The sequence below is a fragment of the Pipistrellus kuhlii genome, unplaced genomic scaffold, assembly GCF_014108245.1.
Source record: "Pipistrellus kuhlii isolate mPipKuh1 unplaced genomic scaffold, mPipKuh1.p scaffold_m20_p_5, whole genome shotgun sequence".
Lineage (NCBI taxonomy): Eukaryota > Metazoa > Chordata > Mammalia > Chiroptera > Vespertilionidae > Pipistrellus > Pipistrellus kuhlii.
In genome coordinates, this window is record NW_023425551.1 from 9,355,789 (window position 1) to 9,499,967 (window position 144,179).

General features: G+C 36.5%; 1 protein-coding gene across 3 annotated transcripts; it reads right to left on the reverse strand.

Annotated features, from left to right (window-relative positions):
• Positions 1 to 17,746: 17,746 nt before the first annotated feature.
• TBC1D32 (TBC1 domain family member 32) lies at positions 17,747 to 112,132 on the reverse strand. Of its 3 annotated transcripts, XM_036414930.2 has the most exons (33): positions 111,912 to 112,131; positions 107,361 to 107,522; positions 105,358 to 105,535; positions 104,648 to 104,716; positions 102,005 to 102,130; positions 98,787 to 98,865; positions 98,539 to 98,642; positions 98,383 to 98,444; positions 97,318 to 97,462; positions 95,696 to 95,755; positions 89,284 to 89,374; positions 85,195 to 85,335; positions 83,753 to 83,845; positions 81,266 to 81,408; positions 78,189 to 78,316; positions 77,430 to 77,631; positions 76,645 to 76,727; positions 73,527 to 73,665; positions 70,406 to 70,493; positions 69,231 to 69,349; positions 66,278 to 66,394; positions 61,005 to 61,093; positions 53,595 to 53,717; positions 50,634 to 50,742; positions 49,488 to 49,581; positions 46,474 to 46,599; positions 45,462 to 45,545; positions 38,188 to 38,257; positions 35,876 to 35,991; positions 34,958 to 35,112; positions 31,891 to 32,031; positions 26,636 to 26,824; positions 17,747 to 19,597 (listed from the first exon to the last, which is right to left on the reverse strand). In XM_036414930.2, the coding sequence occupies exons 1-33, from the start codon at positions 112,067 to 112,069 to the stop codon at positions 19,478 to 19,480; spliced, it is 3,903 nt and encodes a 1,300-aa protein (XP_036270823.1). In that variant the 5' UTR covers positions 112,070 to 112,131; the 3' UTR covers positions 17,747 to 19,477. The 3 variants fall into 3 exon arrangements, with proteins under 3 accessions (XP_036270823.1, XP_036270824.1, XP_036270825.1); XM_036414931.2 differs by lacking the exon at positions 85,195 to 85,335 and having other exon boundaries at positions 111,912 to 112,132; XM_036414932.2 differs by lacking the exons at positions 17,747 to 19,597; positions 26,636 to 26,824 and having other exon boundaries at positions 31,901 to 32,031; positions 35,079 to 35,112; positions 111,912 to 112,132.
• Between the last annotated feature and the right edge of the window lie 32,047 nt (positions 112,133 to 144,179).

Below are 144,179 nucleotides of genomic sequence, written 5' to 3' on the forward strand. Positions count from 1 at the left end.
AAAATAGAGGCACTATCCTTTAGGTATGTGACAAGATGGAAAGGTGAAACTCTTGTGCCACACCCCGATCAACAAGCAGAGAGGCCACTCCAAAGAGAATGTGGAGGTGTCCAGTTGGGGTTCCTGTTTTGCTACTAGTGCCAGGTTCGTTTTTCACTACTGTGTTTCAGCTCTACTCGCTGATTGACTGAAACCACGTACAATCACTGTTACAGATTGAATGGTGTGCCCCAAAGTCAGATGTTGAAGCCCTAATCTCCATGGTGATTATATTTGGAGACCAGTCCTTTAAGAAAGTAATTCGGGTTAAGTGAGTTCATAATGTGGGGTCCTAGTCCAATAGACAACAGCGATCACTCTCTCTTCACAGGCACCCAGAGGAAAGGCCAGGCGAGGACTCTGTGAGAAGTCAGCTCTCTGCAAGCCAGGAAGAGGGGCATCACAGCAAGCAAGCCTGCTGGCCCCGTGATCTTGGACTTCCTGCTATGGCGTACTCATACAGAGACTTTCAGCCAAAACCACACAGCCAAGCCTCCCCCAGATTCTTGATCCGCAGGGATTGTGACCCTGTTTGAAGTAAATAACTTTGGTGTGATTAGTTCTACAACAATAGATTATTAGGAACTGGCCTTGAGGCATTGTAGCTGGGTATATGCATGACCAATTATAAAACAAAGTGCTATATTGGTTATGTATCAAAATTTATGAGCTAGAAAGTAAGCAAAAGGAGGGCTGAAGGTTTTTGAACTGGAAATTTTAAAATATTAAGGAGCCCTCGCTGATTTGGCTCATGGATAGAGTGTTGGCCCACAGACTGAAGGGTCCTGGGTTCAATTCTGAGCAAGGACACATACCTTGTTTGCAGGTTCAATCACCAGCCTTGGTCAGAGCCCTTCCAGGAGGCAACCAATTAATGTGTCTCTCTCACATTGATATTTCTCTTTCTCTCTCTCTGTCTCTCCCCCCTCCCTTCTTCTCTCTCTAAAAATCAATGAAAAAAGTATCCTCAGTGATCACTAACCACTCACACACAAAAAAAAAATCAATAATTGACAAATGGAGACATATGCTGACAAAAGCTTTGATGGGTTCAAACTAGGAGAAATTTGTCCTCCAAATTTCACAGGTGGAAGCCCTGATCTCCCATGTGACTCTCTCAGCAATAGAGCCATTAAAAATGTGAGTAAGGTTAAATGAGGTCATAAAGGTGGAGCCCTGATCCGTTAGAATTGATGCCGTTATAAGAAGTACAATAGAAGAGAAGCCAGAGCACTGTCTCTGCCGAGGGAGGAGATGCTGAGAAGGCAGTGGTCTGCAGGCCAGGAAGAGGACCCTCAATAGCATCTGCCCAAGCTGGAACCCCAATCCCAGACTTACAGCTTCCGGAACTGTGAGAAGATACATTTCTCTCCTTGAAACCACCCATTCTATGGCACTTTATTATGGCAAACTGGGCTTACTAATACAGGTGACGTCTCACTTTTCCAGGACTTAATTAGAATGCTAGTTGTGTACAAAAATACAAATATGGGCTTTTGTCTGAGCCACACATTGGTGTATGAGCAATCTCGAGGCAGGAGTTCTGTTCACTGCAGATCCCCAGCACACGGACCATGGCCTTTTTCTAAGCCATACTAACTACTACAGGAAGAGTGAAAGGAAGGCAAGAGGGGTTAAAAAAAACTGAACATTTTCAATGATATGAAAACTCATGCCCTCTAGTAGGATCTCTAAGAGAGCCTAAAGATAGGAACCTTCCAGAGAGAAAAGGTAGGAAAATGAGATTAAGTAATAAAATTCTGCCAGAATGGAGAAAGCCTCTGTGGATTATGGAGTTAACCAAGTGTCAGCAGTACGCAAAAGGCCGGTTTGATTTTTTGCACGTGCTTTCGACCACTCATTCCCAAGCCTTCGTTCCTACTCAGTCTTCCTTCCTAATTATTCAGTGCTCGTATTGCTTCCCAGTCTCCAACAGCTCTTTCTCTGCTGACTTCAGAGTTACCTGTGGGCTTCCCTGCAGTCACTGTTCAATTCCTAAATGTTAATCCACATCTCGTCTTGGGCACTTTGAATGCAAAGAGTGCAAATGAATGCACCTCACGCAAGTCATTTTAAGAGTTTAAAACTTTTTAAAGGCCAACCACATCCAAAATAACCATTAATAAGAATAAAAAAAGCCATTAATTGTGCATCAAAGAATTCAAAAGGCAATGCAAAGCAGGACGTGAAAGATAAGCAGAAAAAGTTTGAATCTACCCAACATCTTCAGAACATTTTCCTTTGTCTTTGCAATGGTAAGCATTCATCTGTAATAAATGGATTCTTTGGTGAACTTACTATACATCCAGTTTACACCTGGCCTTTTTACTTTGACCAAATACCAAGGTGGGGAGGTAGGTCAGCCCATCTCTGATGCCCATTGCTCTGCTCCTCTAGTTCTATAATTCTAGGACAGATTTGGACTTGCTAGGTTGAGTCTATAGGGTTTTATCAGGGGGGAAATTGAACTGAAACTTCAATTTCCTTACAACTGAATATTATTCTGTAGGGGTTTCCTATTTTAATCTTATGCATAACTTGAGCAGTCATATTCCACAGTTTCCCCCAATGGGAATTCCTTTTTTATTGAGATGGGACTATATTTCCAAACTTACTTTTTATAAATTTCCTACTGGATCTGTTATTAGATCTCTGCAGCAGTGGAACTTCTTGGAATGTGGATTATGTGTGAGGGACACATACTTACTTGCAACTATGACCCAATTTTAAATGTAAAGTAAGAATTGAGTTGAGCCAGGACCAGTTTGGCTCAGTGGATAGAGCATCAGCCTGCGGACTGAAAGGTCCCGGGTTCAATTCCGGTCAAGGGCATGTACCGTGGTTGCGGGCACATCCCCAGTAGGGGGTGTGTGTGCAAGAGGCAGCTGATTGATGATTCTCTCTCATTGATGTTTGTAACTCTCTATCCCTCTCTCTTCCTCTCTGTGAAAAATCAATAAAAAATATATATTAAAAAAAAAAAAAATATTACCTACAAAAAAAAAAAAAAAAAAAGAATTGAGTTGAGCTCTGCTTGCAAAATAAACTGGCATATTGCAATGTCTTAACCAGAAGCCACATGATGCTGTGGTAGAGACAAACCCTAAGAGAAACTAGGATTGAATCATGGGTAATGAGAGGTGAAGACATTATTTTCTAGCGAGACAGTAAAATGGTTGTGTTAAAAGAGGTGACATCTATCTTATTGCCCTCCTTGACTATTTGTAGAGATAGGAGGACAGACCATTTGACAACTCATGCTCAAAGCCAACGTCAAATACCACTGAACAGCCCAGGCTATAAATATTGGCTATTGGAATGAATGAAAGAGGTGTGTAATCGGATCAAGCGAAAAGATTTTTTTCTTGCACAATTGGACTAGATGTAACTATCAAATAATTTTCCACAAATCACCCACCGAGATCAATACATTGCTTAGCAAGGTTCATACTGTATCAACTGATTCAGATGTAGCATTTAGGGTTTTCTAATACAGAGTATGAAATAAAATATCCCTGATGGACGGAATGATGATCAATTCAATATTTAGTCTCTGGAAAATATTTAACATGGAATCTACTCATGCTCTTGGGGATTTTGAAAATAGAGTTGTCTTGAACTTTTGTTTCCATCCCTAATGCAGCTATATTTTTGTCTCTGGAAGGAAATAGTTTCTAATGACTCCACGTTGATTTAGTTTCTCTCTACAGTACTGACACGCTAATTTGACAGTGCGTGATTCCTTTGAGAGTTAATGGCCTCAGATTTTGGTTAGCCTGGCTTCTACTGGACTTCTTACATTGCATTCAGTGTGTAGGTATTCCCGTATTTCTCTGCACCTGACAGGGCAATGCTGCTCACTCACACTACATCTTCACTCCTCATCCCCTATTCTCTGACAACCTGTGAATAATGAGTGAGTCTTCACTGGGTGATTGCTTTGTTAAGAGAAATGAATAATTTATCTGATAATCATGCTCATCTATCAGACTACGCATTTTTCCCTAATAAGTGATTTTGCTATGTTTGCTTAAACCTTATGCTGAATTTTTCATGAGTTGGATGAGTGCTTTCCAGCATCTGTTTATAAAGTCAACTAACTTTTTTTTTTTCCTTATGAAATGAAATCTTGGGAGGTAAGTGCTGGATAACTGGGTTTTTAGAAAGATACGTTACCTTTCCAAATGAGGACTCTGCCTGAGTGATTTCACTGTTTTCAAATGTTTTGTGTAAATGATCACATGCTGTTCAACATATTGTGCATCATTTGCACACTTCCTTGAAAAACCAATTTGTATTTAGTGCTTTGAAAGATGGGAATGTTGGGAGCTGAGTACTTATAGTCAAGAGGGTACTCATTTTAAAAATCAAGTATTTTCAATGAGAAACATCTGAAGGTCTGAACACTAAAATCCCCTACTTTAAAGTCAAGCTTCAAACCTTAAGAAACAAGCTAATATGTCTGAGAATACTAAAGGCATAAAAGCACATTTTATTCTCTGAGTAATTACTACTGAGGACATGGAAGATTAAATAAGAGAAAATACAGGAGAGAGACAGAAATTTTATTTTATTTTTTTTAATTTATTTATTTATTTATTTATTTATTTTATTATTTTTTTAATATATTTTATTGATTTTTTTTGCCCCCCTCCCTCCCTCCCATACATACCCTCCCTCCCCAGAGTTTTATGTCCATTGGTTGTACTTATATGCATGTACACAAGTCCTTCGGTTGATCTATTATCTCCCCCAGATCTTCCTCCCCTCCCCACTGTAATTTGACAGTCTGCCTGTTGCTTTACTGGAGAGACAGAAATTTTAAATAATTATTTATAAAATAAGACACAACTAATACATTTCTAAGGAAGTGTTAATATTGTAAAAAAAAAATCATCTGCATAGTAATTTGCAGTGTCAAAAGTACCTTTTAATGATTATAATGTTTAATGTATTTTTAAATCATTGGAAGTTTATAATTTTAACCTATTTAAAAAGCATATTCAACCTAAAGTACGTTTAACTTTTAGAAACTTAGTAGAAACAAAAAAAGATAAATACATTTAGTTCTTCAGTTCATATGTAAATGAGAATTATATTTGGTAAATGTGTTTTGTTTTTTATTTATAATAATCATTTTGACTTCCTTCATTTAAAAAAAATAGGCTCCTTGGTACTCAAGTAATTGTATTACAACTGAGTTTTAAACTAAAATGTGAAGATGTAAAGAGAAAAGATAATATCTTAGTTATGTCACCAGTGCGCAGCAAAGTGTTTGACACATTTTAGGCATGTAACTAACTGCTGTATGCATGTTTGACAATGGAAAATACATAGATATCTATTTTTCCACTTCCAAGAAAATAGTAAAAATACTCAAGAACTAGGTTGTGGCAAGACTTAGTACAAAATGGATTGGATTTATGAAAAATGTGGGTCAAATTTAATGCAAATATTAATGGACAGAACTTAAAATTAGACCCTTGCTCTTAGTAAAAACATTAGAGTTTAGCTTAGGAAATGATAACATATGAAATTTGTATAGTGTTGTATAATTTAGTAAACAAGTTTGTAGTATCTTATTTGCTCCTCCTTCCCAGGATTTAGATATTAATATTTAATTTTATTTACTCTATTTAATTGAAGGATAGCAGAGATATAGGAAAGTACATAAAGAACTTCTGTCTTAAGTGTACATTGATTTTTTACAGAGAGGAAAGAAGAGGGATAGAGAGTTAGAAACATTGATGAGAAAGAAACATTGATCAGCTGCCTCCTTCACACCACCAACTGGGGATGTGCCTGCAACCAAGGTACATGCCCTTGATTGGAATCGAACCTGGGACCCTTCAGTCTGCAGGTTGATGCTCTATGAACTGAGCCAAACGGGCCAGGGCTATTCTCATTTTTAAAATGAGAAAACTAAATTTAGAGCGATTACATGGCTTTCTCATAATTTAATATATAGTAGACGTTATGAGCCCTATTTTGGTTTCATGGGTCTATAATTATTTCTTTACATTTTCTATTATGCAATGCTGTTTTTCCTTTTTTCTCCCCTTTCCTTTTGTCTTTTATTGTCTTTGTAATTTTGATTACGAACATGCAGAAAAGTAGAGAGGCATATAAGAAATATCTGTAACACTTTGCCATATTTATGTTGATTTTGCTAAAAATTTTAAAATATATTTTTACTTACTATGAGATTTCACCCTTAACTATTTCATTATGCACTTCTAAAATTGGTCCAATTATATGCCATTATTAAACAAAAGAACCAGGAATACTTGTGTGTGTTTTTTATCTAAATATTATAAAATATGACATAGCTAAACATTTTCTTATGTATGTATTTAACATTTATTAAAACTCTGCAATGTGTTTAGACATTGGGTACAGTGCAAGATAGTAGATATATATGAAAATATATATGAATATATATATATATGAATATATATCACTTGCATTTTCATACTTATATGAAAATGCAAGTGATATTGAGGGGGGGAAAGTTAATTAAAGAGCGTGTCTTGTCTTCGGATTACTATTAACAATACAGTCTTGTTCTCAGATATAATTTTCATTCTCAGTAGAAATTGATTAACCTTTTATTTCTACTGTAATTACTAATGGGTGGAACACCAGATGAAAGGAGTCTGCATTCATTCTGAATATAAAATCAAATGAAGAACACGCACTGTTCTCAGTGCAAACCTGCATGAGATTGTTCTTGTTGTCCCAATAATATTTGAGTTTGTTTAAACATTCATGGCATGAGTAGAGCAAATATGTGCAATAAATGTTTCTTGTTGTTGTTGTTTTTTTGTATTAATTTACCATAAAAGTTTGGGCCACTAAGTGTGAGGGCCCAATACTACCAATAGTAGCACCGAGCTGACAGCTGGTTTGAATTGCTGCCATTTGTAAACCCCCATGAGTCTTGAAACTATTGACTACCACTTATTACTGCTCAGTGACTTTTGGGTTATTTCGAGTTACCTAGCCATTACCTTAAAAAGGGAAATAAAATAAAAAATTCCTACCTGCTGGAAAGGCTTCTTCCGAGTAGAAGAGGAGAATGAAAAGGATTTCTTCTTAAGAAGGAATTGCTCATGGCCATTTGGACTTTCTCTTGATTACACATCTGCCAGCCAGCTCTGTAAATATCGCCATCTCAGTTCCCTCAACATTTGCTCTAGAGCAGGGGATCTCAACTGGTGGGTGGTGAGCCCTTTGTGGGTCAAACAACCCTTTCATAGGGGTGCATGGCAGATATTTACATTATGATTCATTACTGTAGCAAAATTAGTTATGAAGTAGTAATGAAAATAATTTAATGCTTGGGGATCACCGAAACATGAGGAACTGTATGTATTAAAGGGTCGAGGCATTAGGAAGATTGAGAACCACTGCTCTAGCAACTGTACCAGGAGCTGAACAAGGTCCAGCTTGTCAACCAGAGGAAGTGAGCGCTCAGCGGAAGGCCATGAAGAGAGTGGGCCCTTATATGAGTTCACGTGATGCCAGTCAGATCCATGTTGGAGATTATTTCCAGAGCTGGAGACAAGTCCGGAAAGCAATCGTTTTGCTTTGAGAGTCACTGATTGTCTTTGATGTTGTTCAGTATGCTGGTGAAAATTATGGCTCTTTTGTTGGATCGGTTGTGGGGAGAAGGGGAGAGAGGACAGGGTGTCAGATTATGTTCTTCAGTGGAAATAAAAACAAACAATAGTTTAGAAGTACAACTTCTACATCATAACTAAAATCCAAACAGTTAAAACACACTACTTTAGTCCAGCTGATGTGGCTCAGTGGTAGTAGAACAGATGGTTTAAATCAACTTCCTCAAAAGCAGAACCGGAGATGAGGAATCCCATGCAAATGATTCCTAGAAGCTGGTAAAAAAAAAAAAAAAGCTAGCAGGAGAAGTGTCAAGAATGTGATATCAGACAAAGTGTAGATTATAGAAAGCTTCAGTCTGATCACTTAAAAGTTAAAAGTTACCACACCGTCCAGCCAGCATGGCCCAGGAGGTCAGAGGTCATAGTTCAATTCCTGGTCAGGGCACTTGCCCACGTTGTGGGCTCCATCCCCAGTAGGGGTTCTGCAGGAGGCAGCCAATCAACAATTCTCTCTCATTATTGATGTTTCTATCTCTCCCTCCCTCTTCTTTCCTCTCTGAAACCAATAAAAATATATTTAAAAAACAAAATAAAAAAATAAAAGTTACCACACCTCACAAAATAGGACTAGAGGCATGGATATAAGGAACAGAATGGCAGATCTCAGTGTGCAGGCTGATGGGGGGGTGGGGGGGGGAGGGAGACAGAAGAGATTAGCCAAAGAACATATATGTATATATGCATGACCCGTGGACACAGACAACAATCTGGTGAAGGCAGGGAAAGGGAGGGGGTACAACTATAATAGTGTCAACACTGGGGGGAGGGGAGAGAAAGAGAAAAAGTTACCACCGCTCCGAGTTCTCCTGACTTGAAAAAAGGTAGCAGAAGCTTAATAATCACAACATTTATGGGGAAGAGAGAGGAAAGGCACAATTTGTAGCCCTCTGGCCCTCCACAGCCACTGGCCTCCAGCATCTTCCAGTAGTCCTCTGAAAAAGAGCTGTGGGCACTTGATGTTGGAAAAGAAAACCCACCAAATATGAGGGACGCTGAGTGGAACACTGACATTATTCACTTAAATCCACCTCTTATACCATTCAGATTCACTTGGCGTCTCACATTAAATTTATTTCATCATGTTATGGATTGAATTATTTAAGATCAACCACTTAGTAATTTGGATAGAGTAAGATAAAGAATTGTTATTATAATAGGGGATTAGGGTAGCAAAGGAGTAGCTAGTAGAAAGCAAATAAAATTCTAAGTAATATAAGAATGAAAAATCATTAAAATCAAAAAGAAAGAAAAATCATTACCCTCAAGACTGAGAGAGAGCCCCAAGGAGAAAATCCTACTTAATATAAATCTATGAGTATTTGGGAAAAGATAAGGGAGAATTAGACACATTTATAAAATGTTAAAGTTATTGTTTTGTTAAATGAAATATAAATATTAATTTTTAAATAGGTGAGAAAGTAGAAAACAAATAGGAAGACAAATTAAAATATGAGATTTAAAGATTGCAAGCATAATAATTATAAATTTACATTGATTTAAAGTTGAAAAGCTCTGTTGTCAAATTGTATTTAAAAAATCTGGCTACATGCTCATCACAAAAAAATACATTTAAAGTATAAAATATGCAAAGCTTGAAAGTTAAGGAGTGGAAAAGTGTATATCAAACCCAATGATGTTGCTCTGCTGACATCAGATAAAACACTTTAAGTCTAAAAGCTTCATTAGAGTTTCTAAATAACAATAAAATATTTAATTCATCAAGAAGAGATGAAACTATTCTAGACATACAAGCATAAAATAAAATAAAATGCTACCAAGATATGCAAAGCAAAGCCCAGCCAGTGTGGCTCAGTGGTTGAGTGTCAGCCTATGAACCAGGAGGTCAAGGTTGGATTCCCCGTCAGGGAACATGCCCGGGATTTGGGCTTCATCCCCAGTGTGGAGCATGCAGGATGTGGCCAATTAGTGGTTTCTCTCATCATTGATGTTTCTCTCTCTCCCTTCATCTCTGAAATCAATAAAAATATATTTTAAAAATATATATACAAAGCAAAATTAAATTATAGAAAGAAACTAACAAATCTAGGTGATTTCAATATAGGTCTAAATCACTGCTATGTCATCGAAGCAAGTAAAAACACATTTATAAACTACTAACAAGCATAATTTTAGATGTATCGGATAATAATGCGGATTTTATAATCAAAGAAAACATGATAATTTCAAGAGAAACATCAAAAGTGGTTTATTCAAAGTAATGTCCATCACTAGCTACACATTTCCCCCATCTTTCAGGTAATTTGTGGATACTGTCCCAATAGAATTTTTCTTGTTTTGAGACAAACCATTCAGAGACCAAATTTTCTACTTCTTTGTACACTTTGAAGTGCTGCTCAGAAAGTGCGTGTACCATCGATTGGAACAAGTGGTAATCTGAAGGAGCAAGGTCTGGTGAATACAGCGGGTGGGTTAATACTTCCCAGGCAAGATCTTTTAACGTGTCTTTAACTGTTTTGAAGTGTGTGGTGGTGTGTCATCATGAAGCAAAGTTACTTTCCCGTGTCTTCTGGACCATTCTGGTCATTTTATGATCAAAGCGTGGTTCAAATTGACCTGGATGTTCTTTGTCTTTCACATCAAAATCATCACTTTTGAAGAATTTAAACCAGTATTCACAAGTATCTTGAGATGGAGCATGTTCACCATAAGCTTCCCGAAGTATACGATAACTTTCAGCAGCACTTTTCTTCAAAATAAAGTCATGAATTAAGACTTCTCGCAAATTCTCTTTTACGAGCACAAAATTTGACATTTTTAAGCATACAAATATCTATGATGTTAACACCTTCAGAAAATTTTACATATGAAATTTGAAGTTTATTGTCAATACAACAAAATAGCGTACATATAACATATGTGTAATTCCATCTATTGAAAAAAATTTTGCATTAGTAACTGGTACACCTAGTATACACAAACACTGGTGCAGATCATATTCCTTAATGACAATTGAAATAAAGTTAATAACCAAAAATATATTTTTTTAAAATCTTCATATACTTTAAAGATTATAAACACTTCTAAAGTACTAAGTAATCAAACTATCATAAATGTGAACTTTAAAATCCATAAAAGTAGCCTAACTGGTTTGGTTCAATGGACAGAACATCAGCCTGTGGACTGAAGTGTAGCAGTTCAGTCCCATCAAAGGCATTCACCATGGTTGCAGGCTCGATCCCCAGCCCCAGTCGGGCACTTACGAGAGGCAACCAATTGATGTATCTCTCTCACATAGATGTTTCTTTGTCACTGTCTCTCCTCAGGTGAGTATTACAAAAACAAACAAACAAAAACATTTAAAAATAAACAAATACAAATCCATAGAGGTAAATGATAGTGAAATACTAACATACCAAATATTTAAAGATGCAATGACAGCAGACCTGCAAGGAAAATTTTAGCCATTTCATTTTAAATAAGATAATCTTAAAATTAATCAAGTAAGTTCTTCACTTAGAACTTAATAAATAAAAATAGAATAAATTTAAATAAAAAGGGAAGAAATAATACAGTTAAAAGCAATTTTTAAAAAAATTAAAAATAAAGACACAATGGGGATAATTAACAAAATCAAAATTCAGTTCTTTGGAAAGAGTAAAATACTAGACAACTTCTGGTAAAATCTCATAAAAAAGAGGAAAGAAGGCACAGACAAAGGGTATTTGAATGCAAAAGAAGACATAACTATGGAAACAAGAAAAAAAACTAACTTCATGCCAATATAATTAAATACTTAATAAAATTGATATTTTTTTTCTTTTTTTAACATTTTTTCATTGATTTTAAAGAGGAAGAGAGAGATAGAAACATCAATGATGAGAGGGAATCATTGCTTGCCTGCCTCCTACACGGTGGATCATGCTTGTAGCCCAGGCATTTGCTCTTGACCGGAACCGAACCTGGGACCCTTTAATCCTCAGGCCAATGCTATATCCACTGAGCCAGGGCAAAATATATTTCTTAAAAATGTAACTTACCAACTTAGAAAAGAAATAATAGCCTAAGAAATTCCATAAATGCTTTTAAATTAAAAGTGTAGCTACATGGGGCTGACCAGTGGATAAACTCCCACCCCTACCTCCCAAAAAATTTAAAGTAAAATAGCAAAGAAAAAAAAAATCCAAACAAAGCTACAACTAAATGGCATGTTAATACCACAAACTCAAAGATAAAACAAGACATGTGGTATCAGTGTGCCCATCAAGAAGCAAAGGTAAAGCAAAAGAACTTTGAGAAGTCCAGAAATTGAATTGTCACCAGGCATTCACCCCTAAAACAGAGTCCTTACTCCGCAGGCTGATCTGAGATATCTGTGAAAGAGCTCATGGGTAAGAGGGAGGGGAACACAACAGTCAGGTATTGCTGGGGCAATATGAGCCTTAGGAACTTTTGAAACTAGCCAACCAAAGCTCTCTTTCGGGAGGAAAACCCTACCAAAGAGGAGATTTTACACTGAATCTAAATCAAGGATAAAGTGGCTAAGAAAAGAGATGGTACAGATAAAAATCAGAAGGAAACACATCGCAGAAAGGTCACATTTTTGACACTTTCGAACATGCACAGAAGAGGGAGCCCTAGAGCCATGAAGCTAGAAGTTTCTCCAGCCCACACTTTGCTACTGAGCTCAAGAAAATCAATTGTACTTCCACTTGAGAAACAGAAAAGGCAGTCCAATTCTGAACAAGGTTATCTAACAAAGCTAGGTAAAATTCTCCCTTTGAAGACTAGGAAAATATTTATTGAACCAGGTGTTTATTAAGTACTAACAGTTTATTGTAGTATAAGGTCAAATGGCACATGACAAACTGAAATGACATGGTGTGTGGAGCTTATGAGTATCCACTGTTCTCAAGTCTTGGCAAAAATAAGCACACATAGCTGAGACTGGTTTGGCACAGTGGATGGAACGTTGGCCTGTGGACTAAAGGTCCCAGGTTTGATTCCGGTCAAGGGCATGTACCTTGGTTGCGGGCATGTCCCCAGTAGGGGGTTGTGCAGGAGGCAGCTGATCGATATTTCTAACTCTCTATCCCTCTCTGTAAAAGTCAATAAAATATATTAAAAAATAAAAATAAACACACAAATATATATAGATATGTACATATATATATATAAAATCTATAATACATATAATAGATGATATACATATAGATTATATATATGTATATATGCTACCATAATGTACATAAAACTCAGAGATGTGGAATTTTTGCTTCGTGTTGTCTTATAGTTAAAATAAATTGCTGGGTTATTAAAATATCTTGAACCATTTAGGGACATTTTTAGTAACAGAAGAGAAGATTGAAGATGCACAGTGATGAATGACAACATAAACCCAGCTCTATTAAATTCAGGAGTTTGCTTCATTAATGTCAGTAATTATTTCAAGCACTGACTTCCCAGAGGAAAAGTGGTCTGTTCCACTAGACTCTTGTGTGGGTCAAGAACCAGCAGGACCAAAGTTTGTAAACATTTTTTCAACCAGAGAAACATGAAGAGTATGAGCAAGCTCTTTCTGAGTGCAGGTATAAGCTCAAACATAAAATAATGGGGACAAGGGAAAGGGGCTTTTTTTTCTAATCTTACATCACACAGTGAATCTGCAGATTCACTGGCAGATCAGCTTCCCTAATTGCTGACTGAGGGGCCTGAGAACCTGCATTAAATAAACTGCACCTAATCCTGTTCAAAATGGCCTCCTCGCTCCTGATAACTTTCTACATCCACGGCTAAACAGATCAGGAACTTAATCTAACCTTATCTTATCTGCATGCTTATTTTGGTCTTCCTGCTAATCCTGAGCCCAACTGAAAAGCCCTTCTATTTGCACACTCCAGTGCCTTTTCTGATCCCTGTGACAATTTCCCATTGCGCAGTGGTTTTACATTCATTGAAGAAAATCAAACTTGGCAATATTTTTTCAATGTACAAATGATTCTAAGTATAAAAATGAAGAAAGTAGAATTAGGTTACATTTGCTAAAAATTATCATATAGGATAGTGTTTAAAATACGTAACTGTGATCAAATTTAAGTTCACTAATGAGATTGCTACCCTAATGGCTCTCTGTAGATGTCCTAGCCTCCATCTACAGAACCAAGACTTCCTCGATAGTATACACATCTGCTAGTTAATTGATATTGTTGTAAACAGCAGGTTTATTATTAATTATCAGGGAAAGAGCAAAGGGAAAGCAAATATTATAGGCAAGTCTGGGTGACACAGGGAAGGTGTTTTCCTGTCAGTTACACCCTGGGAACAGGACATTTCAAAGAGGAGGCATGACGGAGGCAAACCAGGAAGATTTGAGATACATGAGGGCCTAAACAAAGGAGTTCTCCTCTTGGTTCTCGCTCCAGGCTGCAGAACGCTTGCACTCCTGCATTCATTCCCCCACACGGCCCACAGCCATGTGGACGCCACTCAATGGACTGATGGACTGGAACTAGCCTGATGCTGTGCTGGACCCAAGTCCGCCATGGAACGGAAACTCTGGACACTGGCTTTGCTTCTAGCTCTACTGAGCCCCTGGTTGTGCCACTTCCAGGACTGGTTTAAGGAAATAGAACTTCAGAAATGCAGGGATGTAATTCCATGCAAATAAAGATCACTCATCCTCCCATAGGAATCTCAGAAAATTCTCCCAACCCCTCAATACTCAGCGGGAAAAGGGATCCCCCACTCCCACCAGGGGGTACCCCACTTCCACCAATAGCAAAATGCTATCTATTATTTCCACAGAACTATTTGCAGGTTGGCAAACGTATCAATGAAGGATACAAAAAAACTTTCTTAATTGTCATTACTTGACAATATGCTTAGATTCTCAATATTAAATCTAATAAAACACTATGAAATTAAGAACATGCCCATCTGCACACTTCAAAAAATATTTAAAAAGGGGGACAGGAATGGGGAAACTCAAAGCAGCAAACAGGATATTCCATACTACCCATACTAATAAAGAGCTAACATGCTAATAGTAGATATGCCCTAACGGGTAATGGCCAAGTCATTAGCATATTAGCTGGGGACAGGGCAGAAGCAGGGAGGTGCCCAGAGGAGGCGGGACCATCCTGTGCCAGGAGGGCAGGGATGAGAGCCATAGCGTCCCCTTCACCAGTCCTTCGCCACCCACCGCTGGCATTCTGAGGGCCCCGCAGCCCACCTGCCAGGGGAAGGAGCTCAGTGCAGCAGGCTGGAGGCTTCCATGCTCTCTTCCTGTGACAGAGCAGAGCCACCATGTGCTCTGGAGGGGGGGGGGGGAAGGTAAGGGGGACAGGGGAGCGGGGAGGCGCCCAGGGAAGGCGGGACCAGCCCAAGGTGACTTGAGAGACTGAGGGCGGGGCTTGAAGTGGCCAGAGAAGGCCAGAGGGTTTGGGGGCTGGGCCAGGCACACTGGAGCTCTGAGTGGACAGGTTCGGGTGTCAAGGCAGGGGGGCCGGTGGGTGGGCGGCACTGCATAACTTCATGCACTGGGCTCCTAGTATACAATAATAAACAACCATGTTATTTCAATCACTTAATGCAAGATTGATTTCTTCCTCAGTTCACGGTCCAAGGTGGGTTGGCAGGAGATTTTGCTCTTCATGAATTCAAGCATCCAGGCTCCTGGGGCACCAAGAGAAAAAAAACTCGTAGAGAAAGCACACCTGCTATTTATGCTTCGGTTCGTTCATTAACCTGGTTAAGCTGATCAAATACCCTGCATTATACTTAGCCCAGAAGAGGAAACTGACTGGCGAGTATCACCAATCTCTGCCATACCCATCATCCATTCCAATGAATACATTTTTCAAGTCAAAATAATTTCGTGACAGTAAACAAAATATTAATTTGAAAACTTTGCTTTGAGGGCAACTAAAAGAAAAAAGTAGACAGTTATGGAACACAATATGAAGCATTTTGTTTTCCATTTTCTGGTGATTTCCAATAAAACTGTAGTTAATTATATTTGATGTAAAAGAAAAGATTATATTTTAAAGGTGCTCTATAAGAAATGAATTTCAGCATTTTTATAAATAAAGGTTAAATAAAAATGTGCTATTCAATAAAAAATAGTAGATATATATCCTGATAACAGCAGTTCAACATTTAAATCCTGGATTAGATGATCAAACTTGAACAGCCAACATTTTAATAACTGTCTCCCCCAATGTATCTCAAATGCACTCTATTAGCAAACACGACAGTTCAATTATTTCCATGGTGCTTAGCATTTCATGATGGCCTATTGCCAATAGAAGATTATGGGATGGGAAACATGCCAAAGAAGTTAAATGACTTTAAAGGCTAAAATATTGCTAGTGCTGAAAATTTAGGTTTATATGAAGCTAACGACCTTGACCCTGTTTAAACTCATCAGATAAGTAAATATATTGGCACCGACTTAAGTAATAACTCTCTTACTAGCCTTCTAAAGAAAAACAGATGTTAATTTTGCTACAAAGAACATTAGTGAAATTCAATGTCACATAAAAGGAAATATTAATTTATCACTTGAAAATAGAAAACAATTTAAAAATGCACTGAAAGCCCATAATACATCAATCTGGTCTACATCACTAAATCTAGAATATGAAAAATTAATCTATTAAAACAGAAAGAAAAATTGGAAAAACTACAAAAATGTGTCTAACATTGGATTGTTCAGGACTTTTATTTCTTTTCTGTCATATTTAACTAGTAAGGAAAACATGAGAAAAATATAATTTGCTACTCCCACAAAAATCTGAATGAGGGAATAGAACCATAGGTAACCAAGTGCCTTATCCACAGTAGGAATTTAATTAAGGCATATTGAGTGACTAAACGAATAAACAAATAATATAGTTGAAAGAGGATTGAGTTTAAAGATTCCAGACCATGCTAACACCAACTAGCCACACAATGGCAAATATTATAGGTATAATTAATTGAACGCTTAGAAGAGAAACATTAGAGCATCCCGTAATTTAATAATCTAAATTAAGTAGAATTCTGTTGGGAAGTTAACATGAATTTGTAAGACTTACTCTACCTTCCCATATTCTTTAGCATGAGAAGGCATAACTATAAAGATTAAATTTTGAAAACAGATATTCAAAGTTTTATATATGTGCACTTAAATTTTCATAAATTTATATACATTGTTTTATAAAAATAGTTTATTACAATTCTGTACAATGTATGAGGTCTCTTCACAAATTAAAAATAAATTTGTCCTACAGACTTACCCTATATATAATAGGTAATATGCAAATTAAGCATCACACCATCACAAAGATGGCTGCGCTCACAGCAGAGGCAGGGATCCCTTAATATAAGGTGGCTGCACCCACAGCAGAGCTGGGGTCCCCGTAACACAAGATGGCTGTGCCTAAAGCAGAGGCCGGGTTCCGTAAGGAGCCTTAATGAGCAATCACCAGAGACCTGAGGCTGCATGATGCTGGACCTCAGGCCATTACTCCCCCACCCAGCAGGGCTTGACAGAGGACCTCAAGGTGCACTCCCCACCCTGATGCTGGGCCTGGGGACTTCAGGCCACACACCCCTCCCCGGTGCTGGGACAAGGGACCTCAGGCTGCACATCCTCCCATCCCCGCCCAGTGCAGCTTGATGGGAGACCTAAGGCTGTACCCCCACACCTGGCTGAGCTTGACATGGGCCCTGAGGTTGTATCCCTGCACCTGGAAAAGCTTGACAGGAGACCTGAGGCTGTGCCCTCTGCCCACTGGGGCTTGATGGGTCTGGATCTTGCCCAATGGGGTTTGGGCCAGCTGGGTCTGGGTCTTGCACAATTTCGACGCATGCGAAGTTGGGCAGGGACTTGACTCTGGGTCTCACAGTGCGCCTCAGACTCTGACACGAGGAAGATTTTCATATACATTTTACTAATTTTCTTACATCTCTGACACTTCTATTATAAAGGGCAAATAGCGATGGTAAAATATTTCCTCTAATTCCCTTTTAAATGTGCACGAATTTCGTGCACCGGGACACTAGTACTTTAAATAATTGAAAACTGAGAGGCAAGAGAGGAATGTATTTATTTCTATTCTAAAGAGTAAAGAGTATTCTTAAAATAAAAATAGGTGCAAAAATAATTCACAGTGTTAGCAATACAATAGCTAAAATGTTAATAGCATAGCTATTCATTGGAATTTATTCACCAAATTGTTCATCGTTTTTGTCACTGTTCATAAGATACTTATCAAATGAAAATCAAAGCTTTCTGGCTCCAGCTGAAGTCACTTTTCCAAAATGTAATTGTTATTATCTACATCTTACTTCAGTTTCCAGTCAAAATCACCAATGGATATTACAAAATTAAGGTATAGTTTCTTCTGCACTCGCATTTCTAATTACCATGTAATAAATTTTAAAAAGAAATAAAGCTGTAGATTTCTTAGCACCAATAACAATACTCGGGAACAGAATGGAAGGGAATTGACCCATAAACATGTATTACAGGTTCTGTGGAACAGCTTTTCAAAATGAAGTTTGAAGTACACTACTAGTAAACTTGGTGTTTTGGGTCACCTAGGACTCCCTTACTTGTATCAGCCAGAGATAAAGTGAGCAATATGTCAAATTAACTTGCTCAATTTTCTTTTCTCTACCTTTTCAATGCCCTTTAGGAACACCATTACTGAGAAGCTACTGTTGGCATTTACAGAAGAAAACCTGGTTTTGGAAGGTTGGTATTGCAATAGCTTAAATACCACAAAATTGAAAACTGCACAGTACCAGATGTTTCAACATCCTAAAAGGAAATTGAGATTGTGGGTGAGCCATTTTGGGTTGAAAAGGTGAGGGGGAGCTTCAGAATGATTTTAATGGTTGACTTAAAAACTTGTTGCAATTGCTGACTGAAAAATTAACAATTTAATATTTTTATGTATTATCTTTCATGTATTAAATGTGACAGTTATAAGAAAATAGACCTTAACATGTTATATTAATCTCATTGAAACAGAGACTTCTATTTAAATAAGACATATTGTTGATAATTTAAAATAATTTAGAATCCATTCTTCTTAATGTTTTCAATTCAGCACAAATCAAATCTATCACCAAGGAAAATGCATAACTAATGAGAGTGAAATGCTTATCAGTATGAAATAACTAATCTATCTTTTAAATGAACCATGTAGAAACTCCATTTCATATAGAAAATTACAAATTGATATAGGTATCAAAAACAATTCCTAGAAAAACAATTATGTCTGGGGATGACATTTTTCCTACAACTTGCCATGGTAAATATCATTTGTTCCTCCACATGTCAAATAAGCAGTTGTGGTTTTGTCTATTTTCCTTAAATATGCAGACAAAAAAATAATAATAAAGAAAACAATTGTCTTTTCCTTGACTCTCTAGACTCTTTCTGGCTAGGAAAGCAATCATTTACAATATTGCTGTTTCTTTCCAAACTCGTTAAGAAAATATTTTAAACATCTGGTGAAACAGGATATGTAGGCAGGAAATATCTATGAAACATGAAGGGCCATAGGTTAGCTAGATCTGATTCTATAACATACAAAAAAAGCAATCTTATAAAAATGAATTCATTTCATATAAAAAATTAAGCAAACACCTACTGGAATACATTATTATATTAATAAACTCTCAGTATTGATTTATAATATGTATATTCACAAAGCATATGTTATGAATACAGATAGGAAACAATAGTGTCGCTTCATTTCCTTTTAAAATAAATAAAACATAAATTAAACTGTGTGTTTCATGATCTATGTGCTCTGCACTCTAATGTTCCGCATGTCTCTCAGCAGCACTGGTCGGTAGTTTTGTTCCAAAATTTCCATGTATTCAAAGTAATCACTCACTCGAAACCCATGCAGTGCTTCTTCCTGTCAAAAAATGTAAAGGGAACAGTTCATTAGTTCAGATAAAGAGACACAATTCTAAATTTATAAACTTTAAATAGTTGATGTATCCCTTTTTTCAAACAAGGAATTTCATGTTGTTGGTAAATGTGTACTGTTTTTTTATTTAGTAGGCAGTGTATTGTATATGATAGCAAGAAATCAAGTACCTATAAAATAAGGTTGTCTGTTTTCAAACCAAAAAAAATGCTATACAGCTAACAAAAAATAAAACAGACTCTTAGATAATGAAATCTTCCTAAGAGATAATGAAATCTTCCTAAGAAGACATACAAATGGCCAACAGATGTATGGAAAGAAGCTTGCTTCACTATTAGGAAAATGCAAATCAAAACTACAATGAGATAACACCTCTGAACTGTTAATATGGCTATTATCAACCAGTCAAGTAATAGCCATTCAAGTGGTTGTGGGGAAAAGAATCTGCATTCACTGCTGATGGGAATGTAAGCTGGTATAGCCACCCTGGAAAACAGTAAGGAGCCTCCTCAAAAAACTAATAGAGCTACCATACAGCCAGCCATCCCTCTTCCGGGTATCCGTCAGAAAAACTTGAAAACATTTATGCACAAAGATACATGCTCCCCTATGTTTACTGCAGCACTATTCAAAGTGGCCAAGAATGGAATTTGCTCTACACTGAGATCACTTAGCCAACGTGTCCTTCGATGGATGAATGGATAAAGACAATGTGGTGCATACATGCCATGGAACACTATTCAGCCGTAAAAAAAAAAAAAAAAAGATGAAATACTGCCATTTGTGATGGACCTTTAGAATTTTATTCTGAGCCAAGTCAGTCAGTCAGAAAAAAGCTAAGAACCATAAATCACTGATAAGTGGAATATAAAACTGAAACTCCAGGATACAGTATGGAGGTTACCAAAGGGATGGGGGGGGGGGGGGGATAAAAAGTAAAGGGAGCCAAATACATGGTGATGAAAGATAATCTGACTTTGAGTGGTAGGCATACAATGCAATATACTGATCATGTATAATAGAAATATATACTTGAAACCTATATAATCTTATTAACCAATGTCACCCAATAAAAAGGGAAAAAGTAAGGTAAGTCACTTTGAGTGGTTAAATAGGAATAAAGAGTTGATTTTTAATCACCAGGAAGTGATATAAAAGTTTACCACAAAAGGTATAGAACTGACTCTACATTGAGATCACTTAAAGAGTTTATAATTATGTCAAATTTCACATAAGAAGCAACAAATGATATAACAGTCACATAAGAGAAGGGGTTTTGTGAACACAGCTCTGCTTTTACCCTTGGTAGACACAACCCTTTGTATGCTGTGTATGACCTACAGTATGAAAAATAACCTTACCAGATCAAAGGGGTCGAAACACGACCAATCTACAAGTTGTTTCTTCTGGTGGGTCCCTCCTGAGATACTCGGTAAAATTAAAAATGCCTGAATATCGCCCTAGCTGGTTTGGCTCGGTGGATAGAGCATTGGCCTAAGGACTGAAGGGTCCTGGTTTGATTCCAGCTAAGACCACGTGCCAGAGTTTTGGGCTTGATCTCCAGTGGGAGGCATGCAGGAGATAGCCAATCAATGATTCTTTCTCATCTTTGATGTTTCTATATCTCTCTCCTTCTCCCACTCCATTCCTCTCTGAAATCAATAAAAACGTATTTCAAAAACAATGCCTGGATATCATATTTCAAAAAGTTTTAAATCTTGATTTTGGCATTCTGGATTCAAGCTCCAAAGTTGACATTTTTCATAGTCTGAAAGTTTCAAGCTACTTGAGAATTTGTACTGAAATCTGACAACTGAGGCCTCTGTCATGAGAATTCTGTTTTAAAACGTCTGGGAGTGTCTAGGTATCTGAGCTTTGATAAGCCCCCTAGTGATTCTTAGCATCAGGGAAGTTAAAATACTGTGGTTTTGGATAGAATATGAGGTTCTTAAACATTTAGAATAGAGTATGTGGCTCTTAAAGATTTTTAATTCAGCCGAAACCAGTTTGGCTCAGTGGTAGAGCGTTGGTCTGCGGACTAAAAGGTCCCAGATTCGATTCCGGTCAGGGGCATGTACGTTGGTTGCGGGCACATCCCCGGTAGGGGGTGTGCAAGAGGCAGCTGGTCGATGTTTCTCTCTCATCGACGTTTCTAGCTCTCTATCTCTCTCCCTTCCTCTCTGTAAAAAATCAATAAAATATATTTTTTTAAAGATTTTTAATTCAGCTGAAAGGCATATGTAATGACTAGAGAGATGATTCCCTTTTGGCTGGGTACATGAAGAAACAGACATTGATCAGATGCAATGTGCATGAATGTTCCTGAGGTAGAACTGAAGTTTATGTCAGTGCCAGGTATCACTATGATATGTCATACTAAGACCTCTTGGGGCTAGAGGGGAGAAATGGGTACAAAAGTATATAGTCTGGCTTTTAACTCAGTAGAAAACCGTTTCTTTTGTTGTATTCTCTACACATCTCTTTCTTAAACGAGAACAAGAGAGGGATGGGAGAGGAATGAACAGGGATGTAGAAACTCAAATAAGTTATTTTTAAGCACCTGTAATGTGCCAGATAATGTGTAAAAGTACTTTTATACAGATATCATCTCATTTCATTCCTCAAAAAACGTTATGTAATAGGAATTATTCCACATTCAATTATACAGATGAAGAAACAGAAGCATAGAAAAGTAAAGCAACATGCCCCAGGTCACACAGTTAGCAACGGAGCCAGAATTTTAATCCAGGTGACCTTAAGTGATATAAGGATGGTGCAGAAACCATCTGTAAACCACAGTTTACAAGATAATGAACACATTGCATCTATCCCCCCAGACAGTGAGTTATTTGTAATATGTATACTTTTGTCTCTGAAAGCTTAGCCCTCCATTGGTTTTTCTGTCTGATCTCCATATCTGAGCCTGCCAATGTGTCCTGGAGCTACAGCTGCAATAGCAACACACAAAGAAAATCCTGCTTGATGACTGACTGATTGGGATGAAATTAATCTGATTTTTTCATAATTTTAATTTGATTTTGCCATAATATGCAAGATTTACTTGAAGCATTTTAATTAAGAATTTTGAGCTTTCCCAGTCTAATATTCACTGGGAGGCAATCTTTTCTTGGCCTGGCATTTCAGTGACATTTGTCCCCAGGTGGAATTCACAAACTAAAACCAAGATCCCTGCCAGCCTATTGGCATGCTGAGAGGAATGCAATAAGGCCAGTCTGTATGTGTGTCTTCTGTACGTTAGATATCCAAGCTGGCTGACATATTTGAGAATACTTGTTTTTTTGGATGGTATTTTTGTCTGGATTCCAGAATTTCTAAAGCACCATCTGTCACAGATAAAAATGTCCAGGACCCCAGGCTCTAAGGACTACGTTCTGCTTCTTCTTCTTTTTTTTTTTTTTTAATATATCATCTATTAACTTCAGAGACGGAGAGGGAGAGAGAGAAATATCAATGATGAGAGAGAATCACTATTTGGCAGCCTCCTGCATGCCCCACACTGGGGATCAAGCCTGCAACCTGGGCATGTGCCCTGACCGGGAACTGAACCGTGACCTCCTGGTTCAAAAGTCGATGCATCAACTGCTGAGCCACACCAGCCAGGCAGGACTATGTTCTTCAGCATGCTTTCGGAAGCTGTCATCTAGCTCAGCATTGACCTATTAATCACCATAGTGTGGGAATAATGCACTTAGCTGATGTATTATCCAACCCACATTTTTGTTGTCGGCAATGATACTGTGAGAAGACAATTTTTTGCTGATATCAATTTATATTCCTGTTATTTATATAATCTAATATTTAGTGGTTTAATCAAAGGAGAAAAAATAAGGTTTTGTTATGTTTTTGCTGTTGTTTCATTTTTTGGTAAACTTGCACTGCCTATGAGTGTTCAGCAGCTTTTGGTATAAGAAATTCCAAGTAGTATTTGACTGATCATGAAGAACTATTCAGTAGGCTAGTTCATATGCAGGCATTGCATCTAGACTCTCCATTACCTGATATAAAATCTTGAACTGAAACCCAAATAAATTCAAATACAATAGGTTGATGTTTTCTTTATGCTTCTAACATGTCACTTTCTGTCTATAGATAAAACTTAAACCAGGAAAAGAAACTGCATCATTTCAATCTTCTGGAATCATTTCATTATCTGAAAACTAGAGGCCAAGCACGCTTGAAATCGTGTGCAAGTAGCTCGCTTCTGCTTGCCTCAGCTGGCTGCCCCGCCTTCTGTCATTCATAGCTCTCCATCACTAGTAACTCAGTCCCATGCCGCCCCACCAGCTGTGAGAGCCGCTGCCCAATGGGTCATTCCACGTTATGGTGTCACAGCCACACGCCTTTTATTAGTATAGATTATCAGGATAACTGATAATAGTGAAAAACATTTGTGTTTGTCAATATTTTGGAAATTAATTCAATTGGGCCTGCTTGTTTGAACTGACTTACAACAATCAGATATTTGTTTTATCTATTGTACTTCTATATAATGACTAGAGGCCCAATGCACAAAATAAATGCAAGGGGCTCAGCCCTCACAGCCCCAGCTGGCCCTCGCAGCCCTGGCTTCATCTGGAAGGTCCTCCAGAAGGTTGATTGGCTGTTCAGTCTAATTAGCATAACAGCTCTTTGTTATATAGGATTCCATTTCCTTTTGAAAATTAGTTTATTATAAAAGTATTGGGAGGACAGGTGAGGGGTGAAGGAGGTCAATGGGGGGAAAAGAGGGAGACATCTGTAATACTTTCAACAATAAAGATTAATATAAAAATTTTACAAAGAAAGTATGAGCTCATTCTTTAAAAATAAAAAGCCCACATAAATATACAGAAGTATATATATAACAAGTAAAAGTCTCATATTATATTGTACTTCAGCTTCTTTCTTCTCAGAAGCAATTATTACTAAATATGTAGAATCAGAAAATAACATGTAATTTAAAAGAATATTAGCATGGCTATGACAAGTACTAGTGGAGAACTGTTACTTTTTTTGTTTTTTCTCCCTTAGTACTAGGCTGAGATTTTAGATCAGAAAGTATAAAGCATAATCTCCAAGGTTTAATCCTTATGACTATAGTTAAAGGAGGAATTTTTGAATGATATAGCTATTCCTGACTTACGGGATCTCCCAAGGAATATATAAAAAACCATTTCATTAATCAAATTTTCATTATTGGTTAATACGTCAGTAAGTGAAAAATGGTGTACATAAGTTTATGTACTTTGCAAACAAAAAGACAGGGCTTAATAGAGTAGTTAAAAGGGTAGTGAATGCATATTTAAATAAACTACACTGAAATTTATCTCACAAGAAAAACAACTGCCCACCAAAGAGATCAGTGAAGTTGAGACCTACCTGCTGGGGGGGGAGGAGGGGGAGGGGAAAGTAAAGTCAATATCCGACAGGCATTTTTTTCTAATCCCTTAGATGGCTGCAAACAACAGGAGTAAGAAATGAGGTTTGTTCCAGGACAAGTACTAACGATTAATTCTTTGCCAGTGTGTCCTTAATTTGGATTTAAACCAATTCAATTAAAATTTTAGTAATTTAAATATGACTTAGTTAGTAAAGATAATTTTCTCCTCTCATTTAAAAATTCTTTCATTTTAAATTGATAGCACTATTCGTAGAGAACAACAGAGTTTTGGGACACATTTAATGAGGTCACCGTTTGCAAACTCTATTACAATTTTCCCGGCAGTAGTCAAGAAAGAGATAAAACTGCAATAATCACCATTAGTCAGATTTAGAGATGATAAAATATAAAGACACAATTGTGCCAGGAAGGAAGATACATGACAACACTTTGAAGAATTCAGTAATGTTTCTTATTCAATGTGACTAAAACTAAGTTCATTCATCTTTCCCTTTATATTTATTTATATTTTTGTTTATTCTATCAACAAGTATTTATTGAGCACCCACTATGTATTAGGTACTGTTCCAGACATTGAAAATACATTATAAACAATATAGACAAAAATCAAAATTCTTGGGGAGCTTACTCATTTCACTGGGGAAGACTGACAAAAATATATATATAATAATTTCAGCTAGTTATAAACAATGAAAGCAAAATTAAAATAGGATAAGAGGTTAGAAAATTAGGGAATATACAAATATGAGTTCGGGACATTTTCATACTCTCAAGCCCCTCTGACTGACTATGTAGCTGATGAAAACACTCCTTACTGAAAAGAAATTCATATTTGACCCTCATCATAATTCCCTTTTGTTTAACCACCCCTGTACTCCAATTACCTCTTGCAGGTCCTTTTTTTCATTTTCTATCTTAGTTTTTCTTCCTATATGTAAAAGCATTGTCTTGGTATACTTTTTCATTAAGAATGTTTCTAAGATCATAATTCTAGTGATATATGATAATTTGAGACCTTTTTAATTTAGTACTTATGAAATAATCATACTTAAAAGTTTGGCAATCAAATTATCAATGACATTTATTTACAGAAAATCATCATTTAATGGAAAAGAGCTCAGACAAATATGTAATGGTAAAGAATAAAAATAAAATTAATTTACATAGACATTAGTCACTGACCTAGAGAAAAACTAGCAAATGATAAATATTGGTTTTGGAGTATGTATGTCAATGTGTGTCTGTGGGATGATAAAGGTAATAGATGGAGGAAAACATTTTAAATTCAAGGAAAGATTTTAACTTAAAACAAATAGAGTTGGACCCACCATAAAAAACTGCACACAGAAAATACATGATATTTCCATATGTGTTTCCTAGAGCCCAGAACTTCAAAAGTCAAAATATTGTAAATGAGAAAGTAAGCAACTATGTTTGGGGCAATTTACTTAATTCGGTTCCTCAGTTTCCTCATCTCTAAAATGAGGATGATAAGAGTTCCTACCTCAAAAGGTTGTCTGTAGGATTATACGGGAGTCTAGAAGAGTATCTGACATTGAGCACCCCATAAAGATTAGCTATTTACTCTTAATTACTTTCCCTTCAGATAGAAAGACACTTACTTTTAGGAAGACCTGAAGATCTTGAGTCTGGGTGTGCTGTAGAATGTCTTGTTGTAGATGTTTGAAGATCGCTATACAGATATACACTTGATAATCGGGACCAAGGAAAATACAAGTAGCAATATAATGGCAGATTTCTATCCAATCTAAATAATTCCAAAAACACTGAGTTATCCACTGCAGACAAATCTGGAAAAAAGAGAAAGCAGTTCTTTAGAAAGTTTATATGGCCATATTTGACTTTCAAAAAGCAATAACCAATAACACACATAAAAACCAATGAAGAGCTTAACATTTAATAAAAATAGAAAGACATTCTGCACATAAGCCTAAAGTATGTTTCACCTATTCGCTTAGTGCATGAGAAAACTCCCATGGCCTTGGGTCATGGGACCTGGGGGCAACTGATGGTGTTCACACTGTACAAATGCCTATTGCTAAATGCCCTCTTTACTCATCTTGTCTCTTCTTCTTCATAACACCAGTCTGCTCTCTACAGATAACAAATGCTGAGAGACTGTATTAATTTAGAGGTGGAATTTTTTTCTACCCTACCTATAATCACAGATGTATAATTATGCAGATAACAGATTGCTAAATGTTACATTAATGCAAATGGACTCTTGCTGAATCAGAAAACAATTTAAACCAAACAGGATTATATAACATAAAAACTGAAAGCTAAGGAAGAGAATAATTAAAAAATGAGTCTTTCTAAAACAGTAATTTCTCTTACTTTCTGAATAATATTTGTTCTGATTATAAAAGAGATACATGCTGTTGTAGACAAACAGAAACGTTTAAGAAAAAATAATCACACAGAGATCAATATTGCTAACATTTTGGTACATGAATGTTATAGATGGAATTGTGTATTCCCTTAAAAAGTATATCAAAGTCCTAATCCCACTACCTATAAATGTGACATTATTTTGAATCAAGGTCTTAAAGAAGTAATCAAGATAAAATGAGGTCATAGGGTAAACCCTATTCCAATATGACTGGCAATCATATAAAAAAATGAAAATTTGGACACACACAGAAGGAAGATTCTGGAAATCCACACACAGAAAATGTCAGACTAGAAGACAAATGATTGATGTATGTGGAAACCAAGAAACATCTAAGGCCACGAGGAGCTAGGAAGTTCTTCCTAACAGTTCTTCCCCTATGAGGGAACATAGCCTTGCCAACACTTTGATTTTGATTTCCAGTCTCCACATCTCTGGGACAGTACCTCTCTGTTGTTCTCTGTTGTTCTCTGTTGTTCTAACAGCCCAGTTTATAATACTTTGATACTGCAGTCTTGAGAAATTAAGACAATTATTTTCCAATATTTTAGTTTTCATAATGATCAACAAATTACCACTAAGGAAAGATTTCCTTTATTTGAACCTATCTTCTTCTAAAGTTTTATGTCTTAAAGAGAAGGGAGGGAAAAATGGGAACAGATAGGGTGGCTTATTTCAATTTATCGTAGATACAAAAGATACAGAGACACAAATTTTCTTTTATTCTATCACTTCGTCCCTTTAAAAATAGTTTCTAAAATTTGTTTTATACCTCTGATTCAAATGTTTGGTACAATGATTCTGTTTTTAACTGCCCTTACATGTTATAACAGTTTTCTAGGGCTGCCGTAAAAAAGTACCGGAGACTGGGTGAGTTACACAACAGAAAACTATTTTCTTACAATTCTGGAGAAGTCCACAATCAAGGTGCTGGCAGGGTTGGTTTCTTGAGGCCAATCTCTTTGCTTTATAGATGGTAGCTTTCTTTCATACTCATATGGTCTTCCCTGTGTGCATGTCTGCATCCAAATCTGCTATTCCTTTAAGGACACCACTCATACTGGGTAAGAATGTACCCTAATGACCTCATTATAGTGTAATTACCACTTTTAAAGACCTTATCTCAAAATAGTCACATGCTAAGGTACTGGGTGTTAAAAGTTCAACATATGAATTTGGGGGGATACAATTCAGCCCATACCAAATGGTATCAATGAATTTTTGTTTTCCATATATTATTACTCATGTCAGCCATTAAACTTCAAATTTCAGCCATTATGGGCATATCTTTTCATCTCACCTTCTGGTCATATTTTCTATTTTGTTATTGATAATTTCAACTATATATGATCAAATATTTCCTTCTGTTTTTTATTATAATTCTGTTCTCAGGTATAAAATTTTCCTTTATAAATATTAAGTTCCCTTCTACTATGCTCCAAAATCTTTTCATTGAGCTTACGAGTTAACTCAATATTGAATTAGAATATGTCTATAAATGTCTAATACTTGTCAATAGGCAGAATATAGTTAATTTTCTTTGGTCCCAACTTCACTGTCCACTTGACATTGAAAGGATTCTTCTCCCAGACCTCGGCCAGGAGGGTAAGTTGGCATGCAGAGCTCATTACCAACTTTCACTGCCCAGCAAATACCCACATAATGTGGCTCTACTGGACTGGGAAGAAAAATACCTCCTGCTCCTACCTGACTACATAGGTTAAAGCAGTCAATGATTCTTTGACTAGAAGAGATACTTTCAACTCATTTAAAGCACTGTTGCCAGGGTTCTCTCTGTGTTCTTTGCTACAGTTACTAATGCTAATCAACTTATGACTACGCTTTGTAAATAAAAATGAGAATCTCTGGATAAAGGAAGGAGAAACAGCTGAATAGTGGAAATTAATACAATAGTCCCTGTAGCCAGAGAAAGAAGGTCTCATTCAGTTGTAAGTTTCAGAGATAACTTAGCAAGGAGACAAAGAAGAAAAAGGTCACAGGTTTTGTCCATCTTTCTAGTTGGCCTTTCTCTACCACTGGCAGAATGGTGTGAAACTGCTGATCACTAACCCTGTCTAACCTTTAAACCTACCAACTTTATATGTTCCAACAATAGACCCGAAGTTAAAATGTATGTAAGGAGATATTTATCCATCTTCCTTTATCCAAATTGGTTAAAATAAAGTCACCCTAGAATCTGCAATTAGTTCTTTATGATATAGTTTCTAATACCATTGCAATTTTCTGGCATTTACATACATTCAAGCATTGTTTTATAGTAAACCAATGTTCTTTACACCTAATTAGACTTAAAACACTTAAATAGCTTTTTGGGTTCATAAGGAAGAAAAATCACTTGCAAAATATCTGGGAAAAAATGCACCATATTTGGACAGACATTCAAGGATAAGAATCTGACAAGTAAAGATGGGACACAGGGAGCAAGACAGTTTAATTTCAAGTAGCAGCATTAGCACATGTTTCATGGTGGTGGTGGTGGTGGCAGAGATCCAGCAAAAGAGAAAAACCAAGAGGTTTTTCTAGAGTATATCCTGAGGATTATCCAGGTTAGCCCACTTGCTGACACAGCACAGTGCAATAATGAGTGATATGCCAAATGATGTTCCAAAGGAATTACAAGAGATAAATCATTAAATATATGTTCTACTTAAGCCAGGAAAGTTAAAAAAAATTCAATGAGGACAGTTTTTAACAAAAGTAAAACTGGTCAAAAGGTTAATTAGAACATGTAATTTTCTGTTCATTTAAAAGGAAAGAATATATATTTTAATTTTTATTTCCTTTCCAATCTCACTTTTAAAAGAAACTCTTCAATAAATATATAATTCTAACTATATTTTTTATTCTAGTTGAGATTATTTTTACTCTACAGAACTGTTATTTTATTTAGCAACCTACCTACAAATCTTTCATTAATCAAGTATTCCCAACCCATTAGTTGTCTATAAATTAACAACTTGAAAAAGCACTGCTTTCAGTTAGATCAAAATGAATAAGCTTTTAAATACAAAATTAATACCCAAATAATTACTTAACCACGTACAAAAGTAGTTTTCATGTTCTATAATAGCAATAAAATGGCAAATACTTCAATAAAACAATGGCATATACTTTAAATTTATTAAAGTGGCTCACAAAGAGAACCATTAAAAAGGCATTTTTAAATTAGATAACTTAAGAAACATAATACTACTGATGAGAAACAATGCTGTGGTTTGTATTAGATAAATCTGTTTGTTACATGCAAGCAGTTTCAAATTAATAAAAATATGTCAAATTGATAAGCAGAATCCAAAGTGATAGATACCAAATTGATACAGTGAGGCCTAAGGCATTGCAAGTTTTTCTCACAGTCTTTGGTAGTCTATTTTTAAATTATAGGATATATGTTAGGGAATGATTGGAGGTATTAGACAATGCATTGTATTAATCCACATAATCATGGCAAAAATAAATTCTCCAGAACCTGTTGCTCTCTGACTTGGATTTTTAGAAGAACTGAAAGAATGGATTATTGAGCTTATAGTAAATATTTAAGTAACTACTTTCAACCAGAGTTAAACATTTTGTGATTCAAAATTCTCAGAAGTGTGTTGGGTACAGACACAGTAAGAGCAAGAATTGGCAGAGGAAGCGGGTCGCTTTCCAATATATGCATTCCTTGCTATATTTAGACTTCTCATTAATTTCAGGAAATTGAAAACTCAGCAGTTCTAATAACCGGATAAAAGTAAATGTAAAAAAAATGCCACAAGGGCTCTTCAAAATAAGTATAAAAGCACATGTCATTTTAAGAAAAATACCATCTAACTAAGAGGAAAGTGTTTTTAGTAGGACAAATACAAGAGAATGGAGTACAGTTTACTGTTAAGAAATCTATACAATATGTCACATAAACAGGTTCAATAAGCTCCGAGGTCAAGATATTCTTAACCATAAACATCTGCAACTACTGGCATGTGACCACATATACAATTCCAGGCCCTAGAAAAGTAATTAAAACCTTTCTGATCCTAACAGCAGACACAGATCTAGGCTTTCTTGTTAGATAAGACACAATATCTCACATAACAGATACTCAGTGCTAATACCAATTATTGCCCTTAGTTACTTAATCCATAAATTAGCCTTCTGAAAAAGATATTGTTTCCATTATCTGTAAAAAGCCTACATGTCATAGACTTTCAGAATGTCTATACCTTTGAATAGCTGAACTTGAACTTGAATTCTGTGAATGGCTGGTACCTCCTATAAAGTAAACCTATCTGTTACAATAGGTCCAAGGAAAAGAAGCCAGTTTGGGTATTTAAACACAAAGGCATAAATACTTACAAAAATATTTTTATTAATTTAAATGTATTTCCTATACCTGATGAGAATGTAATTTTCTTTAACAACAATGAAATCTGGGAATTGAAGAAATGCTACTCCCTTATGGATTACCTGTGATGGTGCAAAACCAGACATGTGAAAAGCTGAAAACACAAGTGGCACCTCTGTCTTCAGCAGCATTTCAATATAGTGAGTGCTGCAGAAATAGATGGGATGGATGCCAGATTCTATAGTGTCAACAGGTAGGTACCTCTGCATAAAAAAAAGAAATTGAGAGTGAATGAGTATGCAGCTAATTTAAAATAATCAAACACCTAAATCTTTGCCTCTGAATTGCTGCTTCAAAATTAATGCGGTGGGATCACAAATAATGGAAATATTATAGTTACATAAATTTAAAAGTCAGAATGTTAAACTCTGTAGAAAGCATAAATCTCTATAAAGGCAATATGATATACTTTCTGAGACACAGAAATGAAGTTGACACTTCGTAATTTTGGCAACTTCAATCCTTTGTGGAATGATGAAGGCAAGTGTTGTATTAAAGACTAAATGAGTGAGTTCAGGAGTAATAAATGCTTTATTTTTTTAATACCTAGGATGTTTCAATATACTTACTCTCCTTGGCTTTGGCCAATGATTCCATAATGCTAAAAGATTTTTGTTTGTCAGCTCTTAGGGGTATTTGCCAAATCCTCTTTTTCTAAATTAATGTTAATCCAAATACAAACTTGTGTTACTAATAACTGAAATTGGGAACTCTATAAGAAATTTGCTCCCCCCCCCCAAATAAAAGGGGGGTAAACATTGAAATACATAATGCATTCACATCGAAGTTCTCAGAGCACATATTTTATAAATGTTTTATACATATATGTATATTTATATGTCCATATACTATATATGTGTAGATATATAAACACAAATATTTACAAACTTGTATTTTTCAGCAATATCTACATAAAGCTGGTTATTTTTAAATTTAGCTGTTAGATACAATTTATTATCATGAATGTTCATGTTTTAATGAGTTAGTATAAATACATCATTTAACCACAACAGCTTCTTTTAAAAACAAAGAATAAACCTGAAGAAAAATTCTTAGACCCACAATTATATCTTATAGACTTATAATAAAAACTGATACTCAAATTAGATCTGAAGAATACATAATTAAGAAAGTTTCAGAAAGACATTTTATGTTCTTGCCTTTACTGTGCAACTCTTATTTTTAAACCTTTTTAATGAAAGAATGTTAATAACTTTTAAATTAAAACAAATAAAAATAACATAAAACAATTACAAAAGAAGTCAAATAATTAATGGTTTTCCAGTTTTATCATTCATCAGCATAAATGATGATTTACCACTTCACATGCAGAAATATATATTTGTAGGAAAACATATTTTATGATAGGCTCTCAGGAAGATACTTCACAGTACACACACACACACATACACACACAAAACATTAACTCTCCATACTGATGACAAGACATTACATAGCATATTAAATGGACTTCTTGTAATTAACGTCTAAAACCAAGAACTAACCTTTCTACTGAGTAAATAAAAATAATATTATGAACTGCACAATGTGTTTCATTAATGAGTACTTAAAGAGTTAAGATTAATGAATATAATAAACATATATAAAAGCAAAAGTCAACTTATACATACATAACATGTTAATTTTCAATACAAACTTGGATAATACTTTTCTGAATATATGGATAATGAATTCGTGCCTGGGTGGAGTCCCTCTGGGTGGCCTGCAGGGATAGGGCTGAAACCTGCAGTCCAATGCCACCTGCAGCTCCTACCTGCCGCGCCCACTCCTTCCAGCCCCACTGCGCCTGCCTCAGGCTTGCACCCAATTGGTCCCGACCTTGAGGGCTCACAATGCCTCAGCAGCACCCACAAGCCATGAGCCCTGCCTCTGGCACCCTCCCAAGGGGAGTGGCCTGTGCGACTGGGCTGGCACCGGCTCGCTACCATCGCCCAAGGAGTCCCAGATTGCAAGAGGGCTCAGGCCAGGCTGAGGGGCCCCACCTGTGCACGATCAGGTAAAAGATGGACTGTGAGAGGGCTCCAGGGCGTGTCTGGCCCATCTGGGTCAGTCCTGATCTGCAGGACCCCAGCAGCAAGCTAACTTACGGGTTGGAGCATCTGCCCCCTGGTGGTCAGTGCACATCAAAGCGAGCAATTGAGCAACCTTAGCATATCATTAACATACTACACTTTGATTGGTTATTTGGTTGTTCTGCTGTTCGGTCTATGTTAGGGGTGTCGAACTCAATCAGAGAAGGGGCCAAAATCTAAAATCCAGCCTAAATCGCGGGCCGAATGGTTTACTGAACAGTCATAAACTGTCATTGTGATGGAAACGCAGCGGAGTGCAGTGAAGACAGCGCGGTGCGGGCCACATTGCAAGGCCTGGCGGGACAGATTTGGCCCGCGGGCCTTGTGTTTGACACATGTGGTCTATGTGCATATTATCCTTTTATTATATAGGATTGGAAAAAATTATGCCACACTTTTGGGTAACCAAAAAAGCTCCTAGCACCAACCCTGCATAGAATAGCTTTGCAACAAATTATTGCCTAAATGACACGAAAATATTCTAATAATTGAACACAATCACAATAACTTAACTATACTAATTTTATTAATTGCTCTATTAATTTCCATTTCATAACTCTAATTTATAGTAAATGATGTTCATAAACCCAGATCAATGACCGCTCTGAGTCACACGGATACAACAAAGAGTATTCTGAATCATCAAATTATAAATTATGTTTGTTATACATTTATAGTGTTTTTGATGTATTTTGCTTAGTCACAATGCTCTAGAGCAGTGGTTCTCAACCTTTCTAATGCCGTGGCCCTTTAATCTAGTTGTGGTGACCCCCAACTATAAAATTATTTTTGTTGCTATTTCATAACTGTAATTTTGTTACTGTTATGAATCGTAATGTAAATATAATATCTGTGTTTTCCGATGGTCTTAGGTAACCCTGTTAGCGGTTCTCAACCTGTGGGTGAGCTGGTATTAGTACCATATGTATAAATTAATACAGAGTTCTCTACAAAGAAAATAAGATCCCAGTTAATTTAAACAGGATTTGCCGTAAGATTTAAAATGCTTCTTTAAAAACAGGCTAAAAAGACTTACAGAAACTTGCAGTCTTGGCACCCAAAGGAAAGCAGAGGTCAGAAGCCTGGAGAACTGCTGAAGAAACTGGAATGTTTTCTCTTTGTCCCCCAACATTATCATGAACAAAGACGATACAAACCAGTCATGGCCAGCATAACTCCCCTGCAGGCAGACTAAAAAGCACAGTTAAGGAACTGTTGTAATAGTTTATGTCACAAAATGAAATATAACTCCATAAATACTCACTTCCAGGATCTCTATAAGGAAAGATATATTAATGATACTTAATCCTCATTTTGTCTTTCATCAATTTATAAGATACTGATGTAAAATTAAATTTTATTAATAAAATGACACATTAACTATTATAATGTACTATTTTCTATAATGTCCTGTGGAGGCCAATGGCACTAGCAACTGGAAGAAAAACCTTCTGCTTTGTAGAATACTCTTTGTGAAGTGATGGACACAAAAGTATACCATCTTTCTCTAGTGCAGGTTGTCTGCTAAATTACTAGCACAACCAAGTATTTTTAAAATCACACATTTTTAGATTGAGGAATGCAAATAGTTTGCATATTTTTTTTTTTCTTCAAGTCAAATCCTGTTTCTGCAATAAAAGCGATGCAAATAGAATATTATTTTTCTAGATTGCAATCTAATTTTAAATCTTTCTTATGTAGGTATGTCTGAAAACATATTCCTTTAACTTCAATTATTCAGTTGCAGAGTCAATGACTAAGAATGAACTTAATCACTATTCAATTTAATAAAATGCACATCTAAAATACAGAATAAAATGCTATGAAGATATATCAGAACAAATAAATCACTAACATAGGTTTAAGTAATAATTTCTATAAAAGATATCCCATCAAGAACTTAAGAAAAGTGTATGAATGAAGTTGAACTGTGAATCCACTTAAAAAAGGATATGAAGAGAAGATTTCACGTGAGCTTGCTGCTGTGTCAGGAATCTCTCACAGTGCTTTAACACCCACGTCAGATCACTTTCCGCGCTCTCTTTTAACAGGTTGAGGAACTTGCCATACCTACATTAAAAATCCACAAAACATACAAAACGATAAAGTTTAGGCCCTGTATGGTAAATTCGTTTATAGAAATCTCTCTAAGTGGAGTCCTCTTAAAATTTCAAGATTTTAAGTTTTCAAATTTCTACTTCTGACATAGCTACTTAAGGAAAAAATGACAATATACTAGTATGGTACCAATAATTATGATATATTTGAATTAGCAGTATTCATCAGGTGAATACTGGTAACCTTAAAGGAAAATAAAACAATAATGAGAGAAAACATACATACCGTATTTTTCGGACCATAAGACGCACTTTTTTTCCCCCAGAAGTGGGGGGAAAAAGTCCCTGCGTCTTATGGTCCAAATATAGCCTACACATATACTTTAAAAAAAGTTTTTTACTTGCCCGGCTCTGTGTGGTCTCTGTGTGCTTGCCCGGCTCTAAAATGGTTCTAAATGCTGCTGTTTACTTTACAGAGTTGATTACATGTGTTTATGACTGTGATGTTGGGTTTTAATGCACATAAAATATTTTAGGACACTATTTTTTTCAGAATCTTTTTTTCTTCATTTCCCTTCTCTAAAAACTGGTGCGTCTTATGGTCCGGAGCGTCTTATGGTCCGAAAAATACGGTACAATAGATTGACAAATAGAATATAAGTATCTTTTTTACTAGAACTTAATCTAAAACACAGAAAATTGACAAAGTCAAATGTTAAATCTAAGAAGCAATTTTTGAGTTCATCTGTTCCAATGACTTTAAATAGGAGTGGTACTTCCCAGGGGGCCACTTTGGAAATCTATGGGGGCATTTTTTATTGTCATAGTGACTGGGGCACCAGTGGTAGTCTGTGAGTGAGGGCCAGGTGGTTAGACATGGGACAACATGATAACAACGTGCAAATGCCCCGCCTGTTATTTTGCACGGATTGGACCTGAAAACAATTGTTTTATATAAAATGTTTTCCTACATTTTTTACATATTCTGAATGCAACTGGGTGCAAAACAGGGAAAGCTAGTACTTTATCTGAAGCCTTTCTAAGCACTGTTCACCAATTTGGAAAGTCATTTTGCCAGTGGCAACTCCCTTGCAGGATTTGAAGCCCCAAAATAAAGCCTCTGTTTGTAGCTGCCAGTCATGAAGAGGAGTGCCAGCTATGTCTTATGCTGTAGTTTTATACAAACATTTCATTATAAACCATTTTCCATTTATTTCTTACCAATAAGATATTATAATAGTTTTTTAAAACATGTGACTTATATTATCTATGGATTCCATTTCATAACAGAAATAGGGTATTTAAAATAAAAACAAGGTTTCAAAACTTAATCCCTGTGTTATATGCCTTATGTAATAAAGGTGGGTGAGCTATTTGAGTACCATAGTTTTCATTCCAAGGCTATGAAGTTACAAAAACACCCAGTCTTTTTAACATCTTTCACATGTATATTCCTAAAACTTGATTGTGATTCTTTTCCTTCTGAATGAGACTATCAAGATGCCCATTTAAAAGCAAGAATAAGTGTGGAGGTGGTAGAGGACTTAGCCCTTAACTCCCAGACTGCTGTTTAGCTTGTCCATCTCCGGTGAAAATTACAATTTGAGTACAAAAACCTCAAACTACTCTGATTGGTTTATTCATTTTAACTTCTGCATCTATCCTTAAGATACTTTTGTAATCATCACCATAGCTTGATAAGCTAATCATATTTCAGAAATGGCATCATTGTGCTGCCAGTGTTCTGATTTTTATGATGTTATTTCCGGGGGGAAATCAGATAGTCATAGAGGCTTAAATACACTGAAATTAAATTCTGAAATAATAATATATCATAACTGGTTTACCTATAGAAGTAATTTCCAATATCCTAAAAATAAAATTATCTTCTGAATGATAAATTCTGCATTTAAAATATACCAAAATAAAATATACTAAATAGTTGGTTGTTAAATTAAATACTATTAAACACATATCAGGTAGATTAAAAAAAAAATTCTAGATATACACAAGGGAGGTATATTTCCCTGACAGTCACTTTATAAAAAAAATCTTTATTGTTGAAAGTATGATAGATGTCCCCTTTTTCCTCACCCTGACCTTCACAGCCCGCCCTTGCCCTCCTCCCCTGCCTTCACCTCCCTAGTGTCTGTGTCCATGGGTTACACAGATAAGCATACAAGTTCTTTGCTGATCTCTAACCACCCACCTGACAGTCATTTCAACGCCAAGCTGCTGCACCAATGAAAGACTTTCATTCTTCACATCTGCATCAGTAGCTAAAAACAATAGGAAACTGGATTATAAAAATGTATAAAAGTCTGCGTAATAATCACATTTTAATTGAAAATTGATGAAAGCAATATTTTTTACATATTTTACTGTGAATTTTGAAAACACTGATGAATTTGTCCTTTTAAGAACTGTTAATTATGTTTTCAAAGGAATTAACAGGAAAATTTTTACAAATAACTTTTCTCCTATAAAAGCATTTTTAAAAGCATATTAAATACAAAACAATCATAGTTTTGAATCAATCTATTTTCACTCGGTTCTCAGAACACAAAAGCTATTAACCCCAAAACAGTCTAGAGTATTTCACTTTCATTAAGCAAACTATATATAACATTCTGAATTACAAATATATATACACGTATGTGTATATATGTATACATGTATGTATGTATATGAGTGTGAGTATATGTATATACATATGCATGTATATATATATATCCATTTACTTCTTAAAGATTTAGGCTTGAGGGTCAGGAAGGAATAATCAGTATTCTACTTATCATGTACAACAATGTATGAGGGTGGAGTGAACAAGTTTCTTCCTGCAGGCCAGTTCTCTGTGAAGTAGGAAGTGTGACCTTCTACCAAACCTGAAAAAGGGATTCTCTTTTCTCCACATTCTCACCAACACTTCTTGTTTGTTGATTTAAGATGATAGTTAGATGAAATAATCCAGTCAGACAAGACAAATACCATATGATTTTACTTATATGTGGAATATAATTAACAAAATAAACTAACAAACAAAATAGAAACAGAGTTATACAGAGATAGACTGTCAGAGGGGAAGGGGGAGAGGAGCTGGGCGAAAATGGTAAAGGGATTAAAAAAACACCATAAAACAAAAAACCTTATAGATAACGGTATGTGATTATCAGAGGAAGAAGGGAGTGGGGATAAAAGAGGGTAAAATCAGGATAAATGGTGATGAAAGGAGACTTGTCTTGGAGTGGTGAACCTATAATACAATATACAGATGTTGTATTATGAAACTGTATCCCTGAAACCTAAAATTTTATTAATGTCACCCCAATAAATTCAATTTTAAAAAAGCACCTGGATTTACCTATTAATAAAAATACAAAGACATTTTTAAAAAGGAGGGGTTGTTCAGATGGAGAACCATAAGAGAGGTTGAAAGTTTAGATTAGTCCTCGAGAACATTGGATGGCCAAGCTAACAATGAACACTAAAAGCATCACTAGATAGCACTGAAGGTCCAGTTGAAACTTTCAGTTTTGGGCTGAAGAAATGGTAGTGTGCATATACACAAATATACAAGATTAAGGAAATTGTCCAAAATCACGTATTATCTAGTGGTAGAGCGGACCAAAGGCTACGTTTTCCGAATCTCATATCACAAATTTCCTTTTCCTCCCATTACATATTGATGCATCGCATACTATCAATATAATCTGCTTAACCCAGGGACTCATTCATTCCTTGTAATAGACCTTTCTGATAAAGTAGGTGTAGCACACCAGGCTAGAAGCTATGTAAGGATAAAAGATAAATAATACATCATGTTCTAAAGGAACTTTCCATGTAGTTTCAGAGATAAAATTTGTATATAGATAGCTCTAATTTTTTAAAGTGCTCAGAAGAGTAAGAGTGGTACAGATAAAATGTTATGTGAATTCAGAAAAGGGAGAGATTAGGAAGGCAAGGCATTTAAATTGAACCTTAAAATATAGGTAGTCTTGAGGTCTATAGAGATAGGGAAGAACAAATCAAGCATTGCTGTTATCAAACATCTACTCTTTGTACCAGCAATACTTCATCTGTTAGCTCTTAGAGTTAAGGTAACCTACTTCTCCTAGATTACCTAGGACTTTCATGGCTTTAACACTGAAAGTCTCATGCCCAGGGATTCCTCACAGGACCAAACTAAACTAGTTGGCCATCTATCTACCTAGAGTGGTTTTTTCTTATTTTTTTTTAATTTCTTCTTTTATATTAATTTGTCTTCTCCCCCCACCCTCCCTGATTGACACCTGCCCCCTGCACCACTCACGTCCCCCCAAGACAAACTCCCACTGCCTCAGTGTCGGTGGCCATTAGTTATGCTAATATGTATGCATCCAAGTCCTTTGGTTGATCTCTTACTGCCCCCCTGCCCCCCTCTATCCCCACCCCTCCACCTTCTCGCTGAGGATGGATGGTCTGATCAGTGTTTCTTAGTCTCTGGATCTATTTTTGTTCATCAGTTTATGTTGTTCATTATATCCCACATATGAGTGAGATCATGTGATATTTATCTTTCTCTGACTGACTTATTTCACTTAGCCTAATGCTCTCTAGGTTCATCCATGCTGTTGCAAATGGTAAAAGTTCCTTCTTTTTTATAGCAGTGTAGTATTCCATTGTATAGATGTACCATAGTTTTTTAATCCACGCATCTGCTTATGGGCACTTAGGCTGTTTACAAATCTTAACTATTATAAATTGTGCTGCTATGAACATAGGGATGCATTTGTTCTTTGATTGGTGTTTTTGGTTTCTTGGGAAATATTCCCAGAAGTGGGATTACTGGGTTGAATGGGAGTTCCATTTTTAATTTTCTGTAGAATCTCCATACTGTTTTCCATAGCAACTGCACCAGTCTGCATTCCTATAGAACAGTGGCTTGGCTCAGTGGATAGAGCACCAGCCTGCAGACTGAAAGGTCCCAGGTTCAATTCTGGTCAAAGGCATGTACCTTGGTTGCGGGCAAATTATCATATAATAATAAAAACTGTTTGTTCTTTCCTCCCCAGTAGAAGATGTGCAGGAGGCAGCTGATCGATGTTTCTCTCTTATCGATGTTTCTAACTCTCTATCCCTCTACCTTCTTCTCTGTAAAAAAATAATTAAAATATATTTAAATACACACACACACACACACACACATACACATATGTGTGTATGTGTGTGTGTGTGTATTCTGTATAGTGAAATAAATTAGCAAGTGGATAATCTGCCTCACTTATCCCTGGAATCTATAAAAAGCTTAATGAAATAAGTTGTTGAAAAAATTCAACCAAACAATGACACCTTTAGTACCCTACTTACCCTAGTTACTTAGCAATGTGTAATTCAATCTCAGCATTAATATTCAAGCAACTATTTGAAATAACCAGTCATTTTAATTATAATATCATAGTCTCAGAACAAAATGAGTTGAAAAGTTTTATTTAATATTCACTGATAGCGTTCACTCTGGCCATGCATTCTGTTCTATTTTTTGGTTTGCAGAGCCAGAACAAAGAATAGTGGTAGAAGAAGTCTGCCTGGCACTTGGCTAATGGCATGGAAAAAATAAATTTTCAGAAGAGCAAAGACTTTCTCGAAGATGAATTCATGGCTGAAGAAGCAGTGACCACTTGCCTGTTTACTGACTCTCCTGAAGAACTGCTGTATCGGTTATCAAGTGAGAAACTCTCAATCACTCAAAGATATTGACCGGTCAGTATACTTCCTCCTAGATCCTTCCTTCCCCAAAGCAAGGCTGAAGATTCTGTTGCTTCTTTTTCTACATGTGGTTGCATCTATCTATTTTATTCAATTCGTAATGACTTAAAACCTAATTCCTGGTGACAAAGCTACTACTAGTATAAGAGTCTGTCTCCTAACTGGCACTTCTCTTTCCATGTCTTTAATTATGCAATTATGCTGGCTCCATAAGTCTTCTCCTCTCCTATCTCTTTCATCTGTAATAGCAGTGCTAGTGCCATCAGTCCTGCTCTATTATCACATCCTCCTCTTATCTTCCAGTATAGTCAACAATAATCATCCTTTCCATTTAACACTATGGCACTCACAGCAAAACCCTTAATTTGAAACAAAGTAGCCAGCTAAAAATGATCAGTTTTCCCTCATTTCTTCATTTTCTATCTTTCCCTATGATGGCATTTACTTAATTCATCATTTTAGATGCATGCTCTATCTTCCTTCCTTCAGGAGAGGGATATTTATATTTGCAATATTAGAACATACAAACATGCTCCATAAATGTAATAGAAAAGAGCATATCTGTTGAATGCCCAAAGAAAGTATAAAGATCTTTAACTGTATAAATTAAGTTTAAAAATATTTTAGTAGTCAAAAGACAGAACTGCAACTTTTTAAATACCTTTTCAGCCTTTTGATTAACAACATAAAGACAAACACAGTTAACATTAAAATATTTACTACCTTAAAAGGACTACTTAATTTATCATCTCAAAGACGCAATTATAGTAGAAGAAAATCCCCAACTTGTTTCAGGGAATTGAGCCAGCAAAATGTTAATGTCTGTTAAGATTTGGAAAGATACCTGTATCAATTTTAACCTACAAATGTGCAGAACTTTCTCTGTTTGTTCTTTCCTCTTTGTTCAAGGGGATAAACAGCCAAACTAATTTGATTTTTTTCAGATTTTCAAATTTTATTATAGATTGAAATCCCGAGGGAGCTAACAGATGGATAACTGTGTTATTCTAATTTAAGCTACCTTAGGGTTTAGCAACCTGTCATTTTTAAAAAGACAATCAATTTCTCATTTCCAGAAACATGAAAAAGCATTGAATAAATCTATCCAGCATTTGCTTTGAAATATCCTTATATCAAAACGGGTGGGTTTTTTTAATAATTTAAAGTAAATAAAGTGAAATTTCATAATAGCAAGCCATTGTTCCACCAGCCAAAAAACAAATGATAAAGGATGAGGATAGCTAAGGCCATGGAAAAAAAATAATACTACCATCAAAATTATCATATTATAATAAAAACTCAACAGTTAACCAATAGGAAGCCACTTTACTTTTGGCTGTACTCTAAAATTCCAATGGATAGTTGTTCAAATGGAGCCTTTAAAGAAATTTAAATTCACATTCAGGGTTTATCTGCCTAGATACTTCATTAAAAAAAGACTACCCGTGAGATCTCCCTCAGCATAATTAAGTCCAACAGAGGGCAGTAAATACTGAGCAATCAGGTTGAATATTTGAATAGCACATACAACATAATGTTAATTTTAGATAATACAGAAAACATAATCTGAGAGAACAATGTGCCAAGGAAAGCTGTAGAAATTGGAGATTATTATGCTGCAGACTGGAGATCCCCACTCTTGACCATGCAAATCTCCATGATCACTACTGCTTAAAAATTTCCTCTCTTACTCATTGACTTGGTCATTATTCCCTGTGTTCTTGTCATGTACATTATTAGGTTCATTTAAAAAGTTATAATTCTTTTCATAAATGCTTTTGTTCACAATTGTCTTCACAATTTCTGCTTTCTTTCCTAGTTACCTCAATTTTCTGTTTTTAAATGGAATCATTATGCTGACTTCATTCTTTTCTCAGTATAGCAACCACAGTGATCCTTTAACAATGTAAATCAGAGCATGTCAATCCTATGTTTAAGACCCTGCAGTAACTTCCAAAATATATCCTCTATGACTTCCACACAAACAATTCTTCCCTCTTATTTCCTTTTAGCCATACTAGTCCTCTGGTGTCATTTGTTGAAATTCTCTTTCCCTGAAAATAGCCATATGTCTTGTATCCATTTTGCTGGTCTGAACATTATTTAATATTGTAATCCTCAACCTCAACTAGCAGGCCCCAGCTCCCTGTCCTGCTGAAAAATTCTCATCTACAACTATACTATCTGGTATACTGAATCTTTTACTTGTTCATCATCTGTATTCCTATCAGAAGGTGAATTCTATTAGGGCATGATTTTGTTTCTCTCTTTTGCTCAATGCTGTGTCTGAATGCTTAGAGAAGTTCTATCACATAGTAAAGGATAATATCTATTTGTTGAATAAATGAATGTGTGTGTGGTGAGGGAGAGAAGAGGAAGTTGGCAGTTTAGTGTTCCTAAAAAATAATTGTGAGGCATGGAGAGAAAGAGATGATACTAGAGAGGAACAAAGGGCAAGCCTAATTTGAGGCCTCGGGTACCATGGTAAGAGTCTTATACTTTATGCAGAGGTCAATGGTGAGCTTCTATGGGGGGAGAGAATGAGTGGATCAGATCTGGGCTTCAAATTTCACTCTGAAAGCAGCATAAAGAATACCTTTGAAAGAAAATCAGACTCCAATTAGAGACCCAAAGTGAAGAGACTGTTATAATACCCTAAACAGAAGTAATAGTAGCATAAACTAACATAAAAAATAAGAGTAGAAATCAATATAAGTAGGTGGGGTAGTGAGGGCCTGGGATAGGTTGGGGGAGGACAAGAGCAGGCTGGAAGAGGTTAATGGGGAGAAAAGGAGGACCTCATATAATAATTTCAACAACAACTATTTAAATGTGTGTGTGTGTGTGTGTGTGTGTGTGTGTGTGTGTGTGTAGATAATATTGGGATAGATTAAGAACACAGAATTAAAATGGTTTGGTAACTGGGAGGAAAATATGGGTGTAAGAGAGTTCATCCTTCCTTGGTTTCTGGTTTAGATAGCCAGTAGATGACTATAATACCAACCAAAATAGACAAGGTAAGAAGAGGATGTATATCAAAAGGTACAATGAGGCAAAGTCCCTATTGGACATTTAGAATTTGAGGGTTTCTATAGCACATCCAGGTGATGTTTACCTATTAAGCAGTTGGAAATATGAAAATAAAGCTTGCAGGTCTTTGAGTGGGAGATGTACATTTAGAAATCATCAATATGTGAGGTTTGTAAAACAGTATGAGCAGATGAGATCACGGGGAAGTGGGGATGAGTAGATTAAATGACGTCTTCACCTTAAGGAAGACAACATCTTAAGAAAAACAATTTTTAAGAGGTAGACAGAGTAAAAGGGCCCAGAAAGGAGTTAAAAGCCCAGCCGATGTGGCTCAGAGGTTGAGTGTCTACCTATGAATGAGGAGGTCACAGTTAGATTTCTGGACAGTTGATTCCATGCCCGGGTTTTGGATTTGGTCCCCATGGAGGGCATGCAGGAGGCAGCCAATCGATGATTCTCTCTCATCATTGATGTTTCTATGTCTCCTTCCCTCTCCCTTCCTCACTGAAATCACACTTTTTTTAAAGTTAGAAAGTTATAAGGAAACTCAGACATTTACACAGAAGAGATTGAAAGATATATGGAATGTATATGAGAGATTTTTAGGATGAGAAACCTTATGCATATCTGTAATCTAATTACACATCTCTATGAAATATCTATTTGCACACTAAGTACTTTTCAAAATTCAAAATGTTTAATTTGTACCTGTATATACTACGGAAGGGAAATAGCATTCCGATGGGCTTTCAGAGAGATGAAGCACAAATTTTTCAAGTAATTCTACTAAAGCTGTAATAAACAAGAGAATAATTAGAATACTAAAGAACACCAATAATATATGATAATGCATCTTTAAATAACAGACTGGTACATAAAAGTCATCTGAACATCTTTAGTTACGCCCTTAAGGGGGTCCAATTCAAAACACATAGCATTTTAATATTCTTAACAATGTGTCTGATATAAATTAAATTTTAATAGCTTCTCTGAGAACCTATGGATGTAAAACTGGAAAAGAATCATCTGTTATCTTTAGATCCTCTAAGGATTACTTCAGAATGCTAAGTGATTTCAATACAGAAAGAAAATTATCACTAATTAGACTGCAATATCTTATTGTAATTATTCACGCACACAGAAAAAAATTATGTGAACTCTACGTCCAAGATCAATGAATAGCTCACGTCCTTTTCAAAACCCGTGCATATTATTTGTTTTATATACTTTGCAACAGATGGTATATGTTCAAGGCGACTGAACCGAAAGTAAGCTGGCCAGGGCAGGCAGCACACAGGATCTGCAGGGCAGTGCAGCTCTTCAGTTCCCTGAAATTCCAGTATCCATAACTCAAGAAAATTAATGTATGTCATGAAACCCTTCTTAACTTTAAAAACAAACTAACTCTAGGATATTACTATCCAAAGCAGTATGCTATGTGCTGATGAAAGTGAATAAAACCAGGCAAAACCTGGGCAAAGGTAAAACAGTGTTTAAGTTGCTTACCGAGACCTCTTAGACAGTTTTTTTAAAAAAGCTTAGTAATCTCAATTTTTAATTTTAGTTCTCCAGGGTCACACGTTTTTAGAAATCAATGACTTCTGGAATTTAGTATTATGTATTCTAGACATGCTGGCACTAATCTTCAGGAAACACTGCTTCTGTTAATATAATTTTTATATATAAAAAAAAAAAAACACACAAAAATTAGTGCACTTACCACCTCCACTGATTATATCAGGTTTGGCCTTCATCGTTTTGCAAAATTGTCTTCGGCAGTTTTCTATCCACTCAGTTTGCTTATCAGACATCTTGAAGTGTAATAAAATTTTGCCAAGATCATTGTCTAATAAGAAAGATAACATGTACTGGTATTATTATTATAAGACATGCTAGATACATTGAAAAATAAGTATTAATGTTAAGCATATAAAAATACAAATTCTATTTTTAAAACACAGAAAATATATGGCTTTCAAAGGAAAACATTTTTATGTAATCACATCTTATACTATCAATTACTATTTACATTTATTTAAAAACTCATAAAAATGGATTGTAGATATATTTAAAGCTTATAAAATTGATTGACTTAAACCATAATTCCTGAGTATTCTTGTTTTTATACAACATGACACATTACTGAGTATTTGATTTAGTAAATAGTGTGGACCTTAAGATTTCACTGAACTGACATGGACATTATACTCTAACTATTAAATATAGAATTACCAAATAATTCATTTATTCCACTTCTAGGTATATAACATACTCTAGATCAATGAAAACATGCAGAAACTTGTAAGGACTGTCTATAGCAGCACTCTTTATAATAGCTAAAAGGTGGAGACAGCCCAATTGTCCATTAGCAGACCAATGTGTAAACAAATTATATGATAGCTGTACAACAGAATATTATTTGACCAAAAAAGGCAAGTACTTATGCTTGTTACAACATGGATGAACCTTGAAAACATTATGCCAAGGAAAATAAGCCAGTCACAAAGTATCACCTATTATATCATTCCATTCCTACAAAAGTCCAGACTAAAAAAATCTCTCGAGACAGAATATAGATTAATGGTTGCTCAGGACTGGGTAAGGAAAGGAGGGAAAAGAGAGCACTGGGTTTCTTTTTGAGGGGATAAAATGTTTTAACATTGTCTGTGGCGACAGCTGCACCTAACTGTGGATATACTAAAAACCATAAAACTACACACTTTAAATTAGTGATGTGTATAGTATGTTAACTGTGTGTCAATAAAGCTGTTTTTGAAAAGTACAAATTAAGACCCACTTGATTGATACAGAATATGTAGGATAAACTACTTCAGAAACAGAAAAAAACAAGACATGAAGTAAATGGCAAGGGAAATGAAATAATGGGGAAGTCATACATTAGTTTATACACGTGGATCACATCAGCTGTCACTCTGTTTACTTCTTAGAAATCCCTAAGGAGGTAAACTATTCTAGGTAAGTGTCCATTTACTCTTGCTTTTTTATTTCTGTCTGGCTTGTTCAATTTAAAATAAGTCAATTATTTTTTTACCAAACTGTTTTGGGGGAAAAATTATCAAATGTGGTAGTCACTCAATAAAACTAATCATGAATTTATTGTTAAAACAAAACTGATAAGTAACTATTTGGTCCCAAGAGAAACTTAGCAGAGATCACCATGTTGTATCATAATAAGGAAAAGAGATCAGGAGGCATTGAGAATGGACCAAGTCCCACACATCATTTTATCTTCAATGTCTAGGGAAGCACCTGATAATCAACGCTCCTAAAACATGTCAAACAAAGGAGTGAGTGGAAGAATGACTGATGAAACCTAAAACAAGATGACAAAATATAAGGACTTATTAAAAAGACTAAAAGCTAGACTGGAAAATTAAGAGTAACAGTGAGAACAGTTTGGGTTCATGGAAAGATATGAGCCAAGTAGGAAAGAGTCCAAATGATACTCTCTCAAGAGTCTCTTCTGGAAAGCTACTTAATATAACTCCCACACCTCTGAAAGCAATAGATTAGGTCACACAAGAGGAAAACACAAGGACAAAATTTGTAAAGTGAGCCATAAAGACAAATATTAAAAACTTTAAAAGCTCCCTCATGTTCTTTCCTTAACCACTAAGTAAACAGAAAAATAAATAGAATTTTTGTTTCTATGCAGTTGTGAAATATATAATGTATATCTCAAACACTGGATAGAAATAAAAATAATGTATATTAATTTATGGCTTCTATTGATTCTCTTAAAGCAAATAAATGTAGGGAAAGGTAAATGGCATATAAAGTCTCACAAAGAAGAAAAAAATCCTTATTTTTCAACAATCATGTCATAGAATCTAACCTATGTGAAATCAATCTTATATTATTTCTTTCCAATGTACGTTTGATGGCATTATAAAGGAATTCCTGTTGATTTAAGATTAAACTTCTCAAATTAATGAACAGTTTGTTTGTATATGTTTATATTTCATCTTATAATTCTCTATTCTAAAAACTGTCTGGATTTTCATTGCTCTTATGAAAAAGTCTAAGCACCTAAACTTGAGCTACAACTGGCCTTATGTCTGAGCTTAGCTTACCTGTCTCGTCTTATCTCTGGTGACTCTTATCCTCACATTACAAATCTCAGTCATTCTTGACCTACCCCTAGTTCTTTGAATTTGCTCCTTCAAACCTCTCTGTCATTTTTTCTGTCAAAAATTATCTTCTATAAACCAGAAAACACATATTTATACTTTATTCCTTGCTTTAAACATAGTTTTCTTATTGTCTATTTTACTTCCATCGCACTTTATTACCATCCAATTACCTGATTATTTGAATATAGTCTCTAAAAATTCATAAAATACTCTAAAGTGGTTATCTGAGTTTTTATTTTATTACATTTATACAATTTATATACTTATATTTCAAGTTTTGATCACACAGACACTAAAAAATATTACTCTGCTGAATAAAGTTCCATATGAATAGAATGAATTAATAAAAATCATTAGTTACTTTTTTAAACCAAAAAAAATGTTCTGATAAAAATTATTTGTTATCATACAAATGTTAATTTCATAACAAACTTGAAAAATGAAAATGTACAAAGAAATAGGTATCTATATCCACAATTACAAACAGAAGGAAAATAGTTTTAATCTCCCTTCTCAATATTTTTCTTTTTTGAAATTATAACAAAAGCACTAAAATAATATTTGATAGCAAATATTTTACCTTGTTTTTGATCAGTATTTCTTGTACCTTCTGACAGATAGCAGTTTGGTAAAGGATATGATGAAAACATTGGCCAAGGATATGGATCATCACCCTAAAAATGAAGCAAGACCACTCACTTTTAAAAACAATTTAAGATAGCATTGAATTTTAAGGTTTTCTGAAATATTATTCATAGAAACTGGCTTTGTTTCATAAAAATTTTAGAGTTGTAGTCCAACTAATCAAAAGCTATTTGACATTATAATTCAATACCCTAATGAATAATGACTAAAATGAAATACAATAGAAACAACATTAAATAAGCAAAAGACAAATATATGATAACTTGTTCTAGCAAGCAGGACGGAGAATGATGGCTTTAGTATTTCTCTCATGAAAGGGAAATTATGGTCTTTAAAAGAATCCTGCATTTTCTATGTCACTCACAAAACTGTTTCTTTTTTACTGTCAATCATTTCCACCTCAGGTGTCCCCAGAGTGACAGCCAAAGTAAAATGTACTTAATAACAATAAAAAATCCAGCCCTTGCCTTAGCCAGGTAGCTCAGATGGTCAGAGTGCCATCCCAATCTGCCAAAGTTATAAATTTAATTTCTGTTCAGGGCACATATAATAATCAACCAATGATTATTGCATAGATAAGTGGAACAACAAAAACTGATCCCTCCCTTCCTTCTTCCCTCTCTTCTTCTTTCCCTTCCACTCTTCCCCTCCCTCTCTCAAATAAGTAAATAAAAAATTTTTTAAAACTTCAAGAGAAAAACCAAACTATTAATATTGATAGAAAGAGAGGTACACAATACTGCCAATTAAATACAAAAGAATATAGACATCTAACAAAAATTAAGTGTCATGAAAGGGAAAGAAATTAAAACTAACAAATTCAAAGACACAAAAGGAAGATGACAACTTTTTAATAACGTAGTACCCTACTCTGCAACACAAACTAGTACTCGTGACTCTTTGCCATGAAAATCAGTACTTTTGTCTTAAAGTATTTGCTTTCATCCTAAAGTTTTTCTAGTAGTAAAAGTTCACCTCTGTGATGTAGACATTTGATAGCTGCTGTTTAGTGTCATCTTAGTTGTCACTGTTGCTTCAAAATATGCCAGGAAACCATTTCCCCTTCCTCCGACCCACTCACCTTCTGTAGTATCCTCGGAGGCAAAATTCGTTCCATCGGCCCACCAATAAGGTTTATTCTAACAAGAACATGATTTCTCTCTACTGATAAGCCATCAATTATAAAATCTCTGAAAAAGAAACACAGCAATTTTGTTATCTAATGGGATATAATTTTAGTTTTAAAATCAAGTCACTAGAATGTAAAGAAAAAAGGCAGATAAAATTCTATAGAAAAGTCTGGAAAATAGATTATTTTTACCTAGAAATAAAGATGGGCAAACGTGGATTATACTTGTGAATACACAAAACATAGCTTATATCTGTATTATTATTTATTTATTATTATATTATTTTCCATTTGAAATGAAAAACTACTTTTGACCCACCCTGTATATTCATTTTCTTTTTTCTTTTTCCTTTTTTTTCTGAGAATCGTAGTTTGCTGTTTTTCACACTGATGGCAGCCATGCTATCCTTTCTCAAGTTCTTCAGCTGCCTTAGTAGTATTTGCCCTATTTTGACTGCCCTTGGCTGACCTTTAAAACACATTTGTGGCTACAAATTTTGATGTTATGCTATCCCTCCACTCCCACTCAATCCTTGAGGTTACTTCCAGGATGAGAAAGGGGAAATATTAACTTACACTATCATATTTAAACTAGAAATATTGCTTTGTTTTGGTTCCATTTCACTGTATCTAGCAAAATAAACTAAGTACAGAACATATCTCCAAATTAATGACAGTAGATTTAATTTTATATGCATTTGGCTATTTTTGTCAGGTTCTGGGGAATGATATTGAATTGGTATTTTTGACTCTTAAAGGAATCCACCAAAAAATTTTTATTTAAAAAGCTATTAAGTAGCTAAAACATGCAACTGCACAAAAATTCAAACACCATAAAAAATAAACAGTGAGAAGTATGTTCTCTTCTAGTCTCTCAGATTCTCCTCCAACCCCTAGAGAGCTAACAATTCTTACAGTTTCTTTTTTTGTCCTTGGAGAGTCTGTATAAAGACAAATATGTGTTCATGTATATATCCAAACGTTTCTTTATATTTACTCAAATTATACCACTGTATGCAATGTCCATGCCTCTCCTTTTTTCACTTAACTTTATCTTGGAGATAATTCTTTATCAAAACATATCTTTATAAAAAAGTTTCACAGACAACAAAAATTAAGTTTTTTTTTAATTAAGTTTTTTTTAAATTAAGTTTTTTTTTAAACTAAGGAGTTCATCACCACCAAGCCAGTATTACATGAAATGTTGAAGGGTCTTCTTAGAATAATAAGAAGAATAAGGATAAGAAGAAAAAGATCAAAATGTGAAAATAAAATGGCAATAAATACATATCTTTTAAAAATCAAAAAAAAAAAACAACAAAAAAAACATATCTTTATAAGTATCTTTAGATGTAGGCCATTGTGCTTGTTTAAATATATCTCTAAGATTATCTATGTATACCTTAAAAAAAAAAAGCTAAACTCAGTCTTTATCTTCTAGCTTTCTCTGCTAGAAAGCAAAGAATTGAGGGAAATATAATTGATATCAGAAAATAGATTAATAAAAGAATATTTCCTTGACAAATATCACTGCGTTTAAAGAAATGGGAATAAAATATGTTATTTTCACAGTGATTTTATTACATTTTTAGTCAAGGTTTCCTTAAGCTCTAGACCAGGGCCTTAAATTCAAAATCTGAATGTTGCTTTTAAGCAGCCTCCACACTTCCTGCAGCTGGCAATTCTATCCTTCTGTATCAAATCTAGAGTACCCAGGTATGTGCCTGGTCTTCTATAATTTTCTAAGACCTAGGTAGGGGGAGGCAAACTTTTTTGAAAATTACAGACCCAAAAATAACACCAACTATTGAATGTGCATTCAATAAAGGTCAGCCAAATTGAGGTATACGGCATGTATAATATAGCATTAATAGGAAAATATACAATGTTGCTTTCTAGCTGGTTTGGCTCAGTGGACAGAGCATCGATTCCAGTAAAGGCCACGTACCTTGGTTACAGGCTCAATCCCTGGCTCTGATAAAGGTGTGTACAGGAGGCAACCAATAAATGTGCCTCTCTCACAACAATGTTTCTCTCCCCCAGTGGACAGAGCATCGATTCCAGTAAAGGCCACGTACCTTGGTTACAGGCTCAATCCCTGGCTCTGATAAAGGTGTGTACAGGAGGCAACCAATAAATGTGCCTCTCTCACAACAATGTTTCTCTCCCCCTCCCTTCCACACTCTCTAAAAACCAATGGGAAAACATACTTGAGTGACGATTAACAACAACAAAATCAAGATATTTCATAACCTCATTTTGTAATAATCAGTATTTATAGACTATGAACTAACATAACTAAGAGAATGGAGAAAAGAGTTCCTCTACAAGGGGCACAAAATAAAATGTGTTTAATGGGTCATCTTCCACATGCAAACTGAATTTAAAAGTGATACAACTTCATGGAACCATTAAAAAAGTTAGCAGTCCTGGGGGGATTAGAGAGCAACCAAAGGACTTGTATGCATGCATATTAGCATAACCAATGGACACAGACACTGGAGCAGTAGGGGCTTGCCCGGGGTGGAAATGGCTGGTGTGGAAAGGGGAGGTCATGAATCAGGGAAAAAGGAGACATATGTAAAACTTTAGACAATAAAAATAATAAAGTAAAATATTTGCAACAATAACAAAAAGTTAACCCTTAACTAATTTACAAACAAGAAACTAAGTTAAATAAAAACTCAGAAAGTAGTACTCTGCAAACCACCTCCAGGAATATCTATCCCAATCTTTCTAACTGTGACATTTATGCTTTAATTGCTTTACTACTGTTTATTTAAATCTGTTGAATTCAGGTAGCCCAGAAACATTAAACAAACTATACAGAAAATTACTCTCATCACAGAGCATCTGTAAAGAAAACGATTGTTATCATCACGTCATAACTGACTTTATTTCCTTTCATTTTACCTGTGGCTCTCAGAGGTCTCTGAGATATTTTCTTCTTGAGCATTTAGTAAGATTTCAGACACGTGATACTGAGCCTCTAATAGAAGAAGGGTGTCTAGATTACAGCATACCACACTTAACAACCTACGTAGAGAGAAAAATAAAACGTAGATTTTATAAAATATATCCTAAATATTTAGACTTTCTTAGTGTCTTAAATATCTACTTATAAAATTACAAATTTTAAGAAGGATCAAATAGTTATGTCATATTTTAGTTAGTTTGAATAGTGAATGACTTCAAAAGTTTTTCTTATGAAAATATTATTTAAAAACCATGGGTAACTTCTACTCAAGTTTTCTTTTTTTTTAATTAAATCTAGAAATAGTAAGTTTTGAGGTTTTTTTCTCAATTGCTAGTTAATTTAAAAGTTAATTAGCGAACATCAGCAAATTGATAAAAACAGCATATTGCTACTACTTCTTTCCCCACAATTAGTTATAAAAGAAATAACAAAAATCATTTTGCTACCAGTCCCAGAACTTTTTATTAGGTGAAATGTCAATGGATAACTTTATAATTGTCAGGTCAATCTGAGAACACCTAAATACACTGCTCTACCTTAACATTACATAAAAGAGAGGTAAACAGAAATCATGTGGCTCCTATTGCCTTACAAGAAGATGTGCCTGCACCATCCATGAAATACTCTTGCCAAGAAAACTGAACCTGAAAATAATCAACCCCAGGAGGATGCTCAGACAGAAAACCTACCCCATATATATTATATATTATATATTATATATTATATGTTATATGTTATATGTTATATGTTATATGTTATACGTTATATATATATATATATATATAAAATTGATTTTCCACAAAGAGGAAGGAAGAGGGATAGAGAGCTAGAAACGTTGATGAGAGAGAAACATCGACCAGCTGCCTCCTGTACACCCCCTACTGGGGATGTGCCCGCAACCAATGTACATGCCCTTGACCGGAATCGAACCTGGGATCTTTCAGTCCGCAGACAGACGTTCTATCCACTGAGCCAACCCAGTTTCGGCAAACTTACCCCTCCTTTGCACCAGTGGAAATACAGCATCAGGCGCATCCCCAGTTCTATCATAGTTCTTAGTAATAGACGGAACAAGGCAGAACTAGTAGTTACAGACAAACCAATTATTAATTACTGGTTATTGGCTGAAGAGACAATTATTACTAAATAAAATTGACTTCCTCCATGATAAGGTCAGCAGGGACAAACCTACACAAATAAACTTGGGGTATACTGAAAAACGCCAGCTATCCGGTAATACCCTAACTTCTCTTTAACACGAAGATTTAGGGAGAACCTAGTAGCCTTTCTGTTTTCCTTTTTTTAAAATGTTTTTCTTTATTTCAGAGAGAGGAAGGGAGAGGGAAAAGGGATAGAAACATTAGTGATGAAAGAGAAAATCATTGGTTGGCTGCCTCCTGCATGCCTCCTACTGGGGATCAAGCCCACAATCTAGGAATGTGCCCTGAGACTAGGAATTCAACCATGACCTCCTGGCTCAACCACTGAGCCATGCCAGCCAGGCCCTTTCTCTTTTCTTTAGGCTACTACTTTAGTAAGCATGTAATGAAAACGAACCTCAATGTTCTCCAGCTTATGATTTGAAAGAAGGCTTCTATGGCTAGAACAAGCATGTCAAACTCAAAGGCTAACATGGGCCAAATCAATGAGGCATGCAGCCGATGGGCCATCAGTTTGACATGTTTGATCTAGAAAGACAATGAGATAATCCAAGATGAACTGGGAGAAATTCAAAAGGCAAAAAAAAAAAAATATCTGAGCTGAATTTTCCTCATTACAGAAGGAGTAAATCAAAACTTCAACAAATGATGTTAAGACTTTTAAGATCTCACAAGTACTGGGAATAATGTAAATCTTAGCAAATTTGATCCAGCAGTAAATTAAAAGAATAGCATATTGCAACCAAGTACAGTTCATTCCAGGAAGAAGAGAATAGTTTAATATGAAAACATTTCCTAATGTAATTCATGGCATCAATATGTAATAGAAAAGAACCACATAGTCATCTGACCACAGTTGCTTAAAAGCCACTTGATTTAAGATCCAACATCCACTCTCTAGTCTCTGTCCTCCAAAAATTTCTAAGTAAATTAAAGAAAGGTGACTTCTTTGATTTACAAAACAAATCTATCTCAAGGCAAGAGCTAAAAGCATAAACAGGAAAAGCATTCCCACTAAGGTCATGAAGAAGGCAAAATCATCCATTATTATTTAAAAGTGTGCTCTAAAAGTTTAAGCCAATGCAAAGGACATGTGAAAGAAAAAAATAGAAAGGCAGTTTAGAAAAAAATAGAAAACCAGTTTAGAACGAACAAACAAAAAAGTGATAGCAATAATTTAGATGACATAATGGTTTAACACCAGGTATTGTCAGTAGACGATCTGTTAATTAAAAGAATGGCTCTGTGATGGAACCTAAAATTTATGTGGAAGAAAAGGACTAAAAGTAGCCAAGATATTTTTGAAAACAAAGTGAAATAGAATTTCTCCCTCAATTATTATAAATTATTACAGAGCTGTAGTAATTAAAATAATGTGATATTTATACAAGGATATATAGAAAACAGAATATTCAGATTTTTGTAACACACTAAAGAATCATATATGTATGTATTGCAAAGAGATATATAGCTTAGCTAATATTCTATGTGTAGCAGAATAGTTTATAATAGCCAAAACTGGAAAACCGGACATAACTCAAATGGCCATTAGTAGCATAATACATAAACAAAACACAGTATATTTATACCATGAAATATTATACAGCAACAAAAATAAATTCATTGAAATGTATGCAACATTAATCTTAGAAAACATAAGACTAGAGAGAAAAGGTCAAACATGACAGGATATATAGTCAATTGTACCAATAATATAAAGTTAAAAAAATTAAAATATATTTTTCAGGAATACATAGCTATGTAATAAAAATATAAAATAAATAAAATATATAATGTAAATACCACAAAAGTCAAAATTGTGGTTATTACTGGGGACAAGGGCGGGAGTCATGATCAAACAAATGCCTGGTGCTAGTCTGAAGAGGGCTCCCTGGGAAGGCACATGGGCATTTCTTTAATTATTGTCCCTGAACTCAGGGCAATAGGCAGAGCCACACCCTGGAAACATGCTTCCCCAAAAAGGCTGGACATGTTATCAGCTTGGCCTTCATTTCAGCCCAGGTGTCAGGGTAGATTGTGATTTTTTTTTTTTTATAAATATATTTTATTGACTTTTTACAGAGAGGAAGGGAGAGAGATAGAGAGTTAGAAACATCGATGAGAGAGAATGATTGATCAGCTGCCTCTTGCACACCCCCTACTGGGAAAGTGCCCGCAACCAACCAAGGTACATGCCCTTGACTGGAATAGAACCTGGGACCTTTCAGTCTGCAGGCTGACAGCTCTATCCACTGAGCCAAACTGGTCTAGGCTAGATTGTGATTTTGATATGTAAATCCAGGAATGCTCCGGCCTACTCAAGAATGCAAATAAGCTCCTTTGATCCTAAGTTTTGGTGATGCTTCCCGGTATTTGAGGGTATAAAATAAATGCGCCTGTCCCTCTATCAGAGTGGCAGCAACCCACCAGGCTCCCAGCTTCTATTTCTGCATCTTTCTTTCTTTCTTTTTTATTTCTTAATCCCCAGCTCCTCTATTCTGGAACCGGACCCATTCCTTTTCTGTTCTGAATGATGAAAAGTGAGAACACCCCCACACTAGTCCTCTTTATTTACTTGGTTGGGATTAAGTGGACATTTATTTTACAACAAATTGTTAAGCTGTATGTTTATATTTTATGCAAGATTTACGTTTTTAATATTTCATTTAAAAAATTAAATGTTATACTAGGGTAGGTAATGGGGGAAGATATATCACCATAAGAAATATACATGTGTATTAAACCAATGAACAAATTCAGAATACTAATAAAACAATGCATACTTGAATATTACTGCATAAAGATTACTGTAAGACCTGATAACAACTAATGCCATTTAACATTAAATTATGCAACTGTATAATAAACAGATCTTAATGACTCATTAATTATACCAGCATATTTGTATAAGCTAGAAGCTAGTGTAAACATGAAAAGTAACTTTAAGATAATTTTACTTCTTTAGCCTAACCATAATATTAAGGCTGGGTTTACAAAGTGAACAGATTATTTTACATATACTAATCTAGAAAAAAATTATGTCTTGAAATGTACATATTACTGAGGCTTATAAGCAATAAATTGTAAAGTTCAATTTTTTTTAGTTCCAAACCCAATTCTCCCAAGTTATGAAAAAAGATTCTGCTCCTTACTTCTCACATAATGCAAGCTGTTTATATCAAGAAGTATTCCAAAGAAAGCAAACAATTATCTAAGGTGAATCCAAATTAATGGATAAACTAGATAAAAATTTAATGGTACATTTTTGTTCTTTTATGAACAGAGGTAAAGTATTAAAAGTAACTCAAACTATATTAATGTATCAACAATTACACAGGCAAATTTCAGAAGTAAGAAGTATTTATGTGTATGTGTGTGTCTTTCCCAGGATATAGTTAAAAATAGATTAACTTTGTCCTGGGTGGCATTACTCAGTGCTTAGAGCATTGGCTCAAGAACTGAAGGGTCTCAAATCAATTCTGGTCAAAGCCATGTACACAGGCTGCAGGTTCCCCACACCAGTTGGGGTGTATGCAGGAGGCAACAGATTAATGTGGCTCTCTCACATCGATGTTTCTCTCTCTCATCTCTCCTCTTGCCCTCTCTCTATTTCCTCTCTAAAATCAATAGAAGAAATAACCCCCAGTGAGGATTAATAAAAAATAAATAGATTAACTTTATCCCTTGCTGGATAGCTCAATTCTTTAGAGCATCTTCCAGATGTGCCAAGATTGCAGGATTTTCTGCTAAACATTAAGACTCAAATTGCTCACTGCTCTTAAAAGATAATATGTACACATTAAGAATATAACATTAATATTAACTTAAACTGACCCTAAAATTTTTATGATACAGTTATGTTTTATAAATATCATATATATATATATATATATATATATATATATATATATATATATATTAATTAAGAGCTTCTTATGCACTGCAAAAATGCTCCTAAGATGTTTCATTGTATGACCCCAAATAATTTACAAGCATCCAATTTATCACTGTAGCACCACAGACAGCTGCATAAATTGTTGATGCTTTCTAGCAGACATCAATGTATCTTTGAATATGCACCAACAAGCATAGCTAGCATAATCTAGAACAGACCTGGGCTAGATTGTTCTATTATCAACTGGTCAGGATGTGAGGGGCACCAGCTCACACCAACCATGCTGTGAGCCCTCTGTAGATTCCCTGTCACTGCTGACTGGAGGAGAGGCCACAGTACCCTAAGAGAGCCATGATGACAAGAGGTCTGTAGCTGAGCCTGAGACTCTGCTATTAACAGGAAGATACAGACATTGTTCTGCCTCAGATGCAAAGGGCGCCTCCCAATCTAGTCTGGAAATGGGCATTTTAATATCACTGCAAAGCTAGATTTTGAAATACAACACATTGTATAATTTATTTCCTCTCTCCCCCTCTTTCCAACTCCTTACCCATAAGTGATTTAAAAATTGCAAAGTCATGATGTAAAGGTCGATAATTCCTTATCTTTAAACCTTAGGACAAAGAATTTAGAATTTTTCAGCAACAAAATATAGTACATGTGGACTCTGGATCAATACCTCATAATCAAGCATATTAATATTTCTTTGGGAAAAGATGTTTATATTCAAATCTATCAGGTTAAATAGAAATTATAAAGTTTTACATCATTTCAGGTAAGATTAGGTACAGATAGAAAAATACATTATTAAAAAATTTTAGTTTTTTAAAACTTTTTCTTAACTTCAGAATTTCAAATCAGAGATTGTGGCACTTGAACCAGACAATGCCAGCAGGCAGTCTGACTCCACCGTCCTCATTACTACTATAATGCATGACTCAACTACTGTATCAACAATGGAATGGCAAACTTCTAGAGTGGGACAGCTTGACTCCATTTGGATATTATTATGAGAAAGTGCCCACTATGAAAATTAATGTATTTTATTCCCAGGAGCATTTCACTTCTTGGATTGCTTAGTACATGATTTAAAATCCTATTGTTAGAATTTTTGCCAGAAGAATAATAAAAACACTAGTCTATCCACAAAAAAAAAATGCAGAAAAGGGAAGAAATTCATTCAATATATCAATAGCAAGAGGCCAAAATCTATGTTCTATCATTATAAAACTCAGACACATACTTGTTATGCAAAAGGAGGTTCTACTGAAATAATTTTTACTAATATTCCTCATCACAGGTTGCTATATGATGTATCTGATGTCCTACACAGAAAGTTAAAATTTAATGTAAAATTCATTTAAAGATAAAGTGCACATGATCCAATGAATTATAACAGTTGTAGCTTTTTTCCTATCTTCTTTGAAGTATTAATGAATGATTAAATGAAGTGCCGGTATTAATGAAAAGTTCCAGCACAAGATCTATAATATATATATGTTTCAGTATAAGATCTATACTATATACTACTATCAGAGAATTTTCATTTTAGAAAAGTAATTGCTTTATTTCTTAGATAGAGCATTCTCCCTGACTCACTCCCTCATGCCCAAAAACATTATTTTGCTAGTAGAAAGAAGAAAAAAATCACAAACCTAGGAAAATTTCTTTAATTCAGCTGCTTTTCAAGGTAGTAATTAGTAGATAAAGAAGCAAGTTATATGTCTAAATGTGACCAAAAGATTAAGAATTTAATGCGTCTCTATAATCCAAACAAACACTTCTACTACCGCCCCCCTTCACCCCAGCCATTTGAACAAGCTAAATTACATCTTAAGAAACATACACTCAACCAGAAAGATTTAAAACTTGGGAAACTGAAATAACTAGTAAATAATATGATTAACATAAAAGAGCAGAATGTGGACCTCAAGATAAATCAGGTTTTTCTGAGCCTCTTTCAAGACTACATTACTGCAGGAGTCCAATCCAATACCAAGCCAGGAAGCCCCAATTGACTCCTAAGTAAACTGAATAGTCTGCAAAATGTCTCTAGTAAATCTAGAAGTAGAAGACACTGTAATAATATAGAACCTAAAAGTGGACAATGGCCTTAATATAAAAACCTAATGGCTATAATTTACTTCATGTGTAATATTACAGGAAGATAAACTACCTTTAGATATGCTTTAAAGTAGTTTATTTTAAATATTTTTGGAAGTATATAGAACATATTTTTTGCATGCTTTTGCAACACTGAACTATTTCTCAAGTAAAACTTAGCACCTTACCTTAGGCCAAAGATGTGTGATTGTTCATAGTTGAATAAAGAACGAATCTTAGCTTCAGAATTCAAAATTATAAGTCTATCAATAATATCCTGAAAAAGAAAGCCTTTGAGTGAGACTGTGCTTGACTGAAAACATTTAAAGAAAATCAAATCAACAAATATTATTTAGATTTGTGGTTCTCAAATTTGGCTTTACATTTTAATCACCTAGGGAGTTGTTAAAAAAAAAAATCCCAAGTCTCATTCCTAAAGATTATGAATTAACTAGTCTGATTATGATCTGGACATTAAGATTTATGAAAGTTCCTGAAATAAATTATCTAACGTTTAACCAAAGTAAAGAAATACTAATTTATATTTCACTAGAGGTCCGATGCACAAAATTTGTGCAAGAGTGGGCCTTCCTTCCCCCAGCTGCCGGCACCGGCCTCCCTCTGGCACCCAGGACCCGGGCTTCCCTCACAGCCCCAGCTTGGTCTGGAAGGTCATCTGGAAGGATGTCCAGTCAAATTAGCATATTATAATTTTATTACTATAAAAGCTTATAAAATCAGTTAAATACTGATTTAACTGCTTCAAATGTAAATTCCTTTGAAAAACAAATATGAAATCTTCAAATGCGAAGCATGAACAGATTTGAACAGTTTTCTCTACTAATTATTTGAGGTTTTGTTATTATAATATATAATCTCTATGTATGTATATCAGTGGTTTCCAACACTGTTTAAATGTTGGAATCACCTAAGGAATCAGATGATAGATAGATAGATAGATAGATAGATAGATAGATAGATAGATAGATAGATAGAGATAATAGATAGATAGATAGATAGATAGATAGGGTATGATTTTGGCATTAAAAATTCTTTTAAAAGCTCTCCAAGTTGTTGTAATGGGTTGACAGGCATTCACTGATGCACATGTAGGGAAAGCCTGATGACCTACGTGCCACCAGTTGTCCCAAACATTGACAATTTCAGCCTCCCACCCAATTTTGAGCACTCTATAAAAGCCTTTCTTCCTATAATGCCCTTTTTTTGTATATATCTTTGGGTTCAGGCCTAAGAAATTTACTCATAAACAAACACTTGTTTCTCAAATTGCTCATTTTCCTAACCAAGAAACTTGCTTCCCTCCAGTGTGTTTAAAATCAAGATAATTGTGTGACCAATAGGGCAAAGAAGGAAGGCTTTGCTATGGAGTAAAGTCATATAATATATACTGATGTCTATGTGGGTGAGAGAACAAATGTTATCAAATAAACATTAGACCAGGGAATGAGTTTGTTAAGAGGATGTAATAGATAGTTCAAAATCACATTTAAAAAATACTGATCAAAACATAGTAAAAACCAGATTGTATGTAAACTTATCTAATAAAAGTTGACACCTAACACTTAGGAATGCATTTACCATTCTACAGATAGCTTATAAAAAAAAATGTGTAAGTAATTGCCGAAACTGGTTTGGCTTAGTGGATAGAGCATCAGCCTGCGGACTGAAGGGTCCCAGGTTCGATTCCAGTCAAGGGAATGTATATTGGTTGTGGGCACATCCCAGGTAGGGGGTGTGCAGGAGGCAGCTGGTGGATGTTTCTCTCCCATAGATGTTTCTAACTATTCCTCTCTGTAAAAAATCAATGAAATATATTTTTTTAAATGTGTAAGTAATATTAGCACAAGAACCTACAATCATCAAATATTAAATAAACTGCCTCAATAATCAAGAATAAAAAGACTGAGATCTTAAAATAATGTGTCATTACTGTCTGCTGCTGTAGCTTGGACATTTCTTGTTTCAAACATTGTGAAAGAATACAATTCATTCATATCCCCAGCTTCATATTTATAGTCTCATTACTTGCCCCACTACTTTCTCCCTCTCTTTGCTAACTTCCCACTCTGACAGCCCTGATTTAGCTCTGGAGACAGAGCCACAGAGCTCTCCTTGACTTTGCCCGGGCATCGGATACTATCAAGTAAGTAATCGCTGCAGTAGTCACATGGAGAAACTTGTATGCTATGTGGTTCTTCAAACAGTATTTGTTCAAATAGGTACAGACTTTTAGTGCTTGAAATAAAATTTAAGAAACAATCTACTGCCACTTTTTTCCATAGTACATCTTCACAGAGTGATCTGGAATTGATCATGCATCACTAGCTTTCTTTTGTCTGAGAGGAGGGAGACTGCCAATGAGTTCCGTGCATGGCAGTTTCTGAAAGGATTATTATAGATGTCTCTTCATTCACAGGATACTGGTACAAGTGACTGAAACTGGAATAGTCATCTGATTACTAAATTCAGACTATTTGATAGCTAATGATACCTAGTGACTCCAAAGTTCTAGCTATGGATCTAAGTAAGAATAAAGAAATATAGAATGTGTTACCAACAAGCTAAGGGAAGAACAGATTACAGCCATCTATCAGTGACAATGCATTTTCAGAAAACAAATGCTACAGTAAATAATGTCTTCTTCAAAGGGGATTGCATTGATGGATCACCACTTAGGGAACAGAACGCAGCCCCGGGAAGCCTGCCTTATGGGGAACTCCAGTTCCTAAGCACTGCAGCGTGTGTCAGGGAGGCAGTCACCTCAATCAGCAGCTTCCCAGCAACAAGCTAGTGCAAGAAAGGCTTGGAATTCACAAAAACAGTCTGCAACTCTGTCTTTTTTAAAGGATATTATCCAGCTTGAAGATATATTCAACAAGCCTTAGGCTGAAATGAGACCAAGACTAGAAAAACCAAGAGGAATATCTCTTCTATATAAATAATACATTTGAGTGTCTACTCTCTGTACACTTGTCTCAATGACCATGTGTGTACTATCTGTCCCCTTTTACTTAAGAAAGGACCAACTGAAGGGTAAGAGTGGTCAATCATAATGCCAGTATCCCTGCAGCTGCTCTATTAGGAGTGGCTTGTGACTGGTTAGTCCCTGAACATCCATCAACAAACTTGGTCTGTTAACGAAGATGCTTCCTTGGAATTATTCAAAGCAAAGAGTTTTGTCCACTCTGGCTGCTCTAACAGAATCCCACAGACAGGGTACATTATAAACAACAGAAATCTTATTTCTGGAGGCAGGGAAGTCAAAGATCAAGGTGGCAGAAGATTCTGTGTCTTGTGAGGGCCTACTTTCTGGTTCATAGACAGTTATGTTTCCACATGGCAGGAGGAGCAAGGGACCTACTGCAGAAGTGAACATGACTGTGGATAAAGAAACCTCAGTTTTAGCAAATAAAACTGTAAATAATTATGGAAAGAAAAAAAAAGAAGGGGCAAGGGATTCCTCTGTGGTCTCTTTTTATAAAGCACTAATCACCTTCTAAAGGCCCCCCCTCCAAATAGCATCACATGAGGAATTAGATTTCGACGCAAGAATTGAATATTCAGTCTACAGCAGAGCGTGGAGAAAAAGGCCCCTCTTCTGTTTGGAGGGATAGTGAGTTCAATCCTGACTTTGTTCTGACCCCCAAAAAAGATGTCTATGTCCTAATTCCCAGAGCCTATAATTATTACCCTATTTGGGAAAAGGGTCTTCGCCGGGGTAAGTAAATTAAATTAAGACCATCCTGGGTTAGACCAGAAAAACAAAGAGAGATATAAGGCAGAAGAGGAGAAGATCTTGAGAAAGTAGAGTGATGCAGCAACAAGCCACAAAATGCTCCAACACCCAGAAGCTGGAAGAGGCAGGAGGGCGTCTCCCCTGGAGCCTCTGGAGGGAATGTGGCCCTGCTGACCTCTTGCTTTCGGACTGCTGGCATCCAGAGCTGTGAGAGAATACATTTCTGTTGTTCTAAGCCACCTGGTGCGTGGTGATTTGTTACGAAATCTCTAGGAAATGAATACCAGGGGAGACAGTGAAGATGTCAGTATGGAGTAACAGGTAGTCCCATGTCCTCTCCCACTGAGAATGCCATCTGGAGAAGAAGAGCTTACTAATGATAATTACAGCAAAAAATTAGATAGCAGTTATCTACCAGACAGTGACATTTTATGTTTCACTTAATTCATTTAATTGTCACAACAACCCTCAAATAGGAATGATATTGCTCACTTTTAACTGGGGAAAAAACTAAGGTCTAACTTGTCCAAAGTCACACAGCTTTTAAGAGGGCAGAGCCAGAAATCTAATCCAAGCAATCTGGCTTCAGAAAACAAATTTGTAACAACTACACTGTGCAATGCCTTCCAATAAAGCCACATTGAGAACACAAGACAGAGGGGAAGAGAAGTCCACGAAAGGAGAGCACGCAGGAGAGACCAGGGAAGCCTGAAGGAACCAGCAGCAGAACCAGTCACAGAGGAGAGGACAGTAAGGACTGGATCCACTGAGCCAAATGCCACAAGGTGGCAAAATGAATTCAAGGAAAGACGGGCACAGAAATGGCTAATTATAAAACTACTTCAGAAACACAATGATCCAAATAAGCACAAGTCCAAATTGACACACTTCAAGGAACAGAGAATATAAAATAAAAGTTGAATGAAAGAGTACCTATTTTTATATTTTATTCCTATAAATTATCAAAAGTTTCGCAAAGTAGAGAAAGTTTAAAAAAATTAAAATGTTTAGAGTTAACAAGAATTAAAAGTATTTAAAAGAACAAAACTGTGAAAAGATACCACCACACAGGACAAGTGACCAGAAAAATAAAAAGTAAAGATTAATAATGGAATTTCAGTATTAACCAAATAATTCTTTACTAATACATATATACATTTATGTGTGTTAATCCAAAAACTTACCCTAAGATAATGAGCTAAATATCTCTGGATGTTTAAAACAAGCCCATCTGGGAGCAAGATTATGAAATAAATCTCACATTAAATAAATATGTATATACTGCCCTCATGGGGCAGTTAATATATAGTTCATTACAATATAAGGAGAAAACATATTGCACTCCTCAAATACAGCTTATTCCTAATTATCCTAGCCAATAAGAGAGCAGCATTGGTGTGACTAATAACATCATAAGTCACCAAAAAATCATTCATACACATATGTTATTTGTGCCAAATCTCTTTCCTTGGGGAGTGCTAATATTGTATTCACTCCCATGGGTGTTGCAACTGTTAGGTGGCCTGGATCAAAGATTCCATTGGCAGATAATTCAGAAACTGATATTCCATGAGTAAGTAAATCAGTCTTTAAATGTGTTTCTTTTTTTCTGTATCATTTTTTTTTTCTGTCAAATTGCTTTTTCACTATCAATCTCCATAAGTATGACCTATAACAGGGAAAAGTTAAAAGAAGATTACTTACAATAATACATATGGGAACTTCACGAAGAGAATATTCTGCTTTATTAGGAAGATCCTGATTGCCGACCAGCTCATAAATAGCAGGATAAGATAACAAAGTCACCAACCCTAGAAAAGACTGGGGGGCGGGGGGGGGGGGGGGGGGGGGGCGGGGGGGGGGGGAGAGAGAAGGAAAAGCCATTTAAATGGCTCATTTTCTTCAACCACATATACAGAAGAATTATTAAAGTTTTATAGCGGTATGAATGCAAGAATTTTTAAAATAAGCCAAATTAACACATAAGTGTGAAAGACACACATATATAATAAGAACAAAATAGTTAACATTAACCATAATCTGTGTTGACAATGCATAAGAACAACTGTAATAGAACAACCTTGAGAGTTGGGAAATACTTTAAAATATCATGTATCTCTTGAAAAGTGTGGTTCTGAGAAAAAATATTAAGTGATCCATATTTCTCATTCTTTGCATTTGTTATATCTGATGTGTAAGAAAATACCAGAGAATAATACTTAGGATCTCTGGAGCAAGAAAATAAATTCTATATATTCTTCACATAGGTCACAAAGCCATCTTTATCCTTTAACTTCATCCACTGGAAATCCAATTACCCTAATTGTTATTAATTTTTTTTAAAGCCATGGCTTTTCCTATCAAAATCAGCCCATTTTCTGGTGCAATCTTCCCACGTTAATCTCTCCATGACGTTTTTAAGCTCCCAATCTCATTCTGCCTCATTCAGGACAACCTGAATACTTTTTCTCAGGCACATTGCATTCTTTGGATCCTCTGTGCAAAAGCATGCAGTAGTTGCCCGTCACTAAACATCAAATCTAAACTCCTTTCCATGATTTCAAGGCACTTTACTAATTGACCTTCTCTTCTCTCAGTCTCAAAAGCCCATAATTCCTCAGCATGAAGTCACCACTTTAGTCAATCAAATCTGCCTGTGGTCTTTTTCTTTTTTAACATATTTTTACTGATTTTAGAGAGGAACAAAGAGGGAGAGAGAGATAGAAACATTAATGATGAGAGAAAATCATTGCGTGGCTGCCTCCTGAACATCCCCCACTAGGGACAGAGTCTGCAATTGGAATCAAACCCAGGACCCTTCAGTCTGTAGGCAGACGCTCTTTCCACTGAGCCAAACCAGCTAGGGCCCTGTGGTCTTTTTCCTTTTTTTTTCTTCTTTTTTTTTTCTTTTTTTTTAAATATATTTTATTGATTTTTTTACAGAGAAAAAGAGAGAGGGATAAAGAGTTAGAAACACCGATGAGAGAGAATCATTGATCAGCTGCCTCTTGCATACACCCTACTGGGGATGTGCCCGGAACCAAGGTACATAGTACCCCCTTGAACGGAATCGAACCCGGGACCCTTCAGTCCACAGGCCGACGCTCTATCCACTGAGCCAAACCAGTTTCGGCCCCTGTGGTCTTTTTCAAGTGACTGCCACATAAACAAACTTTTCTCACCCAGGAACATGCCCCTCCCGCCCTCCCACATACTCATTATCACACTTCATGAGCTGTCACATCCTTTTTTTCTAGAAGGCTTTCCAATGAACTCTGTCCACCTCTAGAAGCCCTATATTTGCCAATACTTCCATATTAATTTGTATTGTATTGATTATACTAATTTGTAACTATTAAATTTCCTGCTTGTCATTTTTAAAAATTTTTTACTAAACTCAGAAAATTTAAGAATCAAACAAATTGAATAAACAAATTTTAGGTATGATATTTTACCATGAAAAGCTAAAGATTCATGTTTTTCAAAGATAGCATTATCAGACTGAGGATTGAATCTGATGAGTTTTATAAATGGGTATTAAATTTTCTCAAATGCTGTTTCCACTTCTATTGAAATCATTGGATGAGAGTTCTCTTTATTCTGTTAATATGGTGAACTAGATTTTCATTTTAGAATGCTAACCGGTCTTTGAATGGCTGGGCTAAACACCACTTGATCATAATGAATGATCACTTTACATATTGCTATATACAACTTGATAATATTTTGTTAAGTATTTTTAAGTCTATATTCATCAGAAATATTAGTCTATAATTTTCTTTTTTGGTAACATTTGTCTCATTTCCATGTCGAGGTTATGCTGGCCTCATAACACAAGTTAGAAACTGACTTCTCTATCTCTGTTTTCTGAAAGAATGTGTATGTGTCATTGATACTCTTTCTCCTATACAGTTTCACAGAATTCACTGGTGAAACTATCTGGTTTTCTTAGCTGGAGGTTTTTGATAACAAATCCAATTTCTTTAATAAATAGCAATTTAGATTTTCTGTTTTAGATTTGGTCCATTTTGGTAAGCATATTTTTAAGAAACCTGCCATTTTTATCTTAGTTGAATTCATAACATAAAGCTGATCATACTTATTGCATTATTGTTAATATCTGTCCAATCTTCAGTGGATCACAAACTGATTCTTAGGCAAATATATCTGTTAAATGTAGAATCTCAGGCAGATTCTCTTCATCTGTACTGACTCCCCTCCATTTCTTCTCTGTTTATTGCCATTAAAAAAAAAAAAAAAAAAAAAAAAAAAAGCCGAAACTGGTTTGGCTCAGCGCTAGAGCGTCGGTCTGCGGACTGAAAGGTCCCGGGTTCGATTCCAGCCAAGGGCATGTAAATTGGTTGCAGGCACATCCCCAGTAGGGGGTATGCAAGAGGCAGCTGGTCGATGTTTCTCTCTCATCGACGTTTCTAGCTCTCTATCTCTCTCCCTTCCTCTCTGTAAGAAAATCAATAAAATATATTTTTTTTAAAAAAACTTATTTTTAAGTTATTTTTCCTGAGTTTGATTTTTAAGTTATTTTTCCCAAGTTGTGTTTTCTACTGGAAGGGACTAGTCCACCAATACAGAAAGCAGAATTTCTATTTTTTAATTTTGATAACTTCATGATACCATTTCAATGAAAATCATCTCTTACCTTTTGACAGCTTTGGTCAATAGGATCCACTGGAGTGGCCCTGGGATGGATTACTCTAACATCATCTTTTCCACATTCCAGATTGCTCCACAATTCAGTTATAAGTGCATTAATGAACCCTAAAATGAAGTGTTTTAAATCTATTTATAGTATGCTATTCCTTTGGATTATGGAGGAAAGATACAATTATCCCTTTAACTAGATTGGTTCACATTGACAAAAGATACATACTAGGTACCCCAGTTAATAATGGCAGATTTTTTAATCAAAGAAAACACGATAATTTCAAGAGAAACATCAAAAGTGCTTTATTCAAAGTAATGTCCATCGCTAGCTACACATTTCCCTCACCTTTTAGGTAATTTGTGGATACCCTCCCTATAGAACTTTTCTTCTTTTGAGGCAAACCATTCAGAGACCCAATTTTCCACTTGTTTGTTTGTTTTGAAATGCTGCTCAGAAAGTGCATGTGCCATCGATCTGAACAAGTGGTCATCTAAAAAGCAAGGTCTGGTGACTACTGCGGGTGGGTTAATACTTCCCAGGCAAGATCTTTTAATGTGTCTTTATCTGGTTTTGAAGTGTGTGATGGTGCATCATCATTAAGCAAAATTACTTTGCCATGTTTTCTAGCATAGTTCAGTTGTTTCATGATCAAAGCGTGGTGCAAATTGATTATTTGTTTATCGACAGAAATCAGTATTAACGGTTTCACCCTGTTTTAGAAGCTCATAAGACACCACACCTTCCTGATCCCACTAAACACAAAGCATTCTTTCCAAAGCGATTTGGCCTTGCAGTCAATGTTGATGGTTGACCTGGAAAAAGGAAACCCTATAACTTTTTGTGACCTAAGGCCTAATGTGGGAAAAATAACTTTAGAATAATTTCTTGATACTTGTCCATGCCAGTTAAATTTTCCATTGGCTTACTCATTATATTTAAATTATTATAATTTTAACTAGAGCCCTGATGCATGAAATTCATGCAAGGGGCTCAGTCCTCGTAGTCCCAGCCACATCGGCCCTCGCAGGCCCGGCTGCCTCATGGCCCTGGCTGCCTCGTGCCCTCACAGCCCCGCCCCCTACCCACTGGTCATTATGGAAGGTCGTTTCATTGTCTGGTCTAATTAGCAATTAGCTCTTTATTATATAGGATTAAAAGAAAAAAAGTACCTGAACTTTGTAGTGCTATTGTACCTGCTGCTGTTGATGCCACTTGGGTAAACAAAACTCCATGGTCAAACTTTTTATGCCTGCTGATCTAAACAACATAAATAAAAAACAACCATGAGAGACAGGAAAACATAGCATGTTAGTATTTAGTTACCTGTTACATGTAGAGGTACTAATTTTTCATATTAAAATACCAGACAAAAAACAAACCAACAAACAAAAACCTAGACATTATTTCAAGTAAAGATAAGAGTGGCAAAAACAAACTCAGAAAATATCATAATTGAGTTAATATTAATATAATATTTTTGACAATTTAATTTCAGATCCCAGCTAGGTAACTAAGTAGCTTTTTGACCTTCTCTCTCTAGGTCTAACGCTTCTTCATACATAAAATAAGGGACTTTGACAAGATGTAAAGTAAGATTCCTTCCAACTCCAAATTCTATTAGCTTATTATTTAATTTTTTAGATTGGTTCTTCAATGATAAATTTCCTCATCAATAAATCTATATTGACTACAAGTTTTTTAACACGGCTTTTAAGTAATCAAACAACTTTAAAAAGTACAATGATATCTTCTTAAAAATTATAATTACTTTTAAAGGCAATATGATTTTTTTCCCCTAAGGAAGGGAATCTTATATAATAAAAAGGCAATATGCAAATTAACCCACACATCTTCACAAGATGGCTGCCTACGTCCAGGCCAGCAGGGGGCTTAGTGAGGGATGACCAAACAACTGAACAAGCAGACTGTGTAGGGCAACCAGGCTGGCAGGGGGGCTATAAGGGGTGGCTGGTTGGGGGGGGTGGGGGAAAGTTAGGGGTGACTAGGCCAGCAGAGAGGGGCAGTTGGGGATGACCGGGCTAGCAGGGGAAGGCAGTTGGAGGAAACTGGGCCAGCAGGGGAGCAGTTAGGCATAGATCAGGCCAGCAGGGGAGCAATCAGGCTGGCAGGTAGGAGAGTGGTTAACTAGTACTCAAAGAGATTAAAATTCACCATCAGATAAATTCCAATTAGAACAACACAATTTCATTTATGTAAACTATATTTGATATAGTCTAAATGTACGTCCTCAAAAAATTCATGTTAAGTCGAAACCGGTTTGGCTCAGTGGATAGAGCGCCCACCTGCAGACTGAAGGGTCCCAGGTTCGATTCCTGTCAAGGGCATGTACCTTGGTTGCGAGCACATCCCCAGTGGGGAGTGTGCAGGAGGCAACTGATCGATGTTTCTCTTTCATGGATGTTTCTAACTCTCTATCCCTCTCCCTTCTTCTCTGTAAGAAATCAATAAAACATATTAAAATAAAAAATAAAAAAAGATCACTGAGAGCTTCCCAGCTCCTGCCATGTGAGGGCCTTCGCCTGACCATGCTAACATCCAGATCTTGGATTTCCAGCCTCTGGAACTGTGAGCAATAAACCTACTTACAAGCCACCCAGACTGTAGTATTTTGGAATAGCAGCCTGCATAGGCTAAGATAATATTACACAAGAAGTATGAACATTCAAAAATATTACACATAGCACATTGGTATGAAGCCTGGAGTAGGGGGATTCATGCAGAGTAAATCAGGACTGATAAGAGAATAAAATTAATCAAGAGAGAAATCTTGCATGGACAGATGGGAACATTATGCCATGAAATGAAACATGTAAACAATTAAATTCTCTATACTTGAGGTCCATTTAAACAAATAAAAACACATCTGCACATACTAACCTAGTGTAATAAGCAGATGTTCATATGTTTTATTTATAAAGAGATGTTCTGGCCCCTTCCTCAGGAACTACATAATCTACATTGGCAAAAGCAATCCTAAAAAGTTAACTATTTTTTATAGGCTTAAACAAAAGCAGGAAATTACAATGACAACTAAGAAAGAACAAATACAGCTGAAACCGGTTTGGCTCAATGGATAGAGCGTCAGCCTGCAGACTGAAAGGTCCCAGGTTCGATTCCGGTCAAGGGCATGTACCTTGGTTGCGGGCACATCCCCAGTAGGGGTGTGCAAGAGGCAACTGATCGATGATTCTCTCGCATCGATGTTTCTAACTCTCTATCCCTCTTTCTTCCTGTCTGTAAAAAATATATAAAATATATTTTAAAAAAAAAGAACAAATACAATCTATATAAAAGCCTAAGCGACAGTACGACCAAACAACCAGAACAACCAGTCGCTATTACATGCACCGGCCACCAGGGGGCAGACGCTCAATGCAGGAGCTGCCCCCTGGTGGTCAGTGTGCTGCTCTGCCAGAAGCTGGGCTCACAGCTGGCTAGCACGGCTGTGGCGGCCGGAGCCTCTCCTGATTCTGCAGCAGCAGCAGCAGCAGCAGCAGCGCTATGGAGCAGCAAGTGCTGCGGGCGGGATGAGCACAAGCAGCACGGCTCCTGTCCCGGGCTCCAGCTCCTCCTTGGCCGCCTGCCGCTTGGCGCACTGCTACATCCCTTGGAGAATGTCTGACTGCCGGTTTAGGTCCGATCCCCACACAGATCTGTACACGAATCCATGCACCAGGCCTATGCTGATATTTATAAGCAGGCAAACTAATAACATCAAAAAACAACAGTTGCCAGAGACAGAGAATAAAGGCATATTATCTATGATCCTGAAAAGCTCAGAGGTCTATTCTTTGTGACAGCAAAAACTGAATATACCTCTATGACCTCTATCTGAGAAAAGGCTACAGTATAAATTTTATGTAATAGTAGCAACAATAAAATCCCTCTTCACATATTTGTTTCTTTTCAAATGTGAGACCTACATTGCCATCGATGCATACATTTAAACCCAATAGGTTTTTCTCCTGAGGTTCCACCCAGTTTTAGTATACCAGATGTTTGATAGCCCCTTTATAAAACACCTGGATAATTAACTGAATTTTTCAATTGCATAGGCTTGTTTGCCATCCTGTTAACTACAGCCATAGATACCAACATCAACTCTCTAATGCTTTCCTAAAAAATAAAACAAAGTTAAACATTACAGTGCTGTATGTTTTTTTAACTCAGGTTTAATAACCTCTTCAAGCACAGAAAACAGGATAACGTTCTTAACAGCTTTTAAAGCAACAAAAACTCCTTTTGCCTGTGGCAGATGGTAATTCGTACCTGTAATTTTTTTGCATATCTGTTGAACATAAATGTCACACATTCACTGATGGCACCTGTTTTTTGAAGAAGTAGTAGTCCTTTAGGGGTGGCAGCAAAATTCAATAAACCATCTAACAAATTCTCTTCCCAAGCCATACTGAAACAGGTAAAGAAAAGGTATAAGTTTATTTATACTCAAGTGGAATAGGAAATATTTTACCTTAATACTAATGATAATTAAATTTAAGAGTACATATTGGTTGTAAAGTATTCAATAAATGTTTTAAAATATGATAAAAAGCATGGTTTCCTCAATAGTGAACTCTTTTAATACTTTTATTGATTTTTAGAGAGACAAAAGGAGAGTGGGAGATAGAGAAACATCAATGTGAGAACGAAACATCCAGGGACTAAGTCCGCAACTCAGGCATGTGTCCTCACTGGAAATTGATCCAACAACCTTTCAGTGCATGGTATGAGCCACACTAGTCAGGCAATAGGATATTTTTCCATTTATTTTTAGAGGGAGTAGAAGAGGAGAAAATGAGAGAGAAGCAGGAGAGAAACATCAGTGTGAGAGAGACACATCAACTGGTTGCCTCCCAAACATGACCAAGGTATGTGTCCTTGACTGGAATTGAACCCACAACCCTTCAGTCTGTGGACCAACGTTCTAGCTGTTGAGCCAAAATGGCCGGCCAGGACAATAATTCTTTTATTCTTACATCGTCCATCCCAACAATTTTAATTCACTGAATGAATCAAATATTCACTGCACATGTCATCACTTTTAGTGTATCTAGATTCTCTTACCCATGCTTAAATTGCATTCCTATTATAATTCCGCTATGCCTGGATTTCCCGAGCCCAAACTCTCTATTATTTTGAAATTTACTTCCTTTTCATTATAGAATATCTGTTTTCTGACTTTCTAAAGCATCCCAGGCATATTATATTTATTTTCATAAGTTTTTATTATACTTTTAAAGAATGATTTTTTTTTTCCCCTCAGAACAGTTCTAAAAGGAAAGCTAGTAACATTCTCCAGAGAAAACACCTGATACAGTCAGAAGGCATACTGTTAATAAGAGAGTGAAAGATAGAAATCTGGAAATACAGAAGGGATATGAGAATTTCATTCAGAAATATCAGAATTAAGAGACAACATACTACCTGCTGGATATTCCTAAATTGCCTGGAAAGAAACTGTAGAGATTAAAATATTTGACTCCCAGTGTACCTTGCATGACCCTTATCATATAAACTGAACATACCATATTGCTATATTATATTTATTCATTTGTTTTCTATACTACTAAATAAGTTCTCTAAAGTATATAGTTATCCTCAGAACTCAGCAAAAAAAAATTAGTCCAATAAATAGCTGAATGAATGAGTACTAAATGAACGAAAATAGACTTCCAAAAATACAGATCTAAAATTCACCTCAAAAAATGAATTGCAGAAATGTTTTTTTCCTCACTCCTTCACCAAAGAAAAAAATGCCAGTTGATTTTAAGTTTATGACAACTATATTATAAAAAGTTAATTCTCTAAAAACTAGCTATAATTGTTTTTTAAACTATTACACTGTTTAAAAAATGCAAAAGGCTTTTTTACTAACTGGTTGGTTTGTTTTGATCTACAAATGTTAGTGTTTGGATTTCTCTTCAGAGTATCCTTCAAGATTCTTCTCTAATTATGATCTGTTTAGACTATGCCAGCACTCAAGAAGAGAATCCAGGAACATATGTCACCACATCCTAATTTAAAAATACATATATGTATTTCAATTTATCTGTCAACTTCTTGAGACAATGAACCCAACAGCTCACACTCCTGTCTCATCTTCGGGCTCATCCAGGATCGCTGGAGGGATGATCAGCCTTTGCTGTTGGACTGAAGTGGTCCATTGACCTGTGCACATCAAAGCCCATTAAGACACCACAGAAGTTTGCAGCCAAGAAACTCCAGCCGAGAGAAGCAACAAACCAGCCATGGCTGATGTCAGGACCAGCTGACCCCCTGCCCTGGTGCCGCCTGTCAATCAGTGGAGACCACAACCCTGAGGGGACACACCTGCAAGGCTTACTGAATATTCTATTGAGATCTCTCCCTGGGACCTCCCTGAAAGTCTCCACCCTTAAATTAGGATGGAGGACCCAGTGCACTCTTCCTCCCTGGAGTGCCCATGGCCTTTCCTTTTTCCTTCTCTCTCCCTGTCATTCCTTCCTCGGGCACAATTATACCATTGCCTTCCTCACTCCCAAGTTCCAAGGGCCCTTTCTTTACCTCCATAACTCATTTCCTAAGCCCATTTCTTCTAAGAATTACTTCTTCTACCTCTGTCATTTACCCAATAAATGTTCTCTTACATAAATAAATAAATAAATAAATAAATAAATAAAGCATTGATATCTATGAAGAAACAAAGGGACTTCTAAATTTAAAATGAGCCGAAGCCGGTTTGGCTCAGTGGTAGAGCGACGGTCTGTGGACTGAAAGGTCCCAGGTTCGATTCCGGGCAAGGGCATGTATCTTGGTTGTGGGTACATCCCCAGTAGGGGGTGTGCAAGAGGCAGCTGGTTGATGTTTCTCTCTCATCAACCTTTCTAGCTCTCTATCTCTCTCCCTTCCTCTCTGTAAAAAATCAATAAAATATATTTTTTTAATAAAAATAAAAAATAAAAATAAATTTAAAATGAGTATAAATACTGATGTAAATTATTTCCCTTTCCAAAGTCTTATTAAAACACATTCTCACATACTTTGAAAAAATCATAATTTAAATATACATGGACTTCATTGGCATTCGAAAATACTTTCCTTCTACTGAACTCCCTAGTTAGGTTTCCAATGTTAGTATTTGGTAATTCTCCATATTTTCTGGAAACAGCTCCACACATCAAATTTCCTAACCCAAAATATAAATACAGAAGAAAGCAAGTATAATAAATATTGCTAGATTTTTTAAAGTTATAAATCTGATCTCTAAACTTCCAAGTATAATTTTCCTTGGTCCTATGTATAATTTACCTTCCCATAAAATGTTTTTGTTATAGTGGTCCATTACATTCTCATTTTTAAAAATGTTTCAGCAATTATGTTTTTAATTTATTTAATCAGTTATACTTACAGGTTTTGGGATTCCTGGCTTACTGAAGAGACAGAATCGGAATCCTCTACTGGCGTAGGAATTCTTTCTGATACCAAATTCGTCTAAAACACAACAGATTAATTTGCACTCTTTTTTCACTGATAGCATTACTCACATTCCTAACTTTTTAAAAATTACCTACAAAAGTTAAATTTGGTTCTTAATTAAATGTCATTTAAAGTATTTACTTATATGTATATACGTATAACCCATGGACACAGACAATAATGCAGTGAAGGGCTGGGGAGGGAATGGGACTGGGATGGAGGAGTTAATGGGTGGGCGGGGGGGGGGGGTTGGGACATCTGTAATACTTCATTAATTAAGATAAATTTTAAAGTACTTCATAAATAAAGCATATGAATGTGGGGGAAAAAGACAGTCTATTGATATACATTATATTTGACTATTGCTACATTATATTCTACAGTGTCCATAACAAAAATCCAGCATCTGTAAAAATTGCACAGAAATAATTTCCAAAGAGGAAAGTCAGTCTGTGCAAAGATAATTTATCTAAGCTTCTCCTGCCAGAAGAAAAGACTCGGTAGTACTGTTAGGTCCTAGAACTATGTTCTAGAGAGGGGAAATTCTCAAGTCATCCTGTGCCGAATTAACAAGCATTACGCCCTCCAGAACTATGATTCTAAAGAAGTCACATGTGCCCAGTAAAACACTATTTTAACTGCAATACGACACTACAATAGTAATTATATTTAAAATAAAGATTTGCAAGGAGGGAGAAAAAACTTGAAAATACTTACCTTCTTCCATGCATTTGCCATAGATTCATGCAGACCATAAGGAATTAACACTTGCAAGCCTTCACATGTACCATATATTTGGCAACATGTGGAAATAAAAGCTCCTTTCACCATGGGCAACATTTCCGATCCAGAAAAAATAGAAATATCTTCATCAAGAAGTTTTTTCAAAAACTGGGCTATTTTATGAGCACCTGTAGAACTAACAGAAGATACCTTCAGGTGATTCCAAGATTATAAATCATGAATTTATAAATCACTACTAAAGGCTAGCTTTATCACAAATGCCTCATCTGCTTGGCTTGCTTTTAGTTCTCCTCTAACCTTTTCTCTGACATATCAATATTCTTGTTCCCACCCACGTGCAGATGTCTAATAATGAGAGCACTTTCAGTAGAACAGAGGGAAAATGTAATAGAAAACGCATGCGGTTTAATCTGTCATGAGTAACCGCTATCCTGGTCATCTGGTTTTTGCTTAATGGCTGTGGTATCTTTCCAAATCTCTCTGAGCCCAGAAGCTACCTATTATCATCTACTCCCAGAATTCTCTTCTTTCCTCTGCACAGTCCATAATCCTGGTTACTCCTTCAACTTTCTGATGATCTAATATGTTATTAGTGGCAGGTCAGGAAGCTAACTACACCCAAAATAGTTACCCATATTTTCATCAACATATAGCATAGCATCTTGGAAATGTTGAGTCAGATTTACAAAATATGCTAATAATTCCACAAGTTGTTTAAACACAGACATATACCTTTTTTCTTCAGAAGAGTTCATATTTTCTCCATAAAGAAGTAAGGTAAGCCCTTCTTCTACAGATGCAATTCTTGTCAAAATATCAGCCGTGTAAATTAAAGCTGCTTCGGAGCAATGTGGAGCAGCCTGTACATTAAAAAGAGCACAGAGTCACATAATTTGATGACATGCTAACATAGCACAGACTAAAATTCAAGGGCAGTAGTGTAATCTAATAAAGTTATATTGCCACAACAAAAAGAATGTTATGATTGTTTGGCTGTGAAATAATATGTCTGAATTAAAAGTAATATTAGATTAGAGTCTCTTACCAGCAGAGTCAATGAGGAAAATTCATACAGACTTTTTACGCAAATCAGTTATTGTTTATTAAGACAATTGAGAGAACTGCTACTGTTACAATTTTATATATAATTCTTTTGGACAAATGCAATAGCTTCTCTGTTATTTTGTCCTTTACTTCCCTCTCACTGGGCTCCTGTACAGGCATACCTGAAGACATTTAGGTTCAGTCCTGACCATGGCAATAAAGAGGGATAATCTTTTGGTTGGTGGAGGGTCTTGCCTCCAATTTGTGAAAATCGCAACATCTGTAAAGTGCAAAAAATCTAAGCAGAATAAAATAAGATTTACCTGTGTATCCAATCTAATTTTATTATACAGAGTCTTTAACAAAATACCATTCTTTTTAAGGAACAGCATCCTTTCCTACAACTAACTAGTCTAAAATTGTAGGTTTAAGGGCTGGCCAATTCATGGGCTGGCCAATAGCCAGTGATGTCCCCTAATGAGAAAACATAGGCTGGACCAATCATATTTCCTTATTTTTTATTTTAAATGAATGTACTAAAAAAATGTTTGCCAGTATATAGCAAATTAGTACAAAGCAAATACTAAAAACTAGAGATTCATGTTCATGCTAGACCCCATCAAGGTGCCAAAGTCTACTAAATTTCCTATTCTTTTTGGGACCTACTTATTTACCTGTACCTGCATAGATGCCAATATTCATATTCTCTATAGTAAACCTGAATATACTGTACATTGCAACTAATATATTCCAATAAATTCAGTGGCTTAACTTAACTATGAGTCAAGTATATTCATCTGAAGAATTCCTAATTCTATCAGACACTAGAGGCCTGATGCACAAAAATTCGTGCAGGAGTAGGCCTTCCTTCCCTCCAGCACCTAGACCCAGGCTTCCCTCCTCTGGCTGCCAGCAGGCACCGGGGACCTGGGCTGGCTTTCCTCTGGCTGCCCGCAGGCACCCGGGACCGGGGCTGGCTTCCCTCCAGCCCCTGCTTCATCAGGAAGGATGTCTGGTCTAATTAGTATATTACCCTTTTATTATTATAAAAATAATAATGTTAGTTTATTTCATACCAGCTATCTTTCTTAGAGCAACTTCTCTGCCTAAAATACTTTCCTTCTCTCATAGAAACACAAAGTTTGCAGGGACAACCAATCAATGTGTCAAAAGAAAATAAGAAGTGAAAGATGTATAAAATCAAAGACAATGTTTATGGTTTAAAATCCAAGAACACATTTCTCAGTTTCTATTTACAACACTCTATTATGGCATTTTATTAAATTAAGCTGTATTAGGTATTACATTTTTTTCTTCTCTATTTTGTTTTCAAAGTTTGACTATAAGACCATCAAAATAATTTATCATTTTATCCTCTTAATTTCCCAGAATTCCATACTGTGTACTACATTCACATAAATGCTTAATGTTTTCTGAATGAGCAGTGAATAATGAATATATGGATGGGTGAGCAATTGCCCAGTCCTTTGAGAGAGATGAAACCAATAAAAACACTACATAACACAGACATGGAAGGACAAAAACATTTAGCTTAATTTTTTTCTTTTTTCTTTTTTGGAGGGAGGGGGTTTGTTGGGTTTTTGGTTTTGTTTTTGTTTTTTTAGAGAGGGAGCACACACTCTATGGTCTCTCTTGTTTTGTTTTGTTTTTTATTAATTCTTATAGAGAAAGGGAGAGAGACAGAAACATCAATGAGAGAGAAACATCTATCAGCTACCTCCTGCACAGCCCTTACTGGGAATTAAGTCTACAACCCAGGTATGTGCCCTGATCAGGAATCAAAGTGGTGATCTCTTGTTCATGAGTCAATGGTCAACCACTGGGCCACACTGGCTAAGCAACTTTTAACTTATTGATAAACTCATTGATAAATTTGAGTCATTCCCCAGAATCTGAAGTCACAGAAGTGGAGGAATATATTACAGAAAGCAGTACTAGTAGTGGTCCCAGTTCTGCCACCTGTTAAATATCTGACCTTAAGCCCTAACTTTTGGCTCAGTGGATAGAGTGTCAGCCTGTGGACTAAAAGGTCCCAGGTTCCATTATGGTCAAGGACATGTACCTTGGTTATGGGCACATCCCCAGTAGGAGGTGTGCAGGAGGCAGCTGATGGTGTTTCTCTCTCATCGATGTTTCTAACTCTCTATCCTTCTCATTTTCTCTCTGTAAAAAATCAATAAAATATATTTTAAAAATGTGACCTTGAACAAGTTGCTCATTACATTACATAATGTGAAGAAATATAATGTATAAATTGTAGAGAGATATACAAATGTCAGGAACCAGGATGTTTATAAGCTTTTTTCCTCAAGTAACATTAGTTCTTCAAATAAAACCGAGCTGGATCTTTAGAAAAACAATCACATTTCCAAAGGCTATAAAATTGCCATTAAAACAAATAATAAAACATTCACAAGATTTATTAGATTTAAAACACAAATAGCTTTTTAATAGAATAACTTTTCTTAGTCCTTACAACCATCAGCTCTAAGCCTAGCTAGAAAAAAAGAATTTTAAAATGTTAATATGTATTTTTCTCCCATATTGCCATAACTAATAAATCAACTGACTGCATAAACTATAATTTAGCAATAAATAAACATCTGTTGGCATAAAATACATTCATGTGTGGAAAGATTGTGTAATAAAATAATTTTAAATATATCAAATTTAGAAATAAACCCCTTTGAATAGTCACTAAAACCCAACTAAGAGACTTTTTCTCTTTAGTAAATAATACCAACCTTAGTTCCTTTCATTACATTATGAATAGGCTGAAGAAGTGCCTCAACCACAGGTTTGTTACATAAGCATTCGATTGCACATTCTTTTTGATCACAGAGTATCTGTAGAACTTCAGTCACCATACCTGCAGGAGAGTAATTCTCTGTAATGGAAGAAGTATTTTTTTTTTAATGATGGGTTATGGACTGGCTATTACTGTTCCAAAAAAAAGTTCAACATCAAGATTAAACAGTTTGAAAAATCACATAACTCAATGCCCAAAAAATGATGGAATACCAAATTCTAACCTAAACCTTAAGGAGATATCATCTAGCTTAACATATCTTCAAGTTAATAAAAGTGACAAAATATGAATGCCAAAAGACAACAGGATAAGATTACTCACTGTTTGACAGTAAATCATTGCTTGACAGCGAGAGGATGGGGTTAGAAGCATATTTAGAGCTTTGTTCCTCCTAGCAAATACTTTCCCTTTTATCTTATCTAATAAAACAGCAATATGCAAATTTACCATACCTCTGCTACACCCATAAGCCATGCCCACCAACCAATTAGTAGCAAGTATGCAAATTAACCTAACCAAGATGGCTGTGGCCACGGAGCAAACAGGAGGCTTGGGTTTCCCTGGCAATGGAAAAAGCCAAGCTTCCTGCACGTGCTGGCTGGCCCAGGCCTTCCACTCAAGGCTACAAAGTTTCAATTATAGAAGATAAATAAATCCCAACAAAAATGGCTGCAGCCACGGAGTGAACAGGAGGCTTGGGTTTCCCCGGCAATGGAGGAAGCCAAGCTTTCTGCACACCCTGGCTGGCCCAGCCCTCTGCTCAAAGCTACAAACTTTTAATTATAGAAGATAAATAAATCCCAGATACCAGGGCATCCGCTTGGGTAGCCGAGGGGTGTGGCCAGCCTGAAAACCACCACAGATCCCTCATTCAAGCCGACCCATGTCCTAACCCTGATCCGGGACACCCTTCAGGGCAAACCAGCTGGTCCCCACCCATACACCAGGCCTCTATCCTCCTATCTAATAAAAGAGTAATATGCAAATTGATCATGACTCCAACACACAAGATGGCTGCCCCATGTGGTTAAAGATGGCTGCCCCATGTAGACACAAGATGGCAGCAGGGGAGGGAAGTTGGAAGGGATCAGGCCAGCAGAGGAGGGCAGTTGGGAAGCACCAAGCCTGCAAGAGAGAGTAGTTGGGGGTGATCAAGCCTACAGGGGTGTCTACTGTATGCCAGACACTATACTGAACACTGTAGGCAGGAATAAATAAGATTAAAAACAGTACACTATGCCCTGGCCAGTGTGGCTCAGTTGGTGGAGTGTTGTTCCATGCACCAAGAGGTCACTGGTTCAATTCCTAGTCAGGGCACATGACCGGTTACAACTTGATTCCTAGGCCTGCTGGAGGCAGCCCATTGATGATTCTCTCTCATCATTGATGTTTCTCTCTCCTTATCCTTCTCTCTCTTTCTCCCTCTTTCTTTCTCACTCTCTAAAAAGAAATACAAATATTTTGGAAAAGTCAACTAGATGGTAAGCCAAGACATTAACAAATGTTATAACAAAGAAGAAAATTTTTATCATAAAGGAAGCATAGAATATTGTAGGACCACTGCACAGGGGAACCTAGCCTAGTACTTTATAGATGTAAATGCTGTAAGGCAGAAAGTCTGAGAGTCATTGTTAGGACTAACCAGCTGTTATAACTGCACACATATACTAGTCTATCAATTACTACATCTGTCAATTATATATGGCCCAAACCATTTTTTCTATGATTCAGTTGAATTCCTCTCAGAATTTGTGCCAGCATTCTAGAGTAACTTCCAGGTTTAGGTCACTATGGGCTTATGGATTATGAGGGTGTTCAGATAAAGCTTTGGAAGTTTTCACTGATATTAAAAAAATATATGTTATTTTTTTAAAAGTTAGTATTTAAAATACTTTTTAAAAATTAATACTAATATGCATTTTACTAAAAAACATAAAGATGTGATGTTGGGGTTTTTTGGTTTTATTCTTTAGTAAGAAGAAAAGATCCTGAAGGTTTGGGTGTGAGCTGAAACAAGCAAGGTAATCAAAACATCCAGGAATATATAAAAAAAAAAAAAAAAAAAAATTAAATGAATAAAATATACATATATGTATCAGTACCTATCAATGGATCGTCCCTTAATAGCATTTCTTAAGAACATCTTAATCTTAATACACAACAATATTAAAATTCCCAGAAAAATTGATTTTAAATAAAAAGGTAGATTAGAAACATCCTAAAACATCAATGAAAAAATTTTAAATTTCATGTTTTACTTCCAGGACCAATGTAATTTATTATGAATAATACTGCATCTTAGGAAACCTCTCAACTTACCTAGGTCAATCATTCAAAACATCTAGACAATAGAATATTTACATATTTCTTGGATGTAAATATTAAAATGTTTAAATATTTTAAAACAGAAGCATAGAGTTACCTAAATGTGCAGCTGATGTCATCTTTGGACAACTTGGTGAGTAATAGATAAGTTGGATAAACAGAACCAGAAGATCTGTAAGGGATACTGAATCTTCAAAAAGAAACAAAAAGTAATTATTTTCTAGAACAGACTTACAACTTTAAAAAAAATTTAACTGAGTTTCCAATTCTGAGTTTTCACAGAGACTATGGTATAATCAGGGCTATAATCAGAAGAAAGAAGACTCCAGAAAAAAAAAATTAAACATAGAAAATTAAAAGACGGCAAGTAAGCTTTAGTGACAGTGAAGTTTTGCTATTTATGTTGCACAAATCAGTTAATATAAACCTACCATAGGAAGATCTACCAATCTGAACAGGACTGTTTTATTTTATTCAATTAGGAGCAATACAATTCAACTTAATGTGTTGGTCCAGCTAACTTATCTAAATAACACTGTAGAACTGAGGTCAGAAAACAAATTTTGAACCACCTATTAACTATTTCAGACTTTGTGGTCAAATAGTATCTCTCATAAATAATTCTGACCTTGACAATATGCAAGTGAACAATTGTGGCCATTTTCCAATAAGACTTTATATATAGCAAATTTGGTATTTACATCGTTTTCACATGTCACAAAATATTCTTTGTTTACTTTTTACAATAATTTAAGAACACAGAAACCATTCTTGGCTCACAAGCCATTTAAACAATGTACCAGTTTTGGCCCAATTGCTATAGTTTACCAACCTCTACGACCAAAACTTCACCTAAAAAAATTCTGGTGAAATTAATAAACTTAAAAGTAAATGTTGACTTATACTAATACAGTAAAATAGATTTCTCAAAACTGAGTTTATAGAAGACCTATGATACTGAGTATAGATTAAAGTTTTAAGGGAGGTAAAGAAGATAATGCATAGCATGTGCTGAAGTTTGACGGGGAAAGCATTAAGTGGGAATTAGGGTATACATAGCAAAATATCAAATGATGCAAGGCTTTGCAGTTTATAAAACAGTGCTCTCAAACCTCACTTTGGTATCATCACAAAAATTCTGTGAGCCCAGCCACACTGATATCATTAGTCTCTTATTCCCAATAAAGGAAATGAAACTTCAGGTAAGTGATTAGCCCAAAAGATCACCACCAGTTTATAGGGAACCAGAACTTAAAATGATAATATAGACTAGTTCTAAATCCAGAACTGGACAGCGCACTTGGTATGTATAGGATTTTGAAAGGCAGGGAGAAATAAGGTAAGCATGAAAGGCTAAATAGAAAAAAAAAAGAAAACTACACATGTAAGAAAAAGCACATACTGGAAAAGAACAAAAATGTAAAAGGTATGTTGCTAAGTACCATAGAAGAGACTATATGACATCTCCAAGTTCTAATAATCAATAGTACATTAATCTTACCATATATGGGCATACTCATTTATCCTGATTGTACGTACCTTTTCTATTCCTCAGCTTTATGGGAAACAGCTTTCTGCCTTGTGTATAGATCAATAATCTTCCCAAAAGGCACAATGAGTGGAGGAAATAAATATATTGTAATTCTTGCCCTGAGTAATAGAAAGTTTTCTGTTTGTTCCCTTAAGAGAGAAGCAAACAAACAATTACATTTATTTTAATGCCATTATGTTTTATAGTACCTGTCATCATTCCCTTCTAAACATTAAACAAGTTTGCGGTCTATAATGTAGACACTTGGCATAAATTTTTTTAAATCATTTTTTTTCTTAATTTAAATTCTTTATTGTTGAAAGTACTACATATGTCTCCTTTTTCCCCCATTGGCCGCTCCTGCCCCCCAAGCTCCCAGCACTTGTCCTCGCTCCCCTAATATCTATATCCATTGGTTATGCTTATCTGCATGCATACAAGTCCTTTGTTTGTAAGAAATCATTTTCTTACTGTTTCCTAAGATCCCTTGACACCTGACTCTCTGGAGAAAAGCATTCCTATAAAACTTAACAAACTCAGAAAAGTGCAATATACATAGAGCGTTCATTCTAAAACAAAACAACAACAAAAAAGCCTAAGTTTGTCAGAGTTATCTGTCATCAAGAAAGACTTCAAGAATAAGTTAAAGAAGGGAAGAAATCAATAGAAAACAGCATTTAGTGTTTAATTCTACCAATTAAGTCAATGCTACAAAAGTTCCTATTATAATCTTGTTAGCAAATGAAACAAGTCTCTGAAATACAGAAACCATCTAAATATTTATTATTCATTCACCCACACATTCAAGATCTACTGAGTACCTGTTTTATACAAGATGTTGAATATTTGCTGGTGTCAAAAACCAATAAGAAGAATTAAATTCGGCTTCCAATTCAGAGTATAGCAAATAGTGTGAAATAGCCAGAGAATAAGGAGGACAAATGGGAAAGACAAGAGGGTAACGGGTATCAGAGCAAAGCACAAAAGATTTAACTACAGAAACAACAAAGACCTTATCGAGAGGCAATTGGGATGATACAAAGGAGTTTTATGCAGAAAAGTAACTATTATATCAAATATGCATGTGAAAAACTGACTCTGATGGCAACATAAAATGTGAATGGAAGAAGGTCAAGGCTTGAAATAAGATTCATTAAAAAAAAATCATGAACAAAAGCATCAGCAAGAATGAAGAGCAGGTAGATAAAAATAAATGTTTAAGAAAAGAAAATCAATATGCCTTAGAGAGGTCTATATGTGAAATATTAAAGAATAAAAAGTTTTTCAAGTTCCTAACTCAAATATCTGTGTATGTAGTGAATTTGTCTTCTATTTGAGTAATTCTAAATGGGAGAAATAAAAACAGTCCTAAAAAGAGAAAGAAGTTATTTCAGTCCTCAATATTTTAATACTGAAAGCCCATGGAGCATCCAGATAGTTACAATATACATATAAATATAGAATATTTGAAGCCAGGACAGTGAATGGCTCTCCCAAGAGAGAACAAGTAGACTAAGGTGAGAAAAGAACAAAGGGCAAAACTTTTGTGAGTACAAACATATAAAGAAAAGAAAAGAGGCTTTCAAGTGACTAAGAATTTGTTGGACAAGAATGAGGAAATCCAAAACAGAATGGTGCCAGGAAGAGAAGGGAAAGGATCAACAGACACCAAAGTGGTAAAACAAGCAAGGACAAGAAAGAGGGGGAAGTGACAATGGGAAGGTCATGAGGTGGCAGAAATAGAAGCCTCATTTTTGTGGCTAAAAAGTGAATAAGAAAAAAAAGGTGAGTAAGAGGTAAAAAAAAAAAAAAAAAAAAAAAAATGTGGCCTGGGTATATAAAGAATAATTCGAAGAGTTTTCTCTGAAGGGAAGCAGAGATAAGGTACATGTGAACTTGCTCAGTTTTTTATATGAAAGACCTACAAGGAGGTCTAGAGGATGCAGGGGAAGGAACCAATACAAAGGGAGGCACAGTAACAAGGAAAGCAATGTCCTGGTTTAGAAACAAAAACAAAGAACACCAAACAGAAACAAAATCAGGAACAGATGGAGACCAATCTGGAACAGAAGGATGCCCCTCCATTATAGCTCAGAGAAAGGAGATATCAATAATGGCATACAAACATGTGTTTGCATGCACAGAAGCAGGGTACGTGGGGAATTCATATCTGCAAAGTTCCATTTTTCTTAGTGAAGTAGGATGCAAGGTCTTCTATCGAGAGAAAAGAGGGCAGGGGCAAGGCATGGGGCTTGACGAGACTGGTGAAGGCTTGCAATAAGCTATCATGAAACAACGAAGAAAGAACATCTAAGATCCCAAAGTAACACAAAGAGAGCGGCTATGGTTAGAAAAAGATATGTGCACTATCGATTTACAACACAAGTGCTCTCTGCTCAATTTCCTAAGGACCAGAGAAGATGGAAGCTTGGACTGATCTAAAGTTGGGAAATTGGAGGCAGGAAACTGAAAGAAAATAATGAGCAAAAATGTTGAAAGAAATGGCAGGAGAAAGCAGTGTAGCACCGTGGGAAAAAGGAAAGAAAGGAAAGTCACTAAGGGCCGGTGGAATGAGGGATGAGGGGAGTAAAAGCACTGGATAAAAATATTTTAATATCAAGAAATTAGGAAAATCTATAAATTTATAAATAAGATATTTATATAAACTTATCTACCCTTTTTTTTTAACTTTTTCTTCCACTTGAAGAATAAACTCTGGCTTCTGTATTTCCTCCTCCACTATAAAACATTGGCTTTTGAAGCCCATTAATTATTGGTGTTTAACCATTTTTCTTGCTTGAGTTAGATGAAAAATTTACCCAAGGATTAAAAAAAAAAAAATAAAGTATCTTCATATAATCTAGGGGTGTCGAACTCAATCAGAGAAGGGGCCAAAATCTAAAATCCAGCCTAAATCGCGGGCCGAATGGTTTACTGAACAGTCATAAACTGTCATTGTGATGGAAACGCAGCGGAGTGCAGTGATGACAGCGCGGTGCGGGCCACATTGCAAGGCCTGGCGGGACGGATTTGGCCCGCGGGCCTTGTGTTTGACACATGTGATATAATCAAAGAACTTACTCTTTACTTAGAGGAGTGACAAAATAACAGAATGAAAAATTCACATGGCAGGTTGGATGATGTAAGCAAAAGAGCAATAAAAATCCAAAATAGGCAGATAATCTTTTGTGAACATTTTAAAGTGAAGTTTATTCTTTCGCAATAAATAAGATATATATTAGTGTAAAGGATGTGGATATGGGCAGTAGGAGTAGGAATAACAAAGATATATAAGCACTGATATGCAGAAGAATCTGACTGCACCCCTTGCTGGTATAGCTCCATGGATAGGGCATCAGCCTGCAGACCAAAGGTTTGATTCCAGTGAAGGGCATGTGCCTTGATTGCAGGCTCCTTCCTGGCCTGGGCCCTGGTCGGGGTTCGTGCAGGAGGCAACCAATTAGTGTGTTTTCCTCACATCAATGTTTCTCTTTCACTCTCCCTACAAATCAATGAAAAACATCCTCTGGGGAGGATTAACAAAACAAAACAAAACAAAACAAAACAAAATAAAATAAAATAAAATAAAATAAATAAAATAAAATAATCTGTCTGTAAAAGAAGATTCATTTTAATCACTAATTAGAGATAAAATTTAGATAGAGAAAGAGAGAACAGGGCCAGATTATAAATCATAAGCTATAATAGCTCAGACTGAGGATAATCAGAGAAAAATCATGGGGTGGGAGTTGTCTAATAATAAAATAGTATTTTATAGAATTTTCTTCCTACTAAAATGTCTAAGTGACAATTAAATGACTGATACACTCGAGAAAAAATGAACAGTATATTATTGCAGTATAACATATTAGGACAAAATTAAAGAACTGCCTTTGGTAAAAAATAGTATGATGATACATTAATTTCAAATGTAGGTAAGTTATAAAAAGCCTTCATTATGGTATATATTGTAAATTTGTAAAAATATTTTACATTAGATCTAATTTTACCACGCTACTAACAACTTAAAAAAATAAAAGTTACTACTAAGCTGTACCATTTTTTTTAAAGTACAGAACAAAGAAAACTATACTTACCACAATGCTTTGAATGTCCCACAATCTCATTGGTCTTCATAGTCTCACATAACTCAAAGTACTGAACACACTGCTGAACTGCTGCAGTTATCTAATAAAATAACAACTTATTAATTATAGAAATTTGCAGCCTACTAGCCCTGCTATGTGCTAGGCAGAAGGTGCCTACATAACCAACCCCCAGTTTTAAAAACTGGACAGAGTCTTTAATGAGTTTCTTTGGTAGACATCATTTCATATGAGCTGTCCCATTTGATACTGGAAAAAGACATGGAAGTTTATGGTTGATATCCTCCAGGCTTTACCAAATGAGCCTTCTCCCTATGCCAATTCTGCTTCATATCCTCTTTCTGTTATAAATCATAGCTGGGATTATCATTATATACTGAGTATTTTGAGTCTTCTCAGAAAATCATCAAATCTGGGGGTGGTCATGGGGATTCCTTTCCATATTTATCTATCTCCTCTAAATCCAACTTTAGAGATTCAGATCAATAATATAAAACTGCCTCCTAAAAATCTAAATTTCAAATTAGGTATGATCAAATCTAAAACCTTCCCAATCCCCCTATTTTTCTCTTACTTTGTTACTTATCTCCATGAATCACATTAGTCACTCAGCTAAGTCTTCACTCACCCCACCCCATTCAAGAAGCCAAGTTCTTCAAATCCTACATTCTAAATATGGTACTCCCGAGTCTATCCATTCATCCCAATTCACTCTGTTAAGAGCCCTAATTCATGTTTCTATCATTTTTTGCTTGGATTACTGAGAAGACTCTTAATCTTTCTGCTTCAACACTTCTCCCCTATCTCCACCTAGCACATTAAACCCATTTTCCTAATATTCCAAGCCTTACTATGATGTTACTTCAATAGTTAAAAACCTACCAGTGGTTCACCACACCTTCTGAATAAATGTCAATATCCTAAAGTTGACATTATACAAAAACTCTTTATGATCCGACAGTCATACCTCTGATCCTCCAGATATCCCCTGCCCTAATCACTTACTTGAGCAAACAAATACAGAAGTACATCTATCTATGTAAAAATCAGTCACCAAAAGCCAACTCAACATGCAAACAAATAACTAATTCATCAAAAGCAAATTCACTGGGAAATTTCACCAATCAAAACACACCAATTAGATTTGAAACACCCTCCAACCTGACGTTTATATTAAATCAACACTGTCATGTGCAAAAGGGAAGGAGCAGAAGATTTCCTTGACTAATACCTTTTCTATTTTTATGGAATTTTTCTCTGCCCTACACATGTGTGAAATAAAGTGAAGTTAATTGACACGTACCCAATTAAAGCACCCAAGAATGTTTTAAACACCTTTACCCACTTAATATTAGCTTTCAGAGAACTGATTTTCAAGAAATTTTCCTAACTCCAATTCACATTTATCTTAGCAATGTATGTCCAGACATATAAAATATGTGCAATTTCCATCCGTACTATGTGTTTTCCAAATCCTAAGCCTTTAAACATGCTATTATATTGCCTTGAGATATTTTTCTACCACTACCAAAAGCATCCCCCTCCCTTTCCCAGGATAGTGCCTATTCATTAGGATTAAAAAACTCCCCACCATCCTCAGAAAAGTGTAATTTGTTTCAGAGATGACTTCAATTTACTTAATAAATCAACGATAAAGCTATATAACCATGGTAACAGGTGTACAACAGAACAAGTTTAAAATTTTGAAAATCAATATATGTCAAAAGATCTCAATGAACATACTTCTGAAAGCCGAGCAATTAGTGTTAGCTGCTTGCTTCTGAAAATCAGCCAATAACAGACACACTCCAGGAAGCACATTTGTAAAAGCCAATCAGCCAGCAACAATCTCACTTGAAATCTCTTCTATAACAGACAAAACTCATCTGAGAGCCCATCACTCCCTGAATTCCAAGCTTTTCCCCAAACCCTATCCGAGGAAGAATCTGCTTTGCTTAACTTAAGCAATGCATTCAGCTTTATGCACTGTTTCAGATTGAATGATGGCCTTAATCCTGGAACTACCATTAAAATTACCTTCAAGATTCTGACTTGCCAACATTCAGTGGGAATTTCAAAGAGTTGTTCACTGAGCCCCCACGAGTCCCAAACTCTCATAGCCCTTCAGATCTGCCATCTTGTGAGTCTGTGTCAACAACAACCTGAGCTCCAACTTGCTTCATGGGCATTCATTGCAAAATTTGTTTTCCTACGATTTGTAATGAAATTTGTACAAAGTAGCTTTTTGTTCTAGAGAGGCACCATTGGGTAAAAATTTGTGCTACTAACCTGTTTATTCTTCGCTTGTTTTGCTTGCTATTTGTACAGTCTTAACTCCTGTTTTATCCCAGTTTGCCCTGCATGTACTGAGTATCCAAAAGTGAACAGGAAGCGCATAGTCCAATCCAATCAATCAATGCAAGCCAACTCTGAGATTACCAGTTAACAGCAAAAACATAGTGCAAAGCACCTGGTCAAGCTGCCTTGAACTCCTACAAAAATTTCATGAGAACATTCCCTGGTTGTCAATTCATGAAAAAGGGCAGTCAATGATTGTCATACCAATGACCATATCACCCCTGTCTTAGCTTCTGCTTGGTCAGAACCTGAGAAAACATTTAAAAGCACACACTATTGCCCTAAAAACTTCAGTGATTGTTTGTTTGTCATGAGTTTCTCTAAGTCAAAGCTGAAACCTCCTGATAGAACTCGAATCTAGATAAACTTGCTCCTGCAAGCCTACTTCTTAGGCAACACCTTGGTAAAAAACAACAACCACAAATACGGCTTAGAATGACAAGTGCCGTTTTGGAAAAATAAATACATTTAACAGAAGTCCTAAAGAATAAGGACACAAAAGAGCAAAGAATAGTCAGCTTCCTTAACTGTGAACTTGAAACACAATCTCCAAAATAATCTCTCAAAGACTCTTTCATCCATTTCCATTCAAACCTTCTGAAACCCCCATCTCCTCACACCCATCTCTACCCAGCTTTACCTTTTCAACTCACTTACACCCACTTCTGGTCCTACTACTCCTTTCCTCACTTCTTAAATGTGCCACATTTTATCTGAGAAAAGGTAACAATCACAGGAAAAGGTACAATCTCAGCAAAGAAACAATCATATTATATAATATCCCCTATAAATTACAGGAGTAGAAAGCATATTTAGAGTCAGTAAAATTAAAACTAGTCTACAGAATCCAGTTAAAAGTATAAAGAATTATTTTCCTAAACCTCAGGAAAATAGATAGAAATTTGCTGTAAAATTCAGGATCTAATTTGATACTCATTCTACTGCACAATCAATATATACCAAGACGAGAGGAGGGTGTGTGTTAAAAAATATACGATGGGCCCAAAACCGGTCTGGCTCAGTGGATAGAGCGTCAGCTTGCGGACTGAAGGGTCCCAGGTTCGATTCCGGTCAGGGGCATGTACCTTGGTTGCAGGCACATCCCCAGTAGGGGGTGTGCAGGAGGCAGCTGATCGATGATTCTCTCTCATCGATGTTTCTAGCTCTCTAACCCTCTCTCTTCCTCTCTGTAAAAAATCAATAAAAATATATTTAAAAAATAAATAAAAATAGTAGGAAAAACCTATGATAGGAAAAACAAAAAGAATTTAAATAACCTAGTTGTCAATAGTTTTTAATGACTTTGAGAGGACAAGAAAAACAGGAAATGCACTAAATAAAGCCATTTCAGAAGTTGTTCACTTACGGGTGGGTGTGCAAAGATTCAAGTTGTCAAAAATAAAAGGTTAAATGTTTATGCTGATAGCCAAATGCTTTCCAAGTATTTCATGACCTTACAATGGAAATAAAGCCTTCAATTTCCTCAGATTATCTCTTTTAAAAAATGACAACACAGCCTGGCCAGCATGATCAGTGGTTGAGCGTGGACCTGTGTATGAAACACGTCCTGTGTATGATTCCCGGTCAGGGCAGATGCCTGGTTGCAGGCTCAATCTCCAGTGTAGGGCGAACATGAGGCAGAAGATCAATGATTCTCTCTCACCGTTGATGTTTCTATCTCTCTCTCTCTCTTCCTTCTTCTCTAAAATCAATAAAAATATATTTTTTAAATGAGAGCACATACACATAAATTATTTGTCTAATGCTACCTATTGAAAATGTCATAAATGTCATAACTGTAACAAATAGAATTGCAGAGTAGCCACAAACCAGACATTAGTTATAAAATGAAATTAAAGAAAATTAAAAACTCACTTTCTCAGTTTCCTAGCTAGTGGGTCCCCTATTAGACAATGCAGACATTCCATTTTTACAGAAAATTTTATCAGACAGCACTTAAGAGAAGCCAAAAGAAATGCTATAGCAGATAACCAGGCTAAATAGGCTGCTATGACTAAAGTCCTTATCACAGAAATTCTTAAAAAGATAAATACATGGAGTGGTCCAAAGTTTCCACTGTAGATGCAAAAAATCTGATCAATTCTGAAAGTAAAATGGGAACAAACAGATCTTGCATCCATTTTTCCCAATGTTTCTTACAAAAGTTGGGCTTAGTTCTCTTTAATATATATATTAAACTAGAGACCTGGTGCATGAAAATTCATGCACTGGAGAGGGGGGTCCCTCAGCCTGGCCTGCCCCCTCTCACAGTCTGAAAGCCCTCAGGGGCAGGAGGCAACCTGGCGATCAGGGGAAGGAGATCCCTCATCACACCTCTGTTGCTGCCAATGAAAACAGCACAAGCCTTGGTCGGCCCTGGTTACCTAAGCCCTGGGCGGCCCTGGGTGGCTGGGCAGCCACCATCCAAGGCTTACCTGCACCTCAGGCTGGCCCTGGGCGGCTAGGGGGCTGAGGGGACTGGGAAATTCTGGAGGCATGTGCACAGAGCGGCCAGGCCCACCCCCAGGCATTCCCATGCACCTGCCGCCCTGGCAGGGCTGAGAGGACTGGTCACCACCATATCTGAGGGCATGACAGTCAATTAGAATATTCCCTCCTTATTGGGTGTGGGCACTGCCATATTTGAGGATGGGGCAGTCAATCAGCATAGCCCCTCCTTACTGGTTCTGAGTGCCACTATCTTTGAGGGTGGGGCAGTCAACTAGCATATTCCCTCATTATTGGCTGTGGGCATCGCCATCTTTGCAACAGTATGAGGGTCAATTAACATATTCCCTCTTTATTAGATAGGATACTTTTATATTTTATAAATTTAGGAAAGCTTTTTAAGAGAAATGAAATTTAAGTTGAAATCTCCTGCAAGTTTGATCCAATTATGTTCAGGAAATAAAATATTTGACCAAGTCAATAAAATAGTAAATTTGTTTATAATAATGTAACTATTTGCAGGCTAAAAATTGGTGATAGCATAATTAATTTTTCAAGCAACTAATGGACTTAAAACTTAACCTATAAAAACCATATTTGAAATACTCCCATCAGGGCCTCTGTGTTAGCAACAGTGAGTTATCTGTATGCCAAACCGCAGGGGTAAAATAACCATTCCATTCTTTGTTTTTCCCCTTTCTCTATTCTAACAAGATCAGTCTATGATCATATGGTAACAACAAATTTTCACTTAAAATGGGAATGAGAGAGAAATGAGATGTGAAAAGACTTTATTTCAATTCAGTTTGTCTAAAGATTTTGAAGCACCTATTACCTCTACAAATAAGTTCCATTCCTTTTATTCAATATCCCTCTCCTCATTTCTGAAGCTCCATTCTTTTGATTCTCAAACACAAAACAATAACTGTTCTCTTTCTTTTATTTTATGTTCTACTACCTTCACCCAAAAATTCACAATTTCATGCATCTGTCCCTTCACCTGACTTCTAAACTCAAGATTCTAACTACATAAACCATATTTATCATCTCAAAGTCACATTAGCATAATTTATTATATTTTAATAAATTTTTCATGTTTGTCACAATTACCTGAATTGCTGACTTCTTTTCAATTTATTTCGCTGTCCTTACATATATTTCTACTAAGCAGCAATAAATATTAAACATTTTTGCTAAAATAATTTTATAGTATTAGTTTATATTTGGTATAATTTGGATCAATTTTTGCAAAAGCATATATCATTCTGAGGCTTTTCATTTAACTTTTAGTCAAAATCATGGATATACTTTGTAGAACTCACTCCTTTATAAGTACCTGATGTGAATTAAATTACATAATACTTTCAAAAAATGGCTTATATCTCAAATCAGCTTGTTTATTTGAGTTATTTTGACTGTATTTTAAGTCTCTACTTTTTTCCTTTTATGTTTCATGCAAAGGTAGTTTGAAAGTCACATGAAAAGGCAACTCCTTCATTATTCAATACTGATTATCACTCAACTTTGCACATTCAAGTTATTACATCATATATTTTTGTGATAATATCTCAATATAAAAAGAGAAATATAGACATACCAGAGATTTATATTTCTTTTCAAGAAGTCTTAGTACGACAGTTCTGCTACAATATCCATGCTAAAATTAGGAGAGAAAAAAACGGTATTTAATATTCAAGCTATACCATTCAAAATGTATTTTTCTTACATAATTTCCAATAATATCATATATTACATAATAACTTAGCTTCAAATTGTTATAATCAGTGCCAAACAGGTTTTTCAATGTATAACAGGTTATGAGCACAGCAATCACAAGAATCCAAATTATATTAAAAAGTATAGGTTTACTGACAGACCAATAGAAAAACCTTCTAACCCTCAACTGTGACCAGTCTCCATACTAAGCTATATTAAATATGTTTTTATTAATTTTGGAGAGGGAGGGAGAGCAAGAGATAAAAACATCAATAATGAGAAATAATCATTGATCAGCTGCATCCGGCACACCCCCTACTGGGGATCAAGCCCATAACCCAGGTCTGTGCCCTGAGACTGGGAATTGAACCATGACTTCCTGGTTCATAGGTCGATGCTCAACCACTGAGCAACACTGCCCAGGCCATACTAAGCTATTTTAAAACCACCACTACCAAAAAGCAAATCTGACTACCAGTGTATGACACAGCCTAAAGGAAAAATACAAAAGTGGGCTTGGGGGTTGAAAATTCAACTCATAGAGACTATAGAAGATACTGTATTATCTACATATGTGGAAATTTGACAATGATGAAATGCTCTGAAGGGACAGTATCTTAATCATGCTCTGCCACTTATATTTTTCAAAAGATTCAAAGTGCCAAAAGATCTGTCATTCTCTCCTTAGAGCTAAATATGGATATGATTAAAACCTGCTTCATTTGCATTGTACAAAGCAAGGGGAAAATACACATGAATAGTATTTCCCTAAATTATATTAGATATCATTAGTGTTCAATGTGGTTTCCTCATTTTACTTGAGAATAAAAATTAGTAAATAATACTATTAAGTAAAATATATCAAAATTCTGGGGAATAGAGTTTAATTAAATGGGGGTTTAGTTAATTGAGGATTAATCAAACCCTGTGTGTTTTAAACTCATAGCTGAAAACGTTTTCAAAACCATTAATCCTTTTCAGGCTTAATAAGAGAAATATGTTGACCTACAATTAAGCTGTTGTGCTGAGTAATAAGTGAACACAGAGAGTTAGGAACATCGATGAGAGAATCATCGATCAGCTGCCTCTTGCACACCCCCTACTGGAGATGTGCCCACAACCAAGGTACATGCCCTTGACCGGAATCGAACCTGGGAACTTTCAATCAGCAGGCTGATGCTCTATCCACTGAGCCAAACAGGTTTCGGCAAAAATATATTTTTTTAAAACAAATCCATTCTAGCTTTGTTGCTTACAAGATAAACAATCTTTACTAAATATAAAGCTTGAACAAGTCATTTAACTTCTCTATATCTCAGTTGTTACATCTGTAAAATGGAATAATAATGCTACCTATCTCATATATTGTTATAAAAAGTAAATAAGTTAACACAAATAAACACAATTATAACTTTTAGTACACAACAAACATCAAACATTACCTATCCTTTGAACTATAGTTATGCACTGAAAGGTATAAAAACTTATTTCATTTTTCCTCACCATCCACTTTTTGAACCACACAGCCTTGGCATCAACCAATACAAGAAAGTAGATGGGATGTAAAATCTTTTGTGAAGCAAGATGACTTTGATCACGTTTAACTGATAATAAGGACAAAGTACTCTCTACAATTTCTTCCATGTACCTTAAAGATTGGGAAAGAAAAAACAAATGTAACTACATATATACATATAAATACACGTCTATAGTAATAAAAACGTAATATGCTAATTAAACTGGACATCCTTCCGGACAAAGCCAGGGAAGCCTGGGTCCCCGGTGCCAGCAGCTGGGGGAAAGAAGACCTACTCTTGCGTCAATTTTGAGCACCAGGCCTCTAGTATATAAAGGTAAAAACTGGTGATACACTATATTTATGAAGCGATAGTGTTAAGTAACCTTTAGAAACAACTTTTTTTTTTTTTTCAGTAAGTGGCTTTTTTTGCTCTAGAGACTTATATTCTTTCTATTTCAACACTGTCTCTCCAAATTTAACTTTTCAAGACTCACAGTTGCTCTTATAGCCATATTAAAAATGTTTAAATTAAAAGGAAACATTTAAAGAACACTTAAGGAACTTATCCAAAGTAGCAGAGACCAATAATGAAAGAGCCAGAAGCTACAACACCTCTTTTTACCTTGTGTAAATCATGGAAAATGATAACCTGCATTGAGCCATTCACAAAGCTAAGTACAAAACATGAAAAGCCAATGGAGCAGACAGACATACCTCAATAAGGGGTTGGGAGAGAGAGAAGAGATAAACCAAAGAACTTATATACTTATAGGCCTAGCCCATGGATATGGGAAATAGGATAGTGAAGACCTGGGGAGGGGGGGTCAATAGAGGCTGGGAGGGAGGGGTAAAGGGGGGGAATGGGAAATATCTATAACACTATCAACAATAAAAAATATATTCTTAAAAAAATGAAAAGCTAAAAAATAATCTTATGAATTCTTTCCCAATTACATAAATCAATTAAGACACACTCTACTCTTTCTCTGAAATATATGTGGGATAGTAACACTCCTATATTTTATGTGGGCATAAATTAGAGGACTTACTTCTTAGGATGACGAATCCAGAAAGATGGAGCCTCTTTCTGATATTCATTGAGAAGACGAACCTATAAAGCAGTGTATGACAGTTCTCAAAAAATAAGAATTCTTAAATATAGAACTATTTAAATAGATAAAAAGAGTATTACAGCAAACGAATACCTTTCTAAGTAAGCGGATCACATTAGGATTAGTTACATCTATGCCAGTTGAAACAGTAGGAATATGATTTTCTCTAGAAAGAAAGTATAACTCCAAATATTTAGCTGAAAAGAAAAGTAAAAAATATATATATGACTAGTGTACCATTGAATTATGGTGCTTTCTGAAAAGAAAAGTTAGTTCTGATCCATTTTTCTTAAATACAAATAAAAGGAGAAAATATTTTTTAAGCAACGTTAACAACATACCTAAGCTTGTATAAATTTCTTTGGTCATATGGAATGGCGAAAGTGTAAATGTCTGGGCATAGAATTTTAAAATCCGGTCCTATGGGAATAAAACAAAAGATGTGCATCCACAATTCTTACAGAAATAAGTTAGAGATGAATCATTTTTCACACAATAAAAAACTTAAAAAATAAACCATGCAGGAACTTCTGTAGGAATGTACCTATAAAAAAAGACACATTCTGTGTTGGTCATAAAAAGTAAAACTGACTAAACTAATAGTAAAAATAAGGCAGCAGGATACTGTCATAAAATCTGGTAGTAGCAGACAGAATCATGGGCTGGGTGGTGGTGAGGTTTGACAGAGGAAGGTACAATGTAATGTTGTCAAAGAAACAAACAAACAAACAACAACAAAAAACACCTGTTTCTGAGTCCAACATTTGTTGCCTTTTATTTAATTGCTGACATATGTAGGGCTCTAATAATATTTCCTATTCCCAAGAAAAAGTATTATGTATTAATATATTTTTAGAACTTTATATTATTAAAACATAAAGTAGAAACTGGCACAAGGTAAATTAATTAAGATAATAGGTATAGTTAGAACAGTACCTGGCACTAGTAGGTACTTAAAAATGATAGCATTACAATCATTTCAATTATACCAACTTTAATATTAAGATCTGATTAACCTTGTTAGTGGAATTCAACTTCCAACTAAATGAAAACATAAAATTGCCTCAAATGTTCTACTCTGGGGGGGGGAGGGATAATCACCTTATCTATATTAAATATTATCATAATATGCTTACAGAAAATGGTTACCCAACTTACTAAAATATTTTCTAAAAATTCCAAAAGATTCCTGCTAAATACAGGATATTAAATTATTTGGGAAGTCTATTTTTACAGTTGAAACAATTGATGGGTTACTGTCACACTTCAAATATTATACACTTCAGTCAGTTACACCTTAAGAATCCTTTAGTATAAGAAATGAATAGAATCAAACTCAAAAATGAATTTGGATCAAGCATAAATTTCAAATGAAAAAATTACCATGTCTAGTTTTATACTCCAAAATGATTTGTTCTACTACCATTTCCCCTCTTTAGCAACTTCTCCCAATTTTGTTAACTTACCTCTTGACACTGACTCTTACTGAGCAATCTATAATAATAAAAATATAATGTGCTAATTAGACTAGACACCCTGACCTACCAGATGAAGCCAGGGCTGCGAGGGAAGCCCGGGTCCCAGGTGCCAGAGGGAGGCCAGTGCCCGCAGCCGGGGGAAGGAAGGCCTGCTCTTGCACAAATTCCGTGCATTGGACCCCCAGTGATCTATAATGGCCCAAATAAAACCATTTATATTAACCCATTAGGATCCTTACTGTGTTTATAAAATTGTTATATAATTTTTTTAAATAATTACAGAAAACTTATCTTTGTTAAGTAAAAGAAAAACAGGAAAATTTACAATTGTATTTCCTGTCAGAGAGCCTTGAAATATTAAAGGTGACCCTAAAATACGTTTCTCCCTGTTGAAGTTCCTGAATCATTGAGTTTGGAGTTTTTTGTGTTTGTTTTTTTTGTTGTTTTTGTTTTTCAGAAAGTCTGCATCACCTTCTGGTGTTAGTAAGGTTGAATTGTATTAAGATATTAAGTAATTAAACACCTCCCCTCCTTATAAAAATAACAAACCAATTGTTTACAACCTACTTCTGTTTACAAATCCTATAAAATAAAGATGTAATGTGCAAATGTTCGTTATACTGTGAAGCATACTGACCGACCATGTAACAACCAGATCCTGGATCAGCAGGAGGGTGGGGCAGCAAGCTACCAGCAGGTGGTGGAGAGCTACAGGAGGGGGCAGGGCAGCAAGCTATGAGGGGTGGTGGAGGGGCGGAGGGAGCTACTGGAGAGTGGGACAGCAGGAGGAGAGCTACAGGAGGGCAGCAGTGAGCTACTGGCCCACAGATTCGTGCTCAGGGCTACTACTATAATTATATCTTCATTGATGGAAGAGTGTTGTTTTTTTTCCAAGTATTTTTATTGATTTCAGAGAAGAAGGGAGAGGGAGAGAGTGAGAGTGAAAGAAACATCAATGATGAGTGAGAATCACTGATCCAATGCCTCTTGCATGCCCCCTACTGGGGACTGAGCCCACAACCTGGGCAGGTGCTCCTGACCAGAATTGAACCTGGGACCTTTCAGCCTACAGACTGACATTCTATCCACTGAGCCAAAATGGCTAGGGCAACAGAAGAGTGATTTTAAATACACAAATGTACTGAGATTTTTCTTATGTACTGTCTTCTCCACTAGAATGTAAGTTCTATGAAGTCAGACACAATGTGTTCCCAGCATCTGAACTAAAATGGTGTACACTGTAAGTATTCAACACATATTGATTAAACAGTTAAAAATATTTAACTCGGCACTAATGCCTCAAAAATTCTGTACAAACATGCTGTATCAAATTTAAAGCCAAATTTTTCTTCACTGACATAACAATTATGAAGAAAAAGACTCTTTAAAAAGACCCAATTTGTATTCAAATGTGATGCTAGGATATAGTCAGGATTTTTATTTAATTCAAATCTAACTATAGCCAAGAATTACTGTACTTTTTAATATCATATTATTTTTAATCAGATGCTAAGTATTCCTGAGAATTTATATACAAATCATTTTTACAATCACTTATCTCTATGAACTTCATAGAATTTGGGGAATTTTCTATATTTGCGTTATGATTCACCTCAATTATCTTCTAACTCTTAACTTTATACTTTTCTTTTTAAGCAGTTAAGCAATCTCTAAATAATACTTACATGCATAAGTATTCTTATGAATCCTTTGGAATAAATTCTAAATAATCATTTTAGTTCAAATTTTAATAAACCACAAACTCTTTCAAAAGCACTTTAAAATTACTTTAAAATAATTTTCTTAATTCAAAAACAGTGATAGATATTTGAATATCCCTTTACAAGATAAAACAAAATGAACCAGGTAAAACAATTGACTATAATTTGTCAATGAAGGGTGATACTGACCATACTTTGAATCTAATCATGAAATAGTAAGTTAATTCCTTTAAAAACTCCTAACAATTCAAAAGCTGAAACTGACATTTCATGAATTTTTGAGCTACTATTAAAGATTATCATATTCCCTTTGCTTTTGGTAGGGAAAGCAAATTATTTTTAATATCTCTGTTTCCTTACACTAAACACGGGATCCGGATCTGAGAGAGACGCTGTCAGTTTCTCACAGAGAGTGGTCCAGTTCTCACAGTTCAGCACATCAGATGGCGGAGCTGAACACAGCATGTGCAAGGCTTCATACCTGACCTGTAATTTTTTAAAAGAGTTTCATTAATACTCAGCGGCTAGAATAAAACCCATTCTCCAAATGTTTAACAAACATTGAAAGTATGGATGATTATTTTAAAGAGGCTACTGAAAAGAATCAGATGTCCTTTTATAAAACAACTAGAGATCTGATGCATGAAATTTGTGCAAGAGTAGGCCTTCCTTCCCCCAGCTGCCAGCACAGGCTACCCTCTGGTACCCAGGACCTGGGCTTCTCTGCCTTCATCTGGAAAGACGTCTGATCTAATTAGCATATTACTCTTTTATTATTATAGAAGAGTCTTAAGAACTCGTGTTTAAAACTACATGTTTTAAAACCAAAAAACAAATGGGTTATCTTACCTAATAAAAGAGAAACATGCAAATTAACCATCACTCCACTACACCCACAGCCAATCAGAGTGAGTATGCAAATTAACTAACCAAATTTGCATATACAGGCTCCAGAGTGGAGTGATGCCTGCTATGAGGGGAAGGGGGACTGCGGAGGGAGCTACTAGAGTGGTGCTCCACACAGAAGCAAGTACCTGCCGGCTCCCAGGAATCCTGGGAGTGGGGACTTGCTGGCTCCTGGGAATCCTGGGAGTGGGGACTTGCTGGCTCCCGGGTGCCTCAGGAGAGGAGGTGCCGGCTCCCAGGTGGCCAGAGAGGGGGGACTTTCTGGCTCCCAGGCAGCCAGGGATAGAAAGGCTTATTCTTGCATGAATATCATGCAATGGGCCTCTAGTTTTATATAAAGTGAAAATAAAAACACTAAGTATGTTAGACCTGTGACCTGGATCTCCCAAGTGGGAGAGGAGGAAGGGTGGTGGCAGAACTGGATCACCAGGGCAAGGTTTTCCAGTGGCTGGTCCCACAGGCTGCCCCAAGGGACAGACTGGTCCTACAGTTCGAAGGCTTTCATGGTGAAGCATTCCCATTCCAGGAAATATGAAATTCTCCCAAAACAATCTATACTTGTTTTTGCTGCTACACCGGATTTTCTGACCTTCTAACCACTGAGGTAGAAAAAAAAGTCACTCAGCAGCATGATGCAAAATTGAATTTCTGTATTTTCACAGAAAGCTTACTTCTTAATCGTTTTTCTCAAAATCCAATCAGAATTCACTCAAAAGTGTGTGACCCCGGGGATAGCAGTGGAGAATAATAGCTCTACTCCAATTATGAAAGGTGGCAAAGCTTCTCCCCCACTCACTCTCCAAATAGTGAGTATAACACACAGATTCCAGCCTGTCCCTCAAAACCTGGTTGTTTCCCAGCTGAAATAACCAATGCCTAGAGATTTTAAAAAATAAAAAATAAAAAAGTGAGAAATCAGAGACAAGAGCTGAGACCTCAGAAAACCAGGCACTTTGAATAAGGGTATCGGGTTTTAGGTAAAAAAATAAATTAAAAAAAAAGACAGAATATACATGTGTTTTAGAAAGAAAAATTCCTCAATACAATTTTATTTATGATATGTTTTAGGGAGGACTATGAAGAGTTTCCAAAAACATTTCTCCTTTTCAGCTAACTTTTAAGACAAAAATACCATTAAGAATTCCCTCCTTGCCGAGTCCAGTTTGGCTCAATGGATAGAGCGTCAGCCTGCGGACTGAAGGGTCCCAGGTTCGATTCTGGTCAAGGGCATGTACCTTGGTTGCGGGCACATCCCCGGTGGGGGGTGTGCAGGAGGCGGCTGATCGATGATTCTCTCTCATCGATGTTTCTAACTCTATCCCTCTCTCTTCCTCTCTGTAAAAAATCAATAAAATATATTTTTTTAAAAGAAAAAAAAGAAAAGCCGAATGTTAATGAACTAGGTCACAGCACACACAGTCAGAAGTGCAGGACCTTACTAATATAAATAAATAAATAAATTAATTAATTAATTAATTAAATTAAAAAAAAATTCCCTACTTGCACCCTAGCCAGTGTGGCTCGGTTGGGTGGAGAGTCGTCCCAAGCACCCACAGTTCACAGGTTTGAATCCTGGTCAGGGCACATACCCAAGTTCAGGTTCCAATTCAGGTTTCAGATTCCAACCCAAGACAGAGCACTTGAGGGAAGCAGCACATGTCTCTCTTTCGCACCTCTCTCTCCCCCTCCCTCCCTCTCCCCTTTTTTCCCTCTCTCTCTCTCTTCTTCTCTCTCTAGAAATCAATAAAAGTAAAATAAAAATTTCCCTGGGGCCAGTTTTTCTCAGTGGTTTCCTTTACTTCCAAGAAATACAAAGCAATAGTGAAGGAACTGTTTGGGGCAAAACTGCTCATAACTTCAACCCTTCAAAATTAAAGCTAGGAATAAAAATTTCCTCTTCCAAACCATGACTACGCTCTAAGGAGAGTGTCTCTTACTCGGACCTTTCATTTCAAGACTGAGGGGGTCCAGCAGGCCGATCAGTCTAGTATTGTCTAGTTCTATCAATCTTCAAAAAGAAACAACCCAGCTGCTTCTGAGTCTAATCACATACATAAACACATACAGATGAACTTGACAGTTCTCCTTTAAACATACCTCTTTGGGTTGCCCTGGATCCAACTGGTCTAAAATCAATTGTAATTTTCCTTGACAAAATTTGTAACTCTGTAACACAATCGACAGAACAGCCATTTATTTAGTAGACTTTCAGAAGTACTGCTATAAATGATTTTTAAATATAATTCTAAGCAAGAAAAAAAAAAGCATTCTGAGCAAGAGAAAGGGATGATGTATTTTGGTTTGGCAGCAAATATAGAATGCTTGTTTCCCAGGGCACTTAAATGGGAGCTGAATGTCCCAGAACAGTGCACCTTCGTGCAAATGAAAACTATCATTATTTGCTGAGCAACTGCAATGTGTAGAACATAATAAGACTCAAAAGACATAAAAGCCAAAATGTTTTGTACTCAGAAATGGGAGATGAATAATACGGAAAGATAAAACAACATAAACAAGAAGGCACTAATGGCACCCTGGACATAACCATGATTCTGTGTGAACTTTTGGTCTTGTTCCTCCTGAGCCTTTTTCCATGCCTCAGACAGAAAGCAATCACTCACTGAACAGGTAACTCCAGAAGATGCTATTTCATGAGCTACATCCTTACTATTAGATTTTATTGTTTCTTTTTCTTCTGAATCTTAAAACTAGAAAGCAGAAAAACAGCCTGGCTAATAAAGCATGCGCTGAGGCTCGTGTTTATTAAACACCATCTTAAGACAGAGATACAAAACTAAACAACACACCTGATTGAAGGACGAATCGCTGTCAGAGCAATTGTCTGTGCAGTAACTACTGCTTTTCTCCTTTTGGATCTTTTTCTGCCTCTCTCGACTTCGCATCTCATCTTCTTCAAACTTGTCAATCATAGATTCCACCACCACCATCATGCTGTTTTTCAGGGAATGCATCATTTCTTTGTATCTTAAATTCAAAGCAGTCTCAGTAAGAAAAAGACTGGTAGCAGAAATTGAAATATTCAACTAAATTAAACTATCTGACTACTTTTTCTGTAATGTCCCTTTAAGAACACAATTCTAAAGAGGAGAAAAAAAAATCCAAGTCAGTTTTTCTTAAAGAACTACTGGTACAACAGAATGTACATGACAGTAATAAAAATTAATAGGGACCCAAAAACAAGTATTTTGAAGGTTTTTTTCATCTGGTTACTTGGACAGAATCTAAGGCAAGACTGATTCCAGTAATTAACAACTCATCTGTTAATATCACACTAACAAAACACAGCCTATTTAATCTACACTTGCATGTTTTATTTCTCTCTTTCTCTATCCTCCCTTTATTTTCTTTCCTTACTTATCCCCTGCCTATTCTTTCTATCTATAAGCACCTGTAACCAGAATTTAGATCTCAATAAGAAGTAAGCTGTCAGTGGCTCTTTTCAGTAGAGGTTAGAGAACCCACCATCAGGGATGTTAGAACAGGGATTCCTGCCCTAGCTGGTTTGGTTCAGTGGATAGAGGGACTGCAGGAGATGGGCCATGGGAGTGCACTGACCACCAGGGGGCAGCTCCTGAGTTGAGCATCTGCCTCTTGGTGGTCAGTGAGCATCATAGTGACCAGTCATTCCAGTTGTTCTGGTCATTCACTTGAAACAGTTGCTTAGGCTTTGATTGATAGATAGATAGATAGATAGATAGATAGATAGATAGATAGGTATAGACAGACAGACAGACATATGTATATATGATTTACATAATATGTAATTATAAATAAATATAATACACATTATGTATATATATATATATATTTTTAATCCCAGTATTATAGGTGTCATATGTCATACTGGTACATCCAGACAATGGAATACTACTCAGTGCTAAAAAGAAATGAGTTATCAAACCATGAAAAGACACGGAAACTTAAATGAAGATTATTAAGTGAAAGAAGCCAAACAGAAAGGCCCCATACTGTATGGTTTCAACTGTCTAAGCTTGTGGAAAAGGCAAAAGTGTGGAGACTATAAAAGGACCAGTGGATGCCAGAGGTTGGGAGGAGGAAGGGGTAGTAGGTAGAATACAGAGGATTTTTAGATCAGTGAAACTACTTTCTGTAAGATGCTCTCACAATAGATATATATCATTTTAAATTTTTCCAAACCCAATAGAATGCACAACACCAAGAGAAAATGCTAATGCAATCAACAAACTATGAGTAAAAATGAGTAATACAATATGAATAATAGTGGCACATCAGTGTAGGTTCTCAATTATAACAAACGTACCACTCTCGTGGGGAATGCTGATAATGGGGAAGTCTCTGCATGTATAGGAGCTGGGGTCTAAGGGAAAGAAATATGTACCTTCTGCTCAATTTTGCTATGAAGCTAAACCAACTCTAAAAAACAAAGTCTGTTAAAGAAAAGTGAAGGAGTACATCACACAAATAATTAGGAAAAGGGTGAATACAAATCCCTTCGCTTGCTTGAGAAGGAGGCCAGTGTGGCTAGAGCCACGTCAGAGGAGATAAGATAAGAAATGGGCGGGAGAGGGAGCAGAAGGCTCATGGTCAGCCTTGTAGGCTACAGGAGAAACCGGACTTTTCTGTGAATGAGATGAGAGCCCTGTGGAAAGTGTTATGTGAAGAGTGGCACCATCTGATTCACTGTTTTAGGGAATCTTCTGGCTGCCATGAGGGACATAGACCGGGGGGCGGGCACTGGCTAGGAGTGCTTTCAGGGAGCCCTGTTGAGAGAAAAATTACTATAAAATAGTATTGTAGGCATACTCACTCTTTGGATTCCTGGGTTCTTTTAGTGACATGCTGCACAACCGTGTCATAGCCAGATTCCTCACCCTGATTCCGATCAGCTGTCCATTTCTCCATTTCATCTTCAATCATAGACCCTAACGTGTTGCATATATGCTGTCTGAGGTATTTCACAAATTCATAGCTGAAACCAATATTTTAGAAGTGCAGTAAATAAGATGAACTCAGTAACCACATCCAGAAACAGTGTTAGCACAGAAAGATCTGTGACATATTCAAATTTCATCCCAAATCATTGAACAACACAGTGGGAGGTGAAGGGAGAGCAAATTTGGGGACCAGCTCAACCCTTAGTGGGTTAGTCTTTTCCCATCTTTAAAATGCACATTAAAGGAAAGGGAAAGCTGTTGTTAAAGATTTTTACAATTATTCAAGCTGATGAGGAAAACCAAGCTGGAATAACAGCAATTGTGAAGGAATAAATAGGAAAAGTTAAGCTCCAATCATTCGAAGAGGTTTGTGTACATTTTGAAAGCGGTAACTGACCTAACTTCCACCTAATTGGCTCTTTTCTGTTTACAGAGAGAACTATCTCAGGCAATCTAATATATTTCCTTCTTATTGTTAGGTTCATGCTAGCGTTAAAATCAGTTCGCAAACTTAGACAATATAACAAACGTGAGAGGCTAAGAATTCCAAAAGTGGATATTTTATGAAACATGTTTACTGAAAATAAAGAGCAACGATTATAACTGATATCACGATTTTAAAAGGTTAGAGTTTTGTGGGTCTCTCAAATGACAAAGATAACTTAAACACACTGGAGTTCACCAATTTAAATTCACTGGTAGCTTCTTCTGTAAAACAAAGAATAAACCCAATTCAACAAATATTACTGTGTTCCTTCCATATCAAGCCAAAATATCAGGTACAGGGTAACAATCATTAGATTTGGTAAGTTGTTGGTTTGTTTGTTTTTTAATTAAAACTACTCAATAGTTCTCCCTTATCTGAGGTTTCTCTTTCCACCATTTCAATTACCCGTGGTCTAAAAATATTAAATAAAAAAACCTCCATAAGTAAACAAGAAATAAACAAGAACCAATAAGCTTTAAATTGAGGCATGATGAATTGCTTGGCTTCCTGCTCCATCCCTCTCTAGACATGAATGATCCTTTTGTCTAGTCCAGTGGTCGGCAAACTCATTAGTCAACAGAGCCAAATATCAACAGTACAACGATTGAAATTTCTTTTGAGAGCCGAGAACCGACTTCTGTGCATGGGCCACGAAGTTTCAATCGCACAGTATGTGCGCACCCACACGTGGTATTTTGTGGAAGAGACACACTCAAGGGGCCAAAGAGCCGCAGTTTGCCGACCACTGGTCTAGCATATCCACACTATATAGGCTCCCTGCTCAGTACTCACTTAGCCATCTCAGTTATCAGATTAGCTGTAGTGGTATCGCAGTGCTTGGGTCCGAGTAAAACTTATTTTACTTCATAATGGCTCCAAAGCACAAGAATAATGATGCTGACAATTTGGATATGCCAAAGAGAAGCTGTAAAGTGCTTCCTGTAGGCGAAAAGGTTTGTCTGAAAAAAACATAGTGTATCCACAGGGTTTGGTACCATCCTAGGTTTCAGGAACCCACTGGGGGTCTTGAAATATATCCTCTTGGGATAAGGGGGACTGCAGTAATACAGTCGTCATTGAAATGCAAGTATTTCGTGGCTGCATATCAGAATCACCTAGAGAGCTTTTCAAAATCACGAGGCTCAGCCTCTGCCAGAGCCCAGGATATTGTGATTCATCGGAATTTTTTTAAACATCCTTCAGTGGATTCAAACCAGGGCTGTCTGTTTTACTGGGGCCAGTCCAAGCATAAAAATTCACACAACACATGCACACATGATGAAAGCAATGTTCTCTTCCCTACCCTCTCCCCACCCACAGGCCTCAAATCCTTGCTGCCACTTTCAGAGAAAGGAGGAAACTTGGGCTTTTTAGAAAATGCCAAGAGTTTACAGTAGAAAAATGGACGAGGCTACAGAAGCACAGAGTTTAGGCCAATTGCCCTCTGGGACAAATCACTGGACAGGATATCCTGTGGTTTCTCTCCAAATGACTACGTTTCCTCTCACTTTATTACACTGCCTGAAATCCCAACACTTATAGACTCTCCCCACCACCTACCCACCCACCCCCACCCACAGAGAGCAAGGGAGAGGGAGACACAGATAAAAATGTCAACAAAGAGCCCTAACCCTTTTGGCTCAGTGGATAGAGCATGGGCAGACTCAAGGGTCCCAGGTTCGATTCTGGTCAAGGGCATGTACCTTGGCTGTGGGCACATCCCCAGTAGGGAGTATGTGGGAGGCAGCTGATTGATGTTTCTCTCTAATCGATGTTTCTAACTCTCTATCCCTCTCCCTTCCTCTCTGTAAAATAAATAAATAAATAAATAAATAAATAAATAAATGAAATCAATTATATATATATTATTAATGTCAACAAAGAGAATCCTTGATGGGCTGCTTCCTACACGCCCCCTACTGGGGATCTAGCCCTAAATGGAGCATGTGCCCTGACCAGGAATCAAATCATGACCTCTGGTCAACCACTGGCTGGGCAGGATACAATTACCTTAGCAATCATTTTCTTACAAAAATGCCAAAAGCCTAGAGATACCAGGTTCCCCTGTAAGTCTGTTTAATAAGATTATTTTTCTTGCTAATATCATGGCAACAGCAGGTGGACTTAAGAAAGCAATGTTCTGACAGTGGAGATGGAAGAACAGATATTTTGAAGTATGAAACACTTTGGGAAACAATATATCGCCGAGTGACTCAAGAACATCTAATACTCAAAGAGAGTTATTAAATCAGTGTGTGTGGGGGGGGAGGGGGGGCAGACAAATGAAAGTATGAGCACCTGAACTAATCGACCTTAAGAATTTCTTCCAAATCTGAGACTGTAAGATTCTATGAAAATACCGAAGACGAGAATTTCCTCTCCCTATCATCTCCTACATAGAGATTCCTCTCCTAAGGCACAGGTCTCAGGCTAGTGCAGATAACACATAAATTTTACCATCTATACTTTTAACACTACAAACTACTCAACTGCTGTTAGAATTATAAATCTTACTTTTAATTTGAGTATGTCTAAATTAATTTAGGTAGGTCTCAAGTAAATATCTTTAGCAAATAGTAAACATTAACTATGCAAGTTAATTAGCAGGCATTTAATTATCTAATTGAATCTTGCTGAAGAAGAGTAAATTACATCATTATAACATTTGTTAGCCTACTGAGAAGAACTACAATGATCCATCTTTAGCTTGAAAAAAAAGAAAACATTTTAAAATTGACACAGCTAAAGCAGTAATTATAGGCAATTGTGTAGCCATAAATTACATTTTTTTTAAGTTGCAATTAATGAGCATTGATTACAAAAGTTTTAAAAGTTTCTCTCAAAGAAAAATACAAAGAGCAGAAATTAACATCCAATAATAGGGATTAGTAGTGAATCTAATGAAGAAATAAACAAGAAAATCATGAAAATACAAAAAAAAAAAAAAACCAACAACCACATGTATAAGCCAGAAACACTAATGAAATTAGAAACTCTACATTAACAAAAATTATTTCCACGCTTTTAAAAACTCCTTTGAGAATCTGGTGAAAAAGCATATGCTTCCCCCATAAAACTGCAGGCAAACACAAACTCTTGCTTAAAATATTAAATAAAGGGCTCCAGGATCCCTGTTGCCCATATATGAAAGGAATAGAAGTTTCAGAGAAGGCTAAAACACCCAAAAAACAATTAAAATGTCATCTCTGTAAGGTCAAAATAAGATGCAAACACTAACGTATAAATACCACTACTACCGATAAATTTGAGACACCAGATGTATACCATTCAATGTCTTAATTTAAATTATATGATTCAAATCAAAAGAAAAACACAGGTGTCTAAAGAAGCATATCCAAACGGTTACCTCTCTCCCTAATCTTCCTACCCCTACTCTTTCCCAACCCAAAGGACTCCATACTTACACTACACTTCTATTCCTCCCATGTACAACAGATATCTGAGCATGGGCTTTATCCCTTACAGAAAGGTAAACTATTCCACAGGAGATTAACCAGCTCACTTCAGCATTCCTGCAGACCTCAGAATGGATAACTGGTGCCGCCACTGAGATAGCAGATCAGCAAAGGAACAAGGACCTTTGGAACTCAAATGTGTGGTTTTTTGTGTTTTGTTTTGTTTTTTTTAAATCGGAACAGGAATACTAAAAGAACATGAATTTATAATTAATCACTGTGTTGCCGAGGAGAAAAATAATGGAGACTTAGGATATGTTGGTGCAGCAGTAAAAACAGAAGCAAGCAGATGCTTTGGAAAAGAAGGAAAGAATAAGTAATTTCGGATTTGGGTAAGTGAAATAATGCACCTTCCACGTGGGTGCTATTTTAACCATCACCAAATGCACTTTTCTTTTTTTAATCCAGCTACATATTTTACTTTTCTGGGCCAGCTGCGAAGACAACAAAAGCCGTTTTACTTGTGGAAATTCTCATCCGTCTCCTCCAGGTGTAAGAGGATCTCCTCGGCGCTCTCGAGGGAGGGCGCGCCCGTGATCTTCTCCTTCACGCTCTGGAACAGCTGCCGCAGCATCCCCTGCAGCGCCGCCGGGTCCTCGCCGCCGGAGAAGCGGGCCATCCCGCCCGGACCAAACGCCCGTTGCCTCCGGGGCCCGGCCGGCCCCGCGCACTGCGCACGCGCGCCCGCGCCGGCCCGGCACGCGCGTGCGCCGTTACCAGGGAGACCGCGACGCGCGTCGGGGTGGGCCCTGGGCCGCCCGCGCGTCGCTCTGGGAAACCAGTCACATCGCAGTGGGAAAGCAGGGGACCGCGAGGGTCCTCGTTGCTGTTCGTCTTCAGTACCAACAGAGCTCAAGATGCCCCGAATATAACCACAAAAAAAAAAAAAAAAAAAAAAAAAAAAAACTAGCGAGGCGCTAACGGGTGGGCGTGACGGCGGGATGGCGGCGCTACGCGTGACGTCAGCACGCCCGCGTGGCTCCCTGGGAGGAGAGAGAGAGGGAGTGCAGGCGGCCGGCTTGCAGAGTTCCGGGAGAATTGGCCTTACCTTGGGGATGGTGGGTGGGGCAGGGGGGAGAGAGTGCGAAGGAAAAGGGTCAATAAAAGAAAGGCAATAAATACAAGTGAAACTGAAAGTGGCCCCTCAAGTCTCAGTTGGAGAGAGAATGGTCTTGAACCGTTGCAGTGCTGTTTTCCCTGAACAGCTATAATCGTGTAAGGATTTGCTGAGAAGTATGAGGAGTGCGCCCTCAAAATCTAACAGACACAGAGAGAAATGAGAGAACACAGCTTTTTCATCAGAAACAAAAACTAAATGGCCAGTGGAAACCCAGAAGCACCTTTTTATCCAAGAGCAGAATTGAGGAAAAAGGAAAAACCCCTGGACAGGTAGAACAGGGACCTAAGAGAAGATGTAGCATATTCTGGTACTGAGCTAGTAGGCAAAAAGAGGACATGAGGAGGGTAGGGAAGAAAATGACCCACCTCGGAAAGAGTCGTATTTGGCAGGTTTAGGGGATTAAAGATATATCTGAAGCATAGTAACTTCCATCTTGTATAAAAAACACTGCTATTTGAAACGCTCTGCTATTGTCAGATAGTCTTTAGTCCTTTAAACTCGGTCATTATAAACTCACTTTAAGACAGTCTGTTATTCTGTAAAATGACTTTGTTTTTATTTCAAATAATAGAAAAAGATAAGCTTAACTTTCCGACCTTGCAAGCCAGCCATCCAATTTAATAGACTAAAATTGACTAATACTGATAACAATTCCCATATTCTTATGCCAAGTACAAACTCATTATGTATTCAAGGTTACAACTGTCTGTAACAGTAACACACACATAGCCCTTTGTATTGTAATATCTGCAAAGAGGCTTGAAAGGTATAAATACGGGAGACTTCCTGTATGTGGGGCTCAGAGATTTGGAAAAGACACCTCCCTCTGGGCTGTGCACAATAAATGACTCCTAATTAATTGGCTTATTAAGGCGTCTTGTATCTCATTCGCTGATTTACGGTACAACCTATCGTGCAAGCATCAGGGCACGATTGGGTTTCAGAGTGACACCATAGGATGCCACATGCAAAGCTCACTGTGCAGGAAGCTCGATGCATAATCACATTTCCTCATCAGGTTTTCAATCCAGATACATCCCCAGACCATAGTCGTGTCCACGCTCCAAGGAGCCAACGCAATCCCCAGCTACTGGAAAGTGGCTCAGTGTCAATAAATTCTCTTATCCCGTCTTATATTTTACTCCCCCTCCAACAGCATCTGGTAGACACCACATGTTATCCAGGATCAATGGGCTCTGATGCCTCTGCTATTACTTCCAGGGGCAAAAAATATATGTCTTTGCCGGCCTTAGCAGCATGTTTCTTGGAAATAAATAAAAAAATAAATAAAAAAAAAATAAATATCATGCTTTAAAAATCTGATTGAGTCAATTAGATATTATCCCATTATCCAATACCTGATATTTCTAATAGGATTAATTTGTTATGATGGCTTGAACTGCTGGTTTTCTTTATATCTCTGTTCTGTGCATGGTAGACTTTTGCCAAGGTACTGATTTTTGTTTTAAACATATATGAACACAGATGTGTCAGTTGCCTAAAACATGGTGGTTGTTTTTTATGTGTTTGCTTTAATCAGAAACAAAAACTAGGCTGTGGGCACAGATGCTCAGGACTCATGGATTTGTAATGAGATAGCACATTTACAAGGGTAATAAAGGCCTTGAATTTAGGGAAAATGTTTTAAAATTATTGGATATGATTATCATATTTGCCCATTTCTATAACTTTGAATTGACTATTTTCACAGAACTTGCCCAGGTCTGACATATCCTATATAATAAAAGCCTAATATGCAAATCAACCAAACAATATAATGGCTGGTGGAATGAGCTGTCCCTATGATGCACACTGACCACCAGTGGGCAGATGCTCAATGCTGGAGCTATCCCCAGCCCACAGACCCCAGGCCAGCCAAGCTGGGTGCCTTCCCACACCCATTGCCTCACGGATCACCCCACAGAGGGAGGCAACCTACAGAGGCGGGGGCAGCAGAAGCAGTGGGGGCGGCGGCGGAGGCGGTGGGGGTGGCAGGGCCAGCAAACAGGCGTTGCCAGGCCAGCCAAGGTGGGTGCCAGCAAGGGCTCCTCCAATTGCCTCTCTGATCACCCCACACGTTGGCCCTAACCACCAGCCAGGCCTAGAGACCCTACCCATGTACACTAGTCCTATATAATAAAGAGGTGATATGCAAATTGACCATCATTCCAAAACTCAGGATGGCTGCCCCCATGTAGATACAAGATGGCCACCACGAGATAGCCAACAGGGGATGGTAGTTGGGAGGGACCAGGTCCACAGGGGATAGCAGTTGGAGGGGCAGGCCAGGAGGGGAGTGCAGTTAGGGGTGTTCTGGCCAGCAGGGGAGGGCAGTTAGGGGCAATAAGGTGTCAGGGGAGCAATTAGGCATCGATCAGGCTGTCAGGGGGTGATAAGGCTGGAAGGCAGGCAAACAGTTGGGAGCCAGCAGTCCTGGATTGTGAGAGGTGCAGCAAGTCCTGCCTAAGCAAAATTTGGTAGAGTTCAGAGAATGGCAACAACAGGAAAAAAGCAGATTTTAAATTCACAAGAACACTGTAAACATCTTGCCCTTGTTTTGCTTTGTGTGATCTAACTATAAAATAATGCCTCGGCTTTACAGGCTGTGTCACTGTGTTCTCATCTAGGCACAATGATCCACCTGGCCCCAACAGTATTCTTGTCTATTTTATTTAATCCTTCACTGCCCCTTCTCAGGTTCACCCCTGACTGTACTGGACACGGTTCACTCTTTTATAGTGTTTTTAGGACAAATAAGCAGAGTCCTCCTGGAAAGGAAATCAGCAATATGTTATCAAGAACTTTTGACTCAGTGATTCCATTTCTAGGAACCTACTTCAAGGTTCAGAGATGCAGTTAATAGATTCATTATAAAAATGTTTACAGACAAGTTATTTATAACTTTAAAAAATTGGAAAACCTCCTAAGTATTTGTGTTGAAGGTTAAATAATTATAGTGCAGCCATATGCTGTTAAACATTTTAAAAAATGTTTCCTGTGAATTTTTAACAGCATTCATAGGGAAAATATTTACATTTTAAATAGAAAAATTTGAATATAGATTATATAGATTCACCAATATGCACTTACCAAATGTCTATAATGTGCAATGCATGATCATGTATTAGGCAATACATACACACACACACACACACACACACACACACACAAACATAACACAACTTTAAGTGAAAAAATTTTTTTACCATAATTGCAATATTAGTATATATCATTCTGGACCTTAAAAAATCTTAGTGCAAGAATAGTATAAGTACACTAAGTCCCCTATAAGAGAAAGCCAATGGATTACATCTAAAGTTGATAGATTGGCAAATAATGGCATTATAGTAATATATTGACTTACTAAGAAAACTATCAAGAAAGTGAAAACAAACATTTAAATATGATTTCTTCTGAGAACTTGAAACTGCAATGGAGTTGGGGCATCAATGAGGCTCTTGCTTTTTGTAATATGCTCTTCTACACTACTTGCATGAACATACATTTGTACTTTCATTTTATACACAATGCCCTTTTAAAAGCCGGTAGTTCATGGGAGACCAATAAATAGCCCTCCTCTTTCTCACTTAAGGTCAGAAGTAACCGAGAGATAAACAAAGAAGTCAGACAGCTAGAGATAAAATATCTACTTCATTAAAAGTTTAATTGAAGAATGTGACTTATGTATCTAGCACAACAGGCCTGCTAATATTTCACCACTAAATTAGCCTTTACCCATCCTATAGCATAGCTGTAAAACAGCAGGCTACCCACACAGTGGCAGGCGGAGAGCAGAATAGAATGCATGCATGCTGTACCACAAGGCTCAAGTTAAAACTCAAAAGGAAAGGATTGGAAGCAGATGTATTCTGTTTCTTCTGCTAGTCACTGATCATCTCCACAAAATCTATCTCCAGCCATCTACTTGTCAAACATATATCAAACATTTATGTGCCAGACACTTTGCTGCATGACATGCTAGGCCCAGCGAACAATAAGATAGGTAAGACAAGACTGCTGTCCTCAATAGCTCACAGTCTGGTGGGAGAGACATGTCACATGTAAAGGAAACATGTATACAAATAATTAGACAGGATGCTACAGATCATTTTGAATGATTCTCTCTAGTTCTAAGAACTATGCTGAGGAGATCTTTCAGTTCATCCACTATATATCCATATAAAGATTTTTATTTTTACTTTTAATCTTGGCATATATGTTTATATTATCTAAGCAAAGTTTTAATTGTGTAACTTAAATTCTTCAGCTGCCCATATCCTTATGTTACTTTTGAAATCTGTTTTTCAGGACAGTTCTTTTACATATAGATTTAAAATATCTTATAATATTCAATATTTTTAGTTGTAGTTTTCAAATTTATTGATATTAAGTCTCACAACAGTAAAACTGACCATATTCTTTTCTTTCCCAGATACTTATCCTGTGGGTACTAACCATGAACACTAGGATAGGGCATTTTGAAGATAGAAAGGCACTAAAATAGACTTTGAATTGGACAAAGCAATGTATTTAATAGAATTTGATGATTAATCTTTTCTGTAATTTTTTTTCTTATATAGATAAAAGAATTACTAACATAGCCCATTAATATCCCAAATATTCTAGTGAATTGTAAAATTCTAATAAAATGACAGAAGTACTGTTAGACTACCAACCATAAAATCTGAGTGATTTTTAATGCACTTACCATTTCAAAAGACTTATTTTTCTATTAAGCAAGGTCACCTGTACAATATATCTTTGTTATAACCAGAAACACACTACAAGAAACATTTTATGGAATTTTTTTACCTTTTTTTTTTATCCCCTCCATATATTTTCCTCCTCCTTCAGCACCCACCCTTTCCCTACCTCAATCACCATACTATTGTCTGTGTCTATGAGTTATTTCTCTCTGTTGTTTTTTGTTTTGTTTTGTTTTTTGCTTAATCACTTCAGTCCCCTACCCACCACCCACCTACCCAGCTGTCAGCCTGCTCTCTTATCTATGGGTCTGTCTGTCTGTATTACTGAATTTTTATGATGTAAAATTTATTTGGCTTGTTAGATATGGCAACTTGAACATATGTATTTATTTCTACTCTGTACAGAAACTCCACTAAAATGATTTTTTTTAAATACAAAAGATATAAACCCACAAGGACAAAGAGAATGCTGAAAGGAGATAGCAGAATTTGGTCTGTTCAAGTGTGGAGACTGTATGTGAGGGTTAACCTAATCAGATGTAGGCTGACAGCCAGCGCCCTCGCCACTGTTTGTGGGCCTGGATCAGGCCTTGTCTTCTATCACTGGCTTGTACAGGTGTGTTCTGGTACTTACTCTCACCTCTCCTATTCAACATCATGCTGGAAATCCTAGCCAGAGCAGCCAGGCAGGAAAAAAAGAAAAAAAGAAAAAGGTATTCAAACTGGAAAGAAAGAAGTATTGCAGATTATATTATCTTATAAAGATAAAAATCCTAGACTCCCCCCTCCAAAAAAAAAGAAAACAAAAAAAACCCACCCTGTTAATATTAATAAATGAACTTAGTAAAGTTATGGGATAGAGCTGAAACCGGTTTGGCTCAATGGATAGAGTGTCGGCTTGGGGACTGAGGGGTCCCGGGTTCGATTCTGGTCAAGGGCATGTACCTTGGTTGTGGGCACATCCCCAGTGGGGGGTGTGCAAGAGGCAGCTGATCGATGACTCTCTCTCATCAATGTTTCTAGCTCTCTAGCTCTCTTTCTCTTCCTTTCTGTAAAAAATCAATAAAATATATATTTTTTAAAAGTTATGGGATAGAAAATCAACTGCAGAAATGTGTTTCTGTACATTAATGAAACACCTGAAAAAAATGTAAAGAAAACCCATTTACAATAGCATCAAAAACAATAAAATACTTAGGAATAAAGTTAACCAAGGAGATAAAAAATCTGTACGCTGAAAAATACACAGAGCCAGGAAAAAGATAAATAAAATGTTCAAGGTCACACAATCCAGCTTGTAGATAGTGGTACTGTATTCAAAACCAAATAGTCTGGCCCTACCTGGTTTGGCTCAGTGGATAGAGCATCAGCTGACTGAAGAGGCTCCAATCAAGAGTGCATGCCCGGGTTGCAGGTTTGATTCCCAGTTGAGGGCCTGCAGAAGGCGGCTGATGAATGATTCTCTTTCATCATTCATGTTTCTATTTTTCTCCCCCTTCCTCTCTGAAATCAATAAAAACATTTTTAAAATGTAAAACAATACATTTTTTAAAAAGAACAATACCAGGCAGTCTGGTTTAGAAGGAGACTTCTTAACTTCTGCATTACACTATCTCTTCACACAAAGCTTATAACTAATTTATAAACTATAAAATATTTTATTACTGGTACTTGCCCAAATACAAAAAAATATTGGAATATAAAGACATTTCATAATTAACAACAAAGCATATATAAGGAAATAAAATTTATTAATATGAATTTCAAAACAGTCCTACTCTCAATGATACAAATAATATAGTTTTAACTGCATTTCATTTACTCCAATTCATCTACTCACTTTGTTTTCCAACTAGAGCTGCCATTGTTACCATTACTGAGTAATGCACACACAAATCTATTTGAGAGAAAAAAAGCAGGTCACTTTTTTTCTGCATTTTTCTTCTTAAGTGTATGTGTGGGGGGAATAGTATGTCTATATTTGGCAAAACTAATAGATATAAATCCTATTGTTGAATGTGGGCTGCTTCCTGAGACAGTTATATCAGATTTCTCCATTGTTGTTTTAGGGGCATAATAGAGCTGATGGGTGTGAACCTGGGGACACCGATTTCAGTTAAAAATCATGGGCACTTTAGAGAGTAATGCATGAAACAGAAATGTGGAAATGCCCTTAGCAAAGCCCCAAAAGGGTCAATCTATGGACAAACATATCCAGTGATCACCATGGTAACAATCGTGATAGCTATGGAGTGACCTTTCCCTCACCATCTCAAAAGATAGTTCTCTGAGGATGAACTATTCTGAGGCTTTACCGATCATCTCTCTAGTTATTGAAATAAAATTGCCACGTTTATAGGGAATTGTTTAGAAAATGACTTTCTCATGGAAAAACAGTACATAAGGGAGTATCTTGAGAATGGTGAGAGCATCAGTAACATTCTAAAAAGGATTCCCAGAATCACCTAGACTAGGCTGATTTCCAAACCATCCTATTGTGCTGTTCCATAGGAATCCCTAAATGTGGGAATTTAAAAACCTAAAATCATCTTAATTTGTAGATGAGTTCATCTGCAAAGCTGTTTAGTTGACTTTGAACATATTTTGTGCTATTTTTGTGAGGGATCTTTCTATTGTGAAGAAATGAATACCCTAAGGGAGACCCTGAGGAAGATCTCGTTTGGGAAACTTGACAATTCTGCCACTCCATGTAATAATGGTTTTTTTCTCCTCATGGGAATTAGGTGAGATTAACAGACTATCATTTTTGTGGTTCCTATTCAAAGAACTGTCCTAGAAAACAAGCTATCTCTGCTGGAGAAGAGCATTTCTCACCATGTGTAAACACTCATCTCAAAGCAATCGTGTTTAAGGCATCAGTCTTGTTTTTTTCTGTTTCTATGAAGAATAAGGAGATACTTGCCCTCAGTGCCCCAGATGAAGCCTGAGGATTATGATTGAGTCTTTCTATGGGCCCACAATTTCTTCCTTGAAGAGAGTAATAAAAGAGGTTGGGACACTTTCACCCTTTCTAAGATTAACCCAGTCCTGTTGGTAGAAGCTCCACTGTAGGTGGGGAGCAAGCTCTTTGTCATTTCACCCATCTCTGGAACTCTACACCATTTGGAAAATTAAAGGGTCCTACCTTCAAGCAGATGGCATATCCTCACCAAACTTGATGTCTCTTTTTTAGAGTTTTACCAATTTGATGCATAAAAATGACATCTCATTACTGTTTTAATTTCCATTTCCTTGACTAATAGAATGAACATCTTTTTTTAATTTTACAGTGGAGAAACGTCTTTTCATATAATTATCATTTGGATGTTCTTTCATTTGTTTTCCTACTCAGTCTCTGTCCATTGCTTTCTTTTTCTATTGGATTGTCTGGGTGTTTTGTTTTCTTAAGAAGTTTGGAGATATTGTTAATTAGGAATATTATCCCACTATGCTATCTATAGCATGGAGTTAATAATATGACTACTGCAGTTACTTATTGTGAGAATTAAATTATTTGATATATGTAAAGCACTTAGAATGGTGCCTGGTTCTTGGCAAGTGCTTGTTAGATGATAGTTACTATTTTAATTATTTCTACTATTTCCCCCAAAAGCATTTACCTTTGGAACTCATTTGGGATATAGTAATTTGCTATAAAACATGTTTTTAGTTATGAGTAGACAAATGTGCCTTCTTTTCCTTTGTATCTTATAAGAAAAGCCCTATTTTGTAACAAACTGCTGTTTGGAATTTTCTGCTGTTTTTCTTAGATAAAATGTTGCTTTCTAGTCTGCTTTAGCCTGTTTGAAGAATGATGAAGATAAATTTAGCTATGTGACTTTGTAGGCCGGAGACTAGATATGCCATAATCTCAATGCCATGCCAGGTGCATTTTTTAATTGGATAAAACTGTATTGTTTTCAAGGCCAGCATTGAGATAACCACTAAGTGCACATAGGGCTGGCTCTTTCATAAAAGGGAAGTTCTGCTTGTAGCCTTGCTTAGAATTTGAATTCATTTTCTCTAAACCCATCGTGCAATGAATAAAGTAAGTCTCTCCAAACTCTCCTCCTGCATTGTTTGATTGTTCGGGAACTCTGTAACATTCCTAGTCATTTTACATATAAAATTTCTTCTATAATTTTGTCTAATATTTCTATTGTCTTGGTCTTAACATTTAGACCTTAATCAATCTTGGGTTTGGTTTGATATATGTGATGAGAGGAAGATCCTGTTTTTTAGTTTTAGTTTTGTTTTTATCCCCATTGTGAATAGCCATTAACACAATTTACTAAATACTAAATAATCCTTTATCCATTAATTGATGTACCACTATTGTAACATATTTTTCCTAATTATTAGAATCTCTCGTATAATTCAATTATAATTTGCTAGAATTCTTCCTAAAGGACAGGATATATAATTGTTGTCCTTTCTGAATCCTTACAAACTCAAAACGCCCTTCATTTGCTCCCTTGGGGAAAGGGCTATTCTGAAGAATGATTTCTTCTCTGACAACCCTCTTCTCTCAGTAGACCGTTGTCATTATTTTGCTGCATGCTTGTTTCTGATATTACAGATGAGAAGTCTGATACTGGTTGTTAATCTCTTTTTTTCTTCCTGGAAAGAGCTTCCTTTATCCTTGCATTGCAGAAATATTACCATGTCATCCTCTCTCAAATGAATCCTGTCTGAGACATAGTGAGCCTTGTAAATCTGTAGTCTTTGTCAGCAGGGGAAATTTTATTTTCTGTCTGTTACTTCTCTGTTTATTCCTTTTCTCTTTCTGAAACTACAATTTTACTAGTTTCTGACTCCTGAAACTATCCTCTAGGTCTCTTCTCTTTTCTTCATAATTTCCAGATCTCTTGGTATTTTGTTTTTTTCTTTTGACTTAACTTTTTTCATTTAACTCTCCAAACTATTAATTTCTCAGAAGGTGTCTCTTTTTCCAGTTAGTCTAATGAGATTTTTTTTTTTTAAAATCACAATTCTGGAAAGTATTTTGTGCTAAAACTTTATCTCTCAAACTTTCATTGCTTTCTTTTTAAAGGTTAATTCTGCTTCTTCCACCATTTTTACTCCGTTTAGCCAACAGGTTTTACCAGGGTCTTCTTTCTGGTTCCTGATTCTTGTTAAGTGATTAGCACTTCCTCTCTGCTCATGTTTGATCTCCCTCAGTTCAATCAGTCTGTCAAGCTCCTTCAAACAGGGACAAGAGATAGAAGGTACAGCAGTTGGTTGGTTTGTTATCTGTTCTGGTGAACCAGGTTTTTGCTTTGTTTTGTTTTGACATCACCTTTCTTTTGAAGCAGAAGAAAGAGCATCTTTGCTCTCTGGTCTCAACAAATGCAAACAATATATCTCTTCCAACCACAGAGACAATGAAAAACAGCCCAGCAGTTCATTTGCTGGTTTCAGCTTGTTTGCTTCTTGGTCCATAGGCCCTTGGAGAACACAGCCCTCTTTAAGAAGGAACTGACCGGACTGCCGGTAATCTTGTTAGAAACCTCCCGAGCCCTAGATGGTTTGTCTTCATGAATAGAGCTTTGGCCTGAGGACTGAAGGGTCTCAGCTGTATGCCCAGGTTGTGGGCTAGATCCCCAATAGGGGGGCATGCAGGAAGCAACTGACCAATGATTCTCTCTCATTACTGATGTTTCTATCTCTTTCTCCTCCCGTCCTCTCTGAAATCAATAAAAATTTATTTAAAAAAGAAACCTCCTCAATCACATCCACCAATAGTCCCATCCCAACCTCACAGTGTCATTTACCTTAAAGACTCTGGATTCATTTGACCTCCTCTTGTCCTATAGCCTTGATCTGTCTATCTGGAACTCTCTTCCCAGCTCTCCTGCTTTTCTCAGGTTTCTGATCAAATATTAATAGATAAATTTGTGGAACTCCCTGTCAAAGGTGACACCTTGGACACATGCATCTATTTTAGTTCCCTCTTGAAAGCACACTGAAATGATAATAAAGGATTTTTAAGAACCTGAATTCACAAAAGGAAGAACAGATGCAAAAATAACAGCTATAAAATTTTATAAGCTAGAAAGCAAATAAATAAGCAGGAAATTACTCAGTAGACCTGAGTAAAATTAATCTTAAAGTAGCAAAGGGCTACTAAGAGCCAAGTGGGAAAACCTGATTTAACTAACAGAATTGCCTGAATACTCAGGAATAGAAATGATCCCAGGTACACCGTGGGGATAACTGGGATATATCCTCTGAAGAAATAAACAGGGTGAATGAGTGGCAGCAATTCTATTCTGTGTGTTGTTGTTTTTTAGACCCAGGTCTCTGGGCTGTCTCATTATAAAAAGCTAGTAATAGTGCTTGCAACTCTGAGGATGGAAAACTATTGGGAGGGTGGAAGGAGATGAATGTGAGGAAGAGTTTTTCAGCATTTGATTGTTTCTAAATTTTGTACCACATATGTATTACCTATTTCATAAACCAAAATAAAACGAGAGAGAGAGAGAAAGAGAGAGAGAGAGAGAGAGAGAGAGAGAGCTGAGAAAAAGAATAGCTTTAAACTTCTAGATAGCCAGTGGAAGATAGAGCCAATGGAATAATGCTTTCAAAATTAAGAAAAACTATTACTTATCATGAAATATGGTAGATATGGAATTATTACCTAGAATTCCATGCATAGTTAAATAATCAATCAGGCATGAGAACAGAATAAAGATATTTATATATTTCCACTATCAAAGGCTTAAAAATGTAGGAACCATTTCTCAGGAAACTACTGAGAAATATATTTCAACAGTAACACTGGAAAGACAAATATGCAGGTTGTGGAAAAAAGAAAATGCAGCCTAGGAGAGAGAGACCAGGGGAATCCTCAGGTGGAGAGTGACTCCAGGATCTGCGAGCCTGTGGATATTTAATCCAGGTAGAGCCGACCAGAGGCCTAAGAAACCTCCAGGGAGATTGCTTCTAAGAGATTGCTTCTGGCTCAGTCCCCAGTGTGGGGCACTCAGGAGGCAGCTGATCAATGATTCTCTCTCATCATTGATGTTTCTATTTCCTTCTCCTTTCCTCTCTGAAATCAATATATAGAAAGAATTATTATTTAACCATTACTCTTTCTGTGTCTTTTAAAATAATTTGATTTCTATTCAGTGCAGGCCCTCAACAAGACTGTGGGGTCTTGCTATAATACTTGGCAGTTTATAACCCTCTGTCAGATATATTTTTTCCTGTCATTCTCACAATACTCTGTGTGATAGATGATACAGGATGAGAAACTGTGGTTCAGAGAATTAAAGTGATTCTCCAAGGTCCTGCAACTGGAACATGAGGAGCTGCTATTCAAAACCAAGTCTTCTGATTGCAAATTCCTTTCCACATGGATTCCTTCTGATTTACAACAGGGCAATGACTCCCTAACCTTAAGCCTGCCCTAGCAAATTACTCATGGCTTTTCTCTATCGTCAAAAAGTAGTGTGTCAAGAATCACTGTCAAACATTCTTAATCTGGTCAACTGTATTGCCCTTCTAAATTCAACTCCATACCAAAATACAGAGACAGAGATAGTGTGGCCTGTGGGCCCAAGATTTTGAAATTTCTGTAGCTCCTGACAGAACTTTTGATCCATCACATTTAGTCACATCAATCACGTCACCTCAAAGAACACATTGCAAAGAAAATAATGCAACGTGATTGATGTGAGCAGATGTGACATGGCACAATTAAGTTTCAGTTTAAGGACCCAAGAAGACTAACACCTGATGCTCTATAAGGTTCAATACACAAAGACTCCATTGCTAACGGCATAAATATAATTTATAGGCCTTGTTTTCCCAAGTGGGAGGGAGAAGAAATACAATATGTGCAAATAGCATAATGTATGTTTATCTACCGTTCATGGGCAGAAAATTTCCTGTGAGTGCCTGAAATGCAATAGTTCCCATTGCATTTCAGAGCCAAGTGTAATTTGGCAATGCTAATCCACGGTGGAAAAATGTGTTTTAGGAAATAAATTATTTATCATTACTATACATATGGATGAGAGCCTTTCAAAATAATTCAAAACATATATTACCTTAAGAAAAACAAAGGATTTTATTAGACTTGAAATGTAAATATTTTATTGGGAATATTCTTAAAGCATGTTAGATGCTAAATTTTTAAAAGGCATTTACATTGTTACGGGGTGTTATGACTATTCTTTTCAAGGTCTTCTTTTTGTTGAGTTTGACTTTATAATTTAAGCCTATGTAAAACGAAGATCGAAATGCATACATATCCGCATACGTGTTATAAAAATAATAATCCGTGGAGCCACTTTGAAATGAAGTTGGAGCTGCCATCCCAGGGGAACTGCCTTGAAAGTTTTACTTCTCAAACCTTCGTAATAGTAAAACTGGACAAAATAACCCTTAGGCTGGACCTACAGTGGCATTGGATTTCAAAACCTGCTTGCAAAGTTCCCAGGAAAGCAGAAATTATGACTACCTGACTGAAAATGTAAGACATTCTTTAGAGTTAGCATCACTATGTTAGCTTATCTGCACCTAAAGAAAATCCTCCCTTAGCTTATAAACACCCATAGAAATTCCCTCCTTCTATTCATGTAATTATTCGACTTCCCTTTCTCAGAAATACCCCGGGCCTTCACCTCCTAATCTGGACACTATTTTGGTCTCTGCCTGCCACGGTGCTTTCTGAATAGCTATGTTTTTGAAAGACCAATTTTATATATTTTATTGATTTTTTTAACAGAGAGGAAGCAAGAGAGATAGAGAGCCAGAAATGTCGATGAGAGAGTAACATCGACCAGCTGCCTCATGCACACCCGCTACCAGGGATGTGCCCGCAACCAAGGTACTACATGCCCTTGACCGGAATCGAACCTAGGACCTTTCAGTCCGCAGACTGACGCTCTACCACTGAACCAAACCGGTTTCGGCTGAATAGCTATGTTTTTGAGTCTCAAAAAACCTCTCACGTTGGCTTTTTTATTTTTAGGTTAATGGTGTGTATACATACAATGTTAAACTACTAATGTTTTTCCATTATATATTGAGAGAGGTAAGTCCTGTACATTTAAGTATCTCAGTGGAAAGAATAACTTATAATCAACCAAGTGCTTTTAAAGCAGATCTTTATTGCTCCTTTTGAATGTTCTCTATTATCTCTATTGCCTTCCTCTCTTCCTTTTTTTCTCAGTTATTTTCAGATGCTGTACTCCTGTCTAGCCCCATGTGTTCACAGTTAGTGTTTCCTGGGTAGACTGTTGCACACACAGAACTATATAGACAGGTAGTTGTGTGACCTTGGCCACCTGACTGAATTCTTGTTCCTAAGATTTCTTATCTTTATACTTGATATAATTACGACTATATACTCACAGAATAATTTGTGCAAATTAAATCGGTCAATTCTGAAATGCTTAACATATTTAGTAGATGCTCAATATATTAGTTTCTTTTCTTCATTCATTTAGGGTTGACAGTTTAATCTTTTTGTTGAGACTACAGTTTTTTAATTATATTTTTATTGATTTCAGAGAGGAAGGGAGAGGGGGAGAGAGAGAGAAACATGAATGTTGAGTGAGAATAATTCATCAGCTGCCTCTTGCATGCCCCACACTGGGGATCAAGCCTGCAATCCAGGCATGTCTCCAAATCAGGAATCAAACTGCGATCTCCTGGTTCATAAATCTGTTAGAATCACTAAAGGAGGAATGCATGAGGCCAAAAGGGATAAAGAATTATAAATTTACTAGAGGCCCGATGCACAAAACTTGTGCAAGAGTAGGCCTTCCTTCCTCTGGCTGCCGGCACCGGCTTCCCTCTGGCCCTCGGGACCCAGGCTTCCCTTGCCGTTGCAACTTCATCTGGAAGGTTGTCCAAAAGGATGTCCAGTCTAATTAACATATTACCTTTTTATTATTATAAACTGTTACATCTGCTAGCAGAAGGGTTAAGGCCAACATGGCATCATCAGAGCAGAGTAGGGGGAGCAGAATATTTAGGTCTCTTGTAAAGGCCAAAGTAACCAGTGGGACCAGGTGCAAGTGGGGGCCAGGGTCACTGGAGACTGGGTGAGGCGGTTTACTGGAAGCCAAAGGCTGTTAATCGTGAAACCTACAATGAGAATAACAGGCGCCTTGGCGGAGCGGGGAGGGCGTGCACCTGCAGACCCCGAGAATAACAGGAAAATCACTGGGAGGAGCAAGAGCCCCCAGCAGGGCATAATGGAGTGCAAGAATATACCTAACAAGGTTGCCACTCAACCACTGAGCCAGGCCAGCTGAAACTCCCAATTTTGTATCTTACTTCTCTTCATTCGTGTCCAAGAAAGGCAATGAAGATTTAAAAAAAAATCTGCAGGTTTTTCCTCCTCTTCCCCTTTTCTCATTCCAGTGCGTGTTATGAAGCCTTTGGCATGGTGCTGCTATGGTAGGCAGTTAGATCTGAGCAGAGTAGGAACAATGGACCAGGTACGGAAGGCTGGCAGCGCAGAAAGCTCCGGGTGCCTAGCCGACAACTGTAGGGCGGGACCTCGCCCCCAGGGTGACCTTACTTCTCCTAGCTTATCGCCGGTCATGCAGTTTAACCCCCAGACCTTTCATACAGATCGTCATGTGGTTCGGACCCTTCCTCCCCAGGTACGTCCCCAGCCGTGCAGTAGAGGAGAAACAAAGGGGGCTGAAGAATAGCCTTGTACAACCCCCATACTCACCCTTGCATTAAGCCCTAGCAATAATATCTAGGCCTCAGTTGTATTTCAGCTCCAGGTCCAGAAAAGCAGCAGGGTAGGTGGGAGTGACCCCATGGCTGACATCAGGATCAGCTGTGATAACTAATGACCCCCTTGCTCTGGGGCTCACCAATTATTAGAGGGAACATAGCTGGGTAGCTGATGATAGCATTCTATTAAGATCAACGCCGAGAACTCCAGATAAAAATCCTCAAGACCAAGTTCCTCCCTGGTTGGGATGGTTCCATACACTATTATTTTTTCTGAAAAGCGCTACTGGTATCTACTAGGGCCTGCTACTGCTCTCCATGGTCTGATCTCTCCCTCTAGTGGTCAGCATTGCAAATGCAGCTGGGAGGACAGAATTCCCAGTTCCCTGGCATCAATAGAAGGAGGGTGGTATTGGCAATCGGAGTACTAACAGACTATCCCCTATGCCCCCAACTTCCAATAGCAAATGTGTTTTTGAAACATAACAGAACTTTAATGGTGTTTGGCATTCAGTAAATGGCAAATATAATAATTTTTAAGTTATCTGGACACAGTAAGTTCTGGGTTTAGACAGGCAACACCTGTCATCTCCTTGCTTTGTATTAGATGGGGAGAGTAAGAAGTATGCAGTGCCTCTCCTCTGGCCTTTTCTAAACTACCACAGGGCATGGCAGCACAAAGCTGCCTGCCTTGTGACCCTCCATGGAAACAGTCTTCCACAGTTACTATTGGCAACCCCATCAGAAGCCAAATTAGTGGCCTATTCCACTGTGCAGTTCTGGCTCCCAACCAGGAGATGACTGACCAGCTTTTTATCTCCAGTCTAGGAAGAGCTGGAAGAGCTCATAACATAAACCAATTATCTGGAAGAAACTACAAATGCCCCAGCAACTCCAAAGATGCTTGATTTCACTGTGACCATACTCAACACAATCTACCTGTCACTGTCTTTTGTGAATGTCCCAAGTCCCACATAGTTCAGGGTTCAGGTTCAGGGTTTGGGTTCGGGTTCTGGAGGAGGCCACAGGCAAAGGAAAGAGACAAGACAAGAAATGCTAATTAGGGAATTGGAGGCCAGGCAGAAGCCCAAGGGAGGACTTCACTTTGCTCTCGCCTTGCCATCCATTTTATTTAGGTTTGGAACAAACCCATAGCCCTTAGGCAGGCAATTCCAGTAATACAGTAGCTCAGCTCGGTAATAGCCCATCAGGAAGGATTTTCATGAGACTAAAAGGTGGAAGTTGCTTCAGCTCCCTTTGTCTCAACTAGACATTGGTGGCTGGCACTGACCTTTGCCAGAACTCAAGGTAATCATCCTCCGGTTCCTTGTCCACACCTGGATTCCTTGTCCACACCTCTCTGCTAGTGAAGACCGTGGGCGCTTCCCTCAGTCCTTCCTCTTCCCTTATCACTCAAGGGGATGGGATCCAGGCTCTAGTGGTCTAATTCAGAGACCACTGTGATACAAAAAGGGGTGCGGAAAGTGGATTTCTGTGTTCATAGATGCAAATGTACTTGGTAAAACTATACAGAAAAGCAAGGAAATTAGTATCATAAAAACAGATTTTGGTTACTGTAAGGGAAAAAGGAGAGGCATGATGGAATTCTTGGGAGCTCATTATATTCTCTTAACATAAAGAATCATGAGAGTGATATTTGATACAAAATCTAAAACAATTATTTCAATTAATCTAAAACAAATATTCTAAGTCATAATAAAAATGGGGAGAATTATAATAAAAATGTAAGAGAACTTCTCAAGTGTCTGTTGGCTCTTTTTACCATTGCCCAATCAGTACCTGTGTATACTGACTCAGTCAGACTTATACAGTCAAGACTACCATCTCCAGCCTGGCTGGCATGGTTTAGTAGTTGAGCATCAACCTATGAACCTGGAGGAAACCAGTTCAATTCCAGGTCAATGTACATAACTGGGTTGCAGGCTACATCCCCAGTGGGGGGGCAGGGGTGTCGGAGGCAACCGATCAATGATTCTCGGTAATAATATTTCTATCTCTATCTCTCCCTTCCTCTCTGAAATTAATAAAAACATATATTTTTAAAAAGTACAGCTCAGCCGGTGTGGCTCAGTTGTTGAGTGTCAACCTATGAACCATGAGCTCACAGTCTGATTCCCACCAGGGCACATGCCAGGTTTCGGGCTCAATCCCCAGTAAGGGGCATGCAGGAAATAGCCAATCAATGATTCTCTCTCAACATTGATGTTTCTATCTTTCTCTCTTTTCCTCTCTGAAATCAATAAAAATATATATTTAAAAAAATTAATGTTTCACCTTACCTGGTTAGGCTTTGTGGGTAGAGCACCAGCTTAAAGACTGAAGACCCAGGTTCAATTTAGTCAAGGGCACATGCCCAGGTTGTAGGATGTGCAGGAGGCAGCTGATCAATGATTCTCAATATTGATGTTTCTATCTCCCTCTCTTCTTCTCTGAAATCAATATATATATTTTTTTTTATTTTTATTTATTTATTTATTTTTTAATCACTGTTTTCTAATGGCCCTGAAGGTCATTTTTCCATCTCTACTAGCAGAATTTGACCTGGGAATCTCTGCCTATATCTCTTCCTTGTGGAAGTTGTCCACATCTGAGACTTGGAGGCACACTTTCCCAAAGAATGCTCTCTGGGAAGCCGAGGTTGCAGGGGGCCACAAACTTGCCTGAAGATCCCTTGGCCTGAAAACTTTGTCATCTTTCACTCCACCTGATCAGCAGATGGAGTGAAAATTACTATAAATGAAAATGTAGAAAATAAACTAACTCTGAATATATTTAATGTTTAGGTCATATTTAACATTCATAATGTATTTAACCATTAATAAGATATAATAATTCCAAAATTTTACAGAAAGATCATTTATGTAAATTTTTTTCATGATTGCAACTGAATGCTACTGCACATGAGCAGAACCCCTTAATACACTATGGCTTTGAAAAATTGCCGACATTCATTTAGCTCTTCATTCACTTAAAGCAAAGAATAATTAACATATTCCAATTACTACAAAAACCTATTTACTGTCCCATGATAATTTAAAATGTTTCTTACCTTTTCAATTTCAGGAAATTCCCTTAAAGGTTAATTTTTTAACCCTTCAACAATTCATAGATGTTTGGATGAACAAATGAATTACTCTGTCACTCAACAGATCTAACATATGGCTCCTATAGAGAAATAATACTCTGGTGGAGCAAATAGAACTGATAACTGATTTCATAAGAGACACACTGAATGAAACAGTGTAACTGAAAACACCTTAGAATGAAGTTTGGAACATGATAAGGATTTAAGTAAGGTTACTAAAACCTCAATCTAAATGCAGCACTTCTCAGTTGCTTATTGTAACATATGCAAAAATATGAAAATTATAGAGACAATAATATTCAGAATTAAAAAATCTTACCAAAAATAAGCATTCCAAAAATATTTGTTTTATGAATAAATTCATTCCAACAGTTCTTGGAGCTAATTATTATTTTAATAGATTTTCCTGTTTCTTTCCGTGTGTGTTTTTTTACAGAGGTGAGGTCACATTGTATACATTACCTTTATATTCTGTCTTTATGGCTTTATATTATGAAGTGTTCTTTCCTCATAGGCACTAAAAACCATTCAAAAATATAATTTTGATGGGTCCCCAAAGTATTTTATATTCCTTAATTCACAATTCTCCTGTTGTTGGGCAATAGCATGGGTCAAGATTTTTTATTTTCTGGTTTTTAGCATTATTAACTAAAGCTATTATGAACATTGATACATATATCTGCATCTGTTTCTTTTTTAAAATATATTTTTATTGATTTCAGAGAGGGAGAGAGAGAAAAAAACACCAATAAGAGAAAACCATTGATTGGTTGCCTCCTGCATGCCCCCAGCTGGGGATTGAGCCTGCAACCCCAGCATGCTCCCTTGACCGGAATCGAACCTGGGACCCTTTGGTCTGCAGGCTGATGCTGTATCCACTGAGCCAAACCAGCCAGGGCTGCATTTATTATTTCTTAACATTGATTCACAGGCCTGTTAAGAGGGTGAAATTGCATGGTAAAAACTTATTATGTCTGACTGTTCATCATTTCCCCTTCTGTTGGCGACAGCACATCCCTGTGGAGGATCGCCCTGTGTCTCAGGAGGTTTGGGTAAAGCCGACTCCATCCCTGCCTCCAAGGTGCATGTCTGGGGATTTAGTACATTGGACCCTCCTGGCTGCAGTGACCGTTTCAGGAATGAGAGTGAGAGATAACTCAGACACTTAGATTCAGTCCTGGTTTTTTCTGTGAATTACAGTGGAAAAGTCATTCCCTTTCATTAGGGATTGCTAACCTGCTATGATAGAAGCCCAATATTCTAGTGGCCACTACAGAAAGCTGGCCTTTGTATGAAGCTAACATAGAGGACAGAAAGAAGTTAGAATTTTTTTTAAGGCAAATTGCTAGTAACATAATTTTAGTAGCAGATTCTATTCTGAAACTAGGATATAACTTTTTTTTTTACCTAAGCAAGTTGAGCAGAAGCAGAGTTTGCCTTGCCAAAATATGACTTTAGAGATATTGATTATTTTTCAGAACCAAAGGGTTCCGAGAGGGCCTTTGACCTTTTTTCTGAGTAAAAGAATTTAGATAGAGGCCCAGCTCTGGGAAGGGAGCTACCATCCTGGATAACTGTAGTTTAATATCAACTAGGCGGGATAGACAGGGAGGAACCTAGCAAGTCCCTTTGATCCAAGTCCTCTCTGAATCCTATTGTTAAAGAAGGCCCAGCAAACATTTATTTACAAAGACATTTGCTCTTTTAACTCCCCCGTGAGTTACCTTCCTCCCCTTTGAAGTCCCAAATCACGCCCCACCCCCAGCCCCGCCCCTTACCCCCACTTCTCCTGACCTGAAGATAGCATGCATATAAGCCTTAACTAACTGATCTGCTGATTTGTCCTTAGGATCCCATATTCTTAAGGAACTCCTTAATAGCGATATATATATATAAATTTGGTTATTTTCTACAGTTGATCGATCTCATGTTTTATCTCTTGACTGGCTTTTTAAAAATCAACCCTAGTGCTATTTCTAATAAAGTAATCTTTGATATTACGTATGTTCTGATCATCTAACCATTTCCCATCCTGCTGCCCAATTCCCCATACTCTTTCATAAGGAATTTATCAGAAGCAATTCTGGAAGTCTGAAGGAAGGATAGTTTAAATGCTGAAAAGGCTATTAACACCAATTTTATTAAGTCTTTAAATTATAGCAACCAAGATTATAAAACTTCTTCTAAAAGTCAAAGACAGCAAATGCCATCAGACTGTGGGGAGCTTAATTGGATTCTTTTAGCTTATTTTATCTAAAATATTCTTACAGCAACAAGTTTTCCAAAAATGCGAATTTGTCTAATATGTATATGTCACACGACTCAAAAAGAGAGATGAAGCTATCTAATGGAAATTATTATCGTGTTTGTAGAAGTGGATGAAATGACTTTTCCCCACACGCTCATGGTCTTCTTTAGAAAAAAAGCAGCTTGATGCTTGACTATAATGTCTTTTGAAAGGTGCATATAAATTCTATGATGATGCCAGTATGACACTGCAATTGGTGGAAGGGAGCCATTATTTCGCTCCCTTGCTGAATATTTGGGTGTGAACAATGCCCTGTGTGTTTCGTTACAGAAGAATTAGATCCCAGAAGTGCCCCGTGGCATTGTCAGCTTACTTTCTTACTGAGGTGATTGGACTTCAAAGGGAAAACTGTAGGAATATTAAGTTGGTTTTTTTGTTTGTTTTTTCATTTGTTTGGTCTTTATCTTCCACTGGAAGTATGGTCCCTGAGGTCAGAGACCCACAACACTCACCATTGAATCCTCAATGCAGTGCAGTGCCTAGAACCTGGCAGGACACAATTGTTAGTTACCCTATGATAATAAATGGAGGGATAAATGAGCGAATACATAAGGCCAGCTCTTTCTTGATTTTGTACGGGAAAGTAATATGTATATTAATACCGAATTATAGTTCTATGTCATGTTGGTATCACTACTAATAAACATTATGATAAAATATAATTAATTAACTTTTACTGAGTTTTTCTTACATGCTCGGCACCATATTAAACACTTTATCTGCATGATCTTAATTCTTACACTAATTCTGAGGTGGATACTATTTTTCTCATTTTACAGATGAGAAAACTGGAGAAATAAAGAAAAGTGGATACTTTCAATAGGAGCCCTCCCTCCCTGTTTTAACTGTTGGTATTTGTTCTATTTTGCTGAACTGACTTGCCCAGGGCCACACTGCAGCGTAACAAGAAAGCTGGGATTAGAACACAGTTTTCCAGATTGTCAGATGAAATCAATTTCCTTATTACCAGAGGGACTCTGGTGTGTTTCAGAAACAGCTAGGGGCCCTTGCTGATTTGGCTCAATGGATAGAGCAATGGCCTGCCGACTGAAGGGTTCCAGGTTCGATTCCAGCCAAGGGCACATGCCTGGGTTGCGGGCTCAATCCCCAGTAGAGGGCATGCAGAAGGCAGCTGATCAATGATTCTCTCTCATCATTGTTGTTTCTATCTCTCCCTTCCTCTCTAAAATCAATAAAATATATTTACAAAAAAGAAAAAGAAACAGCTAGGGGATCTTTTTTAAAAATATAGGTCCCGCCGAGACCGGTTTGGCTCAATGGATAGAGCATCGGCTTGGGGACTGAAGGGCCGGGGTTCGATTCTGGTCAAGGGCATGTACCTTGGTTGCGGGCATATCCCCAGTAGGGGGTGTGCAAGAGGCAGCTGATCGATGACTCTCTCTCATCGATGTTTCTAACTCTCTATCTCCCTCCCTTCCTCTCTGTACAAAATCAATAAAATATATTAATATATATATATATATATAGGTCCCTAAGTGCTCCCATCCCAAGATTCAGATTTAGCATGCCTCTGGTGGATCCCAGTCATCCAGATTTAAAATTAGTCCACCAATTAAATATCATATTCCGCAAACTTGGCATCACTATTCCACAGCCTACTAGGAGGGTTCCAATGATTTAAGTAAAAGCCTTTGTGAATACTCTTTGGACAATATTTTATTTATTTTTAAATATGTTTTTATTGATTTCAGAGAAGAAGGGAGAGGAAGAGAGAGATAGAAACATCAATGATGAGAGAGAATCATTGATTGCCTGCCTCCTGCACGTTCCACACTGGAGCTTGAGCCTGCAATCTGGGCATGTACCCTGACTGGGTATCAAACCATGACCTCCTGATTCATAGGTCAACACTCAACCACTGAGCCACACCGGCTGGGCTAGCCAACATTTTAATGATAAAAATATTTTTCATTGTGCCACATAGTCTGCCATCCCATCATCATCTGTGCTTATGGATAGAGGGCTTAGCATATTTACAAAAATAAAACTAGGCTTGAAGTCTTCTGCCCATAGATTTGATTTTTAGAAAGAATCAATGTGAAGAATTAGACCTTAGAAACATAAAGAGCAAATTTATGCACATAATACATTAGAATGATACCTGCTGTGGCAGTATTCTTCCTCTTAAATACATGACTGTTAACTTTCTGAAACGTTTTACTATCAATCTCAAAGCTTTGGAAACTAGAAGGATAACCAATTACACACCTGAAAATTTCAGTAAATATAAAGGTTAGGTAATTCAGGGAAAGCAGATGTAAAGTGAACAAACTATTTCCACTCATTGACGTTGGCTTGCTAAATGACAGCCTGCCAAATTGTGTGTTATCTGGATTAAAATGTAGCCCTTTAACACAGGTTGTTCTGCAATTTGATTTCATGCTTGTGAAGTTAAAGGAAATAATTTTCTAGTATATAAACCTAATTCATCAGGTGGGAAATGATTTAGAGAAAGACTGGAGCGAAATCCACTCAGAGACCCATATCTTTCTACAAACATGAGCCTCCTAAAGACTGGCTTCTAAGTGCTAAATTGAGAAGAGACCTGGGCTCTCCTCAGAGATATGTTTAGTAGACCTCTCTAGATGTGGAGAGTGGGACAAAAAAAAAAAAATTAGAGAATCTCAAAGATATTTTAAGAGTAGGGGTTGGCAAATTTTTTCCTATAAAAATTAGAAACTGAACATTAAGTTTGGGGGCCATATTGTATTGGCTACAACTACTCACCTTTGCCATTGTAGCACAAAAGCAGTCATTGACAACACATCCACAATGGTCATGACTGCATTCCAAGATAAAGTAAAAAAAACAAAAACCCTATATTTACAGATGTAATTCATCAATAAACAAGCTAGTCTCGGCTCCCTCCAGGGGAGTTTTAAACTTAAAACAGCTTATTGTAAATCATTAGCTAGCTGACTGATCTTTCCTTGGCCAAGATTAGGTCCCAGACCTAATTGTCCCTAGAGATAATCATAGAGCTGTCCTAATACAAAATAATGCTATCCTACACAAACTCCAATGAAACAATCCGCTGCTAAAACAAAAGAAATAGCACACATCAGGGGAAAATAACAGAATTTCAAGGACTTAACATTTATAATTTCTAGGACACAATTGAAAAGTGCCAGACATGAAAAACCAGAAAATTGGAATGCACTGCCAATAGAAAAGAAAATTAACTAAGAGCAAGCCAGATATGTCTTAGGTATTAGAAGTTAAGGGTTTTAAAGTGGCTATATTAACCTCAATGAAGTAAAACAAAGCATGTTTACAATTGGAAAAAAATATATAAAAACCTCAGTAGAGAAATAAAAATAATGAAAAGAAAACCAAATAGAAATTCCAGAACCAAAAAGATATATAATATGTTTTTGTTTTTTAAATCAGTAGGTGCTGAGATGCATGATGGGGGTATAAATGGTGATGGAAAGAAATTTGACATGAAAATGAGAATGAGAATGTAATAGAAAAACATGTTTTTAATTGAAGATATAATGACCAACATTTCCCAAATTTGATGAAAGATTAAAATTTTAGTTACAATAGTTGCAATATTAAAAACCAAAGCAAATCTTAGGAGCAGCAGAAGAAAAATGACACCTAACATATAAGAGAATAATAATTAACAGCTCACCTCTCAGAAATTATGATGCCAGAAGAAAGCAAAGCATTAAGCAAGAAAGTGCTTAAAGAAAAACATCTTTTAATCCTCAATTCTATATTCAGTAGAAATATTCTTCCAAACAAAGCAAAATAAAGGATCAAAATCTATAGAGTCATCCTAATGCCATCATAATAAAAATTCAAACAGGTTTGTTTTTCTTATTTATTTTTGACTTTGTGTGTGTGTGAAAATTGAGAAGATAATTTTTAAAAATTATATAGAAATGGATGTCCAAGTACAACCAACACAATCTGAAGAAAAACAAAACTAGGGCACTTATACTATTCTATATTAAGATGGATCATACAAGTATCATAATTAATAGAACATGTTATTGGTTCAAAGATAGACAAACTGACTAATAGAATAGAAAAGAGAGCTCAGAAATAGGCTGTGACTTATGTGGTCACATGATTAACACTCAAGATAACATTATGGTATAATGGGGAAAGGATGGTCTTTTTATTGTTTTTCTTTCATTTTTTTTATTAAGGTATTATATGTGTACATATCTTACCATTGCCCTCCCACCCCATTCACATTAATGCCCTCACCCTCCAGCGTTTTGCATCCATTGGTTATGCTTATATGCATGCACACAAGTCCTTCCATTGATCTCTTATCTCCTCTACCTCTCCGCTGTAATTTGACATTCTGTTTAATGCTTTACTGTCTATATATCTATCTTTTTGTTCATCATTTATAATGTTCTTTATTATCCATAAATGAGCAAGAACATGTGGTATTTTTCTTTCATTGACTGGCTTATTTCACTTAGCATAATGTTCTCCAATTAAGGATGGTCTTTTTAATAAATGATACTGAATCAACTGAACTTTTATATTGACAAAATGTATTTTGACCTCTGTTTTATAACATACACAAAATCAATTGCAATTATAAATGTGAAAGGTAGAAGAAAACATGGGGGAATATCTTCTTGATTTTTATTGAATTAGGCAAATATTTCTTTAAAAGATTATAAAAAGTGCCAATTATTTAAAAACTAGAGGCCCAGTACATGAAATTTGTACATAGGGGTGGGGGTTGTCCCTCAACCTGGCCTGCACCCTCTCTAATCTGGGACCCCTTGGGGGAATGTCCAACTGCTGGTTTAGTCAGCAGTTGGACATCCCTCTCACAATCTGGAACTGCTGGCTCCTAACTATTTGCCTGCCTGCCTGTCTGCCTGATTGCCCCTAAACACTTCTGCCTGCCAGCCTGATCACCCCCCTAACCACTCACTTGCTGGCCTGATTGTCCCCAACTGCCCTCCCTCCCAGCCCAATTGCCTACAAACTGCCCTTCCTTGTCAGGACCCGCCTCCTCCATGTGAGGCGGCAGAGATGCCAGGACCGGCCTTCTCTGCGCAGCACGAAGCTGCCGAACCTCAGCACGCAGCTGCCGAACGTCACAGCATGGATCCGCCCTGCCTCTGCTGTGTGTGTGGCCATCTTGTGGAGGCCATCTTGTGGAGGCCATCTTGTGGAGGCCATCTTGTGGAGGCCATCTTGTGGTGGCCATCTTGTGGTGGCCATCTTGTGACAATGTCGTATGAGGGCGTTGCACAGTACCACCTAGGCTTTTATTATATAGGGTGATAATTTAGATTGTATTAAATCTACCAATTTTTTTAATCAAAAGGAATGATTAAGAAAGTAAAAATCAACCAGTGGGGAAAAACAATATTCACAATATACTCATCAAAGGAGTCATAGACAGAATAAAGTACTCCTACAAATCAACAAATAAGTATCAAAAACTCAAAATATCTGTACTAGAATGTTCGGAGAATTTTTAATTCCCCAAAATGGAAATTACCCAAAATGGGTAAAATCCCCAAAAAGGAAATTACGCAAAAGTCCATTAATAGGAGGAAAGATAAAGTGTGGTATATTAATACAAGGTTAAATTTATTACATATTGATAATATAATGAATGATCTATGACTGCCTGCAACAAATAATATGGATGAATGTAAAAACAGCTAGATACAAAAAAAAGAAGTACATTTTTAAAGATTCCATTTAATTAAAAAGTGGGGGGAAATAGGAAAGACTAATGATAATCCTTGTGGGAGAAGTAGTATAAGGAAGGGGTTTCAAGGGAAACTATAGGATGCCATTAATGTGATTTCTCACTTCTTGATAAGCTATGAATTAAAAAGGTGTACTTGATTTGCAAAAATTTTCTTCAAACTACATATTAATGAAATGTTCTCTCTCTGCAGACGTGTTACACTTCAAAAGTTGGTATAAGAGAAAAAAGGGACAGAGAGGGAATTATCCAAAGCAAAAGTGATTACTAGCCAGTCATTGGTTAAGATAGAGCTGCAGCTTATTGCCTGGAATGCAGATCTTTTCCTAGAAAGACCACTCTATGAAGAACCATTTGGCCTGGGCCTTCTATTCATGAAGGACCTCAATGTGGAGGTTTGATATAATTTCCAAATAAGATTGCACATATAATTAGGAGATAAACTAACAATTTGAAAAGAAGACTGTGTTCATCAAAAACCTTTAAACATTAAGGGCCTCATTCTGCCTCATGATGAATTATTAGGCAATTTTATGTGATAGGTCTTTTCACATGATATATGAATAGCAAACTTATATAGCTTTCTGGGGGATTTCATTAAAATGGCTAACTAGTTAATTTAAATATTAAAGTATACCACGCATTTTGTAATGGGGCTTTGCGATGTCTTCATTTTTAAGGGTATTAGATTCTCCTCCAAATGAATCTGACATCAAAATTGCCTGCACATAAAGCCACAGAAATACTAAAGAAATAAGAGGCTTTCTATAACTGTTTCTTGAATCTGAATCCAAAATTGTAGTTTTCATTGCCTCATTAAGGTCTAAAATAAAGATTGATTTTATGTCTTATCTGGTTTACTGGTCAATTCATTTAAAATGTCTGTTAAAGCTGGCTATATTTTAGAATTTAATCTAAACACACAATATGCTGTCTGTTTGTGGATGGGTGTAATCAAGAGGTCTGATTCACAATTCTGTAGTTTTTTCCCCACTGGGTAAGTAAGCTGTTTTATAAAAAGCCAAGCAAATTACTAAAACTCTTTACATAGACACCCATAAAACAAGAATTACATCACTGACTCTATTAATGCTTTAAAATTTTTAAAATACTGTATTGCCTATAATGATCATAATATTTTAATATTTAAAATTCACTAATATTCTATTCAAGAATGTAAATAACTACCAATATTACTGATGGGAGAATGGGTAACTAGAATGAATCCCACTCAATACCACACGAATCTCTAGTAGATTTAAAAGTCAACTGAATTATCCAAACATATCAAGTCTGCTATTTTGACTGGGAATTTTATAAAACAGAATTATCAGGAGAATATCAAATACCACTTCTCTCTGCTGTTTGCAAGATCAGAAGTCAAGTAATGACCTTCCTACCACTATTTCAACATGAGTGACCCAGGGCCAGGAAAATGGTAGGAGTACGAGGTGGAGGGTGGGCTGGAGGAGGTCAAAGTGAAACTTAAAGGAAAGCTCATTGAATATGATGAAACTTGAACTTCACATGATGAAGGATTCAAGTTATGAAGAAATCATATATGGATTAAACTAAGTATTATGAAATATTAAGAGCAGAATAATTTTAAACTAAAAGCATTTATAATATTCATGCTTTATTTTAGGGGTAAATACATCACTTCTGAAGATGGGGGTCATTTACATGTAAAATAGTTAAACTATTCCAACTAACTTAGGTTAGTTCACAAACCCTTTGATTTATTTCTGTTCATTTCCATAAATATTTTTATCTTCAGTCTTTTAAAGCTCTTTTTGTAAGTCACAATGGTAAACTCATTTTGTTAATATTGTTTTACATTTACCAAGAATATACTTTCATTTCCATTTTTGCCTTCTTAAAGACCCCAATGCCTCAATCCAACAGTGGAACTTTCATGGTGGAAAATCTCACCTCTATGGGAACCAGTAGTGAGATGGTTTTGGATCCAAAAGGCTTTGGATGTCCTTAAAGCTATCTTTCATTGGGTGATAGTGTTCTAACTTTATACTTGGCTGGCCATGGACACTAGTGTTTTGTTACAGGTGACCACATAAATTTCCAATAGTTTAAAATACAGCTAAATCTTCCAAAAATATTAAGTTTGCTACAACAGTTTTAGATTTTTTTTTGGTGTGTGTGTTTGTTTGTTTTGTGTGTGTGTGTGTGTGTGTTTGTTTGTTTATATCACAACAACCTGACACTAACGTACTATTCATTTCCAGTAGTAAATGAACAATAAGAAAACTGGAGCCTCTCTTAAAACTGGAGGGTTTTAATTTTGTCATTTGTAGAACCGTGAAGGTTGGAATATTTTTAATGCATATAGAATGTAAAGTTACTAGGATACATGATTTCTTAGAGATAATTGTTTTCACGCTATCCTAAATGAAAGCTCTATTAAATTTAGGGGTGTCCATAAAAGATATGTACTGTCCATAGGTACCCGGCCCTGTGCACCAAAGCAGACTTAGACATACAACAGAAAGGCATTTTAACGACTTTAGTAAGTGGTGCTATAACCAAGCATATAAATATTTCATTTGGGAATTTTTATCTCTACTGACTTCTGAAGCAATGCTAAGTCTTTTCTTTTTCTTTGGTATCAGTCCAACAAACATGTGAATAATTGTGTTTATGTATTTGCTATTATAACTATGTCTGTTCATGTTCTTAATTGTTTGCAAACATTTTTGCACATAAAGAAATCAATGTACTTATAAAATGTTTTTTATGTTCTCCAAATTTCCACTGCCAAACACAAAATGATGGTAAATTATTATACTGAAAAGATAACTGCTTTGCTGAATAATTTTTAAGTAATTTTCATTATTTTGTCCTAAAATATTATATTTTCTCATTTCTTAGCTGATGTTCAGCTGACTTATTGATAAATTGTTAAAGCAAACAGCTGTCAACCTGTACAAATGCCTTATTTTCTCTCCTTATAGGTGCAAAATAAAGAGTTTCAGATCCAAAATGATTAGCTTTGGGGGTATAGTTCAGGGTAGAGCATTTGACTGAAAATTTCTATCTTTGCTTCTGACAATTTTTTTTAAGTGGGCACACCATTAATAGGATGTTTAAAAATAGAAATTTCCTGTGAAATTATAGAGAATATATTCCTTAAAAAACAAAACAAGAAACTAGTATTATTTTTCTTACCATTATTTGCTTACTTTTTCAAAATTCAGTTTAAAAAACTCAAAGCCCAAAGCTAAATAAAGTACAACCTGATACTATTTGTCTTCACAGGATTACTACGCAATAAATATTTGCTGAATTAATAAATGTAAACATTCACAGATGATCATAAAAATCAATCAAGCTTAATAACAAAGGTGACATTTTTAAGAGGAAGTATTAAATGGATTACCAGTTACTTCCTTATGATGTTAATTTTCACTCTGTACAGAAGGTGGTGCCAAAGACATATGTATCCACTGACTGGAATTCTTTCCCATTAAACAAAACAAAAATTCCTCCCTAGACAAAAAAAAAACAACTTCTTTTGTGTGTAGGCTTAAGTACCGGTAAGATTAATTGGGAATAGATGTGGGCTACCGATAGAGTTCAGATATTACTTAGGTTGAGGCAAACTTTGATTCTTAAGTCTCTCTCAAGGATGATAGAATGCTAAATAGATGGGAAAGAAGTTTCAGTTTCAAGGGATACTTTGGAGTTATAAAATAAATTGTCAGATCCCAGAAATATATCTACTGAAAAAGGATTCTAGCACATGTCAGTAATATGATGGGAAATCTTCACTGCTCTAAGGGAAATACGGCTAATCAACTGCTATGTTAAGAACCCATTTCTATCTGGTTTTACCAAAGTGGGTGGAGTATTTCTAAACCTGCATACTACTGAGGTCCCAATGACCTCTCTCCTTCCTCACTGCTATCATTAGAGAAATGGAAATCTGGTGCCTAGAAAGGCCTATACTGATGCTAATGAAAGGCACTCCAGAAGACAATGCAATCTTATTCCATCACAAAATAATTTTAGGCCCTCCCAGTCATGGATAATCCAGGTATTCCACATTGCCTTTGGTTTCCCCCAGAGGAATTGCAAACTTGTCAACTCGGCTCAGCTTGCTCTGACCTCAGTCAGCTGAGAATCCCACCTTCTTTGAGAGGCCGCATTAATCCTAGCTTCCTAATGTCCTTATCCTCCACCTCCAAGCCATTTCCTCCCCATTTATAGTCTGCATTCACTCGTGTTTCAAAGGAATAACTGTCATTTTTTCAAAGCTGAAACTCCTCACAGTGCCCAGTGGATATTTTCCTAACAGCAAGTCCACCTGTAGCCATTTTAAATGCCCTTCCCTTTTCCAGAGTCTACTTTGCCTCCTTTTTTTCTTCCCTCCCTCTCCTCCCCTCCCCCCCCCCCCCCCCCCCGTTGCATTAAATGAGAGAATCCACCTAGCTGTGCACTATGTTTCTTTTGTGTGTGTGTGTGTGTGTGTGTGTGTGTGTGTGTGTTTTTTTTTTTTTCTTTGCATACTGCTTCAGCCTCTCTCTTAGTAATTTCATCTGTACCTGGGTTTTCAAATATCAATTCTATGAGCATAATCCCAAATCTTATTACAATTTTAATCTAAACCCCACAGTCCTTTTTTACGTTGCCAGTCAGCTATCTTTACCTAGCTATGTCAGTTCTTCAGACCAAAAAATATTCCAAATTGAAATCGTTAAATCTCAGCCAATCAGTTCTTCCTCTGGACTTCCTTTTTGGTGTAGTAAGTAACTTTTTCCTAATCAAAACTCCAAGATCAGCTTCCACACCTCTCTCTCCTATCCTCCTCACTCAGTCTGCCATCAATTCTACCTTCCTCTCTTTTCTTACTCTAGTACCCTAGTTCTGTTTCTTTTTACTCAGTTCTCTACCATGTCTGTATAAGAAACATCCGAATCTATAGAGAATTTTAACAAGAGTTTAAGCCAGGCAGAGACCGGTTTGGCTCAATGGATAGAGCGTCGGCTTGGGGACTGAAAGGTCCCGGGTTCGATTCCGGTCAAGGGCATGTACCTTGGTTG

Bases quoted from the DNA above. Each gene is read 5' to 3' on its own strand.
- TBC1D32 (XM_036414930.2), bottom strand. From the start codon at position 112,069: ATGGCCCGCTTCTCCGGCGGCGAGGACCCGGCGGCGCTGCAGGGGATG. The intron at 89,375-95,695 runs GTATGTCTATAT...TTATTTTATTAG, and splicing joins AAAAGAAATATAAATCTCTG to ATAACTGCAGCAGTTCAGCA. The intron at 61,094-66,277 runs GTAAGTAATCTT...TTTCTTTTTCAG, and splicing joins AAGTTCCCATATGTATTATT to GATATTATTGATAGACTTAT.